The sequence below is a fragment of the Amblyraja radiata genome, chromosome 2 (assembly GCF_010909765.2).
Source record: "Amblyraja radiata isolate CabotCenter1 chromosome 2, sAmbRad1.1.pri, whole genome shotgun sequence".
Taxonomy (NCBI): domain Eukaryota; kingdom Metazoa; phylum Chordata; class Chondrichthyes; order Rajiformes; family Rajidae; genus Amblyraja; species Amblyraja radiata.
In genome coordinates this window covers 110,506,378-110,627,782 of record NC_045957.1, presented here as the reverse complement: position 1 = coordinate 110,627,782, position 121,405 = coordinate 110,506,378, and the positions used below count along the sequence as shown (strand labels likewise).

The 121,405-nt window shown below is 46.1% G+C and overlaps 1 protein-coding gene across 3 annotated transcripts; it reads right to left on the bottom strand.

Moving 5' to 3' along the window:
• Positions 1–22,303: 22,303 nt before the first annotated feature.
• On the bottom strand, positions 22,304–92,350 carry kiaa0895 (KIAA0895 ortholog). 3 transcript variants are annotated; one of them, XM_033013413.1, is made up of 8 exons: positions 92,210–92,350; positions 91,898–92,010; positions 84,344–84,996; positions 56,183–56,326; positions 54,864–54,996; positions 41,128–41,433; positions 30,398–30,495; positions 23,607–24,510 (listed from the first exon to the last, which is right to left on the bottom strand). In XM_033013413.1, the coding sequence occupies exons 2-8, from the start codon at positions 91,920–91,922 to the stop codon at positions 24,352–24,354; spliced, it is 1,518 nt and encodes a 505-aa protein (XP_032869304.1). In that variant the 5' UTR covers positions 91,923–92,010; positions 92,210–92,350; the 3' UTR covers positions 23,607–24,351. The 3 variants fall into 3 exon arrangements, with proteins under 3 accessions (XP_032869318.1, XP_032869304.1, XP_032869309.1); XM_033013418.1 differs by having other exon boundaries at positions 24,352–24,510; positions 91,898–92,014; positions 92,210–92,343; XM_033013427.1 differs by lacking the exon at positions 84,344–84,996 and having other exon boundaries at positions 22,304–24,510; positions 92,210–92,341.
• Between the last annotated feature and the right edge of the window lie 29,055 nt (positions 92,351–121,405).

Genomic DNA, 121,405 nt, shown 5'->3' with positions numbered 1-121,405 from the left:
GTATACATTGCACAACAATCAAGTATGAAGCTGACAGGATGTTGAATTATTCAACCAAATCAGTAGAACTTAAATTGGAGACAGATGATCAAACTGACACATACACTGTCAGTTCAGTTTAGTTTATTGTCACGTGTACCGAGGTACAGTGAAAAGCATTTGTCGCGTGCTAATCAGTCAGCGGAAAGACAGTACATAATTACAATCGAGCCATTCACAGGGCACAGATACATGATAAGGAAATAACGTTTAGTGCAAGTTAAAGCCAGCAAAGTCAGATCAAAGACAGTCCGAGGGTCACCAATGAGGTAGATAGTAGTTCAGGACTGCTCTCTAGTTGTGGTAGGATGGTTCAGTTGCCTGACAACAGCTGGGAAGAAACTATCCCTGAATCCGAGCCAGAGCACGTATTGGACAGCATTTGAGTAAATGTCACCTAGAAACAAATGGGACACTTCCCTGCACAGTCGCTACAATTCCAGGGCCACAATGCTGAAGGTAAAGAGGAGATCAGCAAAATGTACCACTGCTTTACACACTGTGAAGGATTGCAACACTAAAGGTAAGGAAATATCAGGGTAATATGCAACTGATAACTTGCAACGTCTCAACTTTATGGTCAATACTGTGACTGATGAGAATCAATGTATCGGAAGCCTTCTTGACTACCCTATTACCAGTGACGCTACTTTCCGTGAACTGTGTATCTGTACTCCTAGATCCCTTTGCTCTACAACACTCTTTCATTCACCGGGAAGGTGCTGCCCTAGTTTGATTTCTAATTGTATTGGTGTTTTTTTGCACTACTTCAGCTTGAAGTACAATCCTTTAGCACTTATGTTTCTATTGTTGCATTGATCATGACCATGCATACTCTACTCTGAGCTCCACGACACAAGGAATTTCATTGCACCCTGGTGTATATGGCAATAAACTAACCTGAATCTGACTTTCACATGCTTCGATACTGCCACATATTATGTGATGTAACAATGATGTCAGTAATTGGGTTTCACATAAAATTTCATGAAGTGGCCCATAAAAAGTGTTGCACTTTACATTAGGATAGAGTGGGTTAGTGTCCTATTAAATGTTTTATTTTATCCTTGACCTCATGCTTTTATGAATGAGTCATAGAGTGATACAGTGTGGAAACCGGCCCTTCAGCCCAACTTGCCAACAACAGCCAACATACGCAAGTCCCACCTGCCTGTGTTTGGGCCATATGCCTCTAAATCCATCCTCTCGATGTACCTGTCTAATTGTTTCTTAAACTTTGCAATAGTCCCTGTCTGAACTACCTTCTCATGCAGCTCTTTTCATACCTCCATTTGTCTGAAAAAGTTACCCCTCAGATTCGTATTAAATCTTTTCCCCTTCACCTTAAACCTATGTCCTCTGGTTCTCGATTCCCCTATTCTGGGCGAGAGACTCTGTGCGTCGACACGATCTATACCTCTCATGATTTTATACACTTCTATAAGATCATCTCTATAAGATCATCCTCCTGCGCTCCAGGGAATAGATCCAGTCTACTCAACTTCTCCCTAAAGCTCAGATCCTCTAGTCCTGGCAACATCCTCGTAAATCTTCTCTGTAACCTTTTGAGCTTGACAGCATCCTTTCTATAACATGGTGCCCAGAACTGAACACAATACTCTAAACACGGCCTCACCAAGGTCTTATATAACGGCAACATGACCTCCCAACTTCTATACACAATACTCTGACAGATGAAGGCCAATGTGCCAAAAGCCTTTTTGACCACCCTATCAACCTGCGACCACCTTTATAGTAACTATGCACCTGCACTCCTTGATCCCGCTGCTCTACAACACTCCCCAGGGCTCTACCATTCACTGTGTAGGTACTGCCCTTGTTAGACTTCCCAAAATGCAAAACCTTCTCTGTATTAAGTTCCATCAACCATTCCTCAGCCCATCTGACCAACCGATCAAGACCCCGCTGCAATTTCTCCAGAACCATCTTCACTATCTGCAAAACCACTCACTTTTGTATCATCAGCGAACTTGCGAATCTTGGTGACAGTAGTTTAGTAAGGAAGTACAGAACATTCCAATTTAGACGTGGGAGGGTGGATCACCGGTACAAAGCAAGCAGACTTCCCACTTTACGGAGCTAGTTCACATTTTGCTACATGCTGTAATGCTCAACTAGCTCATGTCAATACATGACTGAATTGACTGAAAGATACAGAGTGGAGTGGAAGCAGTCCCTTCAGCCCACCCAGTCCATGCCAACCATCGATCACCCATGCATCCCTCCATTCCAGGCACACTAGAGGTGTTTTACAGAGGCCAATTAACCGATAAACCCACACGTTTGTGGGGCATGGAGGAAAGCCACTCGGTCACGAGGGGAATGTGTAAATTCCACATAGACAGCACCCGAGATCAGGACTGAACCCTACGTTCTGCCGCTCTGAGGTAACAGCTCTACCAGATGTGCCACTGTGCAGCTTTAATAAGTGATAGCAGCCATTCAGCCCATCTTGTCTACTCTGCCATTCAATCTATCTTTCCCTCTCACCCCCATTCTTCTGCCTTCTCCCCATAACCCCTGACACCCATATTAATAGTAAGATTAAACGAGAACTTACCAGTTTGAAGTTTGATCTGTATTTTATGAGGAGTTACGATGAGGGATTACGTGAAGAGCCCGCTCAGCACGCATGCGCGGCATACTTCAAAGCAGCGGTGTGGAATCACAGATAGACACAGTTATTGAAGTAAACATAGTAAAGACAAGGAGACATCAGTTTATCAGTTTGACCCATATTATTGAGGATGGGAGCGGAGGGCACGTAATCCCTCATCGTAACTCCTCATAAAATACAGATCAAACTTCAAACTGGTAAGTTCTCGTTTAATCTTACTATTTTACTTTGGAGTCATGTGAGTGATTCTGTGAAGACTTCAAAGCTCTGTGATTTCAAACCGTGTAACAGTGTAACCAGGCGCCGACCTGTAGGGGGTATGGCTGCCTAGCCTGCAGCTGTCTGTTTTTCATTTCTTTTTTCTTATTTTTAGTTAGTTTAATGTTTTGTTTTTAAGGAGTTCTAGCTTTTTTATGTGTGGGGGAGGGGGGGGGGGGGGAAGGGGGAAACTAATTTTCAGGGTCCCTACCTGGTCGGAGATGCAGCTTTTCTCCGGGCTGCACTTTCGACCCATCCTCGCGGCCTACCAGCGGGCCTGGAGCGGCATTTCCTGAGGGGACCGCCCGGAGCCTTGGCATCGGCATAGGCATCGGCGGCTGTGGAGCTGCGGGTCCGAGGAGCGAGGGGACCGCCCGGAGCCTCGGCATCGGCGGCGGCGGCACCGGCATCGGCGGCGGTGGAGCTGCGGGTCTGAGGACGGCGGTGCAGCGCTGGCGCGCCATTGCGAGGCGGGCGGTGCCTTGCCTGAGTCGCCGCGCTGGAACTCCGGTGAGCTGGGACCGGCGTTAAAAACATTGCGGAGCTGCGGGCGGCGGCGGTGAACTTTACATCGGGAGCCTGGGATCTCGCGACGAGATCGCCAGTTGAGCTCCATTCGGCGCGGCCTTGTCGGCTCCGGAAGCCACGGTCTCGAGTAGGGAGGCGGCCGTTCCAGGGTTCCCATGCCGCTGAGAGGACTCTCCCGACGCCGGAACATCATCACCCGGCGAGGACGGCCTGGAACATCGGGCCTCCGTAGAGGCAACTGTGGAGGCCTCAATAGGCCCGACTATGGGTGGACATTGGGGATGGGACTGGACTTTGTGCCTTCCCCCATAATGGGAACCATTGTGGGGGGATGTTTTTATGTTAAAGCTATTTATTATTGTTATGTTTGTATTCTTTCTTATGTGCTGCATTGGCAAAAAGAATTTCACTAGATCTAGGTGTATGTGACAATAAATCAACCTTTGAACCTTTGAACCTTTGAGTTATTACTTCACGCACTGCCGAAGTCTTTGAGGGAGGAAGTGTGTTATCGTAATCAACCAATGAATCTGTTTGTAGAAAAACACAATGGTATTTTTTAACAATAACAACAAAGAAATTAAATTGCTCCCCTGGGCTTAAATTAAATATTTGCAGTCTGTAAAATCTTTCCTGCAAATAAAACAGGTTTTGCCAACTGCTTATTATAAAATTTTCTGAACGGTCTTTCCCCCCACCATCCTGCTGTAGCCAGGATGTGGTCTATAGGCACGTCCATTCTTTTAGCCGTCGACGTGGATGTTGCCCTGGTGGAATGAAATTTGTACATGTTAATTTTTATCCCAGCAGCTTTTAGCACCTGCTTGAGCCATCTCGAAATAGTTTGGCTCGTCACCCGACCATAAGGTTTTTTATGACTGACCCACAAGGCTTTTCATCTCCCTCGAATATTTTGGTTGTGTCTATGTAGGATAGTAGGGTCATGGCACATAACCGTGTTTCTGGCGGGTAAGCCCGGAATTCCACGACTGGATTAGGTGTTCCTGGTCTGCTCTGTTTGATCATTCCCTGGATAACAACAGAGATCTGGTCTGGAGCTGTGAGCATGGTGTCCAGTTGCAATAGGTGTAGTGACTGGACCCTCTGTGCAGATACAAGTGCCATCAACATGAGTGTTTGTGAGCATAGATTGTTCCAGGTTGAGGGATCTGGCTGGTGGCCATCCCCTGAGGTATGTCAGGACCACACTGACATCCCATGTATGGGTGTACCTTGGTCTAGGGGTTAGAGTTGTAAATACCCTTCATTAGTTTGACCACCAGCGAGTGGGACCCCATGGCCTGTTGTCCTGGAGCTGGTTTTAAATAGACAGGCAGGGCACTTCTAGCTGTGTTGATGGCTCTGTAGCTGAGTCCTTCATCGTGGTGAAGGTTCTCCAGGAATTCCAGTACGTTGGTAACTGTTGCGGTTGAGTAGGTGGTCCCTGTATCCAAGCAGTACTTCTCCCATTTTTTGATGCTGGACAAGTGCTGTTTTTTAGTGGATGTTCGGAGGGATGCTGACATGGTGTCGACGGTTTGTCGACGGTTTGTTCTGATAATCCCAGTCCCAGAAGTGGTTTGTGCAGAATCTGCAACCCAGGAGTGGCTTGTGCCCGACACTGGGTGTTAATATCTCTGGGTCACTGGGGAATACCATCGGAGTTTCAACAACCATGTCATGGAGTATTGGGAACCATGGCTGTGTAGGCCAGTCGGGTACTATCAAAATACCTGAAGCAGAGTCCATTTGTATTGTGCGTAGTCCCCGACTGATGAGGCAGAAGGGAGGAAATACATAGAAGAAGAATTTCCCCAATCCAGCGCGAACGCATCTACCGCTGCTGCCTCAGGTCTGGTTCCCAAGCGACATACATAGGTACCTAGTGATTTAGCCTGGATGCAAATAAATCGATATCTGGCGTGCCATATTGCTTGATAACTTTTGCGAAATTTTTTTTTTTGGGTTTTAACATCCATTCGATGTCATTAAATTTACGTGGCCTGGTGTCTGCCACTGTATTTAGCTTACCTGGCAGGTAAGTTGCTGATAGCCAAATATGTCTTTCGACACACCATTGCCAAATTGTGTTGACCAACTTGTCGCATGATACCGATTTTATGCCGCCCATATGGTTAATGTAGGCCACCACCGTAGCATTATCTATTTGTAACCGTACATGCAAGTGATGCATATTTGTGCATATGCTTTAAACCATAAAAGTCACCCAACATCTCTAGATAATTAATGCCCAGTGTAAGTGGTAACGATGACTCTGGGTTAGTCCATCTACTACTTGTGCTGGATATAGAGTTAGTTGCTCCCCAGCCTTGAGCACTGGCATCTGTTTGGATAACTAACATAGGGTTAGTGATGATAATGGGGCTGAAAACTATGTCAAACTTTTTTTGTCCACCACTGTAGTTCTGATATTGCTTCAGTGGGTAACTTCATGACACGATCATAATGACCTGTATGTTGTTTTGGGTGCAAAGGTCCGAATTATGTAGCCGGAAATGCTGCTACCATTTTTCCAATTACTCTGTTAGCGGCTCACCGGCAGTCCCGTTTGTTTGTGTTTTTTGTGTTGTTTATTTCGTTTTGGTTAGTCTAGTTTTTGGTTCTTAGTTTGTGTTTTTGGGGGGGGGGGGGGGGGTTGAAACGGGGTTTGCAGTCTCTCCCTGCGGGGGAATACGACTTTTTTGTCGTATTCCCCTTCTCTGCCTCCGTCTGCGCTGAGGCCTAATGGAGCTGGTGACCTCGAGGCTCCGGAGGCAGAGCCCGTCAGGACTCGCCCTGAGCTCGCTCCCGTGAGGGCGGTCCGGCTCAGGGCTGGAACAGTGCTCCCGTGAGAGGTTGTGACGCTCCCGTGAGGGCGGCCAGCCCGAGGGTGGAACGAGGCTCCCGTCGGAGCGGCCGAGCTCGGGGAGGTGCGGCCCTCGCAGCCCGAGGGAGGTTCGGCGCCCATGTCGGGGCGGCCCGGCCCGAGGGAGAAGCGACGCCCAAGTCGGGGCGGCCCGGCCAGAGGGAGAAGCGACGCCCAAGTCGGAGCTTCCCGAGGGAGGGGAGGTGCGGCCCTTGCAGCCCGAGGGAGGTTCGGCGCCCAAGTCGGGGTGGCCCGGCCAGAGGGAGGTTCGGCGCTCATGTCGGGGCGGCCCGGCCAGAGGGAGGTTCGGCGCCCATGTCGGGGGCGGCCCAGCCCGAGGCTGAAGACGGTACGGTACTCACGTGAGGGTGGCTGGGACGGTGTTCTGGCGGTGGTGGCCTGATCCCGGGGTTCGGCCGCGGGCCAGCGGCTGCGTCTGCAGGACTGGTGGGCGGCAGCTTCGACCACCCCGGGCCGCGGTGTTTGAGCCGCGGGACTGATTTGTAACATCGCCCGGGGGGGTATCGCCTCAGCGCAGAGGGAGAAGAGGAGGAAAGAGACTGCAGACCTAAGACTTTTGCCTCCATCACAGTGAGGAGATGCTGGGTGGACTCACTGGTGGATGTTAATATGTGTTTATTGTTGTTTTTATTGTATTGTATGTATGACTGCTGAAATTTCGTTCAGACTTCGGTCTGAATGACAATAAAGGCTATCTATCTATCTACTTGTTGAGTAGTTGGTAGTTTATTGACCATTAAATTGTTGCATGATTGTGCCAATTCAACTATTTTGTCTCTTGGCAATGTTACAGTCACGTAGACTGAATTAATTGAGAAGCCCAAGTAGTCCATGATTGTGGATGCTTAAACTTAGATTTATCTGGATGTAAGACAATTCCAGAGTTTCTACTGCATCCGCTGCTCTAGATGTCAGCTGATTTAAATCGGGGAGACTAAGCGGAGGTTGGGCGATCGTTTCGCCGAACACCTCCGCTCAGTCCGCAATAACCTACCTGAACTCCCGGTGGCTCAGCACTTCAACTCCCCCTCCCATTCCCAATCCGACCTCTCTGTCCTGGGTCTCCTCCATTGCCAGAGTGAGCAACACCGGAAATTGGAGGAACAGCACCTCATATTCCGCCTGGGTTGCTTGCGTCCGGATGGCATGAACATTGAATTCTCCCAATTTTGCTAGCCCTTGCTGTCTCCTCCCCTTCCTTAACCCTCGAGCTGTCTCCTCCCATCCCCCCGCCCTCGGGCTCCTCCTCCTCCATTTTTCCTTCCTTCTCCCCCCCATCCCCCATCAGTCTGAAGAAGGGTTTCGGCCCGAAACGTCGCCTATTTCCTTCGCTCCATAGATGCTGCTGCACCCGCTGAGTTTCTCCAGCATTTTTGTGTACCTAGGGTTTCGAATAACTGTTTTGTAGCTGACACAGCTAACATAGTCAATTCCATGGTCTTGCCTACCATTTAAGACATCGCTTTAAACTGCTATAGCTGCCCCATCCAGGTAAATGTCAGGTATCTGCGATGATCCTTGTGAATGGTACTAAATAGTAAACATCTTTAAGATCAATGCTTGCCATGAAGTATCCTTTGGAATGTAGTTGTTTGGCAGTAACAACTGTTTCCATTTTGAAATGTATATACTTAACAAACATATTTAGTGAAGTTAAGTCAATGATGATGCGACATCCACCATCTTGTTTGGGTTTAGTGAATATATTGCAAGGGTTCAGGTTTTCCCATGATACCCTTTGTAATTAGTCTCACCAGTTCAGCTTGTCCCTCTCGTTTCTTTAACGGAGAGGGGAAAATACCCTCTGGGGTGAATGTTGACCTGGTGGCAATTTTTCTAGTATGAATTGTATTTGTATCCACTAATGCCATTGAGTATATACTGATCACTCGTGATAGACTCCCGTGTGTTAGTATTACTCTATATACTGGTAGGAACCAGACCCACCTACCTCCATGGTTGTGGGTATTCTTCTGTTTCCTGCCGGCCCAACGAGTGTTGCACGTCGTCTGACGTGGCGGTGACGTTGGGGGGTGGCACATTTTCCATGGGGTCCGCTCTGGGCCCTGGTCTAAAGAAGACTTTCGGTGATAGAATGCGGACCCCGAGCTTTCATCAGTCCCATATGGTAGACGTCGACTGATGGATGCGATGGGGTGCTGCTGCTTATTGTTTTTGGTTTTGCTCGTCCCGGGGCCTGCCCTCATGAGACCGAAAGCTTGTTAAGGCCTCTCCATATCCTTCATATGCTTTGTGAGGTTTTTGCCAGAGAGCAGTGGGTCTGGCTCAGTGGCTGGGGTTTTGCACAACCCCGCAAATTTAGGATTTTATGGCAGGTCTTATGATTTGTTTACGAAGGTTGTGGTCATCTCCATATTGGTCCACGGAACGAGCAGACGATGTGATGGCGGACGTCAGGAGCCTGAGGATCCGCTGCAGTTTTAGCTCCTGGTTCCGAATGTTTGCCCCAACGTGCCCCCACTTTTGGCTGTTTACAGCCGGCACTTTAAGGGACTCACAGTTCTCTGGAGCTGTATACCTCATTGACCACCTCTCCTGTAGGGCCTTGAACGGCCTCCTGCACGTGGGGTTGCCACGTAGCGGTCCACCACACCTAGCAGCTCTTTCTGTTCCTGCACCCCTTGCATACTCCCGAGATCTTCAGCCATCGTCCCCTCTTCTTGACCAGCCCAGTCCTGGTCAGCAAAGCTATCCTCGGGTAAGGAGGAAGCGATGGGCATTGCACAAAGGCACTGTGGAGGGAGTGCCTGAACTCCCCCCTGCGAGAGCGCCCCTCACGAAGCGCGTCTCGCTGGAGCTCCTGCTCCAGGAGCCGCTCCATGCGGCACAGGCGGCTGTCTCTCCCCCGGGCGGGTGGAGAGACGTTCCCGTCCGACAAGTCGGAAGCCACCAGCCGGACGCCTCTTCCGTGGCTTTACTTACAGCCCGCTGCTCAGGCGCTAGCAGGCTGGGCTCGGACGCGGTGTCGGTGAATAGCGGAGGCCGGGTAAGCGGTCCTACCCCCTTGTTGCTGCCACCCCCCTCCACTCTTCCGTGGCTTGGGGAACAGGTTTGTTCTAGAGCCTTTCTTCTCTGCCTGAAAGCAGAAGGCTCCTCCTGTGAAAGAAAAACCCGACCTCAGAGCTTACCTGACGGTCCGTTTCTTTCACCCCGTAGCGGGAGCGCCTGACTCCCCCGGAGTCCAAGGGGGGCCGCTTGCGTCTGGACTGGCACCGGCGCAGCACCCTGTCTGTGGACCGCAGCGTGTGCGGTCCTGGTGGCGTCTCTCCCCCTTCCGTGAACGGAACGCTCCTTGCCCGGAGTCCAACGGGGGCCGCTTGCGTCTGCTGCTTTGCTCCACCTGGAGCAACAAACAGATGCGAGTCGCTGGTTAAACTGAAGGTAAGTACTTACCTAAAGTTTCCTCTTTCAGGCTTGTAGCGGGAGCGCCTGACTCCCGCCTACCGCTGTTGCCTGCTGAAACGTAATGCCGCGCATGCGTGCTGAGCGGGCTCTTCACGGAATCACTCACGTGACACCGAAGTAAAATCAATAATTTGTCTATCTCCGCCTTAAAAATATCCATTGACTTGGCCTCCACAGCTGTCTGTGGCAATGAGTTCCACAGATTCACCACCCTCTGACTGGAGGAATTCCTCCTCATCTCTTTTCATAAGGTACGTCCTTTTATTCTGAGGCTATGGCCTTTGGTCCTAGACTCTACCACTAGTGTAAACATCTTCTCCACATTCACTCTATCCAGGCCTTTCACTATTCAGTAAGTTTCAATGAGGCGCGACTCACGTCGCAGCGGCCTCTGCAGTCCGTCTGTCTTTTTGTTATTTTTTGTCCCGTTTTAATGTATTTTTTTTTTTTTGATGGGGTGTGTGTGTGTGTGTGGGGGGGGGGCGGGGGGTGGGGGGGAAACTTTTAAAATCTTTCCCCTGCACGGAGAACCCGACTTTTTCCCTGTCGGGTCTCCGTTGTCATTGGGGCTGCAACGTGGAGCGGCCTCCGGCAGGAACGACCTAGGGCTTCAGTCGCGGAGCTGCGGACCTATTCACCATCGTAGAGCTGGCCGAGTTTGGAGCGGTGGTGGCGCGCTGCTGCGACCCGACCCCGGAGATTCGGACGCTTACCGCAGGTCCGGTGGAGAGTGACACCGGGAGCCCGTGGGTCCCTGGTGGGAGACCGCTTTTCGGGGCTTCCGCAATGGCGACTTCACCCGCCCAAGTCGCGGGGTCGAGGAGTACCTGGAGCGGGGCCTTACATCACCGCCCGGCGCGGCTTCAACGGCTGCGGGACTTTGCTAGCGCCCGCCGGGGGCTCCAACAACAAGACCCGGAGCAGGGCCTTGCATCACCTGGCGCGGCGTTAATGGCCGTGGGACAATTGCCATCGCCCGCCGGGGGCTTTGACTCTGACATCGGGAGGGGAATGGGGAGTGCAGGGGAGAGATAAATGTTTTTGCCTACCATCACAGCGAGGAGGAGATGCGCTGTGATGGATGTCTGTATAAATTGTGTTGTGTCTTGGGTCTTTTTTTCTTGTGTGTATGACTGCAGAAACAACATTTCGTTTGAGCCTCTATGAGGTTCAAGTGACAAATAAATTGTATTGTATTGTATTGTATTGTATTGTATTTAATCCTGAACTTCAGGGAGTACAGGCCCAGTGCCTTCATACACTCATCATATGTTAAACCAATCATTCCTGGGATCATTCTCGTAAACCCTCTCCAACGGCAGCGCACCCTTCCTCAAGGTACACAAAATTGCTGGAGAAACTCAGCGGGTGCAGCAGCATCTATGGAGCGAAGGAAATAGGAGAAGTTTCGGGCCGAAATCCTTCCTCAATATGGGGCCCAAAACTGCTCACAATACTCCAAATGCTGTCTGACCAGTGCTTTGTAAAGCCTCTTCATTACCTGTTTTTGTCTTCTAGCTCTCTCGAAATAAATGCTAGCATTCCATTCACTTTCCTAAACTAATGTTTGAGTCCTTTCAAGAGTAGCTTTCTCTTAACATATTTTGCTGGAGGAACCTTTAGAGCACAAATGTTAAGCAGTATAACATCATTTGTATAAATTCTGCTTATCTAACAATAAACACTGCTTCCTTTTACTAACAACAGGACCTTATCACTGTGTGAAAACAATGAACGGTGAGTTATTTCTGCTTATCCAATGCTGCTGAAGTTCTTGTGCATTTTTCAAATCACCTGATGCTGCACTGAATATATATTTTTAGGGATTATAGTCACAATTATAGTTCTGAATATTACCGAAGATAGACACAAAAAACTGGAGTAATTCAGCGGGACAGGCAACATCTCTGGAGAGAAGGAATGGGTGACGTTTCTGGGTCGAGACCTTTCTTCAGGCTGGTCAACAGGATATTATTACCTGTTCAAAAGCGCAAAGTAAAAAGTATTGAAGACGCAGAGTTAACCTATTCGACATGTCCGTTAATGGCATTGCTTCTGGTAAAAGCTTATCTTTACTTTGGCATTAACTTCCCACTTCCCATCACTACAAGCAGTGAGAGGACTGGCTTATAACAATGTTATCTTGCTAAACAGATTGTGAATACATTTCAAAGTTTCCTGTAACAGAACAAAATGTAATCATTATTCCAGTGGTTGCCCAAGCCATTGACTGGAATGTTGGCAAAGGCAGGTCTGAATCATTTGCAACTAGGTTCATTAAGAAGTGCTGAGCCCATGATCCATCCACGCTTCCCTTGAAATCTCAACCTACACAGAAGCCTGACTTCAGCTTCTGTGTTTATCTCTGGCTCATAACCATCTGCCTATTAAAACCTCTCCCCCCCTCCCCTCGCCTGTGTCCACCTATCACCAACCACACTTTGTCATGACTCTCCCCTTATCCAGCTCTCTTCTCCCTCCCCCCCCCCCAATCAGCTTGAAGAAGAGACTCGACCTGAAACGTCATCTATCCATGTTCTCAAGGGATGCTGCCTGACCTGCTGAGTTACACCAGCACCTTGTGTCTTTTTGTGTATTAACCAGCAACTGTAGTTGTTTGTTTCTACTCATTATACAATGATAATCCCTTTTGTAAATTCTGAATCTATACAACCAATTCACTGTTAATCCCACGCACCTTAATCCTCAGAGCGGCAGAACGTGGTCCTACCATCGGGAACTTTATCAGAAGCCTTACTAAAATTCACTGGACAACATCCATCACCCTTCCCTCATCGATTAACTTTGTTACCTCCGTAAAAAACTCAATCAAGTTTGTGAGAAAACGACTGTGTTGCACAAAGCCACGCTGAGTATGCAATCTCTTCCAAATGGGAGTGAATCCTATCCAGACAAATCTTCCCCAAAAGGTTCCCAACCACTGGCATGGGGCTCAACGACCTATAAAGTAATTCCCTGGATTTTCTCTACTTGGCTTCTTGAATAAAGGAACAACATCAGCTACTCTCAGACTTCTGGCTAGAGATGATGCAAAGGTCTTCGCCGGCTCCCGCAATCTCCTCTCTTGCCTCTCTCTATAACGTGGGTTAAATCCCATCAGGTCCTGCGGATTTATCCACCCTAATTCTCTTCAAGATCCCCAACGCCTCCTCCTCCTTAACTTCTAGTTGCCCTTGCATATTAGTATTCCCCACACTCATCTCACAAATCCTTCTCCTTGGTGAAAACTGATGGAAAGTTTTCATTTAGCACCTCGCCAACATCTCCAGACCGCAAGCACTCATTCCTTCCGTTATCTGTGAGCAGTTTAATTTAGTTTAGAGATACAGCGCTGAAACAGAAACTTCCGCTCACCGAGTCTGCGCCGACCAGCGATCCCCGCACATTAACACTATCCTACAAACACTAGGGGACAATTTACAATGATACCAAAGCCAATTAACCCACAAACCTGTACGTCTTTGCGATATGGGAGGAAACCGAAGCATCCAGAGAAAACCCACGCAGGTCACGGGGAGAACATACAAACTCCATACAGACAACACACGTAGTCAGGATCAAACCCGGATCTCCGGCGCTGTAAGGCAGCAACTCTACCGCTGCTAGGGTTGCCAAATTTCTCACTCCCAAATAAGGAACAAAAGGTCAAAATAAGGGTCAAATTCCTGACGGCAATTTGTTGACCAACTCGGCCGTGGCTGGGTGAATGATGAGTTGGCCCGGGTGCTGGACTGCACACAAAGCCCAGCCGGCGGGCCAGCTGAGTGGTTTTGGTCCGGCACCCCATCCAACTCATGAACCGATGATCGGCCATGAGAAGGAGGGGTGGTGGTGTCGGTGGTAAGCGAAGGTTGGACAGCTGGCTGGGCTGTCAACCGACGGGGCCACGGGCGAGGCTCTGCTGCTGCACTCCATGGGATGCACTACTACGGGATGGGTGAGGCGGGGCCGGACGCGATGCTCCGACCCGACAATCCCCTCGACCCGAGTAGTAGCAGTCAAATACGGGACAAGGGCGGTACCGTATGTGTCAAACCAAGTTAGCCCAAAATACAGGATGTCCCAGCTAACACGGGACAGTTGGCAACCCTATCCGCTGCGCTGTCGTGCCCTACCTTCTCCCTGGTTGACCTCTTGTTTCAACGTAGGTATACAAACCTTTTCTTTAATCTGACTTGCCAAAGACATTTTGTGGCCCCTTTTGGTTCTTCCAATCACCCGTTGAATTCTTTCCTTCATTTTTATTTCTTAAAGGCCCTGTCTGATTCCTCTTCCTTGCAAACACATCCTTTTTCTTTCTGACCATATTTACAACCTTTTTGGTCATCCAAGGCTCCCTTACTTTGCCATCCTTATCCCTCCTCCCTACTGGAACTTACCGGATCTGAACTTCATTCAACTGGCCTTTAAAGGACTTCCACGTGTCAAAAGATGGACACGAAAAGCTGGAGTAACTCGGCGGGCCAAGCAGCAACTCGGGAGAAAAGGAATGCTTGCAACCCAGCGGTATGAATATTGATTTCTCTAACTTCAAGTAACCCCTGCATCCCGTCTCTCTCCGTCCCTCTCCCACCCTAGTCATTGTACTAGTTTATATTAGTCCATGTGAGTTTCATTGTCTGTAACTCGTTTTCACCTAGCTCACAGCTAACAATGGCCTGTTTCCTTCATCATCGTTACTTTTTTGCATATCTTTCATTCATTTGTTCTATATCTCTCTATATCACCGTCTACATCTCTCGTCTCCCTTTCCCCTGACTCTCAGTCTGAAGAAGGGTCTCGACCTGAAACGTCACCTTAGCAAGGTCATCCACACTCTAGACAATTCCACTAAATATTACTAATATTTAGTGGAATTCCACTAATTTGAGAAAGGACATTCTAGCTATTGAGGGAGTGCAGCGTAGGTTTACAAGGTTAATTCCCGGGATGGCGGGACTGTCATATGCTGAGAGAATGGAGCAGCTGGGCTTGTACACTCTGGAGTTTAGAAGGATGAGAGGGGATCTCATTGAGATATATAAGATTGTTAAGGGCTTGGACACACTAGATGCAGGAAACATGTTCCCGATGTTGGGGGAGTCCAGAACCAGGGGCCACAGTTTAAGAATAAGGAGTAAGCCATTTAGAACGGAGACGAGGAAACACTTTTTCTCACAGAGAGTGGTGTCTGTGGAATTCTCTGCCTCAGAGGGCGGTGGAGGCAGGTTCTCTGGATGCTTTCAAGAGAGAGCTAGATAGGGCTCTTAAAAATAGCAGAGTCAGGGAATATGGGGAGAAGGCAGGAATGGGGCACTTATTGGGGATGATCAGCCATGATCACATTGAATGGCGGTGCTGGCTCGAAGGGCCAAATGGCCTACTCCTGCACCTATTGTCTATTGTCTATTGTCTATTGTCACCTATTCCTTTTCCCCAGAGTTGCTGCATGACCCGTCGAATTACTCCAGCTTTTTGTGTCTCTCTTCGGTTTGAACCAGCATCTACAGTTCCTTCCTCCCACATGTCAGATGCGGACCTACCCAATTGGAACTGCTCCCATTGTAACCTCTCGAGCTCCCGCCTAATAATGTTGTCATTTACATTGTTGCAATTTAGTACACTCTTGAATGGCCCAGCCTTCTCCCTATTCAAAACAATCTTAAACATTACGGAGCTGTGATCATTATCCCCAAAATGCTCTTGCACTGAAATGCCATCCACCTGGCCATGCTCATTACCCAACGCAAGGTCCAGGATGTTCCCTTCTTGCGTTGGACTATCCACATACTGTTCAAGAAACCCTCTTCTTTATTCTACGTTCTACTTTGCAGCCCTGGAGACCCGAGTTCGATCCCAACTACGGGTGCTGTCTGAATGGAGTTTGTACGTTCTCCCCGTGACCACATGTGTTTTCTCCAAGATCTTTGGTTTCCTCCCACACTTCAAAGAAGATCAGGTTTGTAGGTTAATTGGCTTCTGTAAGACTGTAAATGATCCCTAGTGTGTAGGATAGTGCTAGAGGATGGGCTTAGTGCTGGTTGGTGTGGACTGGGTGGGCCAATGGAGCTATTTCCCTACTGTATATCTAAAATCTAAAATCTGTCCAAATGTCTTTTGAAAGTCATAATAGTATCATCCGCCACCACTTTGTCTGCCAGCCCTTTCCAGAAATAGACGAACTTCTGAATGAAAAAATGGCCACTTAGGATCCTCTTTATCTCTTCCCTTTCACCTTAATGCCCCTGTCCCACTTAATGCTCTATGTTAACAATGACTCATATGTTCCCATAGTCGGAGATTTTTTCAGAGAGAGGATGATGGGTATGTGGAACAAGCCCCCAGAGGAAGTAGTTGAAGCAGGTACTATAAACACATTTGTACAGGTCCATGGATTGGAAAGGTTTAGAGGGACATGGACCAAGGGCAGGCAGGTGGGACGAGCGTAGATTGTGGTTGGCAAGGGCAGTTGAGCCAAAGGGCCTGTTTCCATGCTGTATGAGTGACTCCATGGCCGACAGTAAACATCCTGATCTTTTCGAGTCAGAGCAGCTGTGTCCCTAAATCCCACACAATTGGGAAGCCATCACCCTCGCCTGCACCTGAAATTCCAAGAGGAATACTTTAATGCACAGCAGGTTGGATTTCTCCCAGACTAACTGCGTAGATACTATTTACAATATATATTAATGATCTGGATGAGGGAATTGAATGCAACATCTCCAAGTTTGCGGATGACACGAAGCTGGGGGACAGTGTTAGCTGTGAGGAGGATGCTAGGAGGCTTCAAGGTGACTTGGATAGGTTGGGTGAGTGGGCAAATTCATGACAGATGCAGTATAATGTGGATAAATGTGAGGTTATCCACTTTGGTGGCAAAAACAGGAAAGTAGACTATTATCTGAATGGTGGCCGATTAGGAAAAGGGGAGATACAACGAGACCTGGGTGTCATGGTACACCAGTCATTGAAAGTAGAAATGCAGGTGCAGCAGGCAGTGAAGAAAGCAAATGGTATGTTAGCATTCATAGCAAAAGGATTTGAGTATAAGAGCAGGGAGGTTCTACTGCAGTTGTACAGGGTCTTGGTGAGACCACACCTGGAGTATTGCGTACAGTTTTGGTCTCCTAATCTGAGGAAATACATTCTTGCCATAGAGGGAGTACAGAGAAGGTTCACCAGACTGATTCCTGGGATGTCAGGACTTTCATATGAAGAAAGACTGGATAGACTCGGCTTGTACACGCTAGAATTTAGAAGATTGAGGGGGGATCTTATAGAAACTTACAAAATTCTTAAGGGGTTGGACAGGCTAGATGCAGGAAGATTTTGGGGAAGTCCAGAACTAGGGGTCACAGTTTAAGGATAAGAGGGAAGTCTTTTAGGACCGAGATGAGAAAATCATTTTTTACACAGAGAGTGGTGAATCTGTGGAATTCTCTGCCACAGAAGGTAGTTGAGGCCAGTTCATTGGCTATATTTAAGAGGGAGTTAGATGTGGCCCTTGTGGCTAAAGGGATCAGGGGGTATGGAGAGAAGGCAGGTACAGGATACTGAGTTGGATGATCAGCCACGATCATATCGAATGGCGGTGCAGGCTCGAAGGGCCGAATGGCCTACTCCTGTACCTATTTTCTATGTTTCCATGTTTCTATACCTGCTTTTATTTCACATTTTGTTTCTTTGCATTTGAATTCCAGCTGGAAAATACATGCATTGTATTACATGGGCATTTGATGCAAGTGTTTGTTGTTTAATCATGTGAGGAGGCCTAATTTGGGGGGAAATCGGATTACACCATCTGCTTTCATAAGATCATAAGTGATAGGAGTAGAATAAGGCCATTCGGCCCAAGTTGACTCCGCTATTCAATCATGGTTGATCTATCTCTCCCTCCGAACCCCATTCTCCTGCCTTCTCCTTATAATCCCTGACACCCGTACTAATCAAGAATCTATCTTTCTCTGCCTTAAATATATCCACTGACTTGGCCTCCACAGCGTTCTGTGGCAAAGAATTCCGCAGATTCATCACCCTCTGACTAAAGAAATTCCTCCTCATCTCCTTCCTAAAAGAGCGTCCTTTAATTTTGAGGCTATGACCTCTAGTCCTAGACTCTCGCACTAATGGAAACATCCTCTCCACATCTATCCAAATCTTTCATTATTCTGTATGTTTCAATGAGGTCCTCCTTCATTCTTCTAAACTCCAGCGAATACAGGCCCAGTGCCGTCAAACGCTCATCGTATGTTAACCTACTCATTCCTCGTATCATTCTTGTAAACCTCCTTGGGACCCTCTCCAGAGCCAGCACATCCTTCCTCAGACATGGTGCCCAACTTTGCTTACAATATTCCAAATGCGGCCTGACCAGCACCTTATAGAGCCTCAGCATTACATGTTTAAGAAAGAACTGAAGATGCTGGTAAATCGAAGGTAGACACAAAATGCTGGAGTAACTCAGCGGGTGAGGCAGCATCTATGGAGAGAAGGGATTGGCGAAGTTTTGGGTCGAGCCCCTTCTTCAGACTGTAATACTGTCTCTGCCAACATTCTTTCCTTGTCCCGCTCGCTCCCTGACATCAGACTGCAGACTGTCACCAATTCCTTCTGTCCATAGATGCTGCCTCACCCACTGAGTTACTCCAGCATTTTGTGTCCACCCTCAGCATCACATCCCTGTCTTTGTATACAAGCCCTCTCGAAATAAATGCTTTCTACTGTTGTCAGAAATTCGGATCAGGGCGGCACAGTGGCGCAGCGATAGAGTTGCTGCCTTGCAGCGCCAGAGACCTGGGTTCGATCCTGACTATGGGTGCTTGTCTGTACGGAGTTTGTATGTTCTCCCCGTCACATGTATGGGTTTTCTCCGGGATTTCCGGATTCCTCCCACACTCCAAAGACTTACAGGTTTGTAGGTTAATTGGCTTTAGTAAAATTGTACATTGTCCCTGGTGTGTGTAGGATAGTGTTAAAGTGCGGGGATTGCTGGTCAGCGCGGACTCGGTGGGTCGAAGGGCCTGTATCTGCGCTGTCTCTCCAAACTAAACTAAAACGAAAACGATTGTATTTTCATGCTCTCTTTACAAGGGAAGCAATTGCTGGGGATTCTGCCCTTGAGGGATTTTGCCTCGGGAGAGGCTCAGATCTGCAGAATAAAGGAAGGTGTACATTTTGCCTACTTCATCTTATAGTGACAAAGTCCAATTCATGCCAAGGTATTATTTTATAAATAGATTTATATTTACAAGCAGGCAGGTAATAATGATTGGCTGAATGATCCCATGTTTCATTCAGATTTCTCCGTTAAGTTGGAGGAAATGTACCTTTGTTCCCACACGTCCCCTGTCAAGCTCATCGAGCGTGCAGTATTGATTTGCTACGGACCAAATGCTTTCAGCTTGACAGCCTCTGGAAACTGTAGAACTTGAGCTGGCCTTGGTTCTGTGCTCTCGTGGACAGGGCACTTGGCCAGCTGGCCCATTGGAATCCAAACGTAAGCACGCTTCAATTAGCGGGAAAGCAAAGGCATTTACCCAGCTGAATGGTGCCATTCAACTGGGAACCGCTCCATCCAAGACCGCAAGAAATTGCAGAGAATTGTGGATGCAGCCCAGACCGTCTCACAAACCAAACTTCCTTTCGAAACATTGGCTCCATCTACGCTCCGCGCTGCCTCGTGTACCCCGGCCACTCCCTCTTCTCCCATCTCCCATTAGGCAAGGGAAGTGTGAAAACGCACAGCTCCAGATTCCGGAACGGTTTCTTCACAGCTGTTATCAGGCATCCATCCTATCACCAGCTAGAGAGCTGCCCTGACCTATCATCTACCTCATTGGAGACCCTAGTATTTTCTGTAATTGGACTATACTGGGCTTTATCTTGCACTAAACATTATTCCCTTTATCCTATATCTGTGGATGGCTTGATTGTAATCATGTATAGTCTTCCCGCTGACTGGATAGCACACAATAAAAGACCTTTTCACTGTACCCATGACAATAAAGTGACCAAAACTATATTCATTGTGCAGGAGTAACTGAGATGGGGAAAATGCATACATTTTAGTTCAGTTTAGTTTATTGACGCCATCTCCAATGTGGTAGACATCTTGCATGCTCTCTCAAATGTAAGATCTAGGGTGGGGGAGGGATAGAGGGAGAGGGAATGCTGGGGCTACCTGATGTTAGAGAAATCAATATTCATACCACTGGGCTGTAAGGTGCCTAATTTATATTGTCTACTATCAGTGGGTGACTGATTCTGATGAGTAATGTTAATGCACTATAAACTCTTACCCGGTTGGTAAAAGATCACGTCAAGTATCAAGTAACAGTGGAAGTCTATCCATGTCTTTATTAACCATGAGAACCTGTATGCATTGTCAGAAAGGGAATTGCTTATCCCATTTTAACATGCGAAAAGATTTGCATATTAGCATGCAAATCTTTAATCATCCCATCTTGTTTCATAAAGTAATTGTTTTTGTGATTAACATCTCCCAATGCTAGGCAGATTTAGGCAGACTAGTGTAGATTTAAATAATGAGCTACAGGCAGTATGGGAATGTGTGTGTGTGAACATATAATGGGATTGGTCTTGGTAAGCTCATGGCTTGATCAGAATGGGTAGTGAGTGGAAGCCTGTGCTGATGAACTGAGCATTATTTTCATTATCTTCAGAATATAAGCAAAAATTCTATAAGATTCGTCAGACATGATTTACCTTTCATAAATCCATGCTGACTTTGTCCAATGATTTCACCACTTTCCAAATGTGCTGCTATCCCATCTTTAATAACTGATTCTAACAGTTTCCCCACTACCGATGTTAGACTAACTGGTCTGTAATTCCCCATTTTCTCTCTCCCTCCCTTTTTAAAAAGTGGGGTTACATTAGCTACCCTCCAATCCTCAGGAACTACTCCAGAATCTAAAGAGCTTTGAAAAATTATCACTAATGCATCCACTATTTCTGGGGCTACTTCCTTAAGTACTCTGGGATGCAGCCTATCTGTCCCTGGGGATTTATCAGCCTTTAATCCATTCAATTTACCTAACACAACTGCCCAGATAACCTGGATTTCACTCAGTTCCTCCATCTCATTTGACCCGCGGTCCCCTGCTATTTCCAGCAGATTATTTATGTCATCCTTAGTGAAGACAGAACCAAAGTAGTTATTCAATTGGTCTGCCATGTCCTTGTTCCCCATGATCAATTCACCTGTTTCTGACTGCAAGGGACCTCCATTTGCAGTCAGTTTTTATGTTCCCTGCCAGTTTTCTTTCATAATCTATTTTCCCTTTCTTAATTAAGCCCTTTGTCCTCCTCTGCTGGAATCTGAATTTCTCCCAATCCTCTGGTAGGCTGCTTTTTCTGGCTAATTTGTACGCTTCATCTTTTGTTTTGATACTATCCCTGATTTTCCTTGTTATCCACGGATGCACTACCTTCCCTGATTCATTTTTTTGCCAAACTGGGATGAACAATTGTTGTAGTTCATCCATGCAGTCTTTAAATGCCTTCCATTGCATATCCACCGTCAACCCTTTAAGAATCAATTGCCAGTCTATCTTGGCCAATTCACGCCTCATACCCTCAAAGTTACCTTTCTTTAAGTTCAGGACCCTTGTTTCTGAATTAATTATGTCACTCTCCATCCTAATAAAGAACTCAACCATATTATGGTCACTCTTTCCCAAGGGGCCACGCACAAGACTGCTAACTAACCCTTCCTCATTACTCAATACCCAGTCTCGAATAGCCTGCTCTCTCGTTGGTTCCTCTACATGTTGGTTTAGAAAACTACCCCGCATACATTCCAAGAAATCCTCTTCCTCAGCACCCCTGCCAATTTGATTCACCCAATCTATACCCTTGGTTTTCAATTGAATACTATTAATCAGGTTAATAACACCCTGACCACTGTATACTCTACCAATGCTCAGACTGTTTTAGCAGTAACAAGGAGAGAGCACAAGGAACATCTCTGCCCCATCAGGGTCCATTTCATTAATGTGCTTAAAAATGTTTTGGAGAAATGTGGTGCCACAAGTGGGCTGTTGAGGCCGAGTCAATGGATATTTTGAAGGCAGAGCTGGATATATTCTTGGTATGTCAGGTGTCAGGGATTACGGAGAAGGCAGGGGAATGGGGTTAGGAGGGAGAGATAGATCAGCCATGATTGAATGGCAGAGTAGATTTGATAGGCCAAAATGGCCTAATTCTGCTCCTATCACTTATGAATTTATAATCTTGTTATAAATATCATTAGTGTATTTTGTATTGAGAATCCAATGAAATGGATCAAGTCATCATTCATTCTGTTAAAGCTAAGTATCCTCACCCAAGAAAATGTAATCTGTTGTTCAATTTGCCTACACTCACCTGTACATAACAGATAGGCAATTGGTGGGTATGAATATCCACCTTCAAATAATCTGTGCTGTAAAATCAATCTGATCACACCTTAAAATATTGGCTCTTGATTCTAATTGATTCCATCATAATGTGTAATTGACTCCATCTTAATGTGTAAAAATGGTTCATTTTATTCAGCGTGATACTCAGTGAAGCAGGAATCGATCGAATGCTAAACATTACGCTGCATCTTTATTTTTCTGCCCCCCCTCCATGGTACATTTTGCATTTGGTGACCGAAATGATGGTTGAAAATGTCCCCACACTGAACAAACAAACTGACTGCAATTACTCTCATTCCACCACAAGTACAAAACTACATGCATAAACATTTTTTCTTTAAAAAGATAGCAAAAGCCGACAGAATTGAATAACAAACAACTCGCATGCACTTTCTTTTGTGACTTGACCATCACAATAAACCATAAGACATCATCTGGACACATCAGAGATGGGTGCCAGTTCTGTTATTTTAAATCTCCCCCTCCCTAACCATTAGCTCTGCTACTCACAGAACATTTAATTTTGTACAGAAACCTTGAATGTTAATAGTTGTGTGACTGTTAATAGTGTGATCAGCTTAGTGAAAATGAACATGCCTCATTATTTATTATATAAATTCAGAAAATGTCATAAATCCCCCTTTAAGTCAGAAGTCAACCAAAATATTTTGTATCGCACTTTTTATAGTAGCTTTCAACATCGAGGACAAAAATACTTGAACAATTGTCTCCAGCACGTGTTAATCTATGTGACTTTTAAAATAAACCCTGTTCTGCTTAGCATTCAATGAGCATTTCCTTATATTCTGGGATGGTCTCTTGACCACCAAGTAGACACAGAAATAGTCTTCCAACCACCAACCACTATTAACAAAATGAAAGCCAGCATTCTTTTTTTGAATGAAAACTTCCATTTGACCCAGAAGGGAATAGCAAAGTCTAGGACAACGGATTTAGTTGGGGAAGTGAGAAGCAGGGGGAGGGTCACCAAAACCTCTGAAGAGGCAACATGAAGCTGTCCATTAAGCCACCCACTGCGACCTTCAGTAGATGGATAACTCCCCCTGTGCAGAGACAAGGTTCCCCAAATATACGGTGGTCGATAATAAATCCACAATGGAATTTGGCAAAACTGTTGTTAGACAGAGAGAGTGATTAGACTGCCAAACTGGTTTCCACGATCAGGAGTTGAAATGAAAAGCAAAGCTTCGAAGCAGGTTTGTGAATTCATGCAGAAGGAAGTGGAGGCTGATGTTGGTGAGTTGGAAGAACCATTTAGAGCAGAAAGACTGGTACGTGTCTGCAGTGATCTGTACTACACAATCTACACATTGGCTATGAACAAATCAGCAACCCTTGCAAACCGTGGCTCTATGCGCTGGACGGCAGTCCGACATCATTGCATTTGTGAGCTGAAAAGAGATGTTTTTAATTTTGACAGTAACAAAAAGACACTGGTACCACAAGTCACTAACGTTTTCCACTATTTCAGAAATGGACAATGTCAATTGGTACAAGTATACAGAGATTAATATGACAATGTTAACGTGAAGATTTTTGTTGCGGTTTTTCTGTGCAGCATCAATGCCATTTTTAAGTTCACTACAAGCCCCTGAATTTATCAAGTCTTAGAAGAGAACAAGGGGGGGGAGTGAGTAAGTTGATATCTTTTATCACAGCCAGAGGTGAAGTACGATACTTATCGGACAATGATACAAACATTCAGGCATATGCAACACCATGCTGAAGATCACGATTCTGACTACAGTTTGGTTGGGTTGGAATTTTTCACACATTGCACTTTTCTCTTGCATTCTTATTGCACAAATAAGTATGTTTTTTTCAAGCAATTGTTTCCTTTTTTTATGTATTTTGAATTTTTTTTTTACAAAACGTAATCAGCTTTCATCTCAATACCTTTAACATAGTAAAATATATTTATATAATCTACTAACTTTAGACTTCAAACCTCAATTAGAAATTACCTAATGCCTCAAAGTGACCAATTCAAATACAAATTCTGAACTTGACCAAATACAAATTGCCAGTCAAACATGTATCCAATTCTGAATGATTGTAGATTCGTTTCTAGTCATGAAGTACTATTTGGTGATCGATGTTACTGGATCGATCTGCCGAGGTCACGATTCCTTTCAGATCAAAATCTGCAGTTCATTATCTGTCAGCCCATTCACTTTCATGATCTTGTCCAGTTGCTCCATATACCGAAGTTGATCTTGCATGAAGTGAGGTATTTGTGCATTCTGCAAGATGGCAATAATCCTCAAGCGGTCCACGTCCTCATGAGATATCTGAAGGTAAGAGAAAATGGAAAAAAAAAAACGTACTTTTATTGCATGTAACAAGCATCGTTTTTTTCTTTCAGGCAGGGTGAGGGCGATTGTATCAAATGGAAGGCCCAGCCAAGAACGGGATGTTAAATTGTCGATCATTATGTGGGTGGTCTTAGTTCAGATCCAACTCGGAGAAAAAAAAATCATTGGAGAAAACGCTGATGCCAAATAAGTAGAATGGACCAAAAGGTTCCTTGTATGTCTCAACAAAATCATTCCCTTAAATCATAATCATACAGCATGGAAACAGGCACTTCAGCCCATCTTGCCCATGCCGACCGAGATGCCCCATCTACACTAGTCCTTCCCCCTGCCCGCATTTGGCCCATATCCCTCTAAACCTTCCCTATCCATGCACATATCCAAATGTATTTTACATTGTGTGTCCAAGATGGCGGCGTCTGTCGGCAGCGGCCTCTGCATTCCGTCTGTCTTTTTTTTCTTTTTGTCTTGTTAAGTGGATGTCTTGGCTTTGTTTTTATAATATTTTTTAGCTGTGTATATGTGGGGGGCGGGGGGTGGGGGGGTGGGGGAAACTTTTAAATCTCTTCCCTGTACGGGGACCCGACTTTTCTCTGTCGAGTCTCCGTTGCCATTGTCGTTGTCGTTGGGCCTAACATGGTGGGGCCGGCGGCCTCCAACAGGAATCGAACTGGAGCTCCAGTCGCAGGGCCTGCGGACTCACCATCTTCGGTGACCGACTTCGGAGTGTGGAGCGCTGTGGTGGCGCGCGGCTGCGACCCGACTTTGGAGCTCGGAGGCTTCGGCTGCAGGTCTGTGGACGGTAACATCGGGAGCTCACGGGTCCCTGGTGGGAGCACGCTTTTCGGAACTCCCGTAACCGCAAACTTCGCCCGCCCGAGTCGAGGGGTTTAAATCGACCCGGAGCGGGGCCTTACATCGCCCGGCGCGGCTTAAACGGCCGCAGGACTTACCATCGCCCGCCGGGGGGGTTCTAACATCTAACATCAGGAGCCTCGATCAGCTCGATGCAGCAGTTTGTCTGCTTGACTGCGGGAGAGGAATGGGCACAGAGAACAGGGAAGAGATAAGACTTTGCTTTCCATCACAGTGAGGAGGTGTTTGGCGATTCACTGTGATGGATGATTTGTGTGAAAATGTGTTAATTGTGTGTTTTGGTTTTTTTGTTTGATGATGACTGAAGAAACAAAATTTTGTTTGAGCTTATGTTGATGACAATAAATGTTATCTTATCTTATCTTAAATGTTATTATAGTACCTGCCTCAACTACCTCCTTTGGCGGCTCGTTCCATTTACCCACCACCCTCTGTGTGGAAAAAGTTGCCCACCTCATATTAAAACTTGCCCCTCTCACCTTAAAGTTATAAATCGTTCAAATATCCCTGAGTACTAGCACACCTTTGAAGGTGAGGGGTGGAAAGTCTGTAACACCTGTCCAGAGCAAACTGGCAATGGAATTGAGAAGTAGGGGGTGCAGCCAGAGGTTAAGGAGAAGACTCAATGCTCCTTGGATGTGTAATGCCCCTGTCCCACTTAGGAAACCTGAACAAAAACCTCTGGAGACTTTGCGCCCCACCCAAGGTTTCCGTGCGGTTCCCAGAGGTTGCAGGTGGTTGCCGGAGGTTGCAGGTAGTGGAAGCAGGTAGGGAGACTGACAAAAACCTCCGGGAACCACACGGAAACCTTGGGTGGGGCGCAAAGTCTCCAGAGGTTTCCGTTCAGGTTTCCTAAGTGGGACAGGGGCATTACTATTTGAACAGAATGGTGAATGCATTGACAAGACTCTGCCCAGGGAAACAAAGGCAACAAATTATGTGAGAAATTTAAGAAAGAAGTGGCCAGATATCGGCCAGGATACGTGATTCGGGAGCTTTTTAATTTAAGGATCTGACCTAATGGATGGAATTATTACTGGCTGTACACAAGCCATGTATATTTTTAGTTTTAGTTTAGAGAGACAGGCCCTTCGGCCCACCAAGTCCACGCCGACTAACGATCCCCGCACACTGACACTAACACACACGGGACTATTTACAATTATACCAAGCCAATTATCCTACAAACCCGTACATCTTCGGAACGTGGGAGGAAACCGGAGCTCCCGGAGGAAACCCACACAGGTCACGAGGAGAATGTGCAAACACCGTACAGACATGCAATGGAATGGAATACTTTTTTGTCGCATGTGACAAGGCACGGTGACATTCTTTGCTGCATACCCAATGTATACAAATAGCAGCCAGCTCTGTGATCCAGTCTGTCCCAGAGTTAGATTTAGTAGTTTGCATTCCAGTTTGATACTGGCAATAGAACATGGTCTCCAAATAGGGAAAACATACAAATGCAGAGCAGAGCAAAGCTCTGGGTGTAATCATTTATGAATTCCGTCCATAAAACCCGTTCTAGCAAACCCAGTCCAGTTTCACAGCCTCACGGAACACAGAATTGTACACAACCGCAAATCTTATTTGGGCCCTAATGAAGCTCACAGTTACAAAGGACGTCGGCTCCTCCTTTTGTTCTCTCCCCACATCCCCCCCCCCCCCCCCCCCCCCGCTCTGCAGTGATCCCCCACGGCGGGTCCCCATTGTTCATTGTTCTCCCACCCTCCCCTACACCTTAATCACGATGGAACCCTGCAGCGGGTTTTATGGACGGCACTCATAAATGATTACACAGAGAGCTTTTCTCTCCTGTACATTTGTATGTTTTTCGTATTTGGAAATCATATTCTATTTCCATATTCTAACTGGAATGCGAAGTACCAAATCCAGCGCTGGAACACAGCCTGGCTTACAGAGCAATGAAGTAACTCTGACCATAACCCCACACAAAACTAGTAGGTCAACTGTCACCACGTTTGTAGCATAAATATTTCAGATGTATATACACTGTTTCTGAATAAGGTCTTTAATACCTAAAGGGCCTGTCTCACGAGCATGCGACTCCATGCGGCAAAGGCGACCTAACGTGGTCGCTTGAGCCGTACGGCCTCGCGGGGCCGGTCCCACTTCGATCGCCGGAGCCGTATGGAGTTGTGCGGAGCTGGACCCGACATCGCGTGGGGCTCCGAAAAACTGACCGTGTTCAAAAATTCCGCGCGGCAACGGCCTGCCGGCCCGCAGCCACCTTGACGCAGTACGCAGCGCCTCGACGCCGTACGTCACGCGCGAACTTCCCGCGGACTTTCCTCGAACTTCATGTCACTCACTCGACCTCCGCGCGGCCCCCGCTTCTGGTTTGGTCGCGCTTGCCGCACGCAGTCGCATGCACGTGGGACAGGACCTTTAATACTCTCAGTTTTGTACAGGATGCCAATACAAAAATATCATAGTAGAGAGCATAGCTTCAAGGTGAGGGGCAACGTTTAAAGGAGACGTGCAGGTCAAGGATTTTTGGTCGGAGTGCCTGGAACGCATCACATTTTGGGGGGACAGACACTAAAAGCTGGAGTAACTCAGCGGGTCAGGCAGCATCTCTGGAGAGAAGGAATGGGTGACGTTTCAGGTCGAGACTCTTCTTCAGACTGAAAGTCACGGGAAAGGGAAACTAGAGATATTGATAATGATGTAGAGAGATAAAGAACAATGAATGAAAGATATGCAACAAAGTAACAAATGATAAAGGAAACAGGCCATTGTTAGCTGTTTGGTAGGTGAGAACAAATAGCTGGTGTGACTTGGGTGGGGGAGGGATGGAGAGAAACGGAATGCAGGGGTTACTTGAAGTTGGAGAAATCATTTTCATACCCCTGGGTTGTGAGCTGCCCAAGCGAAATGCGAGATGCTGTTCCTCCAATTTGCGTTTAACCTCACTCTGACAATGGAGGAGGCCTAGGACAGAAAGGTCAGTGTGGGAATGGGAAGGGGAATGAAAGTGCTTAGCAACCGGGAGATCAGGTAGGTCCAGGTGGGCTGAGCGAAGGTGTTCAGCGAAACGATCGCCCATTCTGCCAATGTATCAGAGTCCACATCTTGACCAACGGATAGAGTCGATGAGGTTGGAGGAGGTGCAAGTGAACCTCTGCCTAACCTGAAAGGACTGTTGGGGTTCCTGGACAGAGTCAAGGGAGGAGGTATAGGGACAGGTGTTGCATCTCCTGCAGTTGCAGGAGATTGTCTTGGGGGGGGGGGGGGGGGGGGGGCTGGAGGGAGGGAGGGCAGTGGTGGTGGACAGACACATGGATATGAAGGAACATGAATCATGAGCTGGCAGATTAGATTAATTTGGCAACATGTTCGGCATGGACATTGTGGGCTTTGCTGGACTGGTCTATGTTCTAAAACAAAATGAAGTTACCCATCAGAGTGTGTGTGGGCATTTACACTAACCTTCAATTGTGAACCACTCAACTTAAATCAAAGGAGGAAGGGTTTGGTGATTGTTAAGTTTACAATCCAGGATTAAATTTTTGATCTTGCTGCTAGTTTATGAATCCGAGATGGCAAATCCTGAGCTGAGAAAGAGCTCAGGGCATTAGTTTTTAGTTTTAGAGATACAGTGTGAACAGGCCCTTCGGCCCACTGAGTCCGTACCGACCAGTGATCACCAGTACATTACTTCTATCCTACACCCTAGGGAAAATTTACAGAAGCCAATTAACCTACAAACCTGCACATCTTTGGAACGCGAGGGGGCACAGTAGCTCAGCGGTAGTATTGCTGCCTTATAGTGCGAGAGACCCCGGTTCAATTCTGACTACGGGTGCTGTCTGTACGGAGTTTGTACATTCTCCCCGTGACCTGTGTGGATTTTCTCCAAGAACTTCGATTTCCTCCCACACTCCAGTGACATACAGGTTTGTAGGTTAATTGGCTTGGCATAAATGTAAAATTGCCCCTAGTGTGTGTAGGATAGTGTTTATGTGCAAGGATCTCTGGTCGGTGCGGACTCGGTGGTCCAGAGGGCCTGTTTCCACGCTGTATCTCTAAACTAAACTAAACTAAACCAGAGCACCCAGAGAAAACCCACGTGGTCACAGGGAGAAAGACAAATTCCGTACAGGCAGCATCAGAAGTTTAGATTAGATTCAACTTTATTGTCATTGCACAAATATGAGTACAGGTACAGCAAAATGCAGTTTAGCATCTAATCAGAGTGCAAAGTAGTAAAATACTGGTTAAAACAATATGTACAATGTCGATATAGTGATCTAGTATATAGGCAAATAAATATATACAGATAAAAGCGTATAAAAGATAGCTAGCGTCGGGCCTGTGAGTTCAGCAGGGTAATGGTGTTTTGGAAGAAGCTGTTCCTTAGCCTGCTGGTGCGAGACCTGAGGCTCCTGTACTGCCTCCCTGATGGGAGGAGGGCAAATAGTCCATGGTTAGGGTGAGAGGGGTCCTTAATGATTTTCCCAGCCCATCTCAGACACCGTGTGCGGTGAAGGGCAGCCATGGCAGGGAGCGGGGCACCGATGATGTGATGAGCGGTTTTCACCACCCGTTGCAGGGCCTTCCTGTCAGCTGTGGTGCAGCTGCTGTACCACACCGTGAAGCAGGTGGTCAGGATGCTTTCGATGGTACAGCGGTAAATGTTGGACAGGATCTGAGAGGACAGGTGAACTTTCTTGAGCCTCCTCAGAAAGTAGAGGCGCTGCTGCACCTTTTTAATCAGTTTGGTGGTATTGAGGGACCAGGACAGATCCTCAGAGATATGGATCGAACCCAGGTTCCTGACACTGTAAGGCCGCAACAGCACCACTACGCCATCCAGTTCATGAGACATTTGGGCTTTGCAATAAAACTATGACCATGACATAATGAACACATCTACTGTTTACATCTGTAATCACTGCACAGTATAAACACCACTCGTGTGAACAGCACAACATAAAAGGAGAAAGTTAATTCAGCTGACCTTCCCTAATGCCGTTAATAGTTGGAAGTCAATGTTGTCTCTGTGTCGCAGAATTTTAAGGATGCCATCCAGGTAGACTTGGTCTTTGCTAAAACAACCTGAATGAGATAAATCAGATCATGTTTATGAATTAATTTCCCTCCATCACCAAGATTTTCATTTTCATTTTGTATTCTCAAATCAAGGTGGGGACAGGGAAGAAAGAACTGGGATCGGCCAGGGGTTGGAGGAGTGAACGGTGAGGGAAAAAGGAAGGTTAATGGGGGCAAGCAAATACCAAGATTGAGTGAGTGCACGGCGCAGTTATGTAAAGAAAAAGCTCACAGATAAGTTAAGGGCCTGTCCCACTGAGGCGTTTTTTTCAGCGATTGTCACCGACTGTCATAGTCGTAGCAGGTCGGCAAAAAAACGACGACTGGACCCTCCCCCTACGACACTGTCTACAGCAACCTACCTCCTAGTCGACGTCAAGCTACGGCAAGCTACCGACAACCTACGTCCACCCGGGACAAGCTACGACAAGGTAAGACAATTCAGTCGCCGGCACCTGTCGCCGGTTGACGTAGGCTGATGCAGGTAGTCGCCAATGGAATTCACCGGTCAGCACCGGCGACAACCTACGTCATCCTGCCGACAGCCTACATTAACTAGGCGACAACCTACCATAGCGTCCACGTCAGAAGAAGTCAAGATACGCTCATATGTCAAACCCACTGTCGCCGAAAAATGTTCAACATTTTGTAAAAATTTGCAGCGACCAGAAAGACGCTCCGACTCTTTGCTACGACTGAGGAGATTACTCACGACCATACAGGCGACACCCCAGCGGCGACCACTGGCGGACATGTGGCGACAGCCAAGTCGGCTGTAGTCGCTTAAGTGAGACAGGCCCATTAGAGTTTCTTTCACAATTTTAATTTTCCGCAAAGGCCTTTTATGATCAACGATCACATTACAAAAAGTTAACACGCAACAAAAAGCTTTTCACTGTAACCGGCACACGTGACAATAAACTAAACTAATTTTAATATTGTAAGGGTAGCCAATTAGCACACACAACAATGAAAGTGAAGATCAGAAAAAGAGGGAAGGACATTGCCTTGGAATTTCAACCAACAGTGATTGGGCGGCACGGTGGCGCAGTGGTAGAGTTGCTGCCTTGCAGCGCCTGCAGCACCAGAGACCCGGGTTCAATCCTGACTACGGGTGCTGTCTGTACGGAGTTTGTACGTTCTCCCCATGACCTGCGTGGGGTTTTTTTCCGAGATCTTCGATTTCCTCCCGCAATCCAAAGATGTACAGGTTTGTAGGTTAATTGGCTTGGTTAAAGTGTAAATTGTCCCGAGCGTGTGTAGGATAGTGTTAGTTTGCAGGGATCGCCGCTCGTTGCAGACTCGGTGGGCCGAAGGCTTGTTTCCCCCGCTGTATCTCTGAACTAAACTGAATTAAACTAAAGTGGCAGTCTTGTAGAAAGAGACTTGCTGCAGTCTGTGGCATAGATATTCCCTTATGCCAGGTTCCCTGGCCTTGCACTTTCCATGGTGACTCATTGACTAACATTGATGAGCAGACTGGGCAGGCAATCAGGCTGAGAGATCCTTAGACTGCAAACCATGAAGTAAAAATAATAATTTTTAATGACTTTTTAAACATTTCGCAACAGAAAATAAAATAAATGTGGATCAAGTTAAGCAATATCATGGAGGTTGTGGGCCAAAGGCCTGTTCCTGTGCTGTACTGTTGTATGTTCTAACAGCAAGCAATAGGTTAAGCAAGAGGGTGAAAGGTAACTATATGCCACACAGGGCTGTGGAGGCCAAGTCAATTGATATTTTTAAGGCAAAGATAGATAGATTCTTGATTAGTACAGGTTTCAGTGATTATGGGGAGAAGGCCAGAGAATGGGGTTAAGAGGGAAAGATACTGTAGATCAGCCATGATTGAATGGCGGAGTGGACTTGATGGGCCAAATGATCCAATTCTTCTCCTATCACTAATGAGCATGAACATATGGGTAGACTGGAATGCCTGAGTTGAGGTAAAAAAATCTGATCAATGTTCCATAGACTCAAGATCAGTTCCTGTGGATTGGAGGGTAACTATTGTTATCCCACTTTTTAAGAAAGGCATGGGAGAGAAAACAGGGAATTATAGACCAGTTAGCCTGACATTGGTGGTGGGGAAGATGCTGGAGTCAATTATAAAAGATGAAATAGCTGCACATTTGGATAGCAGTAACAGGATCGGTCCGAGTCAGCATGGATTTACGAAGGGGAAATGGAGAGCCAGTGGATGTAGTGTACCTGGAATTTCAGAAAGCATTTGATAAGGTCCCACATAGGAGATTAGTGGGCAAAATTAGGGCACATGGTATTGGGGGTAGAGTGCTGACATGGATAGAAAATTGGTTGGCAGACAGGAAACAAAGAGTATAGGGATTAAAGGGTCCCTTTCAGAATGGCAGGCAGTGACTGGTGGGGTACTGTAAGGGTCGGTGCTGGGACCGCAGCTATTTACAATATACATCAATGATTTGGACGAAGGGATTCAAAGTAACATTAGCAAATTTGCAGATGACACAAAGCTGGGTGGCAGTGTGAACTGTGAGGAAGTTGCTATGAGAATGCAGGGTGACTTGGACAGGTTGGGGGAGTGGGCAGATGCATGGCAGATGAAGTTTAATGTGGATAAAAGTGAGGTTATCCACCTTGGTATCAAAAACAGGAAGGCAGATTAAGTTGGGAAAAGGGGAAGTACAACGGGATCTGGGGGTCCTTGTTCATCAGTCTATGAAAGTAAGCATGCAGGTACAGCAGGCAGTAAAGAAAGAAAGCAAATGGCATGTTGGCCTTTATAACAAGAGGAGTCGAGTAAGGGAGCAAAGAGAACCTTCTGCAGTTGTACAGGGCCCTAGTGAGACCACACCTGGAGTATTGTGTGCAGTTTTGGTCCCCTAATTTGAAGAAGGAGATTCTTGCTATTGAGGGAGTGCAGCGTAGGTTTACAAGGTTAATTCCCGGGATGGCGGGACTGTCATATCCTGAGAGAATGTAGCAGCTGGGCTTGTACACTCTGGAGTTTAGGATGAGAGGGTATCTTATTGAAATATATAAGATTGTTAAGGGTTTGGACACGCTAGAGGCAGGAAACATGTTCCCGATGTTGGGGGAGTCCAGAACCAGGGGCCACAGTTTAAGAATAAGGGGTAAGCCATTTAGAACGGAGACGAGGAAACACTTTTTCTCACAGAGAGTGGTGAGTGTGGAATTCTCTGCCTCAGAGGGCAGTGGACGCCGGTTCTCTGGATACTTTCAAGACAGAGCTAAATAGGGCCCTTAAACATGGCGGAGTCAGGGGATATGGGGAAAAGGCAGGAACGGGGTACTGATTGGGGATGATCAGCCATGATCACATTGAATGGCGGTGCTGGCTCGAAGGGCCGAATGGCCTACTCCTGCACTTATTGTCTATAATAATTATTTGATGAAATGGCAGAGCAGTGTCGAGCGGCTGAGTGGCCTGTTCATGCTCCTTATTCACATGCTTGTTTATATGTTGACCATTAAAACGTTGGCCAATGTTGCTATGTACTGACAGCTGCACTATCAGAGCTAGCCTCTGCCAGTTGACACTAAATCAGGCCTCTATGTGGCCTCTGCATGTACATGATCCCATTGCAATTTTTTTAAATGAGCAGGGGAATTATCCTGGCCTATAATTATACCTGAACCAATATCACCAAAACAGATGTCTCAAAAATATCATAATCAAGGACGAGTCACACCCTTCCCACTTCCTCTTCTCCCCTCTCCCTTCAGGCAAAAGGTATAGAAGTGTGAAAACGCACACCACCAGTTTCAGGGACAGTTTTTTCCCAGCTGTTATCAGGCAACTGAATCTTCCTACCACAACCAGAGAGCAGTGCTGAACTACTATCTACCTCATTGGTGACCCTCGGACTATCCTTGATCGGACTTTGCTGGCTTTACTTTGCACTAAAAGTTATTCCGTTATCATGTGTCTATACACTGTAAATGGATCGATTGTAATCACGTATTGTCTTTCCGCTGACTGGTTACTGTACTTTTCACTGTACCTAGGTCCACGTGACAATAAGCTAAACTGAAAAGGCTAAACTGAAAAACTAAACTAAACGATAGAACGGTCTCGACCCAAAACGTCACCCAGGCCTTCTCTCCGGAGATGCTGCATTAGGAAAAGGGGAGATGCAACGAGACCTGGGTGTCATGGTACACCAGTCATTGAAAGTAGGCATGCAGGTGCAGCAGGCAGTGAAGAAAGCGAATGGTATGTTAGCATTCATAGCAAAAGGATTTGAGTATAGGAGCAGGGAGGTTCTACTGCAGTTGTACAGGGTCTTGGTGAGACCACACCTGGAGTATTGCGTACAGTTTTGGCCTCCTAATCTGAGGAAAGACATTCTTGCCATAGAGGGAGTACAGAGAAGGTTCACCAGACTGATTCCTGGGATGTCAGGACTTTCGTATGAAGAAAGACTCGGCTTGTACGCGCTAGAATTTAGAAGATTGAGGGGGGATCTTATAGAAACTTACAAAATTCTTAAGGGGTTGGACAGGCTAGATGCAGGAAGATTGTTCCCGATGTTGGGGAAGTCCAGAACAAGGGGTCACAGCTTAAGGATAAGGGGGAAATCTTTTAGGACTGAGATGAGAAAAACAGAGAGGGGTGAATCTGTGGAATTCTCTGCCACAGAAGGTAGGTGAGGCCAGTTCATTGGCTATATTTAAGAGGGAGTTAGATGTGGCCCTTGTGGCTAAAGGGATCAGGGGGTATGGAGAGAAGGCAGGTACAGGATACTGAGTTGAATGATCAGCCATGATCATATTGAATGGCGGTGCAGGCTCGAAGGGCCGAATGGCCTACTCCTGCACCTATTTTCTATGTTTCTATGTTTCTATGTCCCGCTGAGTTAAACCTCTCTATCGACCAAAAACATATATGGGGCTCGCTGGCTATAAGATCTCTTCAGAAGATATGAGGAAATGAAACTCGATATATTGCAGAAAGCCTTGTCATACATTCATAACAAAACCGTTGTATTTCCAAGAGAAACAGTTGCGATGTTATGCTACAGCTGTACAAGACATAAGCAATGGTGGAAGGCCACGTTTAGATTATTGCGTTCAGTTTTGGTCACCCGGTTTTGGGGAAGATATTGTTAAGCTGGAAAAAGTGCAGAGAAGATTCACGAGGATGTCACCAGGATTTGATGGCATATAGGGAGAAGTTGAACAGGTTAGGATTTTATTCCTTGGAGTGCAGAAGGATGAGGAAAAGTCTTACAGAGGTGTGTAAGATCATGAGGGGAATAGAGGGGGTAAATGCACAGAGCCTTTAACCCAGAGAAGCAGAATCAAGAACCAGAGGACACACTCTAGGTTTAAGGTGAAGGTGGAAAAATTTAAGAGGGCAATACCTGAAGGGCAATATAGAATGAACTGCCAGAGGAGGTAGTTGGCAGGTAATATCACAACATTTAAAATATCTTTGGACTGGTACATGGATAGAAAAGGTTTAGAGGGATATTTGCCAAACACAGGCGGGCGGGACTAGTGTAGATGGGGCATTTTGGTCAGCATGGGCATGTTGGGCCAAAGGGCCTGTTTCCATCTTGTTTAACTCTATGACTGTAGGGCTGTACATAGCAATTCTGTTGCTTGTCTGTGGCATGTAGCAGAATGTCCTTGTGTCATAGGCATAGATTCTTACAGCGTGGTAACACCGACCCAGCAACATCAGTCCCACCTGCCTGCGTTTGACCCAAATCCCTCCAAATCTGTCCTATCCATGTACCTGACTAACTGTTTCTTAAACATTGGGATAGTCCCTGCCTCAACGACCTCCTCTGGCAGCTGGTTCCATAGACCCACCACCCCATTTGTGTGAAAAAGTTACCCCTCAGATTCCTGTTAAAACATCCCCCCTCACCTTGAACCTTTGTGAGAAAAGATAGATGGGGCATAGTGGTTGGCGTGGGCACGTTAGGCCAAAAGGCCCATTTTCCATGCTGTACATCTCTGACTCTAAACTGATTCTACCATCGCTATATAACCTCCACAGAAGTGTCCTTCCACCATTGCTTATTAAGTTAAACATAGCCCTCCATTCCCTTCTGGTTCATATGTTTATCCATCTTTCCCTTGAATCCAGTTCTTCTCAGTGTTCAATTTAATGGCCTTCTGAGTAAGAATGCTACCCTAAATTCCCCAATGGATTTCGTTGGTTCTGGTCTTGCCATGACTAAAATCATAAAGGTTTTCTTGTCTCTTCCTCCATAATGTTATTTACCTCCCTCCTTCTGCTGGACAGCTTGATTGATCAGCTGGACACAAGCACAACTGGCTACATTTATTAAAAAGCAACCTGTTCCCGTCATACAGCTGACCAAGAGATATTGCGCTGGTAGAATGTCTGTGTAACCTAAACCAGGGCACTATTGGCATTCAGGCGATGTGAAGTGCAGGATTCGCAGACCATGCTCATTTATAAAATCCACACATCAGCACAGCTCTTGAAAAAGAAACTCAGTGAAGTGTATACATTATCCTCCCATCTTCACTTGCCTTTAAAACATTCAAAGATACTGCCCGACACCACAGGTCTGCCTGGGCAAGTTGGGGCTGAAGGGCCTGTTTCCACACTGTATTACCACAAAATTCAACCAAAAATCATTGCTCGTTGAGGTTCAGTTACCTTTAGAGTTTAGATATACGGCATGGAAACAGGCCCTTTGGCCCGCCAAGTCCATGACTATCCCTGATTTACCCCCCTTCACACTAGTCATCTCACCGCACACTCGGGGCAATTTTACAGAGGTCAACTAACCTACAAACCCGCACGTCTTTGGGATGTGGGAGGAAACTGGAGCACCTGGAGGAAACCCGCGCGGTCACAGGGAGAACGTGCGAACTCAGTAACCACAGCACCAAGGTCAGGATCGAACCCAGGTCTCTGGTATTATGAGGCAGATCTACAGGCTTAAGAAGTGACGATTCTCAAAGGGTTAAAAGTCCCTTTGAGCGATATTGTTTTTATTTAGTGTCATACTGCATGGAAACAGGATCTCCGGCACAACCTGTTCACACCAACCAAGATGCTCCATCTAAGCTACTCCCATGGCCCATATCCCATTAAACCTTCCCTATCCGTGTATCTGTCTAAATGTTCTTTAAGTGTTGTTATTGTACCCGCATAAACTACTTTCTCTGACAGCTCGTTCTATGTTATTCAGTGAGAGATTTGTTCTCAGGAGGTGAACATCTCTTTAGACTTTAGAGATACATCGCGGAAACAGGACCTTCGTCCCACCGAGTCCACGCTGACCAGGGATTACCTTATACACTATCGTATACACTAAGGACAATTTACAATTTACAGAGCCAATTAACCTACAAACCTGTACGTCTTTGGAGTGAGGGAGAAAACCAGAGCACCCACAGAAAACCCACGTAGCCACAGAGAGAACATACAAACTTCGTACAGACAGCACCCGTAGCCAGGATCGGACCTGGCGCTTTAAGGCTTGACCTGAAATGTCGCCTATTACTTTTCTCCAGTGACGCTGCTTCACCCATTGAGTTACTCCAGCGTTTTATCTCTCTTCGGTTTAACCCGGCATCTGCAGTTCCTTCCTACACATTTTGACTGGATCGAGGATTGGCTTCAAGGAAGGAAGCAGAGTGTTGTCTTGAAAGATTGTTTATCGGACTGGAGGCCGGCCACTAGTGGTGTGCTTCAGGGATTGGTGCTGGGGCCCATTGCTGGTTATGATTTATATCAATGATTTGGATGAGAATGTACAAGTGATGATTTGTTCGTTTCCAGATGACACTAAAGGTGGTATTGTGGTCAGTGAAAATGGCTGAAGAATGGCTAATAGAGTTCGCCATTAGCCAAGGCCAATGGCTAAGGAATGGCTAAGGCCGTTTAATGCAGATAAGTGAGAGGCGTTGTATTCTGGGAAGTCAAACCAGGGCAGGACCTCCACTGTGAATGGCAGGAGTCTGGAGAGTGTTGTCAATCAGAGGAATCGAGGAGTACAGGTACATAGTGCACTGAAAGTGGGTGGAAAATAAGACTTTTAATGTTTTGGCCTACACCAGTCAACGTATTGACTATACGTTGATACGTTGAGCTCTTGATTAGTGCAGGTGTCAGGGGTTAGGGGGAGACGGCAGGAGCATGGGGTTAGGAGGGAGAGATAGATCAGCCATAATTGAATGGTGGAGTAGACTTGATGGGCTGAATGGCCTAATTCTGCTCCTATTACTTATGACCTTAAAAGTTGTACAAGACGTTGATGATGCCACATTTGGAGTATTAAGTTCAGTTTTGGTCACCCTGCTATAGAAAGAATGTCATCAAGCTGGAAAGGGTGCAGAGAAGATTTACTAGGATGTTGCCAGGACTCGAGGGCCTGCGCTATTCGGAGAGGCCGGACAGGCTAGGACTTTATTCCTTGGAGTATAGGAGGCTGTGGGGTGATCTTATGAAGGTGTATAAAATCACAAGGAGAATAGATAGGGTGAACGCACAGTCTTTTACCCAAGATAGAGGAATCATGAACCAGGGCATATAGGTTTATGGTGAGAGGAGCAATTTTTTCTGCTCAGGTGTGGTGGGTATATGGAACAAGCTGCCATGGGTAATAGTTGAGGCAGGTACTATAACAGCATTTGGAAGACACTTAGACAGATACATGGATAGGAAAGGTTTTGAGCGACATGGGCCAAATGCAGGCAAATGAGACTAAAGGGCTTGTCCCATTTTCACGACCTAAATCACGACCTCTGCCGAGTTTGCCCTTGATACATACTCGCAGCATGGTCGTCACGAGGTCGTAGGAGGTCGTAGGTAGGTCGTAGGAGGTCGTAGGTAGATCATAGCAGGTCGTGATGCTAGTCGTGGGTACTCGCGGCATCAAGCAGGTCGGGCGTTTTTTCAACATGATGAAAAATGTCCACGAGTAAAAAAGGTCGAGAATTAGGTTGTGAAAGTGGGACAGGCCCTTAACTCAGATGGGGCATCTTGGTTGGCATGGACAAGGTGGGCCAAAGGGCCCAACAGACGTTCCTTAACTGCATGACACTATAGTTAATGATCGTCTCGTTTGCTGCTTGGACCAGGGAAATTAAATCTGGGCTGTGATTTTGTGGCCAATTATATGTGATGGATGGTAGGATGATGGCTGCTGCAACTTTGACCTTTACTGAGCAGAAGCAATTGTAACACAATGTTCAGCACAGGTGGAAGAACTCAAGCCAATCCTCCCTGCCTCTGGGTCGACGGTCATTAAAACCAGCTATCAGTATTACCTCTCCCAGCTGAGCCTTTCACTCAGGCTAGAGATCATACTTGGGAACTTCCTGATCTGTCGGCCAGATCTACTCCTCAGAGAAACTTAAGGGGCTGTCCCACTGCGGCGACCTAATCCGCGAGTTCTGACGAGTTTGCCCTCGACTCGTACTCGCAGCATGGTCGGCACGTGGTCCTAGGAGGTCTTTGTAACTCTCCTTTATGCTCGAGAGTAGTCACCGCGTACTCGAGGCCTCAGCTAGGTTGCGGCGTATTTTTCAACATGTTGAAAAATGCCCGCGAGTAAAATAAGGTCGCCATGGAAAAAAACGATACTTTTTTTACACGTAGGTTTAGTCAAAGTAGGTCGTAATAGGCCGCCATATTATTTGTAGGTAATCGAGGGTAGTCGAAGGTAATCAAAGGTAGTCGTAGATAGTCTTCAACATAGTCGAAGGGAGGTCGAAGGAGATCGAAGAAGGTCGTCTTCACTCTCCATTATTCGGTGTCCAATTTTCCTGAAGCTAGTCGAAGCTAGTCTTCTACATAGTCGAAGCTGGTCTTCTACATAGTCGAAGCTGGTCTTCTACATAGTCGAAGCTGGTCTTCTACATAGTCGAAGCTAGTCTTCTACATAGTCGAAGCTGGTCTTCTACATAGTCGAAGCTAGTCTTCTACATAGTCGAAGGATGTCTTCTACATAGTCGAAGAGGTCTTCTACATGACATTTTTTCAAACTCTCCTAAACTCTTCTAAAATTGCCAATTAGGTCGCCGCAGTGGGACAGCCCCTTTACACCTCCAGTGTAGTCACTCCCTCTTCTCCCCTCTCCCGTCAGGCAAGAGGTACAGAAGAATTAAATCGCATGCCTTCAGATTCAGGGAGAGTTTCTTCCCAGCTGTTATCGGGCAACCGAACCATCAGCCATCAACTAGAGAGCCGTCCTGAAGTACTGTCTATCTCATTGGAGTCTCTCGGACTATCTTTAATCGGCCTTTACCTTGCACTAAACGTCATTCACTTAAGGTATCTGTACACTGCGAGTGGCTCGATTGGAATCATGCACAGTCTTTCTGCTGACTGGTTAGCACGCAACAAAACGCTTTTCACTGCACATCGGTACACGTGACAATAAACTAAACTAAGATAAATGTAAGAGGGAGAATGGATAGGCTGAGAGAGATAAAGTTAGATGGAAAGAGGCAAGTGCAGAACACGAATACAATCACAAACCAACTATTAGCACATTTCAATTATATATAATAAGCGCATGAACAATGTCATTGCATTTTCTTACGAGAGGGAAGAATATAAACTTTTGCAAACCGTCTGGAGATTGTATTGCACAATTATGAACACCTACTGTGCAGGAACAAATGAGAACAAATTTCTACCTGGCTGAGACGTGTCAGTCTGCCCACGTTTGGCCCGCACACAGTAATCCCACCGCGTATTTGGGTTTTCCACAAATTTCTCAATGTCGAGGAAGAGCTCGCTGAAGGACATGTGGCTGGCCTGGTACACTGTGTAGTAGAGCAGAGCTGCTCTCCAGAGGAAGGGATCCTTGCGGAACAGTACACTGTGGATACTGGCGAGTCCTTCTTCAGTTGGGTTGATTGGTTTAAGCCCGTGTTTCCTGCGGCCATTCCAGTTATTCCAGGGCTGTAGGTTGTTGTTCAAACCCCTTATGTAATGGGTACCTGCAAAGAATTCAACATTAATTCCACTGTAGTTGCTGAAGGGGATATGCCCAATGGTTGAATGGTACTTTAAACGTCACATGTAAAGAGGTACAATGAACTTAATTTTTGTATACAGTTCAGAATAAGCATCACTGTACATAAGCACTTGGATAAATCTTAGATAAGCGTCTCAGATACTGTACAAAGGTATAATAGCAGTATTTGTAGGAAGGAATTGCAGATGGAGTAACTCAGCGGGTGAGTTATCATCATCATCATCATCATCATCCTTTTATTGTCATCTTGCAAAGCAACAGTTGTACAGTGCAAAATGAGAAGACGTTTCCCAGGGAATACCGGAGCATCGCACATAAAAACTTAAACATTTCACGCATGAATAAAAACGATAAAAAAAACAATCCAGTCCCTGATAAAAAACAGTACGAATAGTAACGCAGGTAAAAAAAAAATTAATTAAAAAAAAGGAACATTAAAATACAAGTAAAAAACAATCATAAAATGTCCAGGGCAGCTGATTTAAGTGGCCTGAGCCACTTCAGACTGATGTCAGGGGAGGGGGCGGGACAGAGATAGAATGTAGTCGGAGACAGTAAGACTAGTGGGAGAACTGGGAAGGGGAAGGGGGTGGAGAGAGAAAGCAAGGGCTATCTGAAGTTAGAGAAGTCAATGTTCATACCGCTGGGGTGTAAACTACCCAAGTGAAATATGAGGCCTTGTTCCTCCAATTTGTGCTGGGCCTCACTCTGACAATGGAGGAGGCCCAGGACAGAAAGGACAGATTGGGAATGGGAGGGGGAGATGAAGTGTTGAAATTGACACCTGGAACAGCGGATACAGTAGATGAGGTTGGAGGAGGTGCAAGTGAAAATACTTCACCTGGAAAGATTGTTTGGGTCCTTGAATAGAGTCAAGGGGGGAGGTAAAGGGACAGGTGTTGCATCTCCTGCGGTTGCTGGGGAAAGTACCTGGGGAGAGGGTGGTTTGGGTGGGAAGGGGCGAGTTGACCAGGGAGTTGCGGAGGGAACGGTCTCTGCGGAAAGCAGAAAGGGATGGAGATGGGAAGATCTGGCCAGTAATGGGATCCCGTTGGAGGTGGCGAAAGTGTAGGAGGATTATATGCTGTAAGCGACGGCTGATGGGGTGGAAGGTGAGGACAAGGGGGACTCTGTCCTTGATGCAAATGGGAGGAGGGGGAGTAAGAGTGGAGCTGTGGGATATCGAGGAGAGACGGAGGAATTGGGAGTAGGGGATAGAGTCTTTACAGGAAGCAGGGTGGGAAGAAGTGTAGTCAAGATAGCTATGGGAGTCAGTAGGTTTGTGGTAGATGTCGGTCAATAGTTTGTTTCCTGTGATGGAGGCGGTGATATCTAGAAAGGGTAGGGAGATGTCGGTGATGGTCCAAGTGAATTTAAGTGCAGGATGGAAATTAGTGATGAAGTTGATGAAGTCAGTGAATTCTGCAAATGCTGGTTTAAATCGAAGATTGACGCAAAATGCTGGAGTAATTCAGCGAGACAAGCAGTATCTCTGGAGAGAAGGAATGGGTGAGACGTTTTGGGTCGAGATTCTTCCTCCGAGTAGCAATAGTAATAATAATAGTAGTACACTGAGATGGTATACAGAGTCGCCAGATTTCAAGTCCCAGTTGTTATAGGTGTGGAGTTCTTAACCTGGCCATGAAGACCCGTTGTCCTTACGGCATTGCGGGGTCAGCTTGCCCAAGTGTTGTCGTGGTGTCCTGCATCGCTGCTCCACTGCTTCATGCAGGCAGCATCCAGTCCACGTTTTATATCTGTCGGTGCATCAACCAGACCAGCCGAGCCCCAGGCTACTGCAGGGCCTCCAGCGGCCCACTCCACAGTTGAGGCACTGCATTGCCTCCCGCAGCCAGTCTGCTTACCCAGGGCTGCCAACTCTCACGCTTTGAACGTGAGAATCACGCATTTGGACAAATTCTCACGCTCTCACGCCGATCACAAATTTCTCACGCTCTGTCCAGGCCATGGAGCAGCCTCAGTGCAAGTGTCCCGGGCCGTCAGAGGGAAAGGAGACAGGAGGGAGAGAGAGGGGGAGAGACATGCAAGGTGTCAGGCTGTCTGTCACAACATACAACCCGATAACCCATTATTTCCTTCCGTTAAATATTGGGAAGGTAGCACTATTGTCATTTGCCATCAACTATTATGTTTGTTTACCTCACTGACTATTTCTACCCCCCCCCCCCCCCCAATTCATTTGACACGTTGAATAGAAATGTCCCCAATCTCGTTGTTTTATTAATTGAACACGTAGATGAACATCCTCAAGGAGTGTAACATAGAAACATAGAAACATAGAAATTAGGTGCAGGAGTAGGCCATTCGGCCCTTCGAGCCTGCACCGCCATTCAATATGATCATGGCTGATCATCCAACTCAGTATCCTGTACCTGCCTTCTCTCCATACCCTCTGATCCCCTTAGCCACAAGGGCCACATCTAACTCCCTCTTAAATATAGCCAATGAACTGGCCTCGACTACCTTCTGTGGCAGAGAGTTCCAGAGATTCACCACTCTCTGTGTGAAAAAAGTTCTTCTCATCTCGGTTTTAAAGGATTTCCCCCTTATCCTTAAGCTGTGACCCCTTGTCCTGGACTTCCCCAACATCGGGAGCAATCTTCCTGCATCTAGCCTGTCCAACCCCTTAAGAATTTTGTAAGTTTCTATAAGATCCCCTCTCAATCTCCTAAATTCTAGAGAGTATAAACCAAGTCTATCCAGTCTTTCTTCATAAGACAGTCCTGACATCCCAGGAATCAGTCTGGTGAACCTTCTCTGCACTCCCTCTATGGCAATAATGTCCTTCCTCAGATTTGGAGACCAAAACTGTACGCAATACTCCAGGTGTGGTCTCACCAAGACCCTGTACAACTGCAGTAGAACCTCCCTGCTCCTATACTCAAATCCTTTTGCTATGAAAGCTAACATACCATTCGCTTTCTTCACTGCCTGCTGCACCTGCATGCCCACTTTCAATGACTGGTGTACCATGACACCCAGGTCTCGCTGCATCTCCCCTTTTCCTAGACGGCCACCATTTAGATAATAGTCTGCTTTCCTGTTTTTGCCACCAAAATGGATAACCTCACATTTATCCACATTATACTGCATCTGCCAAACATTTGCCCACTCACCCAGCCTATCCAAGTCACCTTGCAGTCTCCTAGCATCCTCCTCACAGCTAACACTGCCCCCCAGCTTAGTGTCATCCGCAAACTTGGAGATATTGCCTTCAATTCCCTCATCCAGATCATTAATATATATTGTAAATAGCTGGGGTCACAGCACTGAGCCTTGCGGTACCCCACTAGTCACTGCCTGCCATTGTGAAAAGGACCCGTTTACTCCTACTCTTTGCTTCCTGTTTGCCAGCCAGTTCTCTATCCACATCAATACTGAACCCCCAATGCCGTGTGCTTTAAGTTTGTATACTAATCTCTTATGTGGGACCTTGTCGAAAGCCTTCTGGAAGTCCAGATAAACCACATCCACTGGTTCTCCCCTATCCACGCTACTAGTTACATCCTCGAAAAATTCTATAAGATTCGTCAGACATGATTTACCTTTTGTAAATCCATGCTGACTTTGTCCAATGATTTCACCACTTTCCAAATGTGCTGCTATCCCATCTTTAATAACTGACTCTAGCAGTTTCCCCACTACCGATGTTAGACTAACTGGTCTGTAATTCCCCATTTTCTCTCTTCCTCCCTTCTTAAAAAGTGGGGTTACGTTTGCTACCCGCCAATCCTCAGGAACTACTCCAGAATCTAAAGAGTTTTGAAAGATTATTACTAATGCATCCACTATTTCTGGAGCTACTTCCTTAAGTACTCTGGGATGCAGCCTATCTGGCCCTGGGGATTTATCGGCCTTTAATCCATTCAATTTACCCAACACCACTTCCCGGCTAACCTGGATTTCACTCAATTCCTCCATCTCCTTTGACCCGTGGTCCCCTGCTATTTCCGGCAGATTATTTATGTCTTCCTTAGTGAAGACGGAACCAAAGTAGTTATTCAATTGGTCTGCCATGTCCTTGTTCCCCATGATCAACTCACCTGTTTCTGACTGCAAGGGACCTACATTTGTTTTAACTAATCTCTTTCTTTTCACATATCTATAATAACTTTTGCAGTCAGTTTTTATGTTCCCTGCCAGTTTTCTTTCATAATCTATTTTTCCTTTCCTAATTAAGCCCTTTGTCCTCCTCTGCTGGTCTCTGAATTTCTCGTAATCACATGGAAACTGGTTCAGATGCGATATTTAAGAGCTTGTTCAAAGAGGGGGCATATTTTAAAGGAGTGACTGAGATACTTGCAGGGGCATGTGTAAGGAGATTATTATTTGTCTTTAGTTTTAGCTTGAACCAGGACATCTGAAGATTCAAAGTAATTGTAATTGTAGTATAGTAATTGTACGGATACTGACCCCAACCAACCACGTAATGAATATCATCCATTCTGGAGGTTTTACTTTTATGATGCCATTTAAACTTCACTTGGATTTCAATCACTTCAATGTAAAAGTAATTGGGAATGGGGAGCAATGGAACAAAAATTTGCCCTCGGTACATATTAACTTTAATATAATAATGTATGCATGTTGGTAGGTGCAATCAAAATGAAGATATATTTATCATTGGTGTGTTATGAATATCACAGAAAATAGTATGTACTCTCAAGATCACATTTAATAGAATAATATTGCTTAAATATATAGTTATTGGACTTTGCATTTCGGAAAAGTCCCAGCTGAGAGTAAGACAGCAAAATACTGAAAATATTGGGGGTGAAAATGACTTCAGGACAGTATGTTAGGAAAATGAAAGAAATGGTAACAGAATACTTATACAGCTGAGTGAGTATAATTTTATGGATGAGAAATTGTGTTCAACCAATTGATGACTTATTTGACAAAGTAACTAGCGTGTTAGATAACAAGGAAGCCAATGGCTGTGGCAACGTTTGGTATCATTTGGTCTGTGAAGTGCCCCATAAAAGATTACCGCATTAGATAAGCACCTGTGGACTTGAACGTAATAGATTAAGTCAAGGGGGTCAGATATGGGGCTTTATGTGTGGGCCAGATATAATGTCAGTGCAAAGGGGCTAGGAGCAAGGCCAAGTGTGCATCCAGAGTCATGGTCTGGAATAGTACTAGGTGTGCAGTCAAAGCTGGGACCAGGGGAGTGTTCAGCACTGGGAACCTAAGCAGGTCAGCAGCTATGATCAGGGTAGAATAGGGGGCCAGGTATAAGACTGGACCCAGGGTCAGGAATGAGAGAAGGTATGTGTAGATGACATATGCATGTGACCCTTAATATAGTTACCTCATCACTACTAACCACTCCCCATATCACAAGTATAATTACAACCTCCCCACCCACATATCGCTCTCTAGTTTCCGTGACAGACCACGTACAGCTAGTGCTCTCTGTAATGCCACAGTATGAATGTAATAAAGAAGTAAAGTCACAGTGTGTCGATAACACTTCTTTACATGGTGTCAAAACTCTTACCCCTTGCGCCTCATGTTTATCGGTTTTTATTTAATTTTGCCCCAGTTTTCAGTTACCCCCTCCTTGTTTCCTCGTTATGGCCAATTCTTGCCGCAAACCCGATGTGCTAGTTTTCGATGCAGACATTGCCCATCGATGGGATGTCTTTAAACGTGACTTTGACCACTATGTCACAATCGCTCATCCTGCCGCTACTACAGCCGTCCAAGCTTCTCTACTCCTTAACCTGGCTGGTCCTGATGCCCTGGCTCAGTCAGACTTCTTCGTCTACGCTGCGGGTGAATCTGTTCGGGACCCGGTATGTTTATTGGCTAAGTTTACTGCGATTTGCGACATTCACTAATTGCATTTTAGAACGTTTCAAAACCTACGTGCGGCGTCAGCACCCTGGTGAATCTGCTGAGAACTATGTTGCTGCGCTGCGACACCTGGCCAGACGGTGCCGCCTTGAGACGCCTACCCCCGAGGAGCTGACCAGGGACCTTCTGGTTTACGGTCTCCGTGATGAAAAGCTAAGGACTGAACTTTTGCGCAAGCTCGACCTGTCTTTCAATGAGGCTATGCATGCCTGCCGTTTAGCCGAAGCCGTCACTACGGCAGTGTCACCGGCTGATCAGGACATTAACTTTGCCAGCGTTACCCGCCCTCGACAGAACCCTACCCCGCCACGACCCCCGAGGTCCGGCACTGCTCCCGGGGGACGTTCCCAGCAAAGGTGTCCCAATTGTAACTTTGCCACTCATCAGTACAATGTATGCCCTGCTTTGGGCAAAACGTACAATTACTGCAAGAAACTCAACCATTTTTCTGCTGCCTGCCATTCCCGTAGGAAGCCACCTGCTGCTCCAAGGCGTATGTTAAACAACTTGGAGCAAACTGATAGCGAGCTCGGTTCCCAGTACCATCTCGACGATTTCCCTGTATCTGAATCTGGGTCCTCTCAGGGGGAGACCAGCATTTTTTCTGTGTTGGATGCACCTGCAGTGATAACAGACCCTTCAGTTCATGTAACTGTGAATAACTCGACCTTCACCGCTAAGTTAGATACCGGAGCTGTTGCGAATGTTATGTCAACAGGCCTCTTCAATAAAGATTAGGACTAATGAGCAAGTTACTTCTGATCGCTCCACTTTGCATGCATACGGGGGAGGGGTGCTTGTTCCTGTGGGAAAGGCAACTCTGCGCTGCAAGATACTGGACACCTCTTGGCCCCTCACTTTCTATCTTCTCGATTCCAACTGCATTACCCTGTTGGGCAACCAAGCATGCCAGGACCTGGGCTTGGTTCCCTCAACACCGTGATGAGCTCGTACTCCACGACGGCGTGATTGTGAAAGGACACAAGGTGGTAGTGCCTGCTGCTCTGCATGACCACTATTTTCAGGCCGCTCATAACGGTCATCCTGGGGCCGAAGCCACCTTGTCTCACGCCCAGAGCCAGTTCTACTGACCTGGTATGGCTCAATACATCCGGGAGAGGGTCTCTTCATGTTCCACCTGCAACAGCCTCGCCCCCCACCAGCAACGACAGCCGCTTCTGCAGCAGCCTGCACCCGAACTGCCCTGGATGGCGGTTGCCACTGACATTTTCGAGTGGCGAGGCAAACACTTCCTGGTACTTGTCGACTCTTACTCCAACTGGTTCGAGGTCGACCAGCTGCATTCCCTCACCTCTTCGGCCGTTGTCGATAAGCTGCGCCGCCATTTCTCTACCTTTGGCACCCCGGCCAGCCTGCAGTCGGACAACGGCAGCCAATTCACGAGCTCCGAGTTTAGGGCTTTCGCAACCAGCTGGAACTTCCGCCACTTCACCAGCAGCCCTGAGTACCTGCAAAGCAACGGTCTGGCCGAGCGCGCCGTTCGCAATGCAAAGAACTTACTGGAACAATGTCGTTTGTCTAACTCTGACTTCTTTCTAGCCCTCCTCAACCTTCGCAACATATCCCGTGACCCTGCCATGGGCTCCCCTGCTCAGCGGCTCATGTCTCGCACTACCAGACCACCGATCCCGGTGGCCCAGCGCTCACTCGTCCCCTCTGTCCTCAAGCCCGCTGCTGTTCAGGAGCGTATTGCCCTTAAGCACGATGTTCAGAAACGCTCCCATGACAAGTCCTGCCGCCTCCTGCCGCGCCTTTTCCCCGGTCAAGTTGTCCGCATGCAGACCCCCACCAGCCACTCCCGGCTCGCTACCGTGGTCGCCTCTGCTGGGTCGCCTCGGTCCTATCTCGTCGACCATGCAGGAACCATCTACCGCCGGTCCCGCCAACATCTGCGGCTCGTCAACGAGCTGCGACCACCACCCGCAGATCCTTTTGCTCCCCCGCTGAAATTTCAGCCTCCAGGCGATGCTCGGCCCATCGCTCCTCGCATGCCACGGTCTCTACCCTCCCAGCTCTATCCGTCCGATCCTCCTCCGGTTCACCCTCCCTCGCCTGCCCGCGCGCAGTCCACTGCAAGCCCCACATCCCCTCATGCCCTTCTGCCCTTGTCTTCTCCGTCCCCGCCCGGCTCACCTGTTCCAGTGCAGCCGTCTGCACCTATCGCCGTACTGCCTCCACTTGTTCCTCCAGGGAGGGGAGATGGCGAGATGCGAACCCGGTCGGGACGTGTTGTCAAGCCGCCTGTCCGCTATGGCGATTTTGCTTAACCATTTCTACTCATTTGATTGTCAGCGCATGAGACGTGGTCGCCCTGTCACTACTTTGTTTATCTTTCGTTTCCAAGGGGAAGGATGTAGATGACATATGCATGTGACCCTTAATATAGTTACCTCATCACTACTAACCACTCCCCATATCACAAGTATAATTACAACCTCCCCACCCACATATCGCTCTCTAGTTTCCGTGACAGACCACGTACAGCTAGTGCTCTCTGTAATGACACAGTATGAATGTAATAAAGAAGTAAAGTCACAGTGTGTCGATAACACTTCTTTACAGTATGCAACTGGAGACAGGGTCAGGAGTAGTGCAGTGAGACCCAGGTTGGTCAACATGGGCCAAGTGTTTGATAATAATCTGATTTCCATACATGAATATACTAAGGTCATTCACATGCTGCACGTGTTGATCAGAACCAGGGCTCTACTGTGGAATGCAATTTAGTCTAACCTTATTCCTAGCTTATGTAATTTAAAGCATATATATTGCATTCAAGTGTGAGTTAAAAGACTCGCTATTGCATGCACCATATTGCACAATTTCAAGCTGAAAAATGCAAAACCTCTGTACCAATGGGAGGGGGAAACACCCTCACCCCCCCCCCCCCCTCCCCCCGGTCGCTCCGCTCCCTCGGGCTTGGTCTCTCGCAATTTCTCACTCCCAACTCTCATCCATTGTTGGCAGCCCTGGCTTACCAGCTGTAGAGTTGCTGCCTTACAGCGCCGTGGATCCGGGTTCAATGCTAACTACGGGTGCTGTCTGTACGGAGATTGTACGTTCTGCCCGTGACCTGCGTAGGTTTTCTCCGAGATCTCCGGTTTCCTCCCACACTCCAAAGACGTGCAGGTTTCTAGGTTAATTGGTTTGGTATGAATATAAAGTTGTCCCTAGTGTGTGTGTAGGGTAGTGTTAAGTGTGCGGGGATCGCTGATCGGCATCGGTGGGATGAAGGGCCTGTTTTCAAGAGAGAGTTAGATTTAGCTCTTTGGGCTAACGGAATCAAGAGATATGGGGGGAAAGCAGGAACAGGGTACAGATTCTGGATGATCAGCCATGATCATATTGAATGGCGGTGCTGGCTCGAAGGCCCAAATGGCCTACTCCTGCACCTATTGTCTATGTTTCTACATTTCTATTTACTCACACTGGTAAAAAAGTCCAATCAGTCAGGACTTCAACACAGCCCAAAACATCTGCCCTGAATTTGTATTGCTTGTAAAGTGTGTCTGGTCTCATCCATTTGTCCTTCTCCTGTGGAGAAGTTTTTACCTGGAAGCGGAAGTGAGGTTAGAAATAACAAGAAACCAGGGCTGCCAACTCTCACGCTTTGAGCGTGAGACTCACGCCCTCAAGCAAACTCTCACGCCCTCACGCTCATCAGAAATTTCTCACGCTCAGTGGTGAGAAATTTTGTGATCAACGAAAATTTCAAAACTCAGATAAACTGCATGGTCCGCGGGTGTTGGAGAGCAGGGGCTGCGGGAGGGATGGGAGCAGAACCAGCGGCAGGAACAGATGCGGGGAGCCGGGACGGACGTGTGTTTGCCGGGGCCGGCGTGTCACTCGCTGCAGCTCTGGCCATGGAGCACTCCGGACAGTGCATGTCCCGGGCGTCGGAGGCGTCGGAAGCGTTGTGCCGCTGCCGCTGCCGCTGCTGCGAGAGTCTCTGTGCCGAAGGGACAGACTCTCAAAGGGAGGTGGAGAGAGAGAGAGGAGAAGGAGACAGGGAGACAGTGGGGAGAGAGAGAGGGGGGGGGGGTGAGAGGAGAGAGAGGGGAGAGACAGGGGAGAGACAGGGGGGGAGTGAATGGAGAGAGAGAAGAGGGAGGGGGGGAGAGGGGAGAGAGAGGGGAGAGAGAGAGGGGGAGAGTGAGGTGGGAGAGGGGGGGAGTGAGAGAGGGGTGAGAGGGAAGAAAGAAGGAAGAGAGAGAGGGGGTGGAGAGGGAGGAGAGGGTAGGAGAGAATGGGAGAGAGAAGGGGAAGAGAGAGGGGTGGTAAAAGAGAGAGGGGGAAGAGGGGGAGGGGGAAAGAAAGAAACGAGGGAAAGAGAGAGATAGGGGGCAAAGAAAAAGAGATAGAGACAAAGAGAGGGGAGAGAGGGCAAGGGGAAGAGTGAGGTAGGAGGGAGAAATGGGGAAGAGAAGAGGAGAGAGGGGGGAAGAGAGAGAGGTGAGAGGAGAGACAGAGAGAGAGGGGAAAGAGAGAGGGGAGAGTGTGTGGAGAGGGAGAGAGAGGGGGAGATAGAGAGGGAGGGAGAAAGAGGTTGGGGGAAGCGAGGGGGAGAGAGAGAAGAAAGAGAGGGGAAGAGAGAGGGGGAGAGAGTTAGGGGAAAGAGAGGGGAGAGAGAGGGAGATGGGGGAGGGAGAGAGGAGAGAGGGGACAAGAGAGAGAGGGAAGAGTAAGGTGGGAGGGAGAGAGGGGGGGAGAGGGGGTAGAGAGGGGGGGAGAGAGAGAGGGGGGAGAGAGAGAGGGGGGAGAGAGAGAGGGGGGAGAGAGAGAGAGGGGGAGAGAGAGGGGGGAGAGAGAGAGGGGGAGAGAGAAGAGAGGGAAGGGGAGAGAGTGAGAGGGGGAGACAGGGGAGAGAGAGAGGGGGTGAGAGGAGAGACAGAGAGGGAGAGAGGAGAGAGAGAGAGGGGGAGGGGAGAGATAGAGGGGGAGAGAGAGAGGGGGGGGGGTTGAGAGGAGAGAGAGCGGAACAGAGGGGGGAGAGAGAGAGAGTCTCTGTGTCAAATTTGCCCAGGTGACCGGCATGGATCAGGCTGCGACTCGGTGCATCCTGGAGGACAACCAGTGGCTGCTGGAAGTAAGTTCCAAGCATTGGGTAGAAACGGTGGAAGGTAGTGGACTTCAAATGGGGGTGGTTGGAGAAAGCATCCTGCTTGCCTGCTAGATTTTCACTTACTGTAACTGCAGGAAAAATGTTCCCGATGTTGGGGGCGTTCAGAACCATGGGTCACAGTTTAAGAATAAAGGGGGGGCCAGTTAGGACTGAGATGGAGAACAAACTTTCTTCACGCAGAAAGTTGTGAATCTGTGGAATTCTCTGCCACAGAAGGCAGTGCAGGCCAATTCACTGGATGTTTTCAAGAGAGAGTTACATTTAGTTCTTGGGGCTAACGACATCAAGGGATATGGGGAAAAAACAGGAAAGAGGTACTGATTTCAGATGAATAGCCATGATCATATTGAATGGCTGTGCTGGCTCGAAGGGCCGAATGGCCTATTCCTGCACCTTATTTTCTATGTTTCTATGCTTGAGTATATGGCAATAAAACTCGATCACTTGATTTTGAAGCATTCATGCATGGAGGAGGTTTAATGTAGTCATAGAGTGATACAGTGTGAAAACAGGCCCTTCGGCGCAACTTGCCCACACCCGCCAACATGTCCCAGCTACGCTACCTGCTTTTGGTCCATACCTCCAAACCTGTCCTATCCATGTATCAGTCTAACTTTTTCTTAAATGTTGAGATGGTCCCTGCCTCAACTGCCTCCTCTGGCAGCTTGTTCCATACACCCATCACCCTTTGTGTGGATAAAGTTACCCCTTAAAAAGATACCTCTTAAAAATACTTCATACAAAAAACATTGAAATCATACTTCTACAGTGCACTAAAGCATGATTTTAATACATCAAATTTCAAAAAGTTCCTACCCTTCTTCCACACCCTCTCCCCACTCGGTTGCTCCACTCCCTCACCGGGTACCCCCAAGGCCAGTGATCAGTGATCGCACAGCCTCCCCCAACGCTCCAATCCAATTTAAAGCATATATATTGCATTCAAGTGTAAGTTATAGGACACCATATTGCACAATTTCAAGCTGAAAAATGCACCCAATGTTGGCAGCCCTGAGAAACTTACATGGTACCTACCACTTCAGTTCAGTTTCAGTTTCGATTATTATTGTCATGTGTACCGAGGTACTGTGAAACGGTTTTGCAGCGTGCAAAGTAATATTAAAATTATAATAATCTCAGTAATATTCTGAAAACACTCGTGCAGAAGAAATCATTTTGAAATGCAGTTTGCCCTCAAAAAGCAGTGCATTTTATTGACTAGTTTTTCTTTATTTGTTGGGCTTGGTTGAAGACAAATTTATCTCCCTATTTTTCTGCAATTACTGACAAAGGCCTCAGTGAACAGGTACACGGGTTTTGATTTAACGCCCAATTCAAAGGATAGTTTAAAGGAGATGTGCGGGACAAGTTTTTTTTTAATGTTACACAGAGGCTGGAGGGTGCCTGGAACATGCTGCCGGGGGTTGTGGTTGAAACATTTACGTTAGTGGTATTCAAAAGACTTTAAGACAGGCATATGGATATGCAGGGAATGGAAATATATGGATTATGTATAGCAAGATACGCGATGGTCTTGGCATCATGTTTGGCACAAACATTGTGGGCCAGAGGGCCTGTTCTTGTGCTGTACTGTTTTATGTTCTACACATGTGTGGAATGAGCTTCCAGTGAAGGTGGTGGAGGCAGGTTCGTTTTTATCATTTAAAAATAAATTGGATAGTTATATGGATGGGAAAGGAATGGAGGGTTATGGTCTGAGCGCAGGTATATGGGACTAGGGGAGATTATGTGTTCGGCACGGACTAGAGGGGTCGAGATGGCCTGTTTCCGTGCTGTAATTGTTATATGGTTATATTATATGGTTATGACACCTTTTTTCCCCCAATTACTTATCAGTTAATGCAAAGTGTGACAAGGCTTAGAGGGGAATATATTTAAGGATTTTGTTTTAGTTTTGGAACTTTCATGGACTGCCACTTTGTTTTGTTCAGTTTTAGTCTAGTTTAGTGATACAGCGCAGAAACAGGCCTTACGGCCCACCCACCGAGTCCGCACGTTAACACCATTCTTGTTTGTATGACTGCAGAAACCAAATTTCGTTTGAACCTCAATGAGGTTCAAATGACAACAAATAAATTGTATCATTGTATCATTCTACACACACGAAGGACAATTTACACTTAGACTAAGCCAATTAACCTACAAACCTGTACGTTTTTAGAGTGTGAGAGGAATCCCGGGTACTCCGGCGCTGCAACCCGTACTGCCACTTTATTGTTGGATCAAATGTTCTGGTTAGTACCCAATATATATTTGTTGTCCGAGTTTAATACAGATTCCTTTCCCCGCGACCCCCGCCCGCCCATCAAATTGCAGCCGCTAATCATGGAAGATGGTTCTTGTACCTATCTCATGTCTCAGCATTCCCTCCAGCCAGTGTTCACGGGCGGTAGAAACGTTGATGGTCAGCGTTGGACGTCCATTCACTATCGTCATAGACGCACGAGAAAGCAAATCATCTGTTAAGTGGACGGCAATCTGTAAAATTTTACAAGGACGTGCAATTTAGAAGCCTTTTCAAAAAAAAAAATATTGACAACCTGAAATAACTAAGCAGAAACTATACTAAGTAGATATAAGGAACTGTAGATGCTGAGATTCCCATATAGAACACAAAGTGCTGAAGTAACACAGTGGGTCAGGCAGAATCGCAGGAGGACAGCGCCAGGGACCCAGGTTCGATCCTGACTATGGATGCTGTCTGCGCAGAGTTTATACGTTCTCCCTGTGACTGCTTGGATTTCCTCCAGGTGCTCTGATTTTCTCCCACATTCCAAAGACATGCAGGTTTGTAGGTTAATTACCTTCTGTAAATTGACCCTGGTGTGTAGAATAGAAGCAGCATACGGGTAATTGTGGTCATCGTGGATGGTGGGCCAATGGGCTAGTTTCCACACTGTATTTCTATAACTAACACATATTTCACATGACACACATGACACTAATCGTGTGGACACAGTGTGCCCAAAGGTCCAGTGGCCTTTAATAGATGGAGATTCTATTCAGATACAAACATTTGCAGTAGGTTCTGAAATCTTCAAAGTGCTGTCAAGAAATCATTAGCAATGTTGAATCACATTTGAAAGTAATAGACTTAATTTATTTTGTTTTAGAGATACAGTGCGGAAACAGACCCTTCGACCCACCGAGTCTGCGCCAACCAGCGATATCTGCACGCTTAAGGGCCTGTCCCACTTGGGTGTCATTTGCGCGTCACGCAGGTGGCACGCGAAGATTTTGTGAATCCCAAAATCCTGGGGGGCCGCGCGCGACCGCGCGTCACTACCTATGTCACCACGCACCATGCTCGCGTAATGCACGCCATGCGAGCATCGTGCGTCGTGACGTGTAAACGATGTTGCATAAATGACGTACAAGTGGGACAGGCCCTTAACACTATCCTATACACACTCTGGCCAACTTTAAAAAAAATAATTATACCAAACCAATTAACCTACAAACCTGTACATCTTTGGAGTGTGGGAGGAAACCAGAGCTCCCGGAGAAAACACGCAGGTCATGGGGAGAACATACAAACTCCGTGCAGACAGCACCCGTAGTCAGGATCGAACCCGGGTCTCTGGTGTCGTAAGGCAGTAACTCTACCATTGTGCCACCGTGCCGCCCCTAAATACAAGGTACGAGACTTTCTACTTTGGCTTACATCACCAAGACAATTCTCTTTCTCCATGTACTTCTTCACGTAGAACCAAATGCGACTCTTGGTGAGCAGGTTCCCACCAGTTGCTTGCTCAAACTTCTCATAGCTGCCGTATTTCTGAAGGGCCATTTTCATTATCTTGATAGCCTGCCAGAGAACGAAAAATATTGAAGCACATTATAAGAGGCATTATAGATTTTTCCAAATAATCTCTTATCAACTACTTCTGAAGAAAGATACAAGTCAGTGTGCTTATTGTTGAGATGAAAGTAAAACATGAAAAACTTAGCTGCAATCAGTATGATTCTAGATATTTTTTGTATTGATTAAAAAAATAAATTATATATATATATATAACAATGTAGGTAAAAATTGAACCTAAGAAAAAATGATTCAAGAAAACGGATGCCTAAAACCTGCCTGGAATAGGGGTCATTAGCTTCAAGGAGAGGTTGGACAGACTTGTATTGTTTTCTCTAGACACTGGAGGTTGAGGGAAAACCTATTAGAAGCACATACAACTATGAGAGACATAGACAAGGGTAGACAGTTTGACTCACCTCCACCTCCGGTGAGTCAATTTATTTATCTGTCTATTTATTTATTCTCACATACACGATGGTGGGTGCCTGGAACAATAGACAATAGACAATATGTGCAGGAGTAGGCCATTTGGCCCTTCTAGCCAGCACTGCCATTCAATGTGATCATGGCTGATCATCCCCAATCATGCTGCCAGGGGTGAGGAAGATATGATAGTGGCGTTTAAGAGGCTTTTTAGAAAGGCACTTGGCTATGCAGGGAATGAAGGGATATGGATTGTGTGGCAGATGTTATTAGTTTTATCTTCATATGGAATGATTAGTAAAAGATGCTTTGTTTTTCTCTAGCAAAGATAAATAGCTCCCGATCTTAAAACAAAAAGCTGCTCATAGAAAAAGAATTGGCTTCCTCTTGCTCCTCAGGATATGTTCAATACTGGAAACAGAAATTCATGGAAATTGAGTTGGAGCGATGAGTCTTCAGAAAGGGATAATACAGTTGACTGTAATTGCCTGCTGATACCAATCATCATGTTTGGCAAAGACATTGTGGGCAGAAGGGCCTGTTCCTGTGCTGCATTATTATTCAATGTTCTAACTAACCCATAACATAATAGAGTTCTCAACACAGGGTTAAACTAAAGTGCAACACATCATAACCTTAAAGCAGCTAAGCTGCAGGATGCTCTATATTTTCTCCCAATATGTGGAAAATATTAAAGTATTTATCAAGCAGTGAGTCATCCACTAATTATGTGTTCCTTTTTAAGTCTCATCCATCACATCCTGAGAGGCGTTCATAGTGAGAAGGATTTAAAAAGAACGAGGAATTTGCATTTTGGATTAAATTAATTTATAAAAGCGCCCATATCACATGCAGTTAAGGTTAAATATCAAACATGGCCTATGTGTTTCCCATTGCGACCTTCATAGTGCAAATTCCCAATCTCATTTTAGTGCAGTAGCACTGCGGTAATCTGAGCTAATGAACTCCATGTCCAGTCTGCATCTAATCATGACCATGAACACATTCACTTCTACATAACATGACGCGATACCAAAGACGGTCGGAATTCACACACAATGCAACCTCCTGCTTATAAGAGAACCCTTCAAACCATTGTACTCTTTAAAATAAAAAGTTGTGAAACAATTGATCACTAGATTCCAGTGTACAGGATAAACAAGATTGTGTCTAAGTTTGAAAAGCATTTAGACAGGTACATGGATAGGGCAGGTTTAGAGGGATTTGGGCCAAATGCAGGCAGATGGAACTAGTGGAGATGGGTCAGTGTGGGCAAGTTGGGCTGAGGGGCTGTTTCCATGCTATAAGACTCTATGAGCTGTTGTAATAAATAGTGACACTGAAGTCTCTAATTTGAAGTTTCTAACTTCAATGTAACAATTAGAGTCAGACAACAACAAAAAGGCACATAAGCCCAACCCACCCATGTTCAACGTGTTGCCTAACCAAACTAATCCCATTTGCCTGCGCAGACTCATATCCCTCCAAACCTTTCCTATCCATTATAACATACTCCTGGTCAGCCTGACAAGTGAGCTAATGAATGGTTAATGGCATTTAATGCAAATAAGTGCAAGGTGTTGTATTTGGGGATTCTAAACCAGGGCAGAACCTTCACAGTGAATGGCAGGGATCTGGGGAGTGCTGTAGTCAAGTCAAGTCAAGTCAAGTCAAGTCAAGTTTATTCATCACATACACATACGAGATGTGCAGTGAAATGAAAAGTGGCAAGAGCAGCAGGATCGAGAGTGCAGGTGCATAGCTCCTTGAAAGTAGCATCACGGATGAATATGATGGTCAAGAAGTCTGTAGGTATATTGGCCTTCATCAATTAGGGTATTGAGTTTACAGGTTGGGACTCCATGTTACAGTTGTAAGATGTTGATGCGACCACACTGAGTATTGTGTTCAGTTTGGTCGTCCTGCTACAGGAAGAATGTCGTTAGGCTGGAAAGAGTGCAGAGAAGATTTACCAGGACAGTGCCAGGACTTGAACAGCTGAGCTATAGAGAGAGCTCTAAGCAGGTTATGACTTAATTCCTTGGAGCATAAGAGGCAGAGGGGTGATCTTATAGAGGAGTATAAATTCAAGAGGTGAATAGAAAGAGTGAATGTTACCCATTTCGGGTCAGGACTCTTCTTCAGACAAGCAATGAATGTAGCAGTGCTGTCACAGCCCACATCTTAAACATTATGAAAACAGAGAAAAAATAAATTCAAAGGCGCTTTAAGGGGATGTGGATTGATGAACCAAGATCAATGTAACCTTGAGATACAACCATAGGGTTCTCGCATATTAATCAGTAATGTGAGGAGGAGATAATGGAGTCTAGAGCAAAACACAAAGTGCTGGAGAAACTCAGCAGGTCAGGCAGCAACTGGGGAGAGAATGAGCAGGTGCCGTTTCGGGTCGAGACCCTTCTTCAGAAATAGAAACATAGAAAAATAGGTGCAGGAATAGGCCATTTGGTCCTTTGAGCCATCACCGCCATTCAATATGATCAGTTCCCCTTTCCTGCTTTTTCCCCATATCCCTTGATTCCTTTAGCCCTAAGAGCTAAATCTAATTCTCTCTTAAAAACATCCAGTGAATTGGCCTCCACAGCCTTCTGTGGCAGAGAATTCCACAGATTCACAACTCTCTGGGTGAAAAAGTTTTTCCTCATCTCAGTCCTAAACTGCCTACCCCTTATTCATAAGTAAAATCTATTCTTATTCTTAAGTGGAATCGACCCTTTTCATGGATTTCTGGATTTTGAATAAAATAAATAAATGGTGCTTCCCTGGCAGTGGAATCAACATATTGCGTGTTGTTTCCATCTCTGGAAGCTCGCGATTTGCTCTCTGCAGCAGTGATTCACGACCTTTCACAAACTATTTCACATACTGTATTTTGTCTGTTGGGGCCTGTACTCCAGGGTCGACAGGCAATTACTTTTTGATGAGGTCAGCAGATGGTGCACTTTGAAAATGCTCATGGAAAATTAAAAGAATCTCTGGACTTACGTAATACTGGAGAGATTTGTCTCCTTGACATTATTCAAAAATTACACTAAATCAGAGGTGGACAACCAAAGTATTAACCTCGCACAGTATGCTGCTTGTTTTTTTAGCTGCAGCTGATGTCATCTTTAGGCTTTAAACTTGAGTCTTTAGAGATACAGTGTGGAAACAGGCCCTTTGGTCCATCGAGTCCGTGCCGACCAGCGATCACCCGTACACTAGCACTGTCCTGCATACCAAGGACCATTTATAAAAAGGAGTCAATTAATAATATTAGTATAATATCAAGGGGGGTGGTTAGTGTGTGTGTGGGGGGGGTTAGTGTGTGTGTGTGTGTGTTGGGGGGTTAGTGTGTGTGTGTTGGGGGGTTAGTGTGTGTGTGTTGGGGGGTTAGTGTGTGTGTGTTGGGGGGGTTAGTGTGTGTGTGTTGGGGGGTTAGTGTGTGTGTGTTGGGGGGTTAGTGTGTGTGTGACGCCACAGGCCGCCGCAACCCCCCCCCCCCCCCCCCCCCCGCAGGGGGACGGGACCCAATGGGTCCCACTTGGTCTAGTTTAACCTAAAAACCTGTACGCCTTTGGAGTGTGGAAGGATACCCATGCAGGCACAGGGAGAACGTACCAACTCCGTACAGACAGCACACATAGTCAGGATCGAAGCCGGGTCTCTGGTGCTGTAAGATCCATTCACCTGCAGATTTTACTGTTCACAATGTGTGTCAATAGGACATAGAGCAGTATAGCACAAGAAAAGACTATTCAATCCAAACACCAAATATATAAATGCCAAGTTAAACTTATGCCCCTGCCCCACTTAGGAAACCTGAACAGAAACTTCTGGAGACTTTGCGCCCCACCCAAGGTTTCCGTGCGGTTCTCGGAGGTTTTTGTCAGCCTCCCTACCTGCTTCCACTACCTGCAACCTCCGGCAACCACCTGCAACCTCCGGGAACCGCACAGAAACCTTGGGTGGGGCGCAAAGTCTCCAGAGGTTTCCGTTCAGGTTTCCTAAGTGGGATAGGGGCATAACTCCTTCTCCCAAGTGTGTGTCTTGGTTTTTTTTGTAATGTCTGCATGACTGCAGGTATGAAATTTCGTTCAAACCTTGTCTGTTTGAATGACAATCAAAGGCATTCTATTCTATTCTACATAATCCATATCCCTCCATCCTCTGCTTATTCATGTGTCTATCCAAAAGCTTCTTCACCATCACCATCATAAATACTTCCAACACCAATCTTGAGCAGCACATTCCAGGCACCCACCACCATCTGTGCAAAAAGACTTGCCCCGCACATCTCCATTAAAACTTTGCCCCTCTCACCTTGAAGCTATGCTCTCTAGTCTTTGACATTTCCATCCAGGGTTAGAGGTTCGAGCCTTATTTATGCCTCTCGTAATTTTATATACTTCTATCAAGTCTATCCTGAACTTTCGCTGCTCCAGAGAAAACAATCGAAATAATTTGTCCAACCCCTCCTTACAGCTAATCCCCAAAACTCCAGGCAGTATTCTGTCTTAAGTATGAATACTGAAGAAAATGAATAGCAGCCTAAGCTAAAGTCTCCAGCATTAGATTCAAGATACAAGAGAGTTTATTGTCATGTGCTCCAGATAGGACAATGAAATTCTTGCTTTGCTTCAGCACAACAGAATATAGAAGGCATGAATACAGAACAGATCAGTGTGTCCATATACCATTGTATAAATATATACACACATGAATAAATAAAACAGATAAAGTGAAAATAAACAGATAATGGGCTATTAATGTTCAGAGTTTTGTTTGAGTTGAGTTCAATAGCCTGATGGCTGTGGGGAAGAAGCTGTTTCTGAACCTGGACGTTGCAGTCTTCAGACTCCTGTACCTTCTACCTGAAGGTAGCGGGGAAATGAGTGTGTGGCCAGGATGGTGTGGGTCCTTGATGATGCTGCCAGCTTTTTTGAGGCAGCGACTGCGATAGATCCCCTCGGTGGTAGGGAGGTCAGAGCCTTATGATGGACTGGGCAGTGTTTACTACTTTTTGTAGTCTTTTCCGTTCCTGGGCGCTCAAGTTGCCGAATCAAGCCATGATGCAACCGGTCAGCATGCTCTCTACTGCGCACCTGTAGAAGTTAGAGAGAGTCCTCCTTGACAGACCGACTCTCCTTAATCTTCTCAGGAAGTAGAGGCGCTGATGTGCTTTCTTTATGATTGCATCAGTGTTCTGGGACCAGGTGAGATCTTCAGAGATGTGCACGCCCATTGAAATGTCACCATCTGTGGCAAATTAACATTCAACTTGCTTCACAACATAAAGCTACAAGTTGCGGAAGTGGTATCTGTAGACACCATAGTTACTAAGTTTTACATTTTTTTAATTTAGGGCAGCACGGTGGCATGGCAGTAGTGTTGATGCCTAACAGCGCCAGCGAACTGGGTTCGATCCTGACTACGGGTGCTGCCTGTACGGAGTTTGTACGTTCTCCCCATGACCTGCGTGGGTTTTCTCCGAGATGTTCGGATTCCTCCCACACTCCAAAGATGTACAGGTTTGTAGGTAAATTGGCTTGGTATAAGTGTAAATTGTCCCTAGTGTGTGTAGGATAGTGTTAATGTGCGGGGATCACTGGTCGGCGTGGACTCGGTGGGCCGAAGGGCCTGTTTCCACACTGTATCTCTAAACTAAATCTGTTTCTAAAAAGCTACCAGTGTATTCACTGTGTTCACTCCATGAAACCAGGTCAGTAATTCTTTACCAATCATCTCATAGTAATGTTTTACGTATGAATTGAAACGTTCAATTTGTTTCACAACATAAAGCTACATGTTATTATAAATTATCGGAAAAATGTTCCCGATGTTATGGGAGTCCAGAACCAGGGGTCACAGTTTAAGAATAAGGGGTAGGCCATTTAGGGTTGAGATGAGCAAAACCTTTTTCACCCAGAGAGTTTTGAATCTGTGGAATTCTCTGCCACAGAGGGCAGTGGAGGCCAATTCACTGGATATTTTCAAGAGGGAGTTAGTTTTAGCTCTTAGGGCTAGCGCAATGAAGGGATATGTGGAAAAAGCAGGAACATGATCATTTTAGATGATCAGCCATGATCATATTGAATGGTGGTGCTGGCTCGTAGGGCCGAATAATAATAATAATAATGGATGGGATTTATATAGCGCCTTTCTAATACTCAAGGCGCTTTACATCGCATTATTCATTCACTCCTCAGTCACACTCGGTGGTGGTAAGCTACTTCTGTAGCCACAGCTGCCCTGGGGCAGACTGACGGAAGCGTGGCTGCCAATCTGCGCCTACGGCCCCTCCGACCACCACCAATCACTCACGCACATTCACACACATTCACACACAGGCAAAGGTGGGTGAAGTGTCTTGCCCAAGGACACAACGACAGTATGCACTCCAAGCGGGATTCGAACCGGCTACCTTCCGGTTGCCAGCCGAACACTTAGCCCATTGTGCCATCTGTCGTCCCAATAACCCATTGTGCCATCTGTCGTCCCGAATGGCCTACTCCTGCATCTATTTTTCTATGTTTCTATGCTTCTAAGTTGCAGAAGTGGTATCTGTAGATACCATAGTTACTACGTTTTTTTTTTAATTAGTAGTGATGGCGGAGTTAAATAAAGCTGAAATAAGTTGCTGGCAAAGATCATAGAGCGCTCTTGGTTGATGGCTTGGAACTAATCAGGCAATTATAGTCAACTGTATCCTTATCTGAAGACCTGGCTCACCAACTCTTTGGCATTCCTCAGTTTCCATGAATCTCTGTTTCCAAGTATTGAACATATCATGAGGGGCAAGAGGAAGTCAATCTATGAGCAGTTTTTTTTAAGATCGGGAGCTATTTATCTTTGTTTGAGAAAAACAGATCAAGTGGGGCAAGTGTTATTCGCTTTCCTTTAACAGATATTCATTTGCAATATAAAGTGTGACTTCTGAAATCAATGTAGATTCCAGGAAAATAGTAGAATCTTGTTAATGTTGATGCTTCTGGTGTCAATGATAATCTCCCTAAGATCTTCCTGGGCTCTTGACTGCTGCTGGAAATATCAACAGCGCCATCTAGTGATCGTTTAAGAGAAGACAAATATTAGTTGCTTGCAACTTGAAATCTCGCTGATCACACATGATAAGGGACCAAAAGTTAACCTAATTTTCTGTCTATCCTTCCAGTTGATATATGATATGGTAATTGTTGTCTTATCTTTGCAAACATTTAGTCGTAACAAAGAAACTGCAGATTTTGGTTTACAACCCCCCCCCCCCCCCCCCCCGTAGAATGTACGTAGCGGGTGCGTCGGAGCTCGGGACATCTCTTAGCGGCTCGTAACGCTAACAGCCGGTACTTGGGAAATGCGGTAAGCTCGTGAAGACTCATGAAGAAATGTCCACGAGAGCCCCGAGTACCATTACCGTACCGTAATTACCGTACCGTACGAGCGGCCATTACCGTAATTCTCCGAGTTCGAATCAGGGGAAACTCGGGAGAACTCTTGAATTAGTTTGTACAGTGGGACCGCTTTTACTCCAGCACTTTGTGTCTCTCTTTGCAATCACTTGGTCTACATCAAACTCAGATTCAAGGCGAAGAAATTCTCAATTGCGATTAACTTGATTATGTAGATTTAAATCCATCAGCTCAAGAATGCTTCTCCTATGAAAACTGCACTTTCTGATATCACAAAACATTACATTCCAAAAGAAAGCTGTCTAATTAAATCTACTACAATTATTGAATAAGAAGTTACCAATGACCCCTATCAATAAAAACTGATTGGTTAATTGAGGGATCCCAAACTGTGGCCATGCATTCTCAGCATAACATTTCCTTGGAGAAAGGACAAATTATCTGCAAAAGAATCTGAGAAATGAGTTAGGGCCTCACAGAAAGCTTGCTGGCCAGGAGATCAAGTATAGAATCAGGAGGAAAGGTAAAAGAGGTTGTAACATACAAGTTTCAGTGTCCATCAGTGTCAGTATTTATTTATTCCATCACAGACACAGCCCTCCTCTCCATCAAATGCATCCAGAGGTGGTGCTGCCTCAAGGAGGTAGTGTCTATCATCAAGGATCCTCCATTATCTGGGCCATCAGACAGGAGGCCTTAAGTCCCACACTACCAGGTTCAGGAACAACTAGATTATTTTAGTTTATTGTCACGTGTACCAAGGTACAGTGAAAAGCTTTTGTTGCACGCTAACCAGTCAACGGCAAGACAATACTTTAGTGGTCTGAGAAACGACTACTGGAGTTTCCAACAGATCTTTATTCAAAAGTTCAATATCCAGCATACAGGCTTATCAGACACGTCTGCCCACAACGGTGGCAGCGCTGAACTAACGCGCGCAAGGGAAAAACGGTGCGAAAACAACAGCTCCTCCCGAGTCACATGACCGCGGCTTCGGAACGCCGGGTTCGATATCTGCGTGTGCTAGCAGGCACCGCTACAATACATGATTATCATCGAGCCATCCACAGTGTACAGATACATGACAAAGGGAATAATGTCCAATTAAAGATAGTTCGAGTGTCTCCAATGAGGTAGATAGTTGTTCAGGATTGTTCTCCAGTTGTTGGTAGGATGATTCAGTTGCCTGGGAAGAAACTGTCCCTGAATCTGAAGGTGTGTATTTTCAAACTTTATACTTTTTGCCTGATGGGAGAGGGAGTAGCCAGGGTGTTACCTACTTTCCTGCAATGATCAAATTCTTGACGCAATTTCCATAACCCTAATCCTACTTTGAGAACGAACTATCATAGTCCTGTTTTTTTCTCTATTTCTGGGTTACACTCTTTTGTTTTGTTGCAGTCTTCTTTCATTTAAAAATGTTATGTATAATTTGTGTATAATTTGTTTTTTAGTGGTGTGTCTGTGCCTATGATGCTGCTACATTTTTCCATTGTATCTGTATTTCACCATACTTGTGCGTACAAAAATAAACCCAATTTGACTTTCTTCATACTTTATGTTTTATTCTAATCCCACATTTTCTGTCTCTTTTTCCTTAGGGTGTTCACAAAAATTGCCTCTTCTTTCAGGTTATCCATCAACCATCTTAATTTCTCTCAATATGGAACAGTGCTAAGTTTCTTTTGATAAGTCAAGAAGGGCCTGGGATAGTTCAGTTGTAGAGTCATACAGCATGGAAACAGACCCTTCAGCCCAACTTGCCGATGCTGATCAAGATGTCCCATCTACACCTCTCACCTTTGGCCCTTATCCTTCTAACTCTCTCCTATCTATGTACTGTACCTGTCCAAATATCTTCTAAATATTGTTATAGTACCTGCCTCAAATACCTCCTCTGGCAGGTCATTCCATACACCCACTACCCTTTGAATCTGTGGAATTTGCTACAGAAGGCTGCGGAGGCCATGTCAGTGGATATTTCTAAGGTAGAGATAGATAAATGATTAGTACAGGTATCAGAGATTATGGGGAGAAGGCAGGTGAATGGGGTTAGGAGGGAGAGATAGATCAGCCATGAATGAATGGCGGAGTAGGCTTGATGAGCCGAATGGCCTAATTCTACTCATATCACTTATGACCTTATGTCCCTTGTGTGAAAAGGTTGCCCCTCAGGTTCCTATTAAATCTCTCCCCTCTCACCTTAAACCCATGTCCTCTGGTTCTTGATTCCCCTACTGTGGGTAAAAGACCCCATCTATTTACCCCATCTATTCCCCTCATTCCCCTCTATTGGATCACCCATCATCCTCCTGCGCTCCAGGGAATAAAATCCTCGCCTGCTCAACTCTCCTTATAGCTCAGACCTCGTAAATCTTTTCTGCATCTAGGGTGAACAAAACTGAACATAATACTCTAAATGTGGCCTCAATGTCTTGTACATCTGTAACATAACCTCTGTAACATAACCTCCCAACTTCTGACTGATGAAGCCAAATGTGCCAAACGTTTTCTTGACCTCCCTATGATGCCACTTTTAAGGGCCTACTAGACTAATTGGGACCCAATCACAAGGGGGGACTGGTCCCCCAACGCAACCCATTCCCCAACGCAATATTCCACCACTCACCCGTTCCCCCAACGCAACCCATTCCCCAACGCAATATTCCACCACTCACCCGTTCTCCCAACGCAACCCATTCCCCAATGCAATATTCCACCACTCACCCGTTCCCCCAACGCAACCCGTTCGCCCAACGCAATATTCCACCACTCACCCGTTCCCCCAACGCAACCCGTTCGCCCAACGCAATATTCCACCACTCACCCGTTCCCCCAATGCAACCCGTTCGCCCAACGCAATATTCCACCACTCTCCCATAGCCCGTAACTGTGCAGGCGCGACTCATTTCCCCTCACCCCCGAGCACTTCCTCCCCCTTCACTTCATGTGTGGGCGGGGGGGGGGGGGTGTGGGCGGGGTTGTGTGGGCGGGGTGGTGTGTCGGTGGGGGGGGGGGTGTGGGCGGGGGGTGTGTGGGTGGGGGTGTGGGGGCGGGGGGGTTGTGTGGGCGGGGGGGTTGTGTGGGGGGATTGTATGGGGGGGGTGTGTGGGCGGGGGGGGTGTGTGGGGGGATTGTATGGGGGGGTTGTGTGGGGGGGGGTGGTGTGTAGGTGGAGAGGGGGTTGTAGGGGTGGGAGGTGTGGGCAGCGAAGTGTGTGGGGGAGGGGTGTGTTGTGTGTGGGCGGGTGTGTGTGTGGGCAGGGGGGCTTGTGGTGGGGAGGGGTGTGTGGGGGGAGAGGTGTGTGTGGGCGGGGTGTGTTCTGGCGGGAGAGAGGTGTGAAGGCGGGTGGGGAGTGAGTTCGGAGAAAAGACAGGGAAGAGCAATGGGGGAGTGGGGGGTAGTGAGGAGGACCAGGGGGTAGTGGCTGGAATTGGCGGTGCGATGGGGACTCACAGCGGGCGCTGGTTGTTCTCCTCCACCGGGATCAGAGTCTCCGCTTTCCATTTGGCGACATCGGCAACATCTCCGACTCTGGGCTGGGCTGGACTGGGTCTCCCATGTTGGGCTGGGCTGGGTCGGGTCTTCGACGCTAGGCTGCTGCTTGGGGCTGGGCTGCTGCTTGGGGCTGGGCTGCTGCTGCTTGGGGCGGGGCTGCTGCTGCTTGGGGCGGGGCTGCTGCTGCTTGGGCGGGCCGGCTGCTGCTTGGGGCGGGGCTGCTGCTGCTTGGGGCGGGGCTGCTGCTGCTTGGGGCGGGGCTGCTGCTGCTTGGGGCGGAGTTGCTTGGGGCGGAGTTGCTTGGGGCGGGACTGCTTGGGGCTGGGCTGCTTGGGGCTGGGCTGCTTGGGGCTGAGCCGCTTGAGGCTGGGCTGCTTTGGGTCCCTCCGAAAGTCCGGTTGGAAAGCTCTGCCGGCTTTCCTCAGCTCCAGTAAAGAAGCGATGGCGCAGGAAGGGGCAAACCGTCCCCGGGAGTGACAGGGGAAGAGAGTAATACGCGCGGCGCTGACTGGCAGGGGAAGAGATCGATCTGCGCACGCTCTGATTTAAAATGTTTTAAACCTCGCTAATTTTTAACGACATTCAACCGATTGGAACGAAACTTGGTGGACCCACAGCATAGGAGAACGGTGAGTGAACTGGCAAAAAATCATGGCCCTATCGCAAACCGTTTTTGCGCAAATAGAAAGACCGCCATACCGGGAGATAACAAGATCAGAGTTTTAGTTATGTACTAGACTAAGTGGGATCCGTTGGGTCCCATGTTCACACGGAGGGCTGGTTCCCCGACGCAGTATTCCACCTCTCCACCAATTCCACCCTCCACCAATTACTTCAACCCAAACAACCATTTGCAGTGCATTTTTACTTCAACCCAAATAACCATTAGCAGTGCATTTTTACTTTAACCCAAACAACCATTTGCAGTGCATTATTACTTCAACCCAAACAACCATTTGCAGTGCATTTTTACTTAAAACCAACCATATTTTCATTTTCAAACCACATTAAGGGCACTCACAGTTGAGTAGACATGTGTTCAGTGTTATTTAGACGTCAGAGAGATGTGACCCTCTGGCTTCCTCCATCTTGCAGAGACCGAGTGAGGCACACCACTTCCTGGTTTTATAGTCCCTCCCCCTCCCTCCAGCAGGGGCAGCAGAGAGAATGGCTAATTTTTTTTAAACATTAATATATCTCTGATTTTTCATCGATGGGAAATATCCTCCAGTCCCGGAATGCGGAAGGGGGCTCTGAGCGAGGTGGCCAAAAATGACGGCCATAGGTGGCGCCCGTTCTCTCGGAAATCGCAGCACAGCGAGCCAAAAGAGGTCAAGATCAGACTTTTAGTAATATAGATAAATAGATAGATAGATAGATGTACCTGCACTCCCAGATTCCTCTCCTCTATGACACTCCAAGAGCCTTGCCATTCTTGGGAAGCTCCTGCCCTGATTTGTCTTCAAAAATGCTACGCCTCACACTTATCTGCATTAAACTCCATTAACCATTTGTAAGAGATAGGAGCAGAATTAGGCCATTCGGCCCATCAAGTCTACTCCTCCATTTAATCATGGCTGATCTATCTCTTCCTCTAAACCCCATTGTCCTGCCTTCTCCCCATTACCCCTGACACCAGTACTAATTCCAAGATGGCGGATGTGCGGGAGTGGGCGCCGTCTGTGTATGGCAGCCTGCCCGCAGTCCGCCTCTACACCTTTCTTTATTTTATTTTATGTTAGTGGAGGTCTTCTATGTGGGGGGTGGGGGTGGGGAAGGGGGAAACTTTATTCTTAGTCCCCTACCTGGTCGGAGAGGCAGCATCCCTCCGTGCTGTTTCTTCGCCCCGTCCTCGCGGCCTACCACCGAAAGGGGAGCGGCGTTCTCCTGTCGGGACCGGCTGGGACTACAGCTTCGGCGGCGGTGGCGCAGCGCTGGGATACCAACAAGGAGCGGGCGATGCCTACCGGGTCGCCGTGCGGTAAGCTCCGGAGCGCTTTGGTCGCCGACTTCCAACATCGCGGAGCTGTGGCTGCGGGCGTTCGGCCGCGGGCAGCGCTGGATTTGGATTTGGAGCGCCGCAGAGCCAGAGATCGAGTTCGCCGGGGTCGGAGCTCCAGCCGGCGCGGCCGGAGGACTACGAGTGCCGCGGTCTCCGCTCTCCGGGGAGGGGACAGCCGCTCCAGACTTTTCCAAGCCGCTGAGGAATGTTTCACCCGACGCCGATGTTTCATCTTTACGGCAAGAGGGCCCTGAAAATCATCGGACTGGCTGCACGGCCACAGATGGGCCCTGACCTCGGGATGTTTCACAGAGGAAGAGGACTTAACTTTCTGGTGCCTTTCCCCCGCAGTGGAAATGTTTTGATTCTGCTGTGGGGGGATGTTTGTGTTGAACTCTGTAATATGTTGTGTCCATTTTTATTCATTTTTTTAAAAACCTTTTTCTATGGTTTGCAATGGAACTTATTATTATTTAAATTATGTGAAGCGCTTTGGGGTCAATGCAAATTGGCTTAAAATGCGCTATATAAATAAAGTTTACTTACTTACTTACTTACTAATCATCTGTACCTCCTCAGCCCATCTTCCCAACTGAGCAAGATCCTGTTGCAATTTTGATAACCAACTTCGCTATCAATGATGCCACCGACTTTAGTGACATCTGCAATCTTACTAATCAAGCCTTGTAAATTCTCCCCAAATTTTTGATATAAACCACAAACAGCACTGATCCCTGAAGCACACCACTAGTAATGGACCTCCAGTCCAAAAAACAATCTTCCACCATCATCCTCTGCTTTCTTTCATGGCCGATTCTCTATCCAGTTGGCTAGCTCTTCGTGGATCCCATACAATCTAACTTTCCACAGCAGCCTACCATATGAAACTGTATCAAATGCCTTGCTGAAGTCCATATAGACAACTAGAGCTTTGGTGGCACGGTGGCACAGTGGTAGAGTTGCTGCCTAACCAGAGACATGGGTTCAATCCTGACTACGGGTGCTGTCTGTACGGAGTTTGTACCTTCTCTCCATGACTGCATGGGTTTTCTCTGAGATCTTCGGTTTCCTCCCACGCTCCAAAGACGTACAGGTTTGTATGTTCATTGGCTTGGTATGTGTAAATTGTCCCTAGTGTGTGTAGGATGGTGTTAATGTGTGGGGATCGCTGGTCGGTGTGGACTCGTTATGCCGAAGGGCCTGTTTCGGCGCTGTATCTCTAAACTAACCTGAGAGCTGTGGACTGGCTTCAACAGGATCAGGCTCTACAATTTCTATATTTGTTTCCCACCGAGCATTCTTGACCTCCTAGCACATGAAAAATATGGATTAACGCAGTGGATCAGACAGCTTCTCTGGAAAAAAAGGAATAGGTGATGTTTCGGGTCGAGACCCTTGCTCAGACACGAAACGTCACCTATTCCTTTTCTCCATAGATGCTGTCTAACAAGCTGAGTTACTCCAGCTTTTTGTGTCTATCCTCGGTTTAAACCAGCATCTGTAGTTTCTTCCTACACAAAGAGATATGTATTAACCTGGTCAGTGGATCGTGGAAACTTGTTCGTTATCTTTCCCTCCAAAACAAAATGGATATCGTTACTTTTGGCTGGTGGGCAAAAGTGAACGAGTTTCCACGAGTAGCAATAGATTGTGTGATTTAAATTCAGACAACTAGTGTTTCTTTTTGCACAATGCAGCACAAAGAATTCCTCCTAAAATTACCGAGTATCCCAAGCACTCAAATAATTGTGTCCTTCTGTGAACTCTTCAGTCTTTCAAGTTTCAACTATGGGAAAGTGGATACCAACAAGCCACAAACAAAATAAGGGTTATCCAATTTCCTCTCTAATGAAAAGTAATGTTTCCTTGCATAGTTCGGACATAGAGAGGCAGAATTAATTCTATCCTCTGGGCGAGTTATTCAATGTCCATGTTGTTAATTAATTATTTACTATTACATTCACCAAGGCTCTTAAGGAAGAGTATATCCTGTCAGTTAACCTACTAATACCATGGTATCTATTTCCCTTTACATTGTACTTTATTCTTTGTCACTGTCACAGATGGCATGGTTCATCAATGGGTACTCTTCCTTTTGATGAATGACGAAGCAAGGTCTTCCGGTCGCTTCTCTTCACTTGTACTTGATCGGAGATTACAAAGTCATGTTAAACATAGAAGCATAGACAATAGGTGCAGGAGTAAGCCATTCGGCCCTTCGAGCCAGCACTGCCATTCAATATGATCATCGCTGATCAACCAAAATCAGTACCCTGCTCCTACTTTCTCCCCATATCCCCTGATTCCGTTAGACCTAAGAGCAAAATCTAACTCTCTCTTGAAAATATCCAGTGAATTGGCCTCCACTGCCTTCTGTGGCAGAGAATTACACGGATTCACAACTCTGGGTGAATACGTTTTTCCTAATCTCAGTGCTAAATGGCCTACCCCTGATTCTTAAACTGTTACCCCTGGTTCGGGACTCCCCCAACATTGGGAACATTTTTCCTGCATCTAGCCTGTCCAATCCCTTAAGAATTTTATGTTTCTATAAGATCCCCCTCTCATCCTTCTAAATTCCAGTGAATATAAGCCTAGCCGATCCATTCTTTAATATACTGTAAGCCTAGACGATCCATTATTTACCGTTTATGTTTATGTTTACCGAGTTAATGTGTGAATTTTGTGTAAAAGCAGTAAAATTGATGTTACACAAAAAGTGACACATTTTTAAGCAGCAGCAGTCCACTTTCTATTACATCTCTGTACAGAGCAACATTTCAAACATACTGTCATGGTAGAGCAAATTACAGTTTAGAGATATAGCGCGGAAAAAGGATCTTCAGCCCACCGAGTCCGAGCCGACCAGCGATCCCCGCATACTAGCACTATCCTACACGCACTAGTGATAATTTACAATTTTACCAAATTTACAAGATTTAGCCTACAAACCGATACGTCTTTGGCGTGTGGGAGGAAACCAGAACTCCCGGAAAAAAACCCATAGAGGTCAGGGGGAGATTGTACAAACTCCGTACAGACAGCACCCATAGTTGGGAACGAACGAGGGTCTCTGGCGCTGTAAGGCGGCAACTCTAACTCTACCACTGCACTGCCGCCCCATTGGTTCTCATCGTTCACCGCCTGCAACATATAATAACACTTGAAGGATTTGGATTTCTGAAGTGACTATAGGAACAATATTATGTTCAGTTGCTAATCCCCTGCACTAATACATCCTTACACTTACTGAGCTAATATAATTATCTTCTCCCACCAATCTGTTGCTGGCATGCCTGCTCAACGAACCTTACAAAACTTCGCTGGCTGCAGAAACAAGAACGTAGTTGATAGAGCTGCCGCCCCACAGCGTCGGAGACTCAAATTCGATCCTGACCTCAGGTCCTGTCTGTGTGGAATTTGCACACTCCCCCTGTGACTGCGCGGGTTTCCTCCAGGTGCTCCATTTTCTTCCCACATTTCAAAGACGTGCCGGTTTTAGGTTAAGTTACCTCTATAAATTGCCTCTGTTATGTAGGGAGTGGATGCAAAAGTGGGATAACATAGAACCAATGTGATCGGTTCGGTCGGTGTGGACTCGGTGGGCCGAAGGGCCACATGCCGCATCTGTAAACTGAACTAAATGGAATAGACTTGGGATTGTGCCTCATGTTCATTTGTCTTTGTGAAAGAGGCATACAAAATTTCTACACCATTTATCCAATGGTTGCTACCCATGCTTTCCCCCTCCAAAAAAACTCCCAGAAGATAGGGATGAGGGGTGGGTGGGGCAGGAGGATGACGGTGATCTTAAGGAGGTGTAAAAAATCATGAGAGGGACAGATCGAGCAGACGTACAGTGTCTCTTGCCCAGAGTAGGGGATTCAAGAACCAAAGGACACAGGTTTAAGGTCAGGGGGGGGAAAGATTTAATAGGAACCAGAGGGATAACTTTTTCACACAAAGAGTGGTGAATGTATGGAATAAGATGGCAGAGGAAGTTGTTGAGGAAGGCACTATTGCAACATTTCAGAGACATTTAGACAGATGCATGGATAGGGCAGGTTTAGAGGGATATGAGCTAAACACAGGCAGGTTAGACTAGTATAGATGGGACATATTGGCCAATGTGGGCAAGTTGGGCCGAAGGGCTGGTTTCCACGCTGTATTACTCTCAGACCTCAGGATAAACTTTTTTCACTTATTTTATATCGCTCAGACATAATGTTGGATTGTATAATTCAGGTGTTATCCCCTGTACAAATATGCTCAGTTTAAAGTGAGGTGATTTTTGAGACCTGTAACCTATTATATCCTTCTTTATTAATGCAGCAAGATTGGCAGCTGTGAAGTACCGATCTTTTGGGCCAGTCTCTTCTATCCCCAGGGTACCTAAAGCAGCGGTAGAGTTGCTACCTTACAGCGCCAGAGACCCGGGTTTGATCCTGACTACAGGTGCTGTCTGTACGGTGTTTGTACGTTCTCCCCGTGACTCCATGGGTTTTTTCCAGGTGCTCAGGTTTCCTCCCACATTCCAAAGACGTGCAGGTTAATTGTCTTCGGTAAAATTGTAAAAAAATGTCCCTAGTGTGTAGGATAGTTCTGGTGTACGGAGTGATTGCTGGTCCGCGCAGACTCGGTGGGCCGAAAGGCTTGTTTCCGTGTTGTATCTCTAAACTAAACTTCCATTTCCTGAAAGTCCACTATCATCACTTATTATTTCATTACCAATGTTTAACTTTATGTTCACTCCTCTCTGACTCTCCCAGCTTACAGGAGAGTCACCACCATTCCAAGGCTTCAGGGTTTCAGCTCAGTGGGTGATCTCAGCATTGGCAATATCAGCTCTCGATTCTTTGCACGATTACTGGATTTGATTCAAACTAAAACCTATTGTTTGCATAGTGTTGAAAAGTACACAGCCATTAATTCAAGTTCAAAAACAAACCGAGGCAGTGCTTAAGGCATTAAAAGGCAAATAAATACCCACTTAAGGGCCTGTCTCACTTGGACGTCATTTGCGTAGATAGGATGGTGAAGAAGGGTTTTGGCATGCGAGCCTTCGTCAGTCAGGGCATTGAGTATAGAAGTTGGGATGTTATGTTACAGTTGGCGAGGCCACACCTGGAATATTGTGTTCCGTTTTGGCCTCACTGCTATTGGAAAGATGCCACTAAGCCCGAAAGAGTACAGAGAAGATCTACGAGGATGTTGCCAGGACCCGAGGGCCTGAGCTTTAAGGTTGGGGAGGCTCGGACTTTATTCCTTGGAGCGTAGGAGGCTGAGGAATAATCTTGGGGTGTCTTATACAGAAGTGTATCAAATCATGAAGGGAACAGATAGGGTCAATGTTGAATCTTTTACCCAGGGAAGGAGAGTCAAGATCTAGAGGTCATAGGTTTAAGGTGAGAGGAGAAAGATATTTTGGTTTCGTAGGTGGGTATATGGAATGAACTGCCAGAGGAATTTGTTGAGGCAGATATAATAACAACATCTAAAATATATTTGGACAGGTACATGGATAGGGAAGGTTTATAGGGATAAGGGCCATGCGCAGGCAAGTGGGACTAACTTAGATGGGGCATCTTGATCGGCATGCATGATTTTGCCCGAAAGGCCAGCTTATATGTGGTATGACTATGAATGCAGGAGGAGAATGAGGAGAATGGAGAGACAGAGATAAGACAGAGATAAGACAGTGATAGAGATAGAAAGCTAGAGGAACTTAAAGGATACAACATTGTGAGCAATTTTGAACACCGTGAGGAAGGATATGCTGGGTTTGGAGAAGGTCCAGAGGAGGTTTACAAGAATGATCCCAGGAATGAGAAGGTTAACATATGATGAGCGTTTGACGGCACTGGGCCTGTACTCACTGCAGTTTAGAAGAATGAGGGGGGACCTCATTGAAACGTATAAAATAGTGAAAGGCTTATCTAAAGTGGATGTGGAGAGGATGTTTCCACTAGTGGGAAAGTCTAGGACTAGAGGTCACAGCCTCAGAAATAAATTACGTTCTTTTAGGAAGGAGACCGATGCGGACACCGACCTGGTACTATCGGCCCTACACGATGTGTTATAGACAATAGACAATAGACAATAGGTGCAGGAGTAGGCCATTCGGCCCTTCGAGCTAGCACCGCCATTCAATGTGATCATGGCTGATCATCCCCAATCAGTACCCCGTTCCTGCCTTCTCCCCATATCCCCTGATTCCGCTATTTTTAAGAGCCCTATCTAGCTCTCTCTTGAAAGCATCCAGAGAACCTGCCTCCACCGTCCTCTGAGGCAGAGAATTCCACAGACTCACCACTCTCTGGGAGAAAAAGTGTTTCCTCGTCTCCGTTCTAAATGGCTTACTCCTTATTCTTAAACTGTGGCCTCTGGTTCTGGACTCCCCCAACATCGGGAACATGTTTCCTCCCTCTATCGTGTCCAAACCCTTAACAATCTTATATGTTTCAATGAGATCCCCTCTCATCCTTCTAAACTCCAGAGTGTACAAGCCCAGCTGCTCCATTCTCTCAGCATATGACAGTCCTGCCATCCCGGGAATTAACCTTGTAAACCTACGCTGCACTCCCTCAATAGCAAGAATGTCCTTCCTCAAATTAGTTATATCGGCAAGTTATATCGGCATCAGTCATAGTCCCGGACGCGGCCATTCGGCTAGCCGGGTTAGCCTCGCAGTGAGCCGACAAGAGACCCACCAATGTGCGGTAAGACTTGAGGCGGTGGCCTGTGTGTTTACATCAACACTGACTGGTGCAACACTCTTAGTCTCCAAGTTCTGTTCATCGCTGGTGGAGTACGTGATTGTGAGATGTAGACCTTTTTATTTGCCACGGGAGTTTACCACAGTGCTCATTGTAGCTGTTTACATCCCCCCCCAGTGCTAGTGCTAAGGAAACACTAGCTGTACTGTACGGAGCTATATGCAATCTACTAAACACACACCCAGAAGGACTGTTTATCGTCGCAGGAGATTTCAACCATGCGAATTTCAAAACTGTGCTTCCTAAATTTTACCAACATGTGGACTTTGCGACAAGAGAGGAGAACGTGCTAGATCTTGTTTACACCAATATGCCCGGCGCGTACAGGGCGGAGCTCCGCCCCCACCTCGGATGCTCATACCACATCTCTGTCATGCTGATCCCAGCCTACAGACCGCTTGTCAGACGCTCCAGACCAGCTATGAAACAGGTGAAGACCGGTGCTCCGGTGGCTGGGACGGCGTTCTGGCGGCGGTGACCTGAGTCCGGGGTTCGGCCGTGGGCCAGCGGCTGTGTCAGCAGGACTGGTGGACGGCAGCTTCGACCACCCCGGGGCCGCGGTGTTTGAGCCGCGGGACTGTTTGCTACATCGCCCGGTGGGGTATCGCCTCAGCGCAGAGAGAGAAGAGGAGGGAAGAGACTGCAGCCCTAAGACTTTTGCCTCCATCACAGTGAGAAGGTGCTATGTGGACTCACTGTGGTGGATGTTAATATGTGTTTATTGTTGTTTTTTTATTGTATTGTATGTATGTATGACTGCAGGCACGAAATTTCGTTCAGACTTCGGTCTGAATGACAATAAAGGAAACCCTGTAACCCTGTAACCCTGTAAGACCTGGCCAGCAGGAGCCATCTCTGCTCTCCAGGGCTATTTTGAGTGCACTGACGGGCACATGTTTAGGGAGGCAGCAACCACCGGCGGCACCACTGACTTGGAGGAGTACACGGCATCAGTGACTGGTTACATCAGTAAGTGCATTGATGACGTTACTGTCACCAAGCTCATCACCACACGCCCCAACCGTCAGCCATGGATGACTGCAGAGGTACGTGCGCTGCTGAGAGCCCGAGACATGGCCTTCAGAGCAGGCGATAAGGTGGCCCCGAGAACAGCGAGGGCTATACTGTCCTGGGCCATCAGGGAAGCAAAGAGAGCGCATGCCCGGAAAATCCACGGCCACTTCAATGACAGCGGGGACACACGGCAGCTGTGGCAAGGCATCCTAGCCATCACCAACTACAGGACATCAACACCAGCCTGTGACAGCGATGCCTCTCTGCCTGATGCGCTGAATGTGTTCTAAGCCCGGTTTGAAGCACAGAATGACGTGGTGGTGAGGAAGACCAACGGCCAGGTGCCATGTCTGATCACAGCTGATGTTGAAAAATCACTGCGCAGAGTCAACCCGCGTAAGGCTGTGGGCCCAGACAATATCCCCGGTAGAGTGCTCAAAGGGTGTGCAGAACAGCTGGCAGATGTTCTCGCAGATATCTTCAATATCTCCCTGAGCAGCGCCACCATCTCAACATGCTTCAAAACCACCACCATTGTTCCTGTGCCCAAGAAGTCACCTGTGTCCTGCCTCAATGACTACCGCCCTGTCGCACTAACCCCCACCATCATGAAGTGCTTCGAGAGGCTGGTCTTGAGGCACATAAAGACCCTCCTGCCCCCCCCCCCCCCCACCCCGCCCTGGACCCCCTGCAGTTTGCGTATCAATCCAACCGCTCCACTGATGACGCCATCACCACCGCCCTTCACCTAGCACTCACCCACCTGGACAAAAAGGACACATATACGTCCGAATGCTGTTCATAGACTTCAGTTCAGCATTCAATACTATCATCCCCCAGCACCTGACCAGGAAGCTGAGCCTGCCGGGCCTGAACATGTCCCTCTGCAACTGGATCCTGGACTTCCTGACGGGGAGACCACAGACAGCCCGGATCGGGAGCAACACCTCCAGCACCACCACAGAGCACAGGGCCCCCCCCCCCCAGGGCTGTGTGCTCAGTTCACTGCTGTTCACACTGCTGACTCACGACTGCACAGCGCTGCACAGCTCAAATCACATCATCATGTTCGCCGATGACACGACCGTGGTGGGTCTCATCAACAAGAACGATGAGTCAGCATACAGAGAGGAGGTGACACAACTGGCAACTTGGTGCAAAGTCAACAACCGGTCTCTGGATGTAGACAAAACCAAAGAGATGGTTGTTGACTTTAGGAAAGCACAGAGGGAGTTAGGGGGCGCCGTCCTGTGTGGTATGGCTGCCCAGCCTGCAGCTGTTCGTTTTTCACTCTTTTTTTTTTTTTTTTAGTGAGTTTTAGTGTTTTGTTTTTGGAGTTCTAGTCTTTTTTATGTGGGGGGATGGGGGGGGGAAACTACTTTTCAGGGTGCAGCTTTTCTCCGGGCTGCACTTTTGACCCGTCCTCGCGGCCTACCAGCGGGCCTGGAGTGGCGTTTCCTTAGGGGACCGGCCAGAACCTCTGCTTCGGCGGCAGCACAGCGCTGGAGCGCTATCGCGGAGCGGGCGATGCCTTGCCCGGGTCGCCGCGCTGGAACTCCGGTATGCTGAGACTGCCGAGAAAAACATCGCGGAGCTGCGGGTCTGTGGAGCGGCCAGCTGCGGGTGGCAGTGCTGAACTCTCGCCGAGATCGCCAGTGGTGGAGCTCCGTCCTGCGCGGCCTTATTGGCTTCGGAAGCCGCGGTCTCCGGTAAGGGAAGCGGCCGTTCCAGGGTTTCCATGCCGCTGAGAGGATTCTCCCGACGCCGTAGCACCATCACCCGGCAAGAATGGCCTGGAACATCGGGCCTCCGTAAACGCAACTGTGGGCAACGCAAACTCAACGCAAACGCAACTGTGGGCAACGCAACGTAAACACAACTCAATAGGCCCGACTATGGGTGGACATGGGATGGGGACTGGACATTGTGCCTTCCTTCATAATAGGAATCATTGTGGGGGGATGTTTTTAAGTTTAAATTTATTTATTACTGTTATGTCTGTATTCTTTCTTTATGTGCTGCATTGGCAAGAAGCATTTCACTACACCTAGGTGTATGTGACCAATAAAATAACCTTTGAACCTTTGAGGGACCATGCGCCACTGGACATCAACGGCTCCCCAGTGGAGATTGTGAAGAACACTAAATTCCTTGGTGTCCACCTGGCGGAGAACTTAACCTGGTCCCTCCACACCGGCTCCACTGTGAAGAAAGCCCAGCAGCGTCTTCACTTCCTGAGGAAGATGAGAAAAGCCCACCTCCCGCCCCCCCATCCTCACCATATTCTACAGAGGGACTATAGTGAGCATCCTGAGTAGCTGCATCACTGCCTGGTTTGGAAACTGCACCAGCGTGGACCGCAAGAACCTGCAGCGAGTAATGAGGACAGCCGGAAAGATCATCGGAGACTCTCTCCCCCCCATCTCAGACATCTACACCACACGCTGCATCCACAAAGCAACCCACCCACCCCTCACATAAACTTTTCTCCCCCCTCCCATCTGGCAGAAGGTACCAAAGCATACGGTCCCTCACATCCAGACTATGCAACAGCTTCTTCCCCCAGGCCATCCGACTCCTCAACGCTCAGGGACTAATTTGAATACACCCCCCGACGACCCAACCCCCCCCCCCCCCCCATCTCTGCCGCTAGATAAACTCTGCACTGCACCCGGGGCATACTCGGTTTGCGTACATTGCACTCTGTTGTACTGTTGTCTACTGTCCTGCGTTGCTGTTTTGTACATTTTCTACTTACTTTGTTGCACTTTAGTAAGGAAGGTTTTGCACCATGTGTATACCGTAGTATATCTATATATGTAGCATGTTGTCCAATTGTGTTCTATGTAGCACCAAGGTTCCAGGGAAACGCTATCTCATTGCACTGTGTATATGGCTGTAATGACAATAAACCCTCTTGAATCTTGAATCTTGAATCAGAACAAGAACCCTGATGTGGCTATGGTGGTGGCTGGGGATTTTAATAAGGCAAATCTCAAAAAGGTTATGCCTAACTTCTATTTAAGGCAGAGACAGATAGATTCTTGATTAGTACAGGTATCAGAGGTCATGGGGAGAAGGCAGGAGAATGGGGTTAGGAGGGAGAGATAGATCAGCCATAATTGAATGGCATAGTAGACTAAATGGGCCAAATGGCCTAATTCTGCTCCCATCATAATAATAATACATTTTATTTATGGGCGCCTTTCAAGAGTCTCAAGGACACCTTACAAAAATTGAGCATGTATAGGAAAAACATGTAAGGGGAATGAAATAAATAGTAGAGACATGACTAGTACACAAAGTAAAGACAGAATTCAATACAAAACACAGCATGAGGCAATTAATGCACAGATGAAAAGGGACGGGGACGTGGGGCTAAGGATAGGCAGAGGTGAAGAGATGGGTCTTGAGGCGGGACTGGAAGATGGGGAGGGACACGGAATTGCGGATCAGTTGGGGGAGGGAGTTCCAGAGCCTGGGAGCTGCCCTGGAGAAGGCTCTGTCCCCAAAACTGCGGAGGTTGGACTTGTGGATGGAGAGGAGACCGGCTGATGTGGATCTGAGGGACCGTGAGGGTTGGTAGGGGGAGAGGAGGTCAATGAGATATGTGGGGGCCAGATGGTGGAGGGCTTTGTAGGTGAGGACCAGGATTTTGTAGGTGATCCGGTGGGAGATGGGAAGCCAGTGAAGTTTTTTGAGGACTGGAGTGATGTGATGCCAGGATTTGGTGTGGGTGATGAGTCGGGCGGCTGCGTTCTGGACCAGTTGGAGTCGGTTGATGTAGGTGGAGCTGATGCCAAGGAGAAGTGAGTTGCAATAGTCCAGTCGGGAGGAGATGAAGGCATGGATGAGTCTTTCAGCAGCAGGCGGAGTGAGAGAGGGTCTGAGTTTGGCGATGTTGCGGAGATGAAAGAAGGAGGTTTTAATGACATGGCGGATGTGAGGCTCAAGGGAGAGGGTGGAATCAAAGATCACGCCAAGGTTGCGGGCCTGGGGAGATGGGGAGACAGTGGTGCCGTCGATGGTGAGAGTGGGGTTATTGATTTTGCTGAGTGTGGCTTTGGAGCCTATGAGGAGGAATTCTGTCTTATCGCTGTTGAGTTTGAGGAAATTATGTTGCATCCAGGTTTTTATAGCTGACAAACAGGAGTTGATATGGGAGAGGGGGGGGTTGTGGGAGGATTTGGTGCCAAGGTAAATCTGGGTGTCATCAGCGTAACAGTGGAAGTCCAGATTGAAGTGGCGGAGTATCTGACCAAGGGGGAGGATGTAGATGATGAAGAGGAGGGGGCCGAGTACGGAGCCTTGGGGAACGCCTTGAGTGACTGCGGCTGTAGCAGAGGTGTGGTTGTGGAGAGAGATGAAGTGGGATCTGTTGGAAAGGTAGGAACGGAGCCAGCTGAGTGCAGAGCCTTCAATGCCGAGGTCCTTGAGTCTGGTGAGCAGGATCTTATGGTTCACTGTATCGAAGGCTGCGTTCAGGTCGAGGAGGATGAGGATGTTGAGGGAACCAGTGTCAGCAGAGGTGAGGAGGTCGTTGAGGACTTTGAGGAGAGCAGTTTCTGTGCTATGGAGGGGGCGAAAGCCAGATTGGAGGGGTTCAAGTAGGTTATACGCAAGGAGGTGGGAATGAAGTTGCGACGCAACGATACGCTCCAGGGTTTTTGAAAGGAAGGGGAGGTTTGAGATTGGGCGGTAGTTAATGAGAGAGGAGGGATCAAGACCAGGTTTCTTTAGGATTGGTGTAACGGCAGCAGTTTTGAAAGCGGAGGGGACAATTCCTTGGGACAATGAGGAGTTGAAGAGATTAGTGAGGTAGGGGCAGAGTACGGGGAGGCAGGACTTCAGCAGGGGAGTGGGGAGTGGGGAGAGGGTCGAGGGAGCAGGTGGTGGGTTTGGAAGAGCTGATGAGTTTGGAGATTTCAATAGGGGTGACCAGGTCAAACTGGGAGAGGAAGCAGTGTGGAGGAGGGGTAAGGAGGTCAGTGGAGATGTTGAAAGGAGGGGCCGTGGTAGGTGGTGGAGTAGATGCTGGGGAGTCGGGTACAGGGGATAAAGATTGATAGATGGTGCTGATTTTATCAGCGAAAAAGTGGAGGAATGAGTTGCAGAGATCCGGAGTAGAGGTAGGGAGAGTGTTGGCTCGAGGCTTGAGGAGGTTGCCCACTGTGGAGAAGAGGGTTCTGTGGTTTAGGCAGGGATCGGTGAATATGGAGGAGAGGTAGGCAGATTTTGCAGCAATGAGGGCATCTTTGTAGTCAGTGAGGTGGAGTTTGTAAGCTTCAAGGTGGACTGTGAGAGATGATTTCTTTATTAGTCGTTCGAGTTGGCGACCAGTCTGTTTCAGTTTACGAAGTGCCTCGGTTTACGTGACAATAAATGTCATCTTATGAACTTGAACGTGACAGATAAGAATTAATCTGTCCCGCCCACTCCCCTGACATCAGTCTGAAGAAGGGACTCGACCCGAAACGTCACCCATTCCTTCTCTCCAGAGGTGCTGCCTGTCCCGTTGAGTTACTCCATCATTTTGTGTCTACCTTCGATTTAAACCAGCATCTGCAGTTCTTTCCTACACAATCATTTTAACTTCTGTTTTAACTGCTAATTAACAGTTTGATAGCCATGATGTGAAAATAAGAAATCAGCAACGTTTAAACTACAGAAGAAAACAGGTGTTATTACTTCTAGGTCAATGAATATTGAAGTAAACCCAACCTGCATACATTCTGAACCCTGGCTACCCCAGGTACTTCTCATGGAACAGTGGCTGCTCTATAAAAGTACATCACTGCTTTGATAAACACCTTAGGGCACTTTCATACCTATACAAGCTGCTACACGGATTTACAATTCTTGTTTATAAACAATGAGCACGTTTCCTTAGAAGGCTAAGTTCGGCATGTCCCCTACAACTGTCACCAACTTGTACAAGTGCACTATAGAAAGCATTTTGTCAGGTTGCATCACAGCTTGGTTTGGGAACAGCTCAACCAAGACCGCAAGAAATTGCAGCAAATTGTGGACGCAGCCCTGGCCATCAAACAAACCAAACTACCTCCCGTTGTCTCCATTTATACCTCACGCCGCCTCGGCAAGGCCAGCAGCATAATAAAGGACGAGTCGCACCCTGGCCACCCAGGTATAGAAGTGTGATAACACACACCTCCAGATTCAGGGACAGTTTCTTCCCAGCTGTTATTGGGCAATTGAATCATCCTACCTCAACCAGAGAGCAGTGCTGAATTATTATCTACCTCATTGGTGACCCTTGGACTATCCCTGATTGTCGGCTTTACCTTGCACTAAACGTTAATATCAATATCAATGACAGTTTTATTCATCACTTGTACATAAAGTGCAAGTGAAATGAATTTGTCAGCGGCGGTACAATGAAAAAGAACACACAAAAACACAATAAAAATTTAACACAAACATCCACCACAGCATTCATCACTGTGGTAGAAGGCACAAAATTTGGCCAGTCCTCCTCCATTTTCCCCTGTGGTCGGGACCTCAACCCTCCACAGCCGCCCCTGCGGGCATCCAGATGTTCCCTTATTCCGTTATTCCCTTATCATGTATCTGCGCACTGTAAATGGATGAATTGTGATCATGTATTGTCTTTTTGCTGTCTGGTTAGTACCCAGCAAAAGCATTTCACTGTACCTCGGTTTACGTGACAATAAACTTCAAATGCTTTCCCTATGTGCGGAACAACACCAAATCATAAATGACAATTATAGACAGGGGTGCGTCGATTCAAATCACCAATTTAATAAAATGTTTATTTTACTAAAAATGTCCTTGGAAAAGAGGCAGCTAAATAGTTTAGAGATAAAATCTATTTAACTCTTGTCAAACACTGGAACAATTACAAGAGACATGACCATACCTGTAGAAGGAATTTCTCGGAGGCAACGCTGTGTCTTGCTAGCATGTTGGGCAGGGCTGGATTCGTGTATTCAAACTGCGGGTTGTAGGTGAACTCAGACTTGAAGAACTTGACCTTCTCCCTCTCCACGTTCGACGGCTTAACGGCGGTCAGGATGCAGAGTCTACGAGTGGTAGCCTCACCGTCTTTCCCGGTTCCGATCGGCAACCGCGATCTCTGCAGGCTGGAGAAGTAAAGCCTTTTTACCTTCCCTTTCGGCCTTTGCGTCAGGCCAATGCCACTTCCCACCACAGATATGCCGAGGGGGAACTTTGAACTGCTGGCAACCAGGTTGCCCACAAGCAGTTGCGTATGCCTGTTTCCAAGGCACCACGCTTCGTCGACCAGCGGGAGAGAGGCACTGGGGTTCCGGCGTTCCTTGTACCGCAACACCGCGGACGGTTTGGCCGACTTCCGGTGCTTCTTGTGATGGCTGGAGGACGTGCGCTTCTTCTCCCCCTTCGATGGCAGTAGGACGTTGTAGCCATTGCTTCCCGTGAATATTTCTTTCAGAATGCTGGTGGATACTTCCTGGAAGCTGCTGCCATTTTTCTCGGTGGGATTCAACAGCACCGATTTTTTGGTCAACTCCAACCCTGGCCACCGGAGCTTTTCTGCAAGGATGGACCACAGGAAGCTTAGTTTAGTTTAGTTTAGTTTAGTTTAGAGATACAGCACCGAAACAGGCTCTTCAGTCCATCAAGTCCGCGCCGTCCAGCGATCCTACACATGAGGGACTATTTTTTTAATACAATTTTACCAAGCCAATTGTCCTACAAACCCATACGTCTTTGGAGTGTGGAAGGAAACCAGAACTACTGGAGAAATCCCACGCAGGTCACACGAAGAACGTACAAACTCCGTGCAGACAAGCACATGTAGTCAGGATCGAACCCGGATCTCTGGCGTTGTAAAGGCAGCAACTCTAAAGCTGCACCACTGTGCTGGAAGGTTCTGATTAAACCCAGGTTCGATCCTGACCTCTGGTGCTGTTGCAGTTTATATGTTCTCCCTGTGACCGCGTAGATTTCTTCCAGGTGCTCGGTTTCCCCCCACATCCCAAAGATGTACGGGTTTGTAGGCCAATTGGCCCTCTGTAAATTGCTCCTCATGTGTAGGGAGTGGATGAGAAAGTGGGACAACATAGACCTTATGTGAACAGGCAAACGATGGTCTGTGTGGGTTTGGAGGACCAAAGGGCCATCTGCCATGCTGTATTACTGAAACAAAACTAAACTCCCATTAACCAAAGCACCAGATGAGCTAACATGGTCAAAATGAAATGGAGACCTTTGCTCATTCTCTTGCTCATCTAAATCTGACCTCTGGTTTACTGATGCTTCCATTTTTAAATCCTTGTACCATTCACCATGTTGGGCATCATTTGGGCATGGAGCATCTATCAGAAGTTATGCGGTGGGGATAGCCAGTTATAGAGTCATAGAGTTATGCAGCACAGAAACAGGCCCTTTGGTTCAACTTGCTGATGCTGACCAAGATGCCCCATCCACACTGGTCCCACCTGCCCGCCTTTGGCCCATATTCTTCTACATTTCCTGTCCATGTACCTGACCAAATGTTTTCTAAATGTTGCTATAAAACCTGCCTCAACCACTTCCTCTATCAACTTGTTCCTTATACCCACCGCCCTTTGTGTGAAAAAGTTGCCCCTCATGATCCTAGATAATTTTTTACCCTCTCACCTTAAACCTATGACCGCTGTTTCTTGATTCCCCTACTCTTGGTAAGTGTCCCTATCTATTCCTCTCATGATCTGATACACCTCTCTAAGATCATCCATCGCCCATCATCCTCCTGTGGTCCGAGGAATAAAGTCCTGGCCAACCTCGCCCTATAACTCAGGCCCTCAAGTCCGGGCAACATCCTCATCAAGTTAATTCCAATGAGAACCCCCAAGACAAGGATAGCTGCATTGTCGGCAGTCATCTTTTAATGCAGCGGTAATACAGATTGATAGATTCTTGATTAGTACGGTGGTCAGGGGTTATGTGGAGAAGGCAGGAGAATGGTGTTAGGAGTGAGAAATAGATCAGCCATGATTGAATGGCGGAGTAGACTTGATGGGCCGAACGGCCTAATTCTTCTCCTATCACTTATCTAAAAGCTTGTCATGCGCCTGGTACTTTATCTGTCTATCTGCTTTCTTGATAGAGATAAATGTTTCTTGATTTTTCCATGAATCCATGCTCTTTTTGAAGATTTTCTTTTACAGCTCAGTTGGAATCAAAGTAACATTGATTTGGCCCTTTGCTATGATTGCAGGAGGGAGAGATAGATCAGCCATGGTGGAGTAGACTTGATGCGCCAAATGGCCTAATTCTGCTCCTATCACTAATTATGAAGCTTCCAGTCACGTGTACATGCTCCTTTCTACATAGCCTCGTGGCACTTTGTCTGATAATGTTCTACTGAATCTCCTTGCAGCTTTAAAATTGTATTGAACATGCTCTATTATTACAAAGTGTTTTTAAACTGTCTTTTTTAGGGCATTCCTAACATTGTATGATACTAAAGGGGACTTTATTAGGGATAGTTGAGTCAATTAGTCAATATTGCATTTGATCATATCAATGTCTGGAGACAGTCGCAGTTCAAGTCCTACCACTGCAACAACAAAAAATCATAATAGACAACTAATTGGTACCTATTTTCAGACAAAATGATTTTAAAGTGTCTATATATTAAAAACTTGTCATCAGCTATTTTCAAAATAGCAAAGTTCTGTGCATTTATGGTGGTGGATCTAAATTTCCCTCTTACCCCATCCTCCTGCCTTCTCCCCATAACCCCTGACACAGCGGGCCAAAGGGCCTGCTGTATCTCTAAAATTAAACTAAACTCCCATTAATGAATGAATGAATGAATGAATGAATGAATGAATGAATGAATGAATGAATGAATGAATGAATGAAGACCCAGCATGGGGGGACCGTCACGAAGGAGGGGGGAGAACAATGTAGGACCTGGTGTGGGATACTTTGTAACTTTGTTGGTGCCCTTTACATGGCGTCTCTTTGCATACCTTTGGTATGCAAAACAAAGAATTTCACCATGTCTTGTCACATGTGACAACAAAGTATTCATTCATTCGATTTAAAAAGATCACGGGAGCATGACTAAAGAACATGGATTGGCCTGCTCAGTTGGTCTGCAATCCAATTATTTAGTGGGTTGGCAGTGCCGTTCACACTGTCTGTCGTATGAGCGATTCCTCTGATAACGAAGATTGCCACTATCTCACATAATCCATATATTTTGGTCTGTACACCTGTAAAATAGTTTCACAATTCCTGCTATACCAGGCAAGACTCTCTAATTAATTTGTACTCCTCCAGCTTTGATGTTTCTATTCAATTACTCTTGAAACCATGGACAGACAGCAGGTTCAAGAATAGCTTCTTTCCAACCACCATTAGGTTCTTGAACACAACACAACACTAACCTCAACCATGAACTGATCTGGACTGTCTTTAGTTGCACTAAGGACTTTGGGTTGTTTTTTGCACTAATATTGTGGTTATTCATTTATTTATTTTTTTTGGTGGTTATTATGCATTATCTATGTGTATTGGGCTTACCAGCCTGTTCTGCTGTTCAAGTCAGAATTTCATTGTCGGTACAGATGATAATTAAACACTCTTGAATTAAATCCTGTAGATTCCTTTTACTAATCTGAATTTTTAATTTTTAAACGCCTCCTTCTGAAGAGCTGGCTTCAATTTCAGGAGCTGGAGTTTAGTTTAGCTTAGAAATCCACCGTGGAAACAGGCCCATCAAGTCCACGCCGACCACGACCACCCATACACTGGTTTTATCCTACACATTAGGGACAATTTACAGAAGCCAATTAACCTACAAACCTGCACGTCTTTGGGACATGGGATGAAACCAGAGAAACCCCCATGCGGTCAGAGTGAGCACACACAAACTCCGTACAGACAGCACCTGTAGTCAGGATTGATCCTTGGTCTCTGGCTCTGTAAGGTAGCAACTCTACCACTGTGACTTTCATATCTCGCTCTGAGAAAGTCATTGGGTGCACTGAAAAAATACTGGGCCATCCATCCACTTGTCACCTCTGTTACATCTACAGCTCTGAGGCACCAAGTTTCCCATTTACTGTTGAAGACACACCATTTGTGCAGATGCACTTGATAGGTGTTTGATCAAATTTCTGGTGATGCCCAAAAAAGTTGACTATGTTGGACCCAGTGATGGCCATTGATTGGAAGATGAAATGAAACCATCAAGTTGCAGCTGGCCACTACCTGGTGGTTTACATTTGTGCGACACAACCTACCATGCCTGAACGCAGTCAAGGCTTTGCTACGTGCAGGCATGGATTGCTCAATCATCTGATCAGGTCCAATTTAAAGTGAACACCAGCCACTTGCCGATAAACATCCTTAATTTGGAAGGGATGGTCAAGGAGTCTAAAATGCTTGGGTGAATACATTCAGTAACTTCCCCTTTTCCCCTCTCAACTTATAGGAATCCTCTAGTGTCGGACATTTCCACCCTGGGAGAAAGATTCTGACTGCCTATCCTATCTGTGCCTCTCATAATTTTATGATAAAGGAATACAGAAGACTTATTTTCCCACATAATTCCAAGTGTATGGCTATACATGGCTATTCAAGTGTTGCTTGTTCAACTGCAGGACACCTCTTCCAATTCAAGTAAGATCCACTAATAATTGTGAAGATGACTTTGGGTGTATTGTCTGTCATTTCCAGATCCAGTATCAAGGTTGATTCTGCACTGTTCATCCAATTGTACGCTTGTAATATTTTTATGCAGTGATTTGATACAATTCAGTGGCTTGCTGGTTAATTTATGAACTGCAGTGTTTACATCCGGATTCACTAAATAGATTGGCCAGGTAAGGACAACAAATGTTCTTTATGGGAATGAAATGCATCATTTAAGGCGGAACGGTGGCGCAGCGGTAGAGTTGCTGCCTTACAGCGAATGCAGCGCTGGAGACCCGGGTTCGATCCCGACTACGGGTGCTGTCTGTACGGAGTTTGTACGTTCCCCCCTTGACCTGCGTGGGATTTCTCCGAGATCTTCGGATTCCTCCCACACTCAAAGACATACAGATTTGTAGGTTAATTGGCTTGGTAAATGTAAAAATTGTCGCTATTTTCTATGTTTCTATGTAAAATCTCAACTCCATTTCACCCTCCACAGATACTGCTTGATCAGCTGAGTATTTCCAGCATTTTCTGTTTTATTTCAGATGGCCAGAATAAAGAGTATTTTGCTTTTGTGTGCCATCTGTATTATGTTGGAAACCCCTTAATTTTGAACAATGAATCCCAATGAAAGGATGTCTCGACCATTTTATATATCCTTTACTCATAAGCCAAATGAACTACAGGGGTATTTCAGGAATTGTTCCAGTTTATCTTCTCTGAATTGCTTCCGATGCAGTTACATGATTTCTTAAATAAGGATTGGTGCTGGGGCACGTGGAAAAAAATGTAGGTGGTCTGTTTAGCAAATTTATGGACAGCACAAAAATTGGGTAGAAATGCAGACAGTGAGAAAGGTTGTTAAAGATACAGATATAGGATATAGATTAGTTGGAATTTTGATTGTGAAATGGCCCATGGAGTCGATTGGGATGAGCGTAACGTGTTGCACTTTGGGAGGTGAAATGCAAGGGGAAGTATACAGTTAATCACATGACCCTTACCAGAAAGATAGACACAAAATGCTGAGGTAACTCAGCGGGACAGGCAGCATCTCTGGATAGAAGGAATGAGTGACGTTTCGGGGCGAGACCCTTCTTAACAACATTGATGCACAGAGGAATCTTGGGATGCAAGTCCATAATTCCAATGAAAGTGGCAACACAAGTAACTAGAATGGTAAAGAAGAGGAATGGTATGCTTGCCTTCATCGGCCAGGGCATTGAGCTTCAGAGTCAGGAAGTCACATTGCACTTTTATAAAACCCGGCGGGGTCACAACATCGGAGGCTTGGATTGCCTCAGCGCAGAGGGAGAGCAAGGAGGGAAGAGACAATGACTTTGGGACTTAAACTGTGTTGAGTGTTTGTTATTTATTCTATGTTATGACTGCAGGCTAAACCATTTCGTTGCACTGAAAAGTGCAATGCCAATAAATTGAATAAAATAATAAAAAAATAAAAATATAAGGCTGCATGCATTTGGTGTATTGTGCGCAGTTCTGTTCGTCCCATTACCAGAAGCTATTAGCTCTATGAGGAGAAGTTGGATAAACTTGGATTGTTTCCTTTGAAGCATAGAAGGCTGAGGGAAGACCTGATAGAAGAATATTAAATGATCAGTCATAGATAGGGTAGACATTTCTTCAAAGGTGGAAATGTCAAATACTGAAGAAGATATTCCAGAGAATTCTCTGGAATTCTCTGCCACAGAAGGTAGTTGAGGCCAGTCACACCCGTACTAATCAAGAATCTATCTATGTGTAGGAAAGAATTGCAGATGCTGGTTTAAATCAAAGGGAGACACACAATGCTGGATTAACCCAGTGGGACAGGCAGCATAATTGCAGAGAAGGAATGGGAATCTATCCATCTCTGCCTAGAAAATATCCATTGACTTGGCCTCCACAGCCTTCTGTGGCAAAGAATTTCACAGATTCACCACCCTCTGACTAAAGAAATTCCTCCTCATCTCCTTCAGGAACGTCTTTTAATTCTGAGACAATGACCTCTAGCCCCAGACTCTCCCACTGAAGGCTGTGGAGGCGGTCAATTGATATTTTTAAGGCAGAGATTGATAGATTATTAATTAGTACGGTGTCAGGAGCTATGGGAAGAAGGCAGGAAAATGAGGTTGAGAGGGAAAGACAGATCAACCATGATCGAATGGCGTAGTAGACTTGATGGGCCGAATGGTCTAATTCTTCTCCTATAACTTACGAACTCTTGCTTTTCTTTCAAAAACAAAACTGATACCTATCATTATATATGAAAACAATACACCGGTGCATGGTACAGATGAGGAGCACAGCAAATGATGCAAACGAATGTAATATATCTGCCCAATGTAGTCCTTTAAATCACCATGTTTATCAGTGAACCACGATATTACGTGACTCACACTCTAACTGACCATTGCGGATAAATCGGTCCGCATTGTAACTGGCAGCGATCTCGCAGCGGAAAGCGTCTAAAGGCGCTTGTAACATATGCACCGTAACACAATTTTTTTAAACAGATGACCGAAACGTGAGGCTGATGGAAAAAACGCAGTCTGTGAGAAAGGCTTCTGAAAAGTCAATCGGTTATTTTTTTTTTAAATCCCTTTTAAAATTGAATGGTTGAAATCAATGGTAAAATGTTGATCCATCACAACACTTATAACTGCAATGCGACTGGTGCTATTACAGAATTCCTCCTTCTTTAAATTTTCGAAATTAGCGAAAAATCTCACAGCCGAGCAAGACCCCTCTCAAGATTGTTACCTCGGCTTCCCCGAATGCAGGAAGTGACACGTACCGGTTACTCGGATTGATTCCAGCATGCCTGGCGACCTCCTGTGTGACTGGCAAGAAGGATTCGAGCAGAGAAAGCAAGCAGCAGACCAGACTGTTCGGGGTTATCTGCTTCCACTGGCAGAGAAAGATACATTAAAGAAAATATCAACAGTACACACACACACAGACTATACAGACAAAGACGCTCTGTTAAAAAAAATGGACCAACTGAGTCCCCGACTGGGTCAACTGTCGTCAAATAAACACAGGGTGCGGGTTTGTAATTTGCACGCATATCTCTCGGCGGCTAGAGTTTGAGAGCTCGGCGCCGTACCTGGGTGGTCTGCTGTGGTCCTTATCGCTGCAGGATTGCCGCAGTTTCCAGCTGCCCCATAACGCGCGCCCCCGACACCCCGCCTGTCATTCTCACGTTCCTCTCGCTACTGTCCCGCCGCCGTTCCCTAGGCAACCTCATTGTGCCGTCACAATTCCACCCTCTGTGACGCCGTGGACGTGAACGCGCCTTGTGTGTTTCTCTTTGAAACACCATTCCAACACAGATTTGCAAAAAAAAAATGTGTTGAATGGGGGATATATGCCTGCAATCACTCGCTCCTCAGATTAGTACGGGTGCCAAGGGTCATGGGGAGAAGACAAGAGAATGGGGTTAGGGGATAAGAGACAGATCAGGACTGGATAGACTCGGCTTGTACTCGCTAGAATTTAGAAGATTGAGAGGGGATCTTATAGAAACGGACACAATTCTTAAGGGGTTGGACAGGCCAGATGTAGGAAGATTGTGCCCGATGTTGGGGAAGTCCAGAACAAGGGGTCACAGTTTAAGGATAAGGGGGAAATCTTTTAGGCCCGAGATGAGAAAATCATTTTTTACACAGAGAGTGGTGAATCTGTGGAATTCTCTGCCACAGAAGGTAGTTGAGGCCAGTTCATTGGCTATATTTAAGAGGGAGTTAGATGTGGCCCTTGTGGCTAAAGGTATCAGGGGGTATGGAGAGAAGGCAGGTACAGGATACTGAGTTGGATGATCAGCCATGATCATATTGAATGGAGGTGCAGGCTCGAAGGGCCGAATGGCCTACTCCTGCACCTATTTCTATGTTTCTATGACTGGTTTGGAAGGATATGGACCAAATGCTGGCAGGTGGGACTAGTGTAGCTGGGCCATGTTGGCCGGTGTGGGCCAAAGGGCCCGTTTCCACACTCTATTCTATCAGCCATGATTGAATTGCGGAGTAGACTTGATTGGCCGAATGGTCTAATTCTGCTCCTATCACTTATGACCTTATGAGCCTTGGAGGCAATTCAGTCATAGAGTGTTACAGCGTTGAGTGATTGCAGGATGTGCTTTCCGCAAGATACACTACAGTGACTTGTCAAGGGTTCTTCAACAGCATCCTCCAAGTAGGACACAAAGTGCTCGAGTAACGCAGCACATCAGGCAGCATCTCTGGAGATCATGGGTAGGTAATGTTTCGGATTGAGATCCTTCTTCCTTGTTTCCACATAATCTTACAGTGTGGAAGCAGGCCCTTCGGCCCAATTTTCCCACACTGGCCATCATGTCCCATGTACACTAGTCCCACCTGCCTGCATTTGGCCCATATCCCTCTAAACCTGTCCTATCCTTGTACCTGATTGGACTGATCCGAGATGGGGAGAATTCTGCCGATAGAGACGAAGTGTCACAGCTGGCGTCCTAGTGCCGTCGCAACAACCTAGAGCTCAATGCTCTTAAGACAGTGGAATTGATTGTAGACTTTAGGAGAGCTCCGCCTCCCCTCACCCCACTCACCATCAACAACACCACAGCCACATCTGGGGAGTCTTTTAAGTTCCTGGGAACCATAATCTCCAAGGACCTTAAGTGGGGGGCTACCATCGACTCCACAGTCAAAAAGGCACTACGGCAGCTGAAGAAACGCAATCTGCCACAGGCAATGATGGTCCAATTCTACACGGACATCATAGAGTCTGTTCTCACCTTCTCCATCATGATCTGGTTTGGCTCAGCCACCAAGCACGACACCTGGAGGCTGCAGCGAATCGTCCGATCAGCAGCGAAGATTATTGGCTGCAACCTTCCCTCCATTGATGAACTGTACACTGTAAGGGCCAAGAAGCGAGTGGGGAAGATCACCTCTGACTCCTCTCACCCTGGCCACTAACTCTTTGAATCACTTCCCTCTGGAAGGCGACTCCGGATTGTCAAAGCTGCCACAGCCAGACATAAAAACAGTTTTTATCCACAATTAGCTGCTCTACTCAACAGCCAAAAATCTGTAGCCTCCCTTTGATCTGGTATTTTGTTGGTTCACATGCTTGATTAATGGTGTTTTATCATTAATGTTTTATTATTATTAATGGGACTTTAAACTGTGTTGAGTGTTTGTTATTTATTCTATGTTATGACTACAGGCTAAACCATATTGTTTGTTTTGTTTTTGTTTTTGCCTTTTGTTTTTACCTTGTTTGGGATGTGTTTATCTTGTGTGGGACTAAAGATGGAAATTAGCCACTGGCTACAATCTTGCATATTACATGCAAATGTTTTATTAATATGCACTGTCCCTAATAAAATCAATTCAAATCAATTCAATGTTACGTGTTTTCTGAGTTATTCATAACTGTCACTGTATGTCATGTTGTTACTTGTGGGCGGAGCACGAAGGCAAATTCCTTGTATGTGAATACTTGGCCAATAAACTTACTTACTTACCTGAATAAATGTTTCTTGTCTAAATGGGATACTATCTGCCTCAACTACCTCCCCAAGCAGCTCATTTCACTCAGAGGAATAACTATATAGACACTGTAAATCCAGACATTTTAGTAGAATAAAGATCATTGCAATAGGTCTTCTTGCGTATGGCGTGCACAGCCTAAAGTTGTAGGACACCTGTACTATTTGATCTTATTTGATTGTGCACGCTGGGTTAATTGCATTCGTCGAAACAGGGTGCACCACGTGAAGGTTGCAATCTTCCACCCCGTTGCAATAGGTGAAGTTTATTTAGTTTATTGTCAAGTGAACCGAGGTACAGTGAAAAGCTTTTACTGCATGGTAACCAGTCAGCGGAAAGACAATACATGATTACAATCGAAGCATTCACAGTGCACAGATACATGATAATGGGAATAACGTAAATAACATTTAGTGCAAGATAAAGATAGTAAAGTCCGATCAAAGATAGTCCAAGGGTCTCCAATGAGGTAGATGGTAGCTTAGAACTGCTCTCTAGTTGTGGTAGGATGGTTCAGTTGTCTGATAACAACTGGTCAAGACCCTTCTTCTTTATAGGGGGGGAGAAGAAAGCTGGAAAAGGGGAAAGGCAGGACAAGTGTGGCAGGTAACAGAGGCATAGGTCAACATTGGCCAAGGGATTTTGATAGGCAAATAGGTGGAGCAAAGGCCAGAGGTAAGAACAAAATCTGTGAGACACATTTGAGGAATTGCAGATTGTGAAACCAGATGGAGGAAAGTAGCGGAGCGGTGGGAGAGGGTTGGGAGAGTGGTGTTGGGGATTGGAAGGGAGAAATAGGTGGCAGCCCAGGTGGAGCATAGGGAAAGGAAGAATGGGGGGGGGGTTGTGGTGGGTTAGTTAAAATTACAGAATTAATGTTCATAACCATGGGTTGTAAGCTACCCAAGTGGAATTTGAGGTGATGTTCCTCCAGTTGCATGTGGCCTCACTCCGGCAATGAAAGAGGCCCAGTACAGACAGGTCAATGTGGGAATGGGAAGGGGAGTTAAAATGGTTAGCAACTGGGAGATCCAGTAGGCCTTGGCGGACCGAGCGCAAGTGTTCAGCGAAATGGTTGATGAGTCTACACTTGGTCTCGTGATGTACAGGAGGCCACATCATGAACACCGAATGCAGAAGATGAGGTGAACGTGAACCTCTGTCTCTCCTGGAAGGACTGCTGTGCTGAGGTCCCTGGATGGAGGCGATGGAGGAGGTATTGTTCCCAATGTTGGGGAAGTCCAGAACAAGGGGTCACAGTTTAAGGATAAGGGGGAAATCTTTTAGGACCGAGATGAGGAAAACATTTTTCACACAGAGAGGGGTGAATCTCTGGAATTCTCTGCCACAGAAGGTAGTTGAGGCCAGTTCATTGGCTATATTTAAGAGGGAGTTAGATGTGGCCCTTGTGGCTAAAGGGATCAGAGGGTATGGAGAGAAGGCAGGTACAGGATACTGAGTTGGATGATCAGCCATGATCATATTGAATGACGGTGCAGGCTCGAAGGGCCGAATGGCCTACTCCTGCACCTATTTTCTATGTTTCTATATATAGGGACAGATGCTACATTTCCTGTTGTTGCAAGGGAAAGTAACTGGGGAGAGGGTGGTTTGGGTGGGAAGGGATGAATGAACTACGGAGTTGCAAAGGGTGTGGTCTTATAGTGTATGCTTTAAGGTACCAGGGGAAAATAAAGATTGATTTCAAGTGTATGTTATCAACTCAGTTTTGAAGTTAACCATTTAAGCCGCTTATACTTTATTCTCAGTGAGATTCCTTTGATGATTGCACTTGAGAAGTGTCGGTGAAACTAAGAGTAAAATAGTTTAAAAATATGAAGCTTTATTTATTTTCATGCACATTGTCCTGAGTGTAGGTGGGTGGCAGGAGAACTGGAGGTGGGAGGAGTTGATGGATGCATGAAGGAGATTTAATTACAGGGAAATAAATAGGAGAATATTCCGTTTGAAAACATTCTAAGATTCAATATAGACTCAATAGTGTCCTATATTGTCTGAAAATATGATAACAAAAATTGAAAAGTTGAATAATATCAAAAGAGTGAACAGATACAGCCACAAACATTCTGCAGTTAAAAACCGAGGACGAATATTTAAATGAACTGGTTTAAAGGTTATAAAATAGAAAAAAGTAGATTTATACTTCAAAGTTTAAGCTTCTGCATTGAACACATTGTACAGTTTCGCCTCTAGGATTATCAACAGTGTGAATACTGTTTGATGTGGGTTTATTTTGGTAAGTACTTGTGTGATTGAAGCTGGGATGTGATGCAAAGAGTGGGCCTTTGATGTGGGCTCAGTAATTAAATGTATTCATTTGTGGTTAACGGGGATTGGTGGAGAAACTTGAAAAGGATGAAATGGAAAAACATATTGACATCTGGAATATAACAGCAAAGAAATGAATCACATTGAATGCGAACAGGCTACAGAGAGCAATTATAACAGAAGGAGGAAAATTATTAAAATGAAAGTCCATTTTTAAATAAGGCCATCAGATTCACCAACATGTGTAGGATGAACGAAAGAACTGGGGAGAATGATTGAAATTGTATGTGGATTAGAAACGTACAAAATTCTTAAGGGGTTGGACAGGCTAGATGCAGGAAGATTGTTCCCAATGTTGGGGAAGTCCAGAACAACGGGTCACAGTTTAAGGATAAGGGGGAAATCTTTTAGGACCGAGATGAGAAAAACATTTTTCACACAGAGAGTGGTGAATCTCTGGAATTCTCTGCCACAGAAGGTAGTTGAGGCCAGCTCATTAGCTATATTTAAGTGGGAGTTAGATGTGGCCCTTGTGGCTAAAGGGATCAGGGGGTATGGAGAGAAGGCAGGTATGGGATACTGAGTTGGATGATCAGCCATGATCATATTGAATGGCTCGAAGGGCTGAATGGCCTACTCCTGCACCTAATTTCTATGTTTCTAACAGCCACATTGGAAAATTGTTGGAATAGCACAGGAACTCATCCTAAACTTTAAAGATAACAGAGGGGTTTGTAACATTCAATGAAATGCAATCGTTGCAATACATACACCTTCTGTACCTATTATTGTTTAGGTAACTTTGGGTGGTTATGTTTTGCACAAAATGCAGCACCATAAATTTTATTTTGAAATTGCAAATCTTCACAGATTTTGCAAACAACAATTTATTTAGGATACCTTGGCGTTGACTCTTCTAATTATATAAATATTGGAAATAATTATGTGGGCTTAAGTAATTCAATTGAACTGAATCCATGGTCACCTGTTGTACAATTGTTCAATTTGGGCAGATTTCCAAACATGATTGCTTTAGACTCTTACAAGATAGAAGAGCGCTATTTAGCTCATTGCACCTGCTTGAGTTTACAAAGGGCTTAGTTATTGGTCCCACAATCCATGTCTTTAAATTTTGTTTTCAAATATCAATTCACCTCTTTTAGATGGTATTATCAATTCAGCATCTAGTATTGTAGGCAATTGACCTAACAACCATCCATACTAAAAAAAATCTTAACCTTACCCTTCATAGTTCTTAAATTTAAGCCCTACCATTAGAGCTACAACAATCAATTTAAAAACATTTTTTGGAGTTTTATTCTTATTATTTTAAACGGCTAAATTAGTTATTTTAATAATCTTCTTAATCGATAAAATGAGATCAAATTGTTCAGTTCTCTTCTCATAACTGAAATCTATTAATCCCATGTATTGTTTTAATGAACATCTATGACACTCTATCCGTAGCCTAGACCTCTTTTCTGATGGACAAAGCTAAAAATTTGACGCAACATGCTAACAGCTGCCACATCCTGGGTTGACTTTCTAAATGCCTACTCTTTAAAAGAAAAAAAGGGAAGACCACATAATTCTTTTAATACATTCATTGACTAGACCGATCACTTTTAAAGATTTGAATCTCAAATTCTCACCATGCCTCTATTCTCCCTTGAGTTCTTCTTGCGTATGGCGTGCACAGCCTAAAGTTGTAGGACAACTTGTTCAATTTGATCTTATTTGTGCACGCCAGGTTGATTGCATTCGTTGAAACAGGGCAGACCACATGAAGGTTGCAATCTCCCACCCCTCCCTTGAGTTATAAGGTCATTAGGCTTTCTTTGTAATAAACCAGAGTACACAGGACATAGAATGATACAATAAAAGACACAAAAATTGCTGGAGTAACTCAGCAGGTCAGGCAGCATCCCTGGAGAACATGGATATGTGATGTTTCTGGTTGAGACCTTTCTTCAGTTTGAAATGTCATCTGTCCATGTTCTCCAGGGATGATGCCTGACCTGCTGAGTTACTTCAGCACTTTGTGTTCATTTGTGTATTAACCAGCATCGGCAGTCCTTTGTTTCTACATAAAATTATACGGCATAAGAACAGGTCCTTTGGCTCACCATGTCTCTGCCGGACAGGATGCTAATTTAAACTGCACATCAGCCTGTACATTATTGATATCCCTCTATTTCCTGTCTGTTATTGTGTCTAAATACCTCAAAAGTTACTCAGTCTGTTTCCCTGGCAACAGTTTCCAAGTACCTATCACTCATTGTGTAAAATAAATTGCCTTGTAAATCTCCTTTAAGACTTCCCCATCTCACTTGAAACATATGACCTCTAGAACTTAACATTTTCACCCTAGGTAAAAAGACTCAGACTATCTACCAAACCTCTCAAATTTTATATTCTTCGATCAGATCTCTTCAGCCTCCGACGTCCCAGAGAAAACAATCCAAATGTGTCCAGTACCTCATACTCTCTAATCCAGGGAACATCCTGGTGAAGCATTGTTATTTCTGCTTACAGTGCGGCCAGGTCGAACCTGAACAGAGGCATAAAAAAGGCCAAAGTCAGCCACAGGCAAAGGGTAGAAGACCACTTCAATACCGCGGACACCAGAAGCATGTGGCAGGGTGTCAGGGACATCACTGACTACAAGAGCAGCCCCGCCTGCCCCCACGGTGATATCACACTGGCCAACGAACTAAACACCTTCTTTGCCCGGTTCGATACTGGCAACACCACCAGGTGTGGAATAACCCCGGCCATAGCGGAGGGACAGGCCTTAACACTGAGCACTCAGGAGGTATAGTGCGCTCTGCGTAGGATCAATCCACGCAAGGCTGCAGACCCGGATGGAGTACAGGGAAGAGTATTAAAGGACTGTGCTGGACAGCTGGCGGAGGTATTCACGAGAATCTTCAATCTATCTCTATCTCTGGCAACGGTCCCCAAGTGCCTGAAAACAGCCACCATAGTGCCGGTGCCAAAAAAGTCAAAAATCACCAACCTCAACGACTACCGGCCGGTTGCCCTGACTCCAATCCCCATGAAGTGTTTCGAAAGGCTGGTCCTCTCCCATATTAAATCCAGCATCCCTGCCTCACTGGACTCCCATCAATTTGCATACAGGGCAAATAGATCGACAGAGGATGCCATCTCTCTGGCCCTTCATACTGTCCTGACTCACCTGGACAGACAGGGCACGTACGTGAGGATGCTCTTCATTGACTATAGCTCTGCATTCAATACGGTCATCCCCACCAAGCTCACCACCAAACTCCACCAGCTAGGCCTCAGCTCACCGATATGCGCTTGGATCCTGAACTTTCTCACGGAGCGACCGCAGGCAGTGAGACTGGGCCCGCACCTGTCCTCCACCATCACCCTGAGCACCGGCACACCACAGGGTTGTGTACTAAGCCCCATGCTCTACTCCCTCTTCACTCACGACTGTGTCCCTGCATTCGACACCAACACCATCGTGAAGTTTGCAGACGACACAACAGTGATTGGGCTGATCACCAACGGTGATGAAACAAACTACAGAGCGGAGGTGCAGAACCTGGCGGACTGGTGCGCCAATAACAACTTGACACTAAACACCTCCAAGACCAAGGAGCTGATTATTGACTTCAGGAGGTCCCATTCTGGAGAATACGCCCCAATCTCCGTTTACGGGGAAAGTGTGGAGAGAGTGTCCAGCTTTAAGTTTCTGGGCACTCACATTTCAGAAGACCTCACATGGTCCACAAACACCGCCGCGCTGGTCAAGAAGGCCCAGCAACGACTGTTCTTCCTGAGGACATTAAAAAAGACTGGTCTGCCCCAACAGCTGCTGACAACGTTCTACCGCTGCACCACAGAGAGCATACTAACGTATGGCATCTCTGTGTGGTATCTCAGCTGCACGGAGGCGGAGAGGAGAGCTCTTCAGCGCGTCGTCAACAGAGCGCAGCGGATCATCGGGACAGAGCTACCAGCCTTGGAGGGCATCTACCACACGCGGTGCCTCAGGAAGGCCCTCAGCATCCATAAGGACTCATCACACCCCTGCCACGGTCTGTTTCAACTACTTCCCTCCGGCAGACGTTACAAGGCCTTCTACGCCCGAACCTCTAGACTCAGGAACAGTTTTATTCCAAGAGCTATAGTGGCTCTGAACCGGCCCTAATGAGTGCCCCCCCACCCACTCCCTTTGGACAGTCTCCCTCAGATGGTCATGTCAATCAATTCAGCTTGCTTATTTATGTATTGTATTTATTTACCTTTCTTGTACATCAGTGGAGCTGCACACTAAATCTCGTTGCACTGACGTGCAATGACAATAAAAGATATATTATTATTATTATTATTATATTATACTTTCTCCAATGTCTCCACATCCTTCCAATAATGTGGCAACCGGAACTGCACACAAAGTACAGGGGCAACGTGACTTCTCAACTTTTAAACAGTGCCTTGACCAATGAAGGCAAGTATACCATACCTTCTTTACCACCCGATCCACATATGTTGCCACTTTGAAGGAGTTTGGATTTGTACATCACTCTCTGATGGGATCAAAGGGCTCTGCAAGTTGCTGTGAATTTTCCTCTTACTCTTTGGGTCAGCACAATACATAGATACATAGAAAATAGATGCAGGAGGAGGCCTACCAGCTGCCCACAATGGGGCAGCTGGTAGGTTTGTTGCCTCGCAGTGGCAGAAATGTTGGTTTGTTTCCCTCCTCAGATTCTGCCTGGTTGTTAAGTTCCTCCAGCACTTTGGTTTTGGCTCAAGGTTCCATCATCTGCAGACGCTGGTGTCTCTAAGAGAGAAAGCAAGTTCTAAGTTGCAGAGAGGTGGGAATGATGGGACAAAGGGAATATCTCTGATAGGAAGAGGCCAGGGTTGTGTTCTAAAAAAGTGTTGAAGCCACCTGGTTGATAGATTAACTAGGACAGTTGGAGAAAGGGAACATAAACAAAGAAATGTGTAAAATCTGTGAAATGCATGGCCATGCTAGTAGAGAGAGAGAAATAAAGAGTCAATATTATAGATGGATAATCTACAGAAGAGCTAGTCAGTTATAAACCAAACAGTGGAAGTAACAAAATATTGAGGTTGTTCCTTACATCAGGCCTTGCTATGGGCCCCATGGACAGCTGGTCATCGTGGGTGTGAGCTGGAGAATAAAAAAGAGCGGCTGAGATATGCCAATATACGGATTTAATGTTGGTGCTTTGCAAAGCAGTCAGCCAATTTACAGTTGGCTTCTTTAGTGCAGAGTAGACCACATCTTGAACACCAAATGCAGTACATTGGATTGAGAATTGCAGAGGGAATGATTCCTTTATAGAACTGAAAGGGGAGGAGACCAGGTGGTCTGGTGATAGAATCTCTCTAATGAATGAAATGGTGTCATCCATCACCATTTTCTCAGGATTGGACTATTTGATTTTGCGGTGTAGGATAGTGGAAAAACTGCAAATGCTCAGTATGCAAGATGAAAGGGGAGAAAATAGAAAAGTTATTACTTTGTCAAAAGCATGTTTGAAACAATCATTATAATGCTATTTTATTTATTATACAATCCATATGTAATTAAGGCTGTTGAAAGCAATAATATATCATCAATTTTGCACATAATGCACTGGACCCATAGTATAAATTTTGGGCTTCAACTATGAAATTGTGATCAATGAACAAGATAATCAGTAAATCAAAACTCTGTGAATTGTTTCAACACTGATACACATAATCTGCCTTAGATGTAATACTGGCACCAAATTCACAGAGAAGTTGTTGAACATTATTGGACAGCAAATCTCATTATAGTTTCATGCAGCTTCTACTCCAGTTCTGCTGGAATTCAGTCAATGCCCTCTAGTGGATTACTTGGCTTTCAATAGTTTTTTTTTAATGCAACAAAAAGTACAGGCGAGTTCCATAAAATTGTATGTATAAATGAATAACAATTAACTCAACTTAGCTCATAAAAAGTAGACAATGCTCCCATCATTGTGGATTTATTTTCCGTGATAGATTTTGGCTGGTCAGAATCAACTGCCACATTTATTTTGACATTCTTTGCACTGTGTGTCTGAATTCCAGTAGACATAACTGAAAAATCATGGTTCCTGTACTGATTCTTGGAATACCTGAATTTCCCAATTTTTTTCATTAATCCCTTGGAACACCCAACTCTTTTTATTGCGTTGTTTATTTACTCATTCTTTGCCGAGATCAACTCTGGTTTCTCACAAGTTGAAATGTTGGTAGCCTGTGGTGTGGCACTTGTTTCATTTATACCTCTCTCAAGCATATCCATATTGGTTTGACTATAAATAATTTTTAGTAGGATTGTTGAATGACTTTGTTTAAAAAAATCTAATCCCAATTAATTGATCTGACTATAAATATTTCTAGTAGGATTGTTGAACGATTTTGTATTAAAAATCGATCAGGTGGCGCAGCAGTAGAGTTGCTGCCTTATAGCACCAAAGGCCCGGGTTTGATCCTGACTACGGGTGCTGTCTGTACGGAGTTTTTATGTTCTCCCTGTGACCTGCGTGGGTTTTCTTCGAGATCTTCGGTTTCCTCCCACACTCCAAAGATGTACGGGTTCGTAGGTTAATTGGCTTGGTATAAATGTAAAAATTGTTCCTAGTGTGTGTAGGATAGTGTTAATGTGCAGGGATCGTTGGTCGGTGCGGACTCGGTCGGCCGAAGGGCCTTTTTCCGCACTGTACCTCTTAACTAAACTAAACAAAATGGTCAGATTGATAATTAATTTATCATCGTAAACAATGCTGCTAAACAATCATAGAAAAATCATATTTTGAATGGAGATATGAGACTGCGGACTCTTCTTCAGACTTCATATTTTGAGGAATAACTGGAAAACGCTAAAGAGATCATTCCAGAAGTGGCGGCGCTGTTGAAAGGCTGCGGCTCGCCTGCAGTCCGTCTGTTTTTACTTTTTTGTGTTTTTTGTTGTTGTCTTGTTTAGTTAAATTTTTGGTTATTAGGTTGTGTTATGTGTGGGGGGGGGGGCTGAAACAGGGATTTCTGTCTCTCCCTTCGGAAGAATGCGACTTTTTCTTGTCGTATCCCCCTTCTCTGCCTCCGTCTGCGCTGAGGCCTAATGGCAGAGCTGGCGGCCTCCAACCTGCGACCGACCTCGAGGCTCCGGAGGTAGAGCCAGCCAGGACTCACCAACGCGAGGCTGGCTGCCTTCGAGCTGTGGCGGCGTTCGGGCAGCGGCACGACTCGGCGCTCCGGTGAGGGCGGCCCGGTGCGGGGCTGGGACAGTGCTGGCTGAGACGCTCCGGTGGCAGCGGCACGACTCGGCGCTCCGGTGAGGGCGGCCCAGCGCGGGGCTGAGACACTCCGGTGGCAGCGGCACGACTCGAGGCTGGGACGGCGCTCCCGTGAGGGCGGCCCGGCTCGGGGCTGGGACGGCGCTCCGGTGGCTGAGACGGCCCGGCGCGGGGCTGAGGCGGTGCTCTGGTGGCTGTGGCGGCCCGGCGCGTGGCTGAGACGGTGCTCCGGTAGCTGAGGCGGCCCGGTGCGGGGCTGAGACGGTGCTCCGGTGGCTGAGGCGGCGTTCTGGTGGCGGCGACCTGAATCCGGGGCTCGGCCGCGGGCCCGTGGACGACATCGTCGGGAGCTCGCAGGTCACAGGCTGGTGCCTGTTTTCCGGAGCTCCCGCGGAAACACCTGCGTCCGCTTGACTGGAGGGCGGCAGCTTCGACCACCCCGGGCCGCGGAGTTTGAACCGGCCCGTTTGCGGAGCTCGGTGAGCCGCGGGACTGACTTACCATCGCCCGGTGGGGTATCGCCTCAGCGCAGAGGGAGAAGAGGAGGGAAGAGACAGTAACCCTAAGATTTTTGCCTCCATCACAGTGACGAGGTGCCTGGTGAATTCACTGTGGTGGATGTTAATTTGTATTTATTGTGTGTTTTGTTGTTTATTATTACATGTATGGCTGCAGGCAACGACATTTCGTTCAGACCGAAAGGTCTGAATGACAAATAAAGGGTCTAAATCTAAATCTAAATTTTAAATCCTTTTTTGTGTGCCAATCCATCCACAGGTTTAACCTTTTATAACTAACTTGCAGTTTTATAGCCTTTCGGATCTCTGAGTTCCTCAAATTCCAACCTCTTCAATTTCTTCACCTCGCCACTGGTAGATGCATGACCTTTGTCAAGTTGCTTGGCTACACATTGACAATGTTTGCTGCTGATTTACCTTGGCTCAAATAGTTCCTCACTGACAACTGGCAGTAAAACTGTTTCTCCAAAGTCTGATAACAACAGGGTTCACACACATTTGTTTGGTTGAAAGCTGCAAAAGCCTTTGTGCTGTGCTTGTGAGGGCCATTCTCTCCAACTATCCATTTAGCAACACCTATGAATCCAAAACCCCATTCTGGTAGAATCCTACTCAAAAATGGAGGTTAAAATCCTAAACCAAATAATCAGCAAATTCTAACTTAAGATGATTAATTCTTTAGTAAGTTATGAGGGAAATTTAGTCAATTTTTAATTCTTACATGTAATTGCATTTACAGTAAACGTAGGTATTTCAAACAACTTATTCAAACATGCTGAAAAAACGTTATTTAATCATTGCTGTTCATTTGGTCGTGATAGGAATTTAGGGTGTCCAAGGTTGTGGTTGGTCTGGGAATATAATGTCTTCCACAGTTAAATAGCCAGACAGCATTTAATAGAATAGAAGATGATATGGAATAAGCCTTCTCTTCCACTCCAGCAGTTTCCATCCTAATAATTTTGAAAGTCAAGAGGCTGAACAAATCAGTGAAGGACGTGCCGCCGAGACCAAGAAGGGAAGGGATCCGTTGTGGGGAGTGGGGGGGGGCAGCTGAGAACAAAGAGGGAACTGGTGTGGGGGAGGGGCAGCTGAGAACAGAGAGGGACTGGGGGGGGAAGAAAGAAGGTCTATATTGAATACTTCTGTAACCTGGTCGGCGCCCTTTATACTTGTACTGTACGCAAACATAGAATCTCACTGTACCAAGAACATTTGACAATAAAATATTAATCAATCAATCAATTCTTGTTGATGTTTATCACCTACAACTAAATGAATAGTGGGCACATGTTATGGTGCAGACTTTACTCCAATGCATCAATTCTGCCCAACACTGAGAAGAGGGGAAGCGTGTAGTAGCCATGTAGCTGTTCTCCATCTGAAGATTTATTTTTCGAGTCTGCAAGAAGCAAAGCTGCTCCGACTTTGTCTCTCAGCAGCCCTACACAACGCCCAAGAAATGTCAGAATTTACTGCACCTGAGCCAACTGCGTCATCAAGCGTGGAAAGAATTTGCACAACATTTAAATTTTACTTTTAAGCCTTTTTTGTTTACATTCCTGATTAATGCAGTGAAAGGGTAATGCATCAACATATATTTTATACAAATGCACATTAATGTAAATTTGTGGGAAATAATTCAAAATCCCTATTCCTTTAGTGTCAATAATTGTTCCTTAATTTATCTTCTAAATGCTGAGCAAAAAAGTTTTTTCTTCTCTGCCCACTATAAGAACCTCTCAAATGCCACAATCAAATCTCTCATCAATCTTCTATATTACAATGAACATAAATCTGTATGTAATGTCTCCTTGGAATCTTTGGAGTTCTTTAATCTTTCCGTGAATTATTATTATTTGCTATAATACAGTTGCCATGGTGATTAAGTTTATTGCCAACACTTACCTCTGAAATTTCTATTCTAATTACTTTACACCACAATTTAGCAAGCTGCTCTATTTTGCAAATTTTCTCAGATCTGTATACATGTCTGGATGCATATTTTTGAAGTTTACCTTTCTCAAAGAAAACACAACAACAGCATCATGTTTCAGAGTATTTCTTAATTCTAGATTGTATCTATCTTATTTATCTTTTTGCAATTATTGTATGAGGGCATCCTGGTCCCCTTAATGCAATGTTAATGAAATAACATCACAGTCATAATTCCCATGTGTGGTTTTCCTGATGTATTAGGAATCATTTATGATTAGTTGTGACTGCAGCACTGAGAAATGTGTTGGATTGCTTTTCTTGAATAAAAGTGTTTTTATTCTTTAGATTGGACAGTCAACGAGAAATTGTAATTAAATTACACCATGAGGAAATCAGCTTTCGGCTGAAAGCAAAGGTAATACAAAATTATTTTAACAAAGGAAGGTTTTTAGAAGGAAGGCTGACATATTTCACATGTAATTATTAATGCCACAATGCTTTCTTTTATGATTGATTGTTTTCAATGTAATAATCAATACCACAAATCAAATGTGAAACTCATTGAATCGTGAATACTTAGCTCTGAAATCGACTGTGGCTTACCACCTAATATAGCCATTTCATCGCAGATGAGGAATTGAACATGGAACTATTTTGATCTATAATTCTAAGTACCACATTAGATTGAGCATTTCCATTTAAATATTGTCAACCCGATAATAAAGCAGCGCATTAAAATGTTACATAGGTGTATCCTCCTTAAAATTCTAATATTAACATTAGTAAGCGGTAGTACACTTGAGAAAAAGGACATGAGATGGCAGAAAAAAAAATGGTTGGAGGAGGGAAGGGGACTGAAAAGCCAAAAAGAGATGAAGTTGGGACAAGGCCACTGAAGGCCAGAAAGGAGAAACCATTGAAGAATGTTAAAGAGGGGAGATCAGTGGAAGAAGAAAAAGGAGGAAAGAACATATAGAAATATAGAAAATAGGTGCAGGAGGAGGCCATTCGGCCCTTCAACCCATGGCTGATCGTCCCCTATCAATAACCCTTGCCTGCCTTCTCCACATATCTCTTGATCTAACTCGCCTAGAGCTCTATCTAACTAATATGAGGGAAGGAACAACAACTTGCAATGTGTAATGACTTTAATGTAGAAAAAATGTTTCAAGATTATTTGTGAAGTGGACAATAAACCAATGAAGAAGACTAAAAGTGTTAGCAATGTTTGTGTTTTAAAGAATTATCAAGGCCCGCTGAGGTGAGAAAGCAAAGGTATTTAGGCAGGGAATTTCAAAGAGATAATAATAATAATAATAATACATTTTATTTGCGGGCGCCTTTCAAAGTCTCAAGGACACCTTACAGAAATTAACAATATTTCTAGGCCAACCTCATACAGAAATTAACAAGAGTAAAAAAACATATAATCGGAGTAAAATAAATAATAAAGACATCACCAATACACAAATCAAAGACAGAATTCGATCCAAAGACAAAAAATCAAAAACACAATGTGAAGAGAGAGCAGCGGCAGCTAAACCGCGCCAGCGTACACTCTCCCTTCCGACAGCCATCTTGGACACAAACTAAAATATTCACTTACACACAAAAAAATCATCCCCCCACAATGGTTACCACTGTGGGGGAAGGCACAGAGTCCAGTCCCCATCACCAGTTCTCCCAAAGTCAGGCCTATTGAGGCCTCCGCTATTGCCTCTATGGAGGCCCGATGTTCCTGGCCGTTCTGGCCGGGTGCTGTTGCCCTGGCGTCGGGAGAGTCCTCTCAGCGGCTGGGCCACCTGGAACGGCCGCTTCCTTACCGGAGACCGCGGCTTCCGAAGCCGACAAGGCCGCGCTGGTTTGGAGCTCCCAGGCTCCCGATGATGAAGTCGGCGCCGCCCGCTCCGCACCGCACCGCAGACTGGAAGTGATGAACTCGGCGGTCACAGCTCACCAGAGCTCCAGCGCGTAGATCCAGCGCGGCGACCCAGGCAAGGCATCGCCCGCTCCGCTCCGCGATAGCGCTCCAGCGCTGTGCCGCCACCGAAGCCGAGGTGCTGGGCGGTCCCCGCCAGGAAACGGCGCTCCACGCCCGCTGGTAGGCCACGAGGACGGGTCGACGGGGCAGCCCGGAGAAAAAGCTGCCTCACCGACCAGGTAGGGACCTAGAAATATTGTTACCCCCTAACCCCCACATTAAAAAGTCTATCTCTCCCACAAACAAAGCACAGGAGTCACTAAAACTACAATAAAAAAGTGAATTAAACGGACGGCTGCTGGTTAGCAGCCGTTCCCCAAGATGGCTCCTCCTCCTGATCTGTCCCCACAGCACTGTACCAATAGTAGGGCAAAGCAACTTAAAATACAGCAAAGGCTAGACTGAAAGGAACACAATAAGCTGAGAATAGTAGAGCAAGATGAGGTCACAGGCCTCATGTGGTGGAAAAAAAGTAAGTTTAACACATAAACTGAGTTCTTGAGGTTTTGCAGCCTATATGAATAAGATCAGCAAGGACTAGTTAGAGACATTTGGATATGGTTATGTTTATGGAGAGTGGAAGATAGCAGATTGGCCAGGATATAATTAGAGTAAGATCGAGTCCAGGGGGGAGGAATGTACGAATGAATGATTCGGGTGCAGTTTGGGTAAGACTGAGGTGGAAGTGAGTGATATTAAAGAGGGAAGTAGCTTTGTAATATAAAGTAGCTTTGTGATATAAAGGATATGAAGTCAGAAACAAGCAGGGGACCGAAGAGGACTCCTTGCATGCAGTGGTTTTTTTAAATTTGTTTAGCCTGAGGCAGTAAGTGAAAGTGAGAAATGAGGAGATTGAAGGAAGGAAAATGAATTTAATCCATTGTTGATCACTATGGACTCCTCACGGTGTGATTTCTCATTTCCTACCTGGAATCATGTCTTTGAAAAATAACTTTCATCTTGAGTGAGATATGTTGGCATCCCAAACGAAATAATTTCTTACTTAAGATTGGAGAAAATTGAATGCCAATAATTCTGAAGATAGAGGATTGCAGTGACGGTCTTCTTTCATTTTTCAGGGAAATTGGTCTGCCAACAGTCACAACACACAAGGTACACAAAAACTTGAAATTAAAATTAAATTAAAAGTGAGGGAAAAAAAAGAAAAAGACAAGCGACTGTTGGCTGGCTGCCATGTGCACAGCGCCTTAACCGGAACGAACAAACGCAGGCTTATCCCGTGGGCAGAGGATTCTAAAACTAGAGTGGCCCCCCTCTCCCCCACTTGGGGTCCCACTTTGTTCTCCCACCACCCGTCACGGCGGTCCCCCCATGCCAGGTCCCCATTGTTCTTCACGGTGGTCCCCTCACGCCAGGTCCCCATTGTTCTTCACGGTGGTCCCCCCATGCCAGTTCCCCATTGTCTTCCCCTCCTCACCTCACGCTCATCGACCACTGATGGCGGGTTGATCCTGAGGCCCCACCGTTGCTGAGGCTCCCACTGCCGCCGAGGCTCCCATTGCCGCCGCCGAGGCTCCTGTTGTTGTCGAGGCCCCCGTGGCCACCGAGGCTCCCATCGCCACAGTCGTTGAGACTCCTTCGGCCTAGACAGGTCTCTCCGCCCGGCTTCTCTGCAGTCCTCTGGGAGGCTTGTGGGGCCAGTTGGGCCTACGAGGGCGCAGTTGTTCGGCAGGTAGATCAGGCCCGCGCGGCTCCCCGGGACACTCCCGCCGCGTGCGTGGCTCCTCGGGAGAATTACCATATTTTAGAAAGATTTAACTCATGAATTACCTTTATTAGACCAATGAGAATTCAGCAACAAACAGAATGCATTCTAAAGAGCAGACAAAGGATGATGATGGATTTTTCGGACAGACAAATTTGTATTCATCATCATCCTGCTCTTTTGGCAGAGGTGAAGCATTGCTAAGGTCGGGACTATTCCCCACATCATTCTTGGATCTGTCACACAGTGGAGAATATGCCCACTGAAGAAGGGTCTCGACCCGAAACGTCACCCATTCCTTCTCTCCAGAAATGCTGCCTGTCCCACTGAGTTACTCCAGTATTCTGTGTCTATCTTTGGCGTAAACAATCATCTGAGTTCCTTCCTACACTACCTTTTGATAGGCACAGTACACATTGTAACCCTGGGAAGAACACTTCAGCCACAGGGAGGAGAGGTTTGAGGAAGATCCTAACAATAATATTCCCCACTTGTCTTCTTTCTTGGCAATGGTCATGATTACTGCAACTTGCTCAAGTATGTGAAATGCCATTAGGAGGTAGCTGAGAAGTAGGAGATTATTGACAAAGACATTGAATCTGTTTCATCAAATTACAAAGGACATGATTACATGATCCTGAGGTTGTAGTTTGTTTAGGAGACTAAATACAAGCTTGTTCAGTGAAATCCAGGAGATAATATAGCAAACGAAGTTCCTGTTTCAGGGAAGTTCGCTATTGAAATGCAAGATTGTGGATGCTGAGAACTTGAAATAAGAACAGATAATGTTGGGCATACTCAAGTGGTTTGGTAGCATCTGTAGAGAGTGTATCCACAGACAGCTTTTAGCCTAATGATCAAGTTGTCTACCTTTGGAACACCAATAAACAAGGACAGTGTATCCTACTGCTTCGCTGCATCCATCTTTAGAATTTAAGTGAAATAAAATGGGTGTAGCAAATCAAGAAATGCAAGGATTTTATCCAGCTTGGCTGGGAAGGGTGATCCATTTTGTGCTTCCTCCATAACTGGACAATGGGAGTTGTTGATAAATTATGAAAACTTGCAATTGTTACACAGGCCATGTAGACTAGAAAAAAGACAAGCAATGTTCTGGGGAAGGAAACATTTAGAAGCATTGACCAGGATATAAATATTCATTCCAGAGAGGACAAAAAGAGCAGTCAGAGAACTACCTATGACACTAACTAATCTGAAGATGTTAGAAACATAGAAAATAGGTGCAGGAGGAGGCCATTTGGCCCTTCAAGCCAGCACCGCCATTCATTGTGATCATGGCTGATCATCCCGTATCAATAACCGTGCCTGCCTTCTCCCCATATCCCTTGACTCCACTAGCCCCTAGAGCTCTATCTAACTCTCTCTTAAATCCATCCAGTGATTTGGCCTCCACTGTCCTCTGTGGCAGGGAATTCCATAAATTCACAACTCTCTGGCTGAAAACGTTTTTTCTCACCTCAGTCTTAAATGACCTCCCCTTTATTCGAGGACTGTGGCCCCTGGTTCTGGACTTGCCCAACATTGGGAACATTTTTCCTGCACCTAGCTTGTCCAGTCCTTTTATAATTTTATATGTTTCTTTAAGATCCCTCTCATCCTTCTAAACTCCAGTGAATACAAGCCTAGTCTTTTCAATCTTTCCTCATATGACAGTCCCACCATCCCAGGGATCAATCTCGTAAACCTACGCTGCACTGTCTCAATCACAAGGATGTCCTTCCACAAATTAGGAGACCAAAACTGTACATAATACTCCAGATGTGGTCTCACCAGAGCCCTATACAACTGCAGAAGAACCTATTTACTCCTATACTGAAATCCTCTTGTTATGAAGGCCAACATTCCATTAGCTTTCTTCACTGCCTGCTGCACCTGCACGCCAACTTTCAGTGACCGGTGTACAAGGACACCCAGGTCTCGCTGTACCTCCCCCTTACCTAACCTAACCCCATTGAGATAATAATCTGCTCCCTTGTTTTTGCCGCCAAAGTGGATAACCTCACATTTATCTATATTAAACTGCATCTGCCATGCATCTGCCCACTCACTCAACCTGTCCAGGTCACCTTGCAACCTCCTAACATCCTCTTCACAGTTCACACTGCCACCCAGCTTTGTGTCATCTGCAAACTTGCTAGTGTTGCTCCTAATTCCCTCTTGTTGGGGAGGTTCAGTAGAGAATGTGATCTCTATCTGTTGTGATCTTGAAATCAGTGCCTAAACATAGTAATATGCAAGTTGTTGTGTTTAATGACCAACCGTCACTGTCTGAAGAAGGGTCTTGACCCGAAACGTCATCTATTCCTTCTCTCCAGAGATGCTGCCTGGACTGCTGAGTTACTCCAGCAATTTGTGTCTATCACGGTCACCAATATGGGTGAATACTCCATTTTGGATTTGGGGGTGAAATGGTTAACTGGCACTACATAAAACCCAATAGCTTTGTTGAGTGATTAGATTCCTTCAGCAGAGATCTCACTAGACATCAGTAAACATCTTTGAACAAATTATGGAGGAATGCAACTTGTCTCTAATAAGTTAAACTTTTCCAAACATCTATTGACTTCTATGCTTCTATGTTCTTGTAAACAATGTCTTAAAAAGCTAGTAAATTTTATAGAAATTCTAACATTGACATGAGTTTGAGAACTTTACAGAATGTCAGACTCAAAAGTCAACTTGAAATGTATTTAATCTAATTTCTCTCTGAAAAGGATTTTCAACAACAATGACAAGCACTCTCATTCTCTCCTCAACTGGCTTGCAGAAGCATGTTTTCCACTTCTCCGTTTATAACATTACTAGACTAAGTGGGACCCGTTGGGTCCCAGTCACACGGGAGGCCTGGTCCCCCAACGCAACCCATTTCCCAACGCAATATTTCATCACTCACCCGTTCCCCCAACGCAACCTGTTCCCTCAATGCAATATTCCACCACTCACCCATAGCCCCTAACTGCGCAGGCGCGGCTGATGGGTTCCCGTTGTGACGCCCCTGATTCCCCCCTCCTCCCCTCACCCCCCACTCCGCCCCTTGCCCTCCCCCCCCACGCACTCACTCCATCCCCCCTCATCACCCCCCCCCCCCATTAACTCTTAGCGGCTCTCCGGCGGCGCAGCCATTCCCGCTCATTGTGTTCCCATTGTGACGTAGAACACGCAGGCAGCAGATGGGCACGTCAAGTGGAAAAGGGATTTATTAAAGCTTAAAATGTGAAAAAATTTGGGGGAGGGTGTGTGTGAGCGAGGGGGGTATGGGGCTGTGGGGGAGGGGTGTGTGTGGGGGAGGGGGCGCTGTTGGGAAGGGGAGTGGGGGGGAGGGAATGTGTGGGGGAGGGGGTGTGTGTGGGTAGGGTGTGGGGGAGGGAGAATGTGGGAGGGGGAAAGTGGGGGAGGGGTGTGTGTGGGCGGGGGGGGGGTGTAGAGGGGAGGGGTGTGTGTGGGTACGGTGTGTGTGGGGGGGGGGGGGGGGTGCAGCGAGCGTTGCGGAGCAGGAGAGGTATGGGGGGTGGGTGGGGGAGGGGTGTGTGGTTGGGGGGGGGGATTGTGGGGGCTGGGGGGTTGTGGGAAGAGGGGTGTGGGGTAGGGTTGGGGGCGGGGGCTGAAGGGGGAGGGGTGGTGCGTGGGCAAGGGGAGGGGGTGTGTGGGCAGGGCAGTGTGGGCGGGGGGGTTGTATGAGTGGGGGGGAGGTTGGCCGGGGGGCGTGGGGATGTGTGGGCGGGGGTGGAGAATAGACGGGGGTTGTGGGGGAGAGGGCGGTATCACGGGGGAGGAGGGCAGGAGCTAGCGAGGGGAACCATAGGGGAAGGGGCCGGAGCTGACAGTGCGATGGGAACTCACAGCGGGCGCTGGTCGCTGGACGTTCTCCTCCGCCGGGATCAGATTTTCCGTTTGGCGACATCTCCCGCGTCGGACCAGGTCGTGCTGTGCTTCTGGTCCCTCTGAAAATTGTGTCCAGTTGGAAACTCCGCCGGCCATCCTCAGCTCCAGTGACGTGATTAAAACCTCCGCCCGCCGTCCAGTGCCTCCCTCAGCTCCAGTAAAGACACAATGGCGCAGGAAGGGCAGACCGTCCCGCGGAGTGACAGGAGAAAAGACCAACCCACGCGGCGCTGAACGGCAGGAGAGGAGATCGATCTGCACACGCGCGTTTTTAAAGATTTTTTAAACCTCACTAACTTTTACATTAGACCATCAATCCGAAACTTGGTGCAATCGCAGCACAGGAGAACGGTGAGTAAGCTGGCGAAAAATCATAGCGCTATCGCTTACCCTTTTTGCGCAAATAGAATGACCGCGCAGACCGGAAGATAACAAGATCAGAGCTTTAGTTATGTATAGATAGATATAGATAGATAGATTTTCCAGGCAACACAATTCTGCCATACATTGAGAGACTGTAACTGCTCAACTGCCACTTCCAGGAGAAATAGAATGCATATGTTTGCATATTTCCCTGCCCATTACATTAATGCACCTATTGCAAACAGAAAAGTCACATGAACGGCTCTTTGGTTTAATGTGTTGCATCAATGCAGAAAATTAATTAATTAAAATCACTGTGAAAATGTACCTGTTAAACAAGAAATGTACAATATCTACAAAAATTAACTTGAGATATAGACATCTATTTTGTTTCTAAAATTGAATTATTGTTCAACATAGGCATAGAACTGGAAGAACAAAAAATGTAAATGCTCAAATACACAGCAAAATGGCTCAAAGCCAGAACCGTTGCATTTTTTAAACAGTCTGAAACAGTTTACACTAGTGGGGGGGGATTTTCAAGTTCCTGTATCTTCTCCCAGAGGATAGAAGGGAATGACCAGGGTGGCAGGCATCCTTGACAATACTTCCAGTCTTTAGGATTGAAGGAAGTGACAAATCCGTTACTGGACTGTGTTCACCACTCTCTGCAGAATCAGGGAGTCAAGCAGAGCACTTACCATTCCAGAGAGGATAGAAGTAACAGTTAGAATATTGTCCAAATGCATTCTATAGTATATCTGTAAAGGTTCAAAAGAATCATTTTGTACTTGCCAGCTACAGTCAATGAATAGCATCCTGACACAGCTGTTTTTATTGTTAAGATGACCTAGGGCTGAATATATTTCAAGGGAAATGGTGTTTTCCCTGGAACTATTTTTCATTTATTCAAATTCCAAGGGGTTCAGATTAGTTGGAAGATTGGCCATAATGCGGACCATTACCAGTCTTCAAGCACTTCATTATTATTGATGTTAGAGCTACCAGATGATGGTCATTGAAACAGGCCACCTTTCTTGACAACTGGCATGATGGAGGTCACCATAAAGCTGACAGTAAAATCCTGGGTAGACAAAAATGCTGGAGAAACTCAGCAGGTGAGGCAGCATCTATGGAGCGGAGGAAATAGGCAACGTTTCGGGCCGAAACCCTTCTTCAGACAGTAAAACCCTGGCCCTTATTTCTATTGACTGATATCAGGGCAAATAGTACGTCACAATCATTTATCTTAGGACACTGTCCTTTATGCCAAGCTCCAAGGTGGAGTTGCTGGGAAGACTGGTGTTTGGGAGGGAGATGAAAAGAGGATATAATAATAAGAGAAATAAGGACATACATTCTTGTTTTACACTAGTCTACCTTTAAAGTAATGAAAGTACCTTATAATAGAAGAGTGTTGTAGTAATAACAACAAAGACAACTGTTGAATATTGAAGAGAGAAGATAAACCCAGGACAAATACACTGATGACACCCAGATCTACCTCGGCACCAAATCCCCCCACAACTCCCCCCTCTCCCATATCAACTACTGTTTGTCAGCTATAAAAATCTGGATGCAACATAATTTCCTCAAACTCAACAGCGATAAGACAGAATTCCTCCTCATAGGCTCCAAAGCCACACTCAGCAAAATCAATAACCCCACTCTCACCATCGACGGCACCACTGTCTCCCCATCTCCCCAGGCCCGCAACCTTGGCGTGATCTTTGATTCCACCCTCTCCCTTGAGCCTCACATCCGCCATGTCATTAAAACCTCCTTCTTTCATCTCCGCAACATCGCCAAACTCAGACCCTCTCTCACACCTCCCGCTGCTGAAAGACTCATCCATGCCTTCATCTCCTCCCGACTGGACTACTGCAACTCACTTCTCTTTGGCATCAGCTCCACCTACATCAACCGACTCCAACTGGTCCAGAACGCAGCCGCCCGACTCATCACCCACACCAAATCCTGGCATCACATCACTCCAGTCCTCAAACAACTTCACTGGCTTCCCATCTCCCACCGGATCAACTACAAAATCCTGATCTTCACCTACAAAGCCCTCCACCATCTGGCCCCCCCATATCTCACTGACCTCCTCTCCCCCTACCAACCCTCACGGTCCCTCAGATCCACATCAGCCGGTCTCCTCTCCATCCACGTCCAACCTCCGCAGTTTTGGGGACAGAGCCTTCTCCAGGGCAGCTCCCAGGCTCTGGAACTCCCTCCCCCAACTGATCCGCAATTCCGTGTCCCTCACCATCTTCCAGTCCCGCCTCAAGACCCATCTCTTCACCTCTGCCTATCCTTAGCCCCACGTCCCCCTCCCTTTTCATCTGTGCATTAATTGCCTCATATTCTGTTTTGTATTGAATTCTGTCTTTACTTTGTGTACTAGTCATGTGTCTACTATTTATTTCATTCCCCTTACATGTTTTTCCTCTACCTGCTAAATTTTTGTAAGGTGTCCTTGAGACTCTTGAAAGGCGCCCATAAATAAAATTTATTATTATTATTATTATTATTATTATTATTATTATTATTATTAAATAAAATGGAAACCATACTCGTAAACCTTTCTCCCATCGCAAGTTATAGTATCCAATCAAGGAAAACACCATTTAAAAAAAAGACAGCTAAAGCAGTGTATGGTACATCTTTTAAAAGGGGGGGGGGGGGGGGGGGGAGGAGGGGGAAGAAGAGGGGAGAAGAAGTGGAGGCAGCTTTTAAGAAGCCAGAGATACACGGCTGTGAAGCTTGGCGGACATTTAACATTACCAATCCAATCCAATCCAACTTTATTTGTTAAGCACTTTAAAACAACCAATGTTGACCAAAGTGCTGTACAGAAGAATAAACAAGACATCATAAACAGACAACATAACAGCTCACCTGAGGCGAAAAAAATTACATATGAAATACAACAATAAATTAAAAGACATAAAACATGAGTAAAAATAATAGCCACACAATAAAAGCAATCAAAATAAGAAATTAAATCAAGTAAATAAAGTCGACATCTTACCGGTCGATAATCCTTGGTTCTGAAAACTACTGCTTACCTTTTTTTCCCCAATGAAATTCACCGGCTTCAACCTACGAGAATCTCCGACCTCCTGGCAACCCATTAGGACCTCCCGGCGACCCACCTACGGCACGACAATTCTCGCTATTCTCCATGGCGGCTTCATTCTGGTTGCCGCTAATTTTTCAACTTGTTTTTCAACGTGTTTTTCAACATGTTGAAAAATTCACGGCGACCATAATGAGGCCGCGACTAGTTCCCAGAATGCGGGAACTCCTCACGACCATGAAGGCGACTCCCCGGCAACCACCTGCGAACATGTGGCGACTGCACAGTCTCCTGCATTCGCCTAAAAAGTCGAATAGGTCTATAAACATTGTACTCAAAAGATAGCATTTTGACCAAACAAAAAAGTTCAACATATAACAAAACCCAATATAGTGTAAAGCAAAAGCCCTTATTTCTTAGTGCAACTGGGGGAGTGTGCAAATATCTGGGCATAATTTAAGAAAGAATGTAAAGGCTTTTACAAAATGAACATGAGATTTATTAAAGTTATTCCAGGAATGAGAGACTTTTCGTTTTTAGAAACTTAGGGTTGTTCTTGGAAAAGAGAAAGGTACAAGAGGATCTGACAGAAGCATTAGAAATTACTGTGGGTTCAGATAGATAATCATTTCCCTGATAACAATCAGGAATTGTTAATTGGCAAAAGAGAAGAAAAAACTTTATGCAAGGTGTTGGGTATCTGAAATCAATTTCAATAGACAATAGGTGCAGGAGTAGGCCATTCGGCCCTTCGAGCCAGCACCGCCATTCAATGTGATCATGGCTGATCATTCCCAATCAGTATCCCGTTCCTGCCTTCACCCCATATCCTCTGACTCCGCTATTTTTAAGAGCCCTATCCAGCTCTCTCTTGAAAGCATCCAGAGAACCCGCCTCCACTGCCCTCTGAGGCAGAGAATTCCACAGACTCACCACTCTCTGTGAGAAAAAGTGTTTCCTCGTCTCCGTTCTAAATGGCTTACTCCTTATTCTTAAACTGTGGCCCCTGGTTCTGGACTCCCCCAACATAGGGAACATGTTTCCTGCCTCTAGTGTGTCCAAACCCTTAACAATCTTATATGTTTCAATGAGAACCCCCTCATCCTTCTAAACTTCAGAGTGTACAAGCCCAGCTGCTCTATTTTCTCAGCATATAACAGTCCCGCCATCCCGGTAATTAACCTTGTAAACCTACGCTGCACTCCCTCAATAGCAAGAATGTCCTTCCTCAAATTAGGGGACCAAAACTGTACACAATACTCCGGGTGTGGTCTCACTAGGGCTCTGTACAACTGCAGAAGGACCTCTTTGCTCCTATATTCGATTACTCTTGTTATAAAGTCCAACATGCCATTCGCTTTCTTCGCTGCCTGCTGTTGCTTACTTTCATAGACTGATGTACAAGGACCCCCAGATCCTGTTGTACTTCCCCTTTTCCCAACTTGATGCCATTTAGATAGTAATCTGTCTTCCTGTTTTTGCTACCAAAGTGGATAACCTCACATTTATCCGCATTAAACTTTATCTGCCTTGCATCTGCCCACTCCCCCAACCTGTCCAAGTCACCCTGCACTCTCATACCATCGTCCTCACAGTTCACACTGCCACCCAGCTTGGTGTCATCGGCAAATTTCCTAATGTTACTTTGAATCCCTTCATCCAAATCATTAATGTATATTGTAAATAGCTGAGGTCCCAGCACCGAGCCTTGCGGTACCCCACTAGTCACTGCCTGCCATTCTGAAAGGGACCCGTTAATCCCTACTCTTTGTTTCCTGTCTGCCAACCACTTCTCTATCCATGTCAGCACTCTACCCCCAATACCATGTGCCCTAATTTTGCCCACTAATCTCCTATGTGGGACCTTATCAAATGCTTTCTGAAAGTCCAGATACACTACATCCACTGGCTCTCCCTTGTCCATTTTCCTAGTTACATCTTCAAAAAATTCCAGAAGATTAGACAAGCATGATTTCCCCTTCGTAAATCCATGCTGACTCGGACCGATCCTGTTACTGCTAAAAAAAATGTTCGGCTATCTCATCTTTTATAATTGACTCCAGCATCTTCCCCACCACCGATGTCAGGCTAACTGGTCTATAATTCCCTGTTTTCTCTCTCCCGCCTTTCTTAAAAAGTGGGATAACATTAGCTACCCTCCAATCCACAAGAACTTATCCTGAGTCAATAGAACATTAGAAAATTATCACCAATGCATCCACGATTTCTAGAGCCACTTCCTTAAGTACCCTGGGATGCAGACCATCGGGCCCTGGAAATTTATCAGCCTTCAGTCCCATCAGTCCATCCAACACCATTTCCTGCCTAATTTGGATTTCCTTCAGTTCCTTTGCACCCCAGACCCTCTGTCCACTACTATATCAGGAAGATTGTTTGTGTCCTCCTTAGTGAAGACTAAGTTGGGGCAAGAGCAAGTTGGGGCAAGATTCAATAGTAGCTGTCAACAGGTGGGTAATTTTCCTGAGAGGAAAGAATCCAAAAGTTCTAGGAGCAGAATTAGGCCATTCGGCCTATTCAAGTCTAATCCACCATTCAATCATGGTTGATCCTTACTAATCAAGAATATGTCAACTTCTGCCTTAAAAATATCAATTGACCTGGCCTCCACAGCCGTTTGTGGCAATAATTTGCCACGTATGGAGAGTATCGAGCTCGTTGCATTGGTCTTATTATAAGCAACCCGTTTACTTTCGCCAAGCGGGTTCCTTCCAAGTTGTGTTCAAAGACGAATAAGATATTTATGAAAGATACTCCAGGAATGGGATGTTTAAGAAGGAACTGTAGATGCTGGAAAATCGAAGGTGCACAAAAATGCTGGAGAAACTCAGCGGGTGCAGCAGCATCTATGGAGCGAAGGAAATAGGCAACGTTTCGGGCCGAAACCCTTCTTCAGCATTTTTGTGTACCTCCAGGAATGGAAAACCGTTAATTAGCAAATATAAGGAAGGGGAGATTTATGCAAAAAAGGCGTTGGTTGTCTAAAATCTATTTATAGAGCCGAATTCAATAGCAGCTATCGAAAGGTTTAATTATTACATATGGAAGAAGGGTTTAGGGAGAAGGGGTGAGATTAAATAAGTTATTCTTCTTCTCACTCCTTTTCGAGCTTGTAAAGAAAAAGTGTTGGACATTTAAATTTTGCTTTATGCTTTTCATTGCTTTGCAAATATTGCCTGGAATGTCCAATTGTTTGACTATTTCGATTTTGTTGTTGTTATTTATTCCTATTTATGTCTTTACTTGTTCGGAACAAATAAACAAATCAAATCAAATCAAAGGTCGTTATTTTCCTGAGGAAAATATAATTTGCCATGTTATGGACATAAGATAGGTATGTTGCAAAGCCTACCTGAAGCGTCGCTGAAAATCTGTCGCTGCGGGTGTGCGCGATTTTGGCGCCGTTTAGAGGGGGGCGGGTTTAAAACGCGATTTTCTCTAGGCTGTTCAAATCGAAGATGTTCAGCCTAGTTAATTATTAACGAAAAATCGCTGGAAGACCCCGTCGCAAAAGCTATTATTAGTTTTAAAGGCCTCGTATAATAGTTATAGTAGTTTAAAAATCAATCTCTAAACCCGCGACCACCGGCAGCTGTCAGGGTCGCATAGAGCAAATAATAGAAGGTATGCTGCTTAT

Bases quoted from the DNA above. Each gene is read 5' to 3' on its own strand.
- kiaa0895 (XM_033013413.1), bottom strand. From the start codon at position 91,922: ATGCTGGAATCAATCCGAGTAACCG. The intron at 84,997-91,897 runs GTACGTGTCACT...CCATCCTTGCAG, and splicing joins GGAATCAATCCGAGTAACCG to AAAAGCTCCGGTGGCCAGGG. The intron at 41,434-54,863 runs GTACAAGAACCA...AATTCTTTGCAG, and splicing joins AATGCTGAGACATGAGATAG to GTACCCATTACATAAGGGGT.